This window comes from Podarcis tiliguerta, assembly GCF_965153285.1.
Source record: "Podarcis tiliguerta genome assembly, chromosome: 10".
NCBI classification, from domain to species: Eukaryota; Metazoa; Chordata; class Lepidosauria; order Squamata; family Lacertidae; genus Podarcis; species Podarcis tiliguerta.
Genome location: NC_139543.1, coordinates 62,756,428 through 62,858,026, shown reverse-complemented (window position 1 = coordinate 62,858,026; position 101,599 = coordinate 62,756,428). Strand labels below are relative to the sequence as shown.

At 47.0% G+C, this 101,599-nt stretch overlaps 3 protein-coding genes across 8 annotated transcripts; 1 reads left to right on the top strand and 2 right to left on the bottom strand.

Annotated features, from left to right (window-relative positions):
• Positions 1 to 622: 622 nt before the first annotated feature.
• Positions 623 to 10,173, bottom strand: ETFRF1 (electron transfer flavoprotein regulatory factor 1). 2 transcript variants are annotated; one of them, XM_083402550.1, is made up of 3 exons: positions 10,058 to 10,173; positions 1,040 to 1,124; positions 623 to 932 (listed from the first exon to the last, which is right to left on the bottom strand). In XM_083402550.1, exons 2-3 carry the CDS (start codon positions 1,097 to 1,099, stop codon positions 717 to 719), a joined length of 276 nt encoding a protein of 91 aa, XP_083258676.1. In that variant the 5' UTR covers positions 1,100 to 1,124; positions 10,058 to 10,173; the 3' UTR covers positions 623 to 716. The 2 variants fall into 2 exon arrangements, with proteins under 2 accessions (XP_083258676.1, XP_083258677.1); XM_083402551.1 differs by having other exon boundaries at positions 10,049 to 10,112.
• A 2,232-nt stretch (positions 10,174 to 12,405) lies between these two features.
• DNAI7 (dynein axonemal intermediate chain 7) lies at positions 12,406 to 41,925 on the top strand. 5 transcript variants are annotated; one of them, XM_083402028.1, is made up of 16 exons: positions 12,406 to 12,517; positions 13,159 to 13,176; positions 15,172 to 15,256; positions 15,762 to 15,853; positions 17,799 to 17,900; positions 18,885 to 19,022; positions 20,878 to 21,024; positions 22,338 to 22,441; positions 25,358 to 25,547; positions 28,021 to 28,132; positions 30,603 to 30,766; positions 32,690 to 32,840; positions 35,730 to 35,944; positions 37,293 to 37,463; positions 39,542 to 39,655; positions 41,512 to 41,925. In XM_083402028.1, exons 1-16 carry the CDS (start codon positions 12,515 to 12,517, stop codon positions 41,785 to 41,787), a joined length of 2,082 nt encoding a protein of 693 aa, XP_083258154.1. In that variant the 5' UTR covers positions 12,406 to 12,514; the 3' UTR covers positions 41,788 to 41,925. The 5 variants fall into 5 exon arrangements, with proteins under 5 accessions (XP_083258154.1, XP_083258151.1, XP_083258155.1 ...); XM_083402025.1 differs by having other exon boundaries at positions 25,358 to 25,631; XM_083402027.1 differs by having other exon boundaries at positions 12,475 to 12,517; positions 13,159 to 13,180; positions 25,358 to 25,631.
• Positions 41,797 to 100,644, bottom strand: IRAG2 (inositol 1,4,5-triphosphate receptor associated 2; the record flags this gene model as incomplete). The annotated part of the gene is made up of 37 exons (XM_083401194.1): positions 41,797 to 42,541; positions 44,193 to 44,294; positions 46,354 to 46,455; positions 46,879 to 46,940; positions 47,032 to 47,100; positions 50,531 to 50,568; positions 51,375 to 51,522; positions 54,875 to 55,006; positions 55,389 to 55,529; positions 56,494 to 56,521; positions 57,767 to 57,833; positions 58,388 to 58,507; positions 60,256 to 60,320; positions 60,404 to 60,441; positions 62,787 to 62,865; positions 64,538 to 64,679; positions 67,630 to 67,735; positions 70,280 to 70,351; positions 71,212 to 71,273; positions 72,749 to 72,956; positions 74,727 to 74,841; positions 76,810 to 76,973; positions 79,487 to 79,579; positions 80,709 to 80,822; positions 82,216 to 82,318; positions 82,420 to 82,484; positions 82,594 to 82,653; positions 87,412 to 87,468; positions 89,105 to 89,182; positions 89,665 to 89,715; positions 90,657 to 90,774; positions 92,266 to 92,424; positions 93,731 to 93,809; positions 94,484 to 94,530; positions 96,434 to 96,614; positions 97,819 to 97,929; positions 100,086 to 100,644. 37 exons carry the CDS (start codon positions 100,642 to 100,644, stop codon positions 42,298 to 42,300), a joined length of 4,179 nt encoding a protein of 1,392 aa, XP_083257320.1. The 3' UTR covers positions 41,797 to 42,297.
• Positions 100,645 to 101,599: the final 955 nt, after the last annotated feature.

Sequence of the window (101,599 nt, the reverse complement as noted above, 5' to 3'; positions counted from 1 at the left end):
ACACACAGCAGAAACATCTGTGTGGAGCTGGGGGTTGCATGTGCGAAGACTTCCCTGAAAATAATAATAATTATTATTTATACCCCTCCCATCTGGCTGGGTTTCCCCAGCCACTCTGGGTGGCTTCCAATAAAACACTAAAATACAATAACCTATTAAACATTAAAAGCTTCCCTAAACAGGGCTGTCTTCAGATGTCTTCTAAAAGTCTGGTAGTTATTTTTCTCTTTGACATCTAGTGGGAGGAAGTTCCACAGGGCAGGTGCCACTACCGAGAAGGCCCTCTGCCTGGTTCCCTGGAACTTGGCTTCTCGCAGGGAGGGAACCGGCAGAAGGCCCTCGGATCTGGACCTCACTGTCCAGGCTGAACGATGGGGGTGGAGACGCTCCTTCAGGTCTACTGGGCCGAGGCCATTGAGGGCTTTAAAGGTCAACACCAACACTTTGAATTGTGCTCGGAAACGTACTGGGAGCCAATGTAGGTCTTTCGAGACCGGTGTTATATGGTCTCGGCGGCCGCAAATGTGGATTTGTGTTCCTCCCCCACAGCCGGCTGCGAAAAAAGAACCACAGCAAGCATTGCTGAACTTCAACTTAAAACAAAAAAACACATTACCTTCGGTCAATAGGCAATCTATACTTTTTTTTTAATTGTAGATTGGTTCCCCTCCACTCTAACCTATGGCTTGGGCAAGCGTTTCGAACCGCAATGCACATCATTTGCCATCCTCTTCGTAGTAACGCTGCTTCAGAGCTCGGTATTTCCTGAGGAAGTATAAGGCCTCCAGCTCTTTCATGACAAACTCCCCTCGGGCGAGGAGTTCTTTGATTTTCTCGGGCTCCTTCACGTCCTTGTTCTTCAAGAACGCCGCCTTCAGCCGGGTCCGAAAGTAGTCCGCCCCTTTGGGGTATTCCTTTCCGAGGTACAGCAGCTTCAAAGCACACAATGCAAAAAAACAAAAAAGTTGAGCGTCACACGGGGGGCAGAACACGGGCAAAGCGTTTTGTTTGCATCTGGCTTCCACTCCTCAGGACTTACATTTTTGTAAAGGTTCAGCACTTCGTATCTTAGCGGATTGGTCATGTTCAGTTCACGCATTTAACTCATGTGCACTGGCATCTACCTGAAGAACAATCATTCGGAGATTAGCTGCATAATGAAGCCTGACTAAGGTACAGTTACTGTTGCTTTGGATGCGGGCAAACTGCTTGACAGGATTTGATTGATTTCCTTCAGTTTTAGGGGCCATCTAGCCAACTGCAGAGGGATGCGGGTGGCGCTGTGGGTTAAACCACAGAGCCTAGGACTTTGAATCCCTGTGACGGGGTGAGCTCCCGTTGCTCGGTCCCAGCTCCTGCCCACCTTGCAGTTCGAAAGCACGTCAAAGTGCAAGTAGATAAATAGGTACCACTCCGGCGGGAAGGTAAACGGCGTTTCCGTGCGCTGCTCTGGTTCACCAGAAGCGGCTTAGTCATGCTGGCCACATGACCCAGAAGCTGTACGCCGGCTCCCTCGGCCAATAAAGCGAGATGAGCTCCACAACCCCAGAGTCGGTCACGACTGGACCTAATGGTCAGGGGTCCCTTTACCTAGCCAACTGCAGAAACCCACTCACTCCACAGCCCTTCCACTTCCACAAGCCCCTAGTAACAGTAGAGCCAGAGCAATGGGTGTCTTCCTTGCACTTGCAAAATATATTGTGCAGGCCCTAATGCAACCACCATTATTATACTCTGAAACAGTTTTTCTTTTCTTTATTTTTTACCAACAACCAAAGCCCAAACATTGAAACCCCCCCAGGCAGCTGATACATTGAATATACATAATCAATAATAACATATTCAAATCAACCATATGTACAATTCTATATACATTAACACTCCTCGCTCCACAAGGTTTATTTAACTTTTAACATTTTAATTGCCCAGAATTGTTCAAACCAACCCAAATAATTCAGTATCTTCTCTAACCAATCCTCCTCTTTCTCACTGACCTTAAACCCTTTCATTCTGTGTATCTTCACAGTTAGATATTCTAAAATTATAATATTATTCAATTATTTATTTTTCCCCTCCATTGGTTCACCCCTAACTCTTCCGCATTTTTCCAATTACTCGCTATAACCTGTCTGGCTGCAATTACCATCAATTTTACCCATTTACATTCCTCTTTTGTTTTTAACTCGGTGCTACTCAGGCTAATAAGAACCATTAATTTAGATATATGGAAATATCAAAATACTCTGAAACAGTTAACATATTGATGTAAGATAGATCGGACCAAAAGCCAATCTAGTCCGGGATTCTGTTCTCACATTTTGAAGCAGGGATATGGATCCTGCAGCTGTGGATTACAACTGCCACCATCCCTGACCACTGGTTGTGCTGGGTGGTACTGATGGGATTTACTTTGGCCACCTCATGAGAAGAGAGGACTCCCTGGAAAAGACCCTGATGTTGGGAAAGATGGAGGGCACAAGGAGAAGGGGACGACAGAGGACGAAATGGTTAGACAGTGGTCTCGAAGCTACAAACATGAATCTGACCAAACTGCGGGAGGCAGTGGAAGACAGGCATGCCTGGCGTACTCTGGTCCATGGGGTCACGAAGAGTCGGACACGACTAAATGACTAAACAACAACAACAACATCTGGGCAGCTGCAGAGATTCTCCATCCCTGTTCTGAAGTATGGGCCCTGCTTTGCGGTTGGTTGGCATCCATCTGTCTGGAGAGACAATGGAGTGTTGTAGAGTGGGTTTTCTGGATCCCTGTGTGTATGCCTAAAACGGGATTCTTTCCCCCCCACCCTTTGCTGGTCTGTGTCTCCCTGTTCCCTGGTATATCTCAGAGACACTGCGTAAGTGAAAAGTGCCTCACTCTGTGCCTTCCGTGCCCGTCCCTGGCACGGAAAGATCCCTAAGCTTAGCTGATGTCATGACCCCCTAATCTAACTATAAACTTCCCATGTTTATTACCACAGACTAGAAGAATGTTAAGTGCACTCTATATAATCCCTGCGTAAGACACCGCTATCTATCTTAGGTAGTTATCTCTGGTTGTGATGTTCTGTGCTCTCTCTCTCTGATGCGTATGTTCTATGTATGTAACATGTGCAATGCCTGAACGTTGTACCCACGTTATTCACGCTGTTGGCTGCATCCAATCAGCAGTCACCATGGATGGGGCAATTGAGCCCAATAATACAATAAAAGGGACACTCCTAGCCTCCTGCTACGAGATGCCTCCCGGATATGATATCCCACCACGTCGTCTGTCGTTTATTCAACCCAACATCTGGTGACCCCGACGTGATCCATCTCCTCACTCGAAGCGCGCTAACAAATCGTGAGTACAATGGGGAAGAATTTGACAAAGTTGCAGAGAGAGCATGCCAAAGAACTGCATTACTTAGTCAAGCAGAGAGTGGTGGGTGTTCATATTAGTTTAAAAGATGTTGAAAAATTAATATGTGAAGTGTCCTGCAGATGTTCTTGGTTAGCAGAGACTGGATCTCTGGAACCAGCAACGTGGCAGAAGATCGGGTCCTCCCTTTTTAAAGAACCCAGGGCTCCGATTCATTGTTTGCTCACTTGGAAAAAATGCATGGAGGCTGTCTCCGATTTAGGACTAGACCCAGATTTGGGTCTGGACCTGTATCAGGACTGTCAGGCATCTCCGACAGCCCCTGCCATTTCGACCACAGCAGACAATCCCCCCCCATATCCAAACTGCTTACCTCCCCCCCTTGCACCCCCCCCGGCCGGCCAAACGCCCCAGCAAACTCAATTCCAACCCCCCCTTTCGCCTCAGCATGAAGGCACCCCATCCGCTCTCCCTCCCCCCCCTCCTCCTCCTCCTTCCATGCTTTCCCCCCCTCCTCCTCCTCCTTCCATGCTTTCCCCCCCTCCTCCTCCTCCTTCCATGCTTTCCCTTCCTCCCCCTCCTCCTCCTCCCCCCCCTCCTCTCCCTTTCTCGCCTGGAAATGCTCCTGCCCCCATAGGAGCCGTGCGTGCAGCTGTCTCGCAGGCACGGCAACAAGGTGATCTCTCTTTAGAAGAACAAACAAATTGGCCAGGAGATTTGCCATCTGCTTTTCCAATTACCCACACTACTAACGGAATCCTCCATGAGCACTTGCCTTATTCTGTAATAAGAGATTTAAGGCGGGCAGTTGCTGATTCTGGGCTGAAATCTTCCTATGTGCTAGGAATGTTGGAGGCAATATCAACCTCTTATACTATGCTACCTCAGGATTGGAAGGATCTGATGCGTATGCTTTTAACTCCAGCTCAGTATGTGGTTTTTGAAAGTGAATTTAAGCATAGTGCTATGTCTATGGCTAACCATACAGCCAACCAACTTTTCGGCGCTGGCACTTATGAGACCATAACGGTGCAGGCTGCGCTGACAAATGTACATTTCAGTCGCACTGCCACCTGCGTGCTACGTGCCTTCAAAAAGATCCCTGTCTCAGGCCAGCCCATGTCGTCCTTTGTGAACATAAAACAACAGCATTCAGAGCCTTACCATCAATTCATAGATCGCTTGAAAGAAGCAATCACCAGGCAGATTGATAACACCACGGCTCAAAATGAACTAACTAAAAAATTGGCTTTTGAAAATGCAAACACAGACTGCAAAACTGCCTTGCAGTCCGTTATACGCCGCTTTAAATATGATCTGGCTGATATGATTAAAGCTTGTTCAGAAGTAGGTAGCCAAAGCCATGCTATGTCCCTGCTTGCTACTGCGCTTCAATCTAATAACAGGCCCACAGGCAATTGCTTTAACTGCAAACGCCCAGGCCATTTTGCTAAACAATGCAGGGCCCCTGGCGGGGGGGCCCACAAAAATGCTGATACTAACAACAAGGCTAGACCTTCCAAAAAATGCCCTAAGTGTGGAAAAGGCTACCATTGGGCAAACCAATGCAGGAGTTCGGGAAACTCCCAGGAGGCCCTGCTCTCGGGCCAGGAGAATTAGAGAGCCCACTGTCTTTAGTTTCTGCTGCAGAAAGCTTTTCTAAAGCTACACCATCTGATACTACTATTGCAAAATTTTCTAAAGAAAAATCCTCTGACTTCACCATTGACTTAATCAATCAGGAAGACAAAGAGACTGTTTTACCTGGTGAAGTTGTGCTTATGCCCACCCAATTGGCGGGCCCCCTTCCATCTAAGGTCGCAGGTATTATTTTACCCAAGCTTTCTGCGTCCAAGGAAGGCATCATGGTTATCCCAGCAGTATTAGCCCCAGATTATGTGGGCACTGTCATGGTTCAACTTTGGAGCCACATGCCCATGCAGCTGAAAAAGGGTGACACTTGGGCGCATTTGGTGATGCTCCCAGCCCACCCCTCTGTTTCAATGATGGATAGTAATTTGCACCAGCTCTCTTCTTTTTCTCCACAGCTTTTAGCGGTTGTAGAGAGAATCAATAAGCAGAAACTTCTTCGTAAGTATAAAATCAATGGTAAAATTCTGGAAGGTTTGATTGACACAGGAGCAGACGTTTCTGTCATTTCCACCAGTTGCTGGGACCCTACGTGGCCCCTCGAGTCCTCTTCCGCTGTGTGGGGTGTAGGAGGCACTCAAACCTCCGCAAAGAGTGTACACTGGCTGCCTGTCTCTCTGCCCAATAGCTCTGCTATTATTGCTCATATTCAACCGTGCATTTTGAATATTCATCTGAATCTGTGGGGCAGAGACCTTTTGCAACAATTAGACGCTACCATTCAATTAAATGAGTAAATTTTCACTTCCACTTACCTGGAAGTCTACTGCCCCCGTGTGGGTAGAACAATGGCCACTAACTGGAGAAAAGTTGCTTGCCTTACAGCATTTGGTTAATGAACAGCTACAAGCTGATCACATTGAACCTTCTAATAGCCCCTACAATTCCCCCGTCTTCGTCATAAAAAAGAAGAGTGGGAAATGGAGATTTTTACAGGATTTAAGGAAAATTAATGAAATCATTGAACCTATGGGGCCTTTGCAGTGTGGCCTGCCCAGGCCAAATCAAATCACTCTCCTCTCAAGCTGAACAACTCATGAAGGACAAAAAGCTAGAATCAACCCCCGATAACGTGCTTCTCTGCCTTATCTCCTGCCTTAATATGAATTCCATGTTTGTTCTCATTTTCTGCCTCTCCCTTTTTCCCCTCTCAGCCACCGCCCCCATTGGCGGTGCAACAACAACAACATCGAATGTATGGGAATCCTTTGCAAGAACCCTCAATGTTTCTTCCTTTTGTTTATCACAGCAGGTATCTGTGGGTGAAATTCTTGGCTCTTGCCTTATCCCTGTGTGCCATGACCCATCTGATATACAAAATGACACTTGGTTTTACTCTTCCCTACCAAAAAATGATTCCCTTCGCACTCTTGGCTACTCCGCTTACTCCACTTGGGGTACTCAGGTGCGCAAGCGCCCCACCATGGCCGTGGACCTATTAACCCCGTACGTTGCGACATATAACATGACATGCGCACGTATGGTGAACTGCACTAAGAATAACTGTGTAAGAATGAGCAAGGATAACTTTAACTGCTCTTCTTATGTAAATATTTCCTATGTATATAAATACACTGAGTTGCCTGCAGGATGGTTCTGGTCCTGCCCAGGTTACACATTCAATTACATTCCAGCAAACATTACCCATGGAACTCCCTGCTGCTTGAGTCGGTTGTCCATCATTTTACCAAAGAAACAACATCTATCCCGCCCTAGACATCGCCGCTCTGTTGAATTGACTAATGATTGTGATGATTCTGTTTCTCTTCCCAGCAGATCTGAATATATTTCTCTAGCCGTATCCCTTCTAGGTGTTCCAGGCTTGGCGGTACGGAACAGCCAGAACATTAATGCACTGGCCTGTTCTGCAGCGAAAATTATTAATTTCACCTCAAACGCTCTCCACCTGCTAAATACAGAACAGAGCGAGATACAACACGGACTGCTGCAAAATCGCGCAGCCATCGACTACCTCCTTATGCTTCATCATTATGGCTGTGAACAAGTGGATGCGATGTGCTGTTTCAATATTTCTGACAATTCTAAGGCCGTCAGAAATCAAATCTCTCACCTGCAAAACCTCACTCACCACATTAAACAGGACGTTGGATTCTCCAGCCTCTGGGATTCACTTACCCAGTGGCTCACCAACTGGCTGCCGAACTTAGACTGGCTTCGCAAACTCTTTCAATACGCTATTGTTATTATATGCATTTTAATTCTGTTATGCTGCTTCATTCAATGCATTCCTAGTCTCATACGTCTCTGCACTCAACTCTTCTCCCCCCCTCTACCTCCACAAAAACTCATTGCCGCCCACCTTACTAAGTGGCAACAACAACCGTAACTCTTGGGGGTAAATAGAAGCAAACTTATTTTGGGCAGGCGTCGGCAAACCACGTATCCCGAAATACTTTTGGTTTTTCTATCTTACCTCCACTAGTGAAACAAATACCTTCTATATAATAAAAGAAAGGGGGAGATGTAGAGTGGGTTTTCTGGATCCCTGTGTGTATGCCTAAAACGGGATTCTTTCCCCCCCACCCTTTGCTGGTCTGTGTCTCCCTGTTCCCTGGTATATCTCAGAGACACTGCGTAAGTGAAAAGTGCCTCACTCTGTGCCTTCCGTGCCCGTCCCTGGCACGGAAAGATCCCTAAGCTTAGCTGATGTCATGACCCCCTAATCTAACTATAAACTTCCCATGTTTATTACCACAGACTAGAAGAATGTTAAGTGCACTCTATATAATCCCTGCGTAAGACACCGCTATCTATCTTAGGTAGTTATCTCTGGTTGTGATGTTCTGTGCTCTCTCTCTCTGATGCGTATGTTCTATGTATGTAACATGTGCAATGCCTGAACGTTGTACCCACGTTATTCACGCTGTTGGCTGCATCCAATCAGCAGTCACCATGGATGGGGCAATTGAGCCCAATAATACAATAAAAGGGACACTCCTAGCCTCCTGCTACGAGATGCCTCCCGGATATGATATCCCACCACGTCGTCTGTCGTTTATTCAACCCAACAGAGTGTTGCCTCTGGGGGTCAAATGCGGCATTAACAGCACCTAAGTGACCTCCTCTGGGGGCAAGCCTGGGCAGTGTGTGTGGAGGTCCTGGGATGCCCAGACGACAAGACCCCCTTCTCGGCCTTGCTGATGTGGTCCAGAGGAAAGCAAGGAAAGACATTTGGCACCAGCTTGGCTGCAGGAGTTGCCAGAAGAAGGCATACAAGGCACCATCCAACTGTCTTAGGGACCCTGCTCCGGATTTGCGTAGGGTCTTTTCCTGTCCTAGAATCATAGAGTTGGAAGAGACCACAAGGGCCATCGAGTCCAACCCCCTGCCAAGCAGGAAACACCATCAGAGCACTCCTGACATATGGTTGTCAAGCCTCTGCTTAAAGACCTCCAAAGAAGGAGACTCCACCACACTCCTTGGCAGCAAATTCCACTGTCGAACAGCTCTTACTGTCAGGAAGTTCTTCCTAATGTTTAGGTGGAATCTTCTTTCTTGTAGTTTGGATCCATTGCTCCGTGTCCGCTTCTCTGGAGCAGCAGAAAACAACCTTTCTCCCTCCTCTATGTGACATCCTTTTATATATTTGAATATGGCTATCATATCACCCTTAACCTCCTCTTCTCCAGGCTAAACATGCCCAGCTCCCTTAGCCGTTCCTCATAAGGCATCGTCCTGAAGATATCCCAGAAGGCAGTGGAGATCTAGGATCAGTTTTCCTTCAGTGAGATGGCCTACCTTCCCAGGTACACGAGCCCCATCTGCCCCTAACTCCCCTCTACAGAATGGGCAGAACTGCTTTCTGGACCATTGGACCCACTATTGGTCTCGTTCACTCAATCCTCCTGGGCCTGTCTTCGCATGCAGGGGAAGTCCCTAACTCACTGGGTGTTTTGAGACCCCTCAGCTCCCCTCACCTTTGGCCTCATTGAGGGGCAGTATTTCAATATGAGTAGGAAAATGAGAGTACCTCTAAACATTTTTTTTGAGGAAAAAAAAGCACTGCCTGTAGCTCATCTGAAGCAAAAACACCAACTTGTAATGCAATATGAATACACAGAGTTTCCAACTGGTTGGTTCTGAGTGGGGACAACACAGCATAAATCCTCTCCTCTGCCTTTCTCCAAGAGTTTTGATCTGCAGAAGTCAACGCCTGAAGGTTTTTCCTGGCATGGGAACTAATAACTATTGTTGTGCAATGTTCAGAGTGTTGAACTAAGCCCCGGAAGAACCAGCTTCGCTTCCCTGCTCTGCCGTGAAGCTCTCTGGGTGACCTTGGGCCAGCTGCCAGTTCCACCCACCTACCTCAAAGGGTAGTTATGAGGATCAAATGGGCCTGGATGAAAAATAAAATAAAAATCCTATACTGCCTCGAGATAACTTGGCCTGGGGGGAAAGAAAGCAAACAGCCACCTGCTTGTTGCTTCTGTGAAAGCAGCAGTTTCAAGGAGAGCAGTCCCTCAAGTTTGCAAGTTTGCAGGAACAGTCGAAAGAGGGTTAAAAGGGGAGAATTTTTGCAAGCGCAGCTCTTCTCATTCTTGCGAGGAAAGCTACTCCCCCCACCAAAAATATATATCTTAAAGGTACAAAATAGAGTTAAAGGGGGAGAATTTTTGCAAGCGCAGCTTTTCTCATTTTTGCAAGACAAGCAGTCCACCTCCCACCCCAATAATAATAAATAATAATAATAATAATAATAATAATAATAATAATAAATTTACTTATACCCCGCCCTCCACAGCCAAGACTGGGCTCAGGGCGGCTAACACCAAATATAAAAACAATTGATTAAAATGCAGCTTAAAAAACAAGATTAAAATACAACATTAAAACATTAAAATGCAGCCTCATTTCAGTCTTAAAAACTCTTAAAGGTACAGGAACCTATTTTTTTTGGTCAAGGTGGAAACTTCCCCACTTTCTTCTCTCCCCACAACTTTTACAAAGCAGGCAGCCCAAATCCCGACTCCCTCCCAATACAGAAGCTTTGGGTGGGGAAATCATTATGTACACTGTATTTACCTTCGCAGCCCATGGCTTGCTAGCCTGCCCAGCTGTTGGAGAGGCGGGGCGTAGCAAACGACTACTGCGCCTGCGCGGGAGTTTCAAGAGGCGGCGGGGGTTGGTTGTGGGCTCGGAGCCTCCTAGTGCGGCTGCGCGGGATTGCCCGCAAGGTGCTGGGCAGCGTAGAGGTATGAAAGGTGTAGAGTAGCACACGCTGATTTCTGCAGTGTCACTTCTTTTCTCCCCACAGAAGGAGGTTCCACTCAGTTCAGTGTGTTTAAATGTTCTAACATATGGGAATCTAACTTCTTATAGCCATGCCTCATTTCTCATACACTGGGGGGGGGGGGGACTCCAGCTTTGAGAATTATTAAATTCCTTAACCAGCATTTTCAACTTTGCTGTTTCATAATGGGGGAAAAATGAATCACAAAACAAATGTGTATCAAATATCCAAATGTTTGTCCTCCTAGTGGGTAGTATTTAATATGATTTATGAATATTATCATTAGTCGCCTGATATGTAAAAAAAAAAGTCTACGCAACTTACAAAGATTTAAAAACATAAAATAGAATAATAGAATTATTGGGAGGTGATGCGTATTTAGCAGATTAATTGCACTGGGGAGAAAACACGTTCAGGAAACAATGAAGAAATGCAAAAAAAATTTTTTTTGCTTTAATTACAAAAAAACCCTCCTCTTACGTTAAAATACACTGCATCTATAAGTACGACCCATTCACCAGGGTACTGAGAGAGGTACATGCTGCTCTTTATATACTATACTCAATTGCTGACACAGCTTAAATTAACACAGTTTAACAGCACCTGCTATACCACTTCACAGCTGTAAAACTAGGTCATGATATTTACTCTGGCCTTTAAAGAGATACACATCTTGTGAAACGATAATGAACCTTAATATTTAAAGAAACCATTCAACCATTTGCCTCATATTTAGGGGGGGAAAGTCCTACGCAATTTACAAAGATTTAAAAACATAAAATAGAATAATAGAATTATTGGGAGGAACCTCCAGGGGCCATCTAGTCCATCCCCTCCAATGTGGGAACCCAGTCAGATGAGTGGAGTAATAATAATAATAATAATAATAATAATGGCTGTTCTTGGTGGCACCAGCCGGATCCCGCTGGGAACAGCTTGCCATACTCACCTGACTCTCAGCCTAACCTATTTTACATGGTTGCTATATGAGAATAAAATAGCCTTGGCCTAGTAAACCTGAAGGAGCACCTCCACCCCCATCGTTCTGCCCAGACACTGAGGTCCAGCTCCTAGGGCCTTCTGGCAGTTCCCTCACTGTGAGAAGCCAAGTTACAAGGAACCAGGCAGAGGGCCTTCTCGGTAGTGGCGCCTGCCCTGTGGAATGCCCTGCCATCAGATGTCAAAGAGAAAAAGAACTACCAGACTTTTAGAAGACATCTGAAGGCTGCCCTGTTTAGGGAAGCTTTTAATGTTTGATGCATTACTGTATTTTAATATTCTGTTGGAAGCTGCCCAGAGTGGCTGGGGAAACCCAGCCAGATGGGCGGGGTATAAATAAAAAAATATATTATTATATTATACTAAAATGGGTTGGAGAAGTCTGCTCACCACCTTGAGCTCCTTGGGCTAAAACTGCAATAAATAAATATGTAAGGGGCTTTCTTTTTTAAAAAAAAGCCTTGCAGACAGCATCTACTCAGCCTTCTAAGCGGTTTGTGGCAGAGTGGCTCCACACAGTGCAGCCAGTGCATGTTTACTCAGAAGTAAGCCCCGCTGAGTTCAGTGGGACTTACTTCCCAATATGCACGCTTTGGGTGTTGCTAAACTATTGCAACGGGGCTGCGGGGGGAGTTCTGATCTTCTGCATTGTGTCTTTATTGACAGGAGGGAATTAGTAAAGGCTTCAAAAATAACCCGAAATCTGAACTGTAGACAAAAGGGCTTTTGCTGCTTAGACTCAGAGCAAGCGGTTTAAATCATAGCGATAGGTAGAAAAGTTCAAGAGGTAGAGTGGGAGCCACACTTCCGGATTCCATTTAGAAGCCTCCCTTGCGGGGCAAGCAGAAAAACATGGCACTTGGAGGAATCCCAGATCTTTTTAGACCAGTGCTTCTCAACCTGTGGGGTCCCCAGATGTTGTTGGACTACAACTCCCATCATCCCTGAGCTCTGGCCTTGCTAGCTAGGGGTGATGGGAATTGTAGTCCAACCATTCTATGGTATTTATGAGGATTGGTTGCCCTTTTTTGGGAGGGGGTTTCTTTATGCACTTTCGAACCGGAAGTATGTGACAGTTTTGCGCCTTAGCCCCTTGGGAGAATTTCCTCTCTGGAGAGATTTCAATAGGCTGCAAGCGGAGGGCGGAGCCAAGGGCTCGTGGGCGGGGCTCGTTGCCTGGGAAACAGAGGGGAGGGGCTGTAAACAACTTTCCAGCCACCCGTTCTGGGCCAGCAGAGGGAGGAGGCGAGATGGTGAGAGGGGGAAGGGGGCAGAGGCAGCCCCATTGGTTTGCAAAGACCCATTTCCACCCCGCTTGCACCCACATCAAAATTGGGGGGGGGGAGGAGTGGGTTGTGTCATTAGCATAAATCTGCATACCCAAATTAGGTGCGAGTCAAATAAACATGTGGAAACCTTAGTGCAATTTCCATCTCCTCCTCATCTGCCCTTTGCAAAATGCTTTAAAGAATCCTTTTGACAAATTGGCTTCAGTATGTTTTATTTTCTGCAAAACACATAATTATGCATGCTTTAAATTCTTCAGAAGTAGCAAAAATGTAATTCGTTTAAACCTGGGGCAGCCCTGCTGCTACTGATAGGGTTGTGAAAATCTGGACACAAAAGTTGTTGAGCTTTTTGAGCAATGTTTAAGGAAATTCGCCTTCCGACATGGGCTGACAAATGTCCATTTCCCCAGACATTTCAGCGATTTCCAACCAGACATTGTTTCCAGCAGCCAAATCTCTGCTATGTCCAGGAAATTCCAGACATAGGGCAACCCTAGCTGCCACCCCCCACAGTATATATGTATATATATTTCCAGTTTTGACTATTTGTTTATGATACCTGCTTTCTTCTGACTTTCTCTCTTCTTTTGCCTTGCAACGTTTAGGGTCCAAAAAAGAAAAAGGTAGGTAGGTTGCTAGTTAGGTAGGTAGTCTAGTAGATCAGCTGCGTATTATTGACACAACTGCATATAGTTACAACAGCCCAGATGCCAAGTATTGATATTGTATGCTTAATATTATTTCAAGTTTGTATCCTGCTTTTCTGCAAGAAATTATATTAAACGCTGCTTGTACGGTCACTTGGCAGAATCAATAAGATATATATTGTTAGTGAATAATATATTTCAGTTCAAGAACTGTTTGGTTAAAGGTTGTGGTTATTATTTATAAGGTGGCAATTATTTATATCAGCTTTCCCCAAGCTGGTGCCCTCCAAGTGTTGATGAACTACAATTCCCATCATCCCTGAAGAGTGGCTGCACTGGCTGGGGCTGATGGGAATTAGAGTCCAAAACATCTGGAAGGCATCAGGTTGAGAGAGGCTGGCTTTACATGATAGTTGGCCATGCTGGCTGGGACTTATGGGATGTTCTCCCTCCCTTGGTTATAATTAGCATTTTTTTAAAAGGTTCATTGCCAACTACCTTAACTGGTCACCCTGTCCCTAAATACTTGGCCTAGAATCACAGAAGCACAGACTTGTACAGTTGGATGGGACCACAAGGGTCATATTGTCCAAACCCCTGCAATCTTTTGCCCAATGTGGGGCTCGGACCCATGACCCTGAGATTAAGAGTCTCATGCTCTACTGACTGAGCTATAGCTCCCAATGCAATACAGTCTTTGCTTTTCATCCAAACTGCTAATGTTAGGTCCTCCATCCAAACCACCCGCCGCTCCTAGCTAGGAGAGATATGCAGAAGCTCTGGGTCTTAGACACTCCACATTGTTTCACTGGAATTCATCCTGACATTCTATATCTATATGTGTCAACTGCTATGCTCGTAATGGAGATTGTTCTGCTGCAGTCCTGCTTCCAGTCTTCTTCATCCTGCACTGCTGTGAGCTAAGCCCTGGTTTGGCTTCACTCCTCCAGGCAAACCTGTAAACCATGGGTAGGCAAACCTGTAAACCATGGTTAGGCAAACTAAGGACCGGGGGCTGGATCCAGCCCAAATGCCTTCTAAATCCAGCCCGCGGACGGTCCAGGAATCAGCGTGTTTTTACATGAGTAGAATGTGTCCTTTTATTTAAAATGCATCTCTGGGTTATTTGTGGGGTATAGGAATTCATTCATTCCCCCCCCCCCATAAAAAAAAAATAGTCCGGCTGAGGGACAGTGGACTGGCCCCCTGCTGAAAAAGTTTGCTGACCCCTGCTGTAAACCATAGAACAAACCTTGGTTACAGCTCATGGCTTGTCTGGAATGCGACAAACCACAAGCCTTGGTTTGGATGGTATACTAAGGCAAATCGTAGCTTCCTAAACAGCAGAAGAGCAGCACCAGGAACTAGAGCAGCAGCAAAGCAGCAGTGATCTCCCTTTGTCCGCAGCCTCGTTTGTCCGCACGAAAGCCTTATTTTGGCTCTGTGCCATGTACAAACCAACTCTGTAACTAGACATGTGTGTTTCGGTAATGGACAGGGAAACCGCTGCCTCCTTTTCCTAATAAATTCCTCCTATTTTGTTCAGTAAAGCTTGTTAAATAGATGGTTTTCAAACAGTGCTCCTGGTAACCGTAGAAGTACCTTTCAAGTTAAATTTTTAGGCAAAACTGTTTGCAATATTGCAATATAGATAAACTGTATTCCACAAATAAATATCCTTACCCCAACATTGGGAATAAAGTAGTTGAGCCCCAATTGTGCTGCCGACACACTCTCTCTCTGCCTCTCTCTCTGTCCTTTCCCCCCTAAAAAAATATTTAGGGGTGCTCTCCGTTTGACTCAAGAAAATCACCATTTTGTATTTCAAATTGGGGAAAATAAATACAGTAAATGGACAAAAGTACAAAGATTCACAAAATGTTTAGGGTTTGCATCTCCCTGCTTTCCCCTCAGAAAAAAAATCACTGAGAAGTAGTAATATATGGGTTTCCCTCTCTTTTTAAAATTCAGTCAGCTGGTGGTAAAAAGAAGCTTACCAAAGCTGAAAAGATGAGGCTGCTGAGAGAAGAAGAGGAGAGAAGACTTCTGGAGGAAGGTAGGGCGCATTTCGCACCGTGTTCCCTTGTTAAATTGGTGGAGTAAGAAGGCAGGAAGCTATCCTTCTGAGAGTCAGTGTGGTGTAGTGGTTAAGAGCAGTGGATTCGTAATCTGGGGAACCGGGTTCGCGTCTCCACTCCTCCACATGCAGCTGCTGGGTGACCTTGGGCCAGTCACACTTCTCTGAAGTCTCTCAGCCCCACTCACCTCACAGAGTGTTTGTTGTGGGGGAGAAAGGGAAAGGAGATTGTTAGCCGCTTTGAGACTCCTTAAGGGGAGTGAAAGGCGGGATATCAAGTCCAAACTCCTCTTCTTCTTCTTCTTCTTCTTCTTCTTCTTCTTCTTCTGGATATTTGGCTTCATTGCCTTTCTCATCCCGCAGCCGGTGCCTTGTGCTAAGTCTTCATGTGCTGACACAGTCGGTGTTTGCAACAGTTTGCTCGCATTATTAAACTCCTTTCCGTCTCACTGTTGACAATCTCTGTTTCCCCCCTTTTCTTCAGAACAGGCTCGAGTCCGTGCCGAGCTAGAGGAAGCTGCGCGACTCGAAAAGGAAAGGATTGAACGAGAGAAGACGGAACGACTGGAGGCCAAGGTTAGTTCACACGCAGAGAAAGTTAGAAATCGCCTTCGGTTGAGTCTGACCATTTGTCCATCTGTTGTCTGCACTGTCTGGTGGTGACAACGGAGGGACATTCCTAGCTCTGCCTGAGATATTGAACCTTGGATATTGTTCATGAGAGACTGGTGAGCTGCAGTTTCCCCAGGCTTTGCTTCCGAGTGGCTGTGGTTGGTACCAGGATAACAGGATGATGGTTTTCATGGGATGCGAATAAGGCTGCACAGGCACCAGGCTTGCAGACTCCCCCTTTCCTGTTGTCTGGCTCTAAGGGGTAGGTACATGTCATGGCACTGTCAGGCAAGGAATGTCCAGAGGAAGGAATTACCATAACTCTTCATTGTCCTGAACACCCTTCAGAAACTGGGTTTTGCCCCTCAAGCCCTTCTAAGTCTGGGGTTAGGCCAGGCAAAAGCTACAGTCAGGCAAAGAATCATAGACACCGAGAGACAACAGGACTGCTCAAAGTGCCCCAACTATAAAATTGGAGAAATTGAGAGATATATAGCCACACCAGCAGCATATCTCTTCTTTCTCGTATCCAAAAATGCAAGAAGGGCTTTTATACTCGCCAGAAGCTCAGCTCTGCCCTCACCAGTCCTGGAAGGAGCCTTTTAAAAAGTCCCATATGCTCAGAGACTTTGCTCCTGTTCATTGGGGGATATAGGAAACCCAGAGCACTTGTTCTTTAGACGTCCCTTTTATGAAGAGGCACGTAGTGAGACCATTGATCCCCTGCTGGTGAGGCTTGCTGACCTCCCAGAAAAGCAAAAATTCGACCTTTTCCTGTTAGGCAAAGATCATAAGACGACCCGGATGGTCGCCAGATTCTGTGTACAGATCTGTAGGTGCAGACCATCTCCTGACTCAAACTAGTTCGTCAAGAAAATCCCCAAATGCAGTTCCATGGGTGACTCTGGGTCATCTGGCTGCGGAAGCTTATCTTAAAGTCTTAAGTGTCTATACACTTATTGCATTTATAAATTTTAAATTTATTGTTGTACATTGCTTTAAATGTTTGTTTTCCTTCTGGATTGTACCCTCAAGTGTGTTTTATAAGCTGGTCTCCGACCGTAATAAATTATCTATCTATCTATCATCTATCTCCTCATTGCCAGAAGTACAAGTTAGGGACAGTCATGTCCATCCTTCTTATGTCTCTCAGCTACTCCTAGGTGTGTCCCCGATGAGGCAGGTGCAGCAATAGAGAGACCCCACCCCAGACCTTGGCTTATGTATCTTCCCCACCAGAGCTGCACACAAGCAGGTGAAGACTATGCCTGCGTGTAACCTGCCTCTGCTCCTCCCTCTTCAGCCCTCTCCTGGTCCTGGGAGATAGCGGAGCAGCAGGAGGAGATGTGGAAGCACCTGGCTCCACACCAGCCTGACTTCTCTCTCCCTCCTCCTGCACCTGTTCCTCATTCTCCAATCCTGAAGCTTCTCCTGCCTCTAGCTCTCGTCTCCTGGCTGTTGCAGGCTCCCCCAGTTTACGGATCCTTCCTTCCAAGTCAGTCTCCAACCTTTTCAGTACCTCACCTCCAGCCAGTCCCTGGCAATACACTTCCAATGATGGCTTTAGAACAGCTCTGTATCACACCAGGGATTGCCAACCTTTTTGGACCTGGGACCACATGTGCAAACTGAAGAAGCTGTCATGGGCCCCACGCCCAGCCCTTCCTGGCGACCAAGCACATGAAGCAGCCTAGCGCTTGTTTTGGGCCTAATGTAATGGGTTGAGGGAGCATTGCAGGTACCGCCAAGGCCAAGAGCCAGGAGTGATGGGAGTTGTAGTCCAGTAACAGTCACAGGACCATCTGTTCCCCATCCTTAAGGCAGTGGATTGCTGAATAAATAGCTCTTCGGACAGGTGCTCCTTATCATGCAGGTCAAAATAAAACCAACCTGGTTATGTTCCATGCAGGATCAAGAACGCAGAGGGATTGAACTTTCTGAAATTCATGTTCTGGAGGAAAACTTTCTGACCGCGGCCCAGTGGAAGTCGAAATACAGAGCTCTCGCTCAGGTATAATAATAATAATAATAATAAAATTTATTTATACCCCACCCTCCCTGGGCAGAGCGGGGCTCAGGGCGGCTAACACCAGTAAAATTACAGTAAAAACATAATAGGAAAAAAACAACAATTTAAAATACAGGTTAAAATGCAATTTAAAATGCAGCCTCATTTTAAAAGTAGCCCATAGATCAAAACCATAAGGGGAGGGAAACATTAGGGTCAGACTGAGTCCAAACCAAAGGCCAGGTGGAACAGCCCTAGTCTCTTGTGACAGAGCGTCCCACCAGATCGGGGCCACGGCCGAAAAAGCCCTGGCTCTGGCTGAGACCAATCTAACCACCTTGCGACCTGGGACCTCCACGGTGTTGTCATTTGTGGACCTTAAGGTCCTCTGTGGGGCATGCCAGGAGAGGCATGTGGGTCCTAGGCAGCATAGGGCTTTAAAGCTCAAAACCAGCACCTTAAACCTGACCCTGTACTCCACCGGGAGCCAGTGCAGTTGGTAAAGCACTGGATGAATGTGATCTGGCAGCAAGGACCCCATAAGGAGCCTTGGTGTGGCATTCTGCACCCGCTGGAGTTTCTGGGTCAGTTTCAAGGGCAGTCCTGCATAGAGCGAGTTAGAATAATCAAACCTGGAGGTGACCGTCGCGTGGGTCATAGTGGCTAGGTCAGGGTGAGAAAGGTAAGGGGCCAACTGCTTAATACGGCGGATACATGGGTCTTGAATCACATAGTGTTAATAGCCATAGAATACTTCAGCTCTGGTTTCCTTAAGAAAAGATAATGGAACCAAAAGTGAAATTTTAAATGCTGGAGATGCCATGCAGCCTCCTATTAATAATATATGTTTATAACAGCAGTGGAAATGGTCAGTCGCCTCAAATCTGGGAGACCATAAAACGCATTTCTCCAGTTGCCTTGAAACTCCCTATTAATTGATTTCTTCTTTACGCCACAGTGAGTGTTTTGTGTCTTATTTCCTCCCAGTGGAACCACTACACAGGCTGCGATGGGAGCCCAGACCCAACCATCCCCCAGGATATCAATACTTTCATGAGCTTGTGGAAAGAAGACCCACATAACGACATCCAGCTTGTTATTGCGAAGGGCAACCAGGTGCTGGAAGTAAGTCTCTGTCATTTGGGAGAAAAGGCTTCCAAATAACACCTTAAGAAGTTCCTCCTGCATCAGGCCCATGGTTCATCTAGCCTAGCACCCTGTTCTCACAGGGGCTGAACTGTGGGAAACCAGCAAGCAGGATTCGAACGCAAGACTGTCCTCCTTTCCCCTGTGCTTTCTAGCAGCTGGCATTCAGAAGCATTGCCACGCCAGATGTGGAGGCAGAATATAGCCACCATGGTTGTGGTAGTAGTAGTAGTAGTAATAATAATAATAATAGTAGTAGTAGTAATAATAAATTGTACCCTGTCCATCTCACTGGGTTTCCCTAGCCCTCTTCTCTTTCCTTGGTTGGCATGGTGTGCCGTGATGCATGAAGGTTTGGAACCAGACTTTGTCAAGTTTAGAGTAGACTCACTGGTTTCAATGTATACCTGAAGTATACCTGAAGGAGCGTCTCCACCCCCATAGTTCTGCCCAGACACTGAGGTCCAGCTCCGAGGGCCTTCTGGCGGTTCCCTCCCTGCTGGAAGCCAAGTTACAGGGAACCAGGCAGAGGGCCTTCTGGGTAGTGGCACCTGCCCTGTGGCCCTCCCACCAGATGTCAAAGAGAAAAAACAACTACCAGACTTTTAGAAGGCATCTGAAGGCAGCCCTGTTTAGGGAAGTTTTTGATGTTTAATAAGTGGTTGTATTTTAATATTCTGCTCAGAGTGGCTGGGGAAACCCAGCCAGATGGGTGGGGTATAAATAAATTATTAAATAAATATTATAATTTATAAATAATAATAATAATAATAATAATTTTATTGAGTCTATTCTACACGTAACTGAAGCCAACCTATGGATTTTGCCCTGTGTGCCCCTGATTCTATGGGATTTACTTCAACATGTGAGTGGCAGGGGCGTAGCCAGAATCTTTTAGTTGGGGGGCGGGGGCAGGCCTTTTGTTGCGGGCGACAAAACTTCAGTTTGCTATGTATTTTTATTGATTGGCTGCACCCATGGTCAGGGGTGACCCTGGTGGTGGGGGACTGGATATGGGGGCAGGGTTAAAGTGAATCCAGCCAAGACTGAAGTTGAAACTTCAAAGAAGAAGTGTTAGCACACCTTGCGATTGAGGGTGGAAAGGGGATTCTGATTTTCCCGGGATAGCAAAACCACCCCCTCTCTCTTCTGCCTCGATCTCTAGCATGCAGAATATTGAATTCCTAGAATCATAGAATCATAGAGTTGGAAGAGACCACAATGGCCATCGAGTCCAACCCCCTGCCAAGCAGGAAACACCATCAGAGCACTCCTGACATATGGTTGTCAAGCCTCTGCTTAAAGACCTCCAAAGAAGGAGACTCCACCACACTCCTTGGCAGCAAATTCCACTGTCAAAGAGCTCTTACTGTCAGGAAGTTCTTCCTAATGTTTAGGTGGAATCTTCTTTCTTGTAGTTTGGATCCATTGCTCTGTGTCCGCTTCTCTGGAGCAGCAGAAAACAACCTTTCTCCCTCCTCTATGTGACATCCTTTTATATATTTGAACATGGCTATCATATCACCCCTTAACCTCCTCTTCTCCAGGCTAAACATGCCCAGCTCCCTTAGCCGTTCCTCATAAGGCATCGTTTCCAGGCCTTTGACCATTTTGGTTGCCCTCCTCTGGACACGTTCCAGTTTGTCAGTGTCCTTCTTGAACTGTGGTGCCCAGAACCGGACACAGTACTCCAGGTGAGGTCTGACCAGAGCAGAATATAGTGGCACTATTACTTCCTTTGATCTAGATGCTCTACTCCTATTGATGCAGCCCAGAATTGCATTGGCTGTTTATCTTATTATCAACTGACAGAGGAAGTTTAAATGTCTCCTAGCTAATCGAGAAGTTGGAATTTTTCATCATGGACACTCCTTTCCACGAGCTCTCTGCGAAGCACGTCGCGCAGTACACGGAAACCATCCAGCAACTGCAGTCTCTCCTTCACGACAAATACAACGCAGCCACAGAACAAATGCTGAGGGTAAACAGATGCTGGTATTATTTCAGATCCTTGAGGCGTTGCCTAGAGGTTGCCTGTTTACTACTGGTGGGACAGCCAGGGGGTTGTGAAAGCAGTGGAGCTGCATTCTTGGGCTTGCTGATCGGAAGGTTGGCGGTTCGAATCCCCGCGACGGGGTGAGCTCCTGTTGCTCGGTCCCAGCTCCTGCCAACCTAGCAGTTCGAAAGCACGCCAGTGCAAGTAGATAAATGGGTACCATTGCGGCGGGAAGGTAAAGGGCATTTCCGTGTGCTCTGGCTTCCGTCACGGTGTTCCGTTGTGCCAGAAGCGGTTTAGTCATGCTGGCCACATGACCCAGAAAGCTGTCTGTGGGCAAACGCTGGCTCCCTCTGCCTGAAAGTGAGATGAGCGCCACAACCCAATAGTCGCCTTTGACTGGACTTAACCGTCCAGGGGTCCTTTACCTTTTTAGGAGGCCAGATTGCCTCCACCGGTACATTTGCACTGTGTAGACCTCCCTGCCACCTCCCTGCTCCTGGAAGCTGCATGTTTTCACTTCCTGGGAGGTCAGGTAAGCTGCCTCCAGCCCACCTTCCGCTAGAGCAGCCTTTCTCAACCTGTGGGTCCCCAGATGTTGTTGAACTACAACTCCCATCACCCCTAGCTAGCAAGGCCAGAGCTCAGGGATAATGGGAGTTGCAGTCCAACAACATCTGGGGACCCACAGGTTGAGAACTGCTGCGCTAGAGTCTTGAGGGCTGATGCACACATTATGGCTTGTTTGGTTTGAACTAGACCTAAAATGTAATGTATGTATGGGCACAAGAGTTTAGAAACCTGTATTATCATATGGGCAATACATATCGTAGACCGGATTGGCTGCAGATACTTGCCAGTTATACCTTGGTTTGCAAACTTGGTTTTGCTCCACCTAATGTGTTGAAAGTACCCCAAAGTAATTGGTGTTAGCACATAGAATCGTAGAACTGTAGAGTTTCTGCAATGCAGGAATAGTGCACCCACAGCCGTTCCTGGGAGGGCTCGAACCACCGACTTTCTGGCTAACAGCCGGACGCACTGACCCTTTGCACCACAATGACAGGAAGAAAAATGGGTGGGATCGTTTGCAAGGATCCTGAGAATATGTCAGTTAGGATTCTGGGAGAGTTTATGGCTTTTCTTCCTGCAAGAATGCACTGAGATATTTTCACTCCCGATTCTCTTTCCATGGAGACAGCTCCCATTGGTCATTCCAATGCTCTCAAGAAGGGTCTGTGTGCATCACTGATTTGTGCGGCCAGCCTCAATTCTCTCCGTTTCAATGTTCTGTGCAGGAAGCCAGCAGCTATGCAGAATCCGAAAGCGGGAACATGGAGGTTGTCATTAAGGAGCAGAATGTTACATTGTGCATTTGGGCAAATCTCAAGAAAGTTCCAAAGTAAGCGTTTGAAGAGGAGAGGGGGCTTGTTGAAGAGCTTTCCTTTTCGCCTGGGAGCCATGATAACACAGTCTGGTCCCATGTCCTGGTCAGGTAACATTTGACATATTGATCAAGTGGAGTCGCTAGATGATGGTTCCAGGACACAGGTGGCGCTGTGGGTTAACCACAGAGCCTAGGACTTGCCGGTCAGAAGGTCGGCGGTTCGAATCCCCGCGACGGGGTGAGCTCCCATTGCTCGGTCCCTGCTCCTGCCAACCTAGCAGTTCGAAAGCACGTCAAAGTGCAAGTAGATAAACAGGTACCACTCTGGCGGGAAGGTAAACGGCGTTTCCATGCGCTGCTCTGGTTCGCCAGAAGCGGCTTAGTCAGGCTGGCCACATGACCCGGAAGCTGTACGCTGGCTCCCTCAGCCAATAAAGTGAGATGAGCGCCGCAACCCCAGAGTTGGCCACGACTGGACCTAATGGTCAGGGGTCCCTTTACCTTTACCGTAGTCCAACCTCTTTTGTTAAGGCTGGATGCTCTCTGTTTCAAGCATCTCTCCATGGCCCAGCCTTTCTTTGAAAGCTCTCCAAGGAAAAGATTCCGCAAGATTTCTAAGCACAAAACCCTGTTGCAGAACTCTCCTTAGGGCAGTCCCTTAGCTGCAATGACAGGGCTGCATGCCAGCCTGTTGGAATTCTGGACCAGCTGCTTTGTCAGTCTTGAGAGCCAGTGTGGTGTAGTGGTTAAGAGCAGTAGTCTTGTAATCTGGGGAACCGGGTTTGAGTCTCCGCTCCTCCACATGCAGCTGCTGGGTGACCTTGGGCTAGTCACACTTCTTTGAAGTCTCTCAGCCCCACTTACCTCACAGAGTGTTTGTTGTGGGGGAGGAAGGGAAAGGAGAATGTTAGCTGCTTTGAGACTCCTTAAGGGGAGTGAAAGGCGGGATATCAAATCCAAACTCTTCTTCTTCTCTTCTTCTTGCCGATCTCCCCCGCCTCAGGTGGGCTGTTAAAATTTGAAGAACATTTTTAAAAACTACACCAACCTTTTTGCATTTATCTATTCGTTCATCCATCCCTTGTTAACTAGTCATTCATTCATCCATTCCTTTAATAATAAATTTTTATTTATACCCTGCCCTTCCTGGTTCAGATAACAGGGCTCAGGGCAGCTAACAACAAATTTAAAACACTTCATTGATGCAACGAAAAACAGCATAAAATACAGTATAAAACGTGAATAACAATAAATTCAGAATTCAAAAATCAATTTAGGGGGAAGGGCTAGCTGGCTAAATTAGTCCTATTTGGGCCAGCAAGGAGACCAGGGGAGAATTAGCTGTGGGATTCCAGAGCGGGTAATCTTCATAAAAAGGGCAGGGGGAGGGAAGGAAGGGGAATAAAAGATCAGGCTAAGTTCAAATTGAAAGCCAGGCGGAATAGCTCTGTCTTACAGGCCCTGCGGAAGGAGGTTAAATCCTGCAGGGCCCTGGTCTCATGGGACAGAGCATTCCACCAGGTCGGAGCCATCACTGAGAAGGCCCTGGCCCTGGTGGAGGATAATCTGACTTCCTTAGGGCCCGGGACCTCTAAACTATGAGGAGAGGTAGTCCCGTAAATACGAGGGCCCTAAGCCACAAAGGGCTACACTAAGAATTAGTGCTACACTGAGAACTGGAAGTGCAGAGGTTTCTTTTTTTTCTGTTTAAAATTTTATTAATTTTCAAGAAACAGGATATAAGCATGAATATAACACTATCAAAAGAATTGGTTCCTCCCCTCCCCCAGTACAGAAGACTAATACATCAAATTTCCCCATAAATCTGGTGGGTGCCAGTCATTGGGGTGTTCATTTGAATACTTCATAAAGGGAAGCCATATTTCAGCATATTTCTGTGTCCAGGGCAGCTGTCTATGAGCTCCATCTGGTATGCAGGCTGAGACCCTATCTGCCTGCAGACTGTCTTGCCAGAGTGGTGCATGCTCTAGTTATCTCCCGCTTAGACTACTGCAATGCGCTCTACGTGGGGCTACCTTTGAAGGTGACCTGGAAACTACAACTAATCCAGAATGTGGCAGCTAGACTGGTGACTGGGAGTGGCCACCGAGACCACATAACACCGGTCTTGAAAGACCTACACTGGCTCCCAGTACGTTTCCAAGCACGATTCAAAGTGTTGGTGCTGTCCATTAAAGCCCTAAACGGCCTCGGCCCAGTATACCTGAAGGAGCGTCTCCACCCCCATTGTTCAGCCTGAACACTGAGGTCCAGTGGTGAGGGCCTTCTGGCGGTTCCCTCACTGCAAGAAGCAAAGTGGAGGAACCAGGTGGAGGGCCTTCTTGGTAGTGGTGCCCGCCCTGTGGAACGCCCTCCCATCAGATGTCAAGGAAATTAACAACTACCTGACTTTTAGAAGACATCTGAAGGCAGCCCTGTTTAGGGAAGCTTTTAATATTTGATGAATTACTGTATTTAAATATTTCGTTGGAAGCCGCCCAGAGTGGCTGGGGAAGCCCAGCAACATGGGCGGGGTATAAATAATAAATTATTATTATTATTATTATTATTATTTGAACGAAAGAAAGAGAGCATGCTACTGTTTAGATGTGAAAGTTTTTATTCTTCTTTTCCCCCTCCCTCTAATGAGATCCATGGCGTTCAGATTCCCCCCTCTCTTTTCTGTGCTGTTTGTCTTTTTTAAATAAACACAATTCAGTTTTCCTTTACATATTCATGAAAAGTATAAAAAACGGAAAATAAACTGGCATGTAAGTAAATGTATCATATATAAAATAACAAATTGTAACTATGCGATGTTTGTATTCATAGGAGATTTACAAAATAGATGGGGGAAAGATATTGAGATGGGTCAGAGTTTGTAAGAACGTTCTTGTGGTGCACAATTGTGTCTGCATTCTTCGCAACCAGGTTCCGCAGCCAGATCTTTTACGACGACCAGAGGGAGCCGTGGAACGGCTTTGAGCTCCCGAAGGCGCTGGCCATTTGCGATGTGGCGGTGCGCATCTTGCACACCCATTACGACCATTTGTCCCCTTTCCGGACTTTCCCTAGCGAGCCCCCAAAGCTGGAGATGCCACCGATCAAAACGGTGAAATCCGTGAGTAGCGCGGCCAAGAAAGGGAAAAAGGGCCGTAAGGTGGTAGGAGAAGTTAGTCAGGAAAGCAAGACAGAACATCTAAAGGTAAGGGTTGGCTGAGGGGGAAGAAGGCATCATAGTGTAGTAGATTGATAAGACATAGTGTAATACAGTGGTGCCCCGCAAGACGAATGCCTCGCAAGACGGAAAACCCGCAAGACGAAAGGGTTTTCCATTTTGGAGGCGCTTCGCAAGACAAATTTCCCTATGGGCTTGCTTCGCAAGACGAAAATGACGAAATTTTTTGAGTTTTTTTCCCCGCTCTCCAACCCCTTTTTCTGAAGCGCTAAGCTGCTAATAGCCTTTTAGCAGCTAAACCGCTAATCCCTTAAGCCTTAAAAAGCCGTTAATAGCCCTTAAACTGCCAATAGCGCTAATAGCGCTAATCCGCTAATGGGCTTGCTTCGCAAGACGAAAAAACCGCAAGACGAAAAGACTCGCGGAACGGATTCTTTTCGTCTTGCGAGGCACCACTGTAGATTGATAAGAGACAAGAGTTACAAAGCAAATTGCCTCTGTAGTAGAAATGTACGGTTGTTTCCATTGTGGCATTTCACTCACACAGCAGGGACTTCCCCTTCCTCTCTGCTTCTGTGCATCCCAAAAATCTATCCCTGAGGTCGTCCCAAGCCTCTGTGGCCGATTTTACCTCAAGTTTCGCCTCTCTCCACATGAACCTACCCATACCCTGAGATCATCTTCTGAGGCCCTCCTTCGTGTGCCTCCTCTGTGAGAGGTCCGGAGGGTGGCAACATGAGAACAGGGCCTTTTCTGCAGTGGCTCCCCATTTGTGGGAAGCTCTCCCACAAAGCTGCTCCTGCAGGCCAATCAGGTTGCTGATTCACTTCATCCAGAAGCCTGATTGGCTGCTCCTGCAGGCCAATCAGGTTGCTGATTCACTTTTACCTGGAGCAGGATTGGGTGGCTCCTGCGGACCAATCAGACTGCTGCATTCTGGATCCTACTGTTCTAGGATTCAGCTCAGTACATAACAATTTTGCTATGGCTAATAGCCATGGATAGACCTGTCCTATGTGAATTAGCCTTGCCCCCCACTTTTAAAGCCATTTAAGCTAAGAGTTATCATCACGTCTTCGCTTTTGCATTGCGTAAAGAAATCCTTTATTTTGTATGCCCTGAACTTCCTGCCATTAAATTTCATTGGATAACCCTGCGTGGTAATATTACACAGTGGAGTAGGTACTGGCACTGGGAGATTCTGCCCCCCCCCCACTTTTGGGGATGTGTAATAAAGGGGGAACATTTTGCCAACTGGTTTCCACAGTTGTCCAAGAGATATTCTGTACCCTTAGATCTTCTGTTGTAACTATGTAAAAGAGCACACAAGAGTAAACCAACGAGATCAGGCTCTATATTTCATGAGTCTAGATGGAATACCTGGCTTACGCCAAGGTGTGTGTGTGTGTGAGAGAGAGAAATCAGATGAATAAATTCGATTTAATGAGGAAGTTAAATACTGTTAAACTAGAGGCTCTCTTTAAGGAGGGAGAGAGGTTTAGCAGAAGTATTTGTGAGTGGAACCTGGTATCTTGCATCAAAGGAGAGCTGGGAATTTCAGGGCAGGGAACTGATCGTGTGCACCTACGTGGACATGAAATTAAGGTATTCAAGGAAAATTCAAAAGCTTTAAACAAAATGAAGAACACGTCAGATACCAGCTGAAGTACCTGCAGCCTTTTCGTTTCATTGACATCTATCTATAATATTTATTTTTTTGCCCTGTAGTGGTAAAATGGTTTATTTTTTATATAAAAGATTTTTAAAAATAGTTCATAGAATCATAGAATCATAGAGTTGGAAGAGACCACAAGGGTCATCGAGTCCAACCTCCTGCCAAGCAGGAAACACCATCAGAGCACTCCTGACATATGGTTGTCAAGCCTCTGCTTAAAGACCTCCAAAGAAGGAGACTCCACCACACTCCTTGGCAGCAAATTCCACTGTCGGACAGCTCTTACTGTCAGGAAGTTCTTCCTAATGTTTAGGTGGAATCTTCTTTCTTGTAGTTTGGATCCATTGCTCCGTGTCCGCTTCTCTGGAGCAGCAGAAAACAACCTTTCTCCCTCCTCTATGTGACATCCTTTTATATATTTGAACATGGCTATCCTATCACCCCTTAACCTCCTCTTCTCCAGGCTAAACATGCCCAGCTCCCTTAGCCGTTCCTCATAAGGCATCGTTTCCAGGCCTTTGAAATATGGATGTTCTTTAAATATGGATGTTCTTAATATTTTGGGCATGTAGATTGTGTATTGGTAATCTGCACTAGTAAAGTTTATCTGAAAACGACTGCAGAGATGAAGTCAAGACCCTAGCCCTCATTTTGCCCTGAGAAGTTTCCCATCCACAGTTTCCCTAACAAAGGGTTTAGCAGGTCAGCATCTGCAGCAGGGTGTTTGTTTATTGTTTTCAGAGTGCCTTGCATAATTCCTCCATCTCAGAAACAAAGAGCACCAGCGAAGAGGAGGGGAGTGCGAACAAAGTTTTTGACAAGAGGTCCAGCATCTTGAAATCTGTTTCCAGAGGTACTCAGTCAAATTTCTGTGCGCTGACTGTTGAATAATGGCGTCGGTTTAAAGCAGGGATGAGGATGTAGTCAAAGAATCATAGAACCATAGAGCTGGAGGGTCAACTAGTCAAAATCCCCTGCAATGCAGGAGTCTTTTGTCCCATGTGGGGCTCAAACCCACGACCCTGAGATTAAAAGTCTCATGCTCTACCAACTGAGCTGTCCCAGGACTGGCCCATGTGTTGCTGCACTCCAGCTCCCCATCGTCCCTGGCATCTGTAGACATGATAATATAATAATTTATTATTTATACCCTGCCCATCTGGCTGGGTTTCCCCAGCCACTCTGGGCGGCTTCCAACAAAGTATTAAAAGACAGTAGTCTGTTAAACATTAAAAGCTTCCCTAAAGAGGGCTGCCTTCAGATGTCTTCTAAAAGTCTGGTAGTTGCTCTTCTCTTTGACATCTCGTGGGAGGGTGTTCCACAGGGCGGGTGCCACAACCGAGAAGGCCCTCTGCCTGGTTCCCTGTTATAACAAGTAAATATAGAGTGGTGGTTTGTCTTCCACAGCCACTCTGGGCAGCTTCCAACAAAGTATTAAAATCTGTTAAATATTAAAAACTTAAAGTCTGTTAAAAATTTAAAGTCTGTTAAATATTAAAAACTTCCCTAAACAGGGCTGCCTTCAGATGTCTTTTAAAGATAAGATAGCTGCTTATTTCCTTCAAATCTGAAGGAAGGGCGTTCCACAGGGCGGGGGCGCCACTACTGAGAAGGCCGTCTGCCTGGTTCCCTGTAACTTGGCTTCTCGTAGTGAGGGAACCGCCAGAAGGCCCTCAGAGCTGGACCCCAGTGTTCAGGCTGAACGATGGGGGTGGAGACGCTCCTTCAGGTATACTGAGCCGAGGCTGTTCAGCACCAACACTTTGAATTGTGCTTGGAAATGTACTGAGAGCCAACGTAGCTCTTTCAGGACCAGTGTTATGTGGTCTCGGTGGCCACTCCCAGTCACCAGTCTAGCTGCCGCATTCTGGGTTAATTGCAGTTTCCGGGCGCATTGCAGTAGTCCAAGCGGGAGATAACTAGAGCATGCACCACTCTGGCAAGACAGTCTGTGTGCAGGTACGGTCTCAGCCTGCGTACCAGATGATATTTAACGTATCAATTAAATATACTTTGACCCCAGGAGATGGTGTCCCTGTGGAACACCCCCCCCCACTTCACATGTCAAGCAGATAATGAACTACACAACTTTTAGAAGACATCTAAAGGCATCCGTGTATTGGGAAGTTTTTAATGCTTGATGTTTTACTATGTTTTTATATATGCTGCCCAAAGTAGCTGGAAAAATCCTACCAGATGGACAGGGTATTAATAATAATAATAATGATGATGATGATGATGATGATGATGATGTTTGCCTTTTTAACTCAGTCATTGCAGCTGATAATTTTTGATACAATCGTACCTCGGTTCTCAAACGATCGAAAACCAGAAGTGGGTGTTCCTGTTTTCAAACATTCTTTCGGAAGCCCAACGTCTGACGGGGCTTCCGTGGCTTCTGATTGGCTACAGGAGCTTCCGGCAGCCAATCAGAAGCCACATTTTGGAAGTCGAACGTTTCGGAAGTCAAACGGACTTCCAGAACAGATTCCGTTCGACTTCCGAGGTACGACTGTATCTGGAATATATTTACTGATACTTTGCAGTCAGTGTTTTTGTCAATGTATCGTGCCAAACTTGGCCAGTGTTTGTTCTCCGCTCTGTGATTTCTGCATTGCAGGGGGTTCGACTCGATGACCCTTTGGGATCCCTTCTGATTCTACAATTCTAGGATTCTATTTGTATATAAAGCCTGAATCAATTTGGGACTCAAAAAATAAATAAATTAGGGGTCAGCAAACTTTTTCAGCAGGGGGCCGGTCCACTGTCCCTCAGACCTTGTGGGGGGCTGGACTATATATATATTTTTTTTGGGGGGGGGGGGAATGAATGAATTCCTATGCCCCACAAATAACCCAGAGATGCATTTTAAATAAAAGGACACATTCTACTCATGTAAAAACACCAGGCAGGCCCCACAAATAACCCAGAGATGATTTTAAATAAATGGACACATTCTACTCATGTAAAAACACGCTGATTCCCAGACCGTCCGTGGGCCGGATTTAGAAGGTGATTGGGCCAGATCCAGCCCCCGGGCCTTAGTTTGCCTAGACAGTTTGAGTAAGGTCAGTAATAAAAGGTCTTTCCATTAACACGTCCTCCCTGTAGCTATTACAGATTATAGCCAAAGGCTAACTTGCCACAAATAGAAGGGTATTTACAGTGTACTTTATTTTGTGCTGACTCACTCCCACAAGTTTGCTGACTCACGCTTGACCAGCTGCAGGGGCAAGCACACCCAAATTAACCCTTCCTTGTCCTTTTTCTCTGCCTGCATAAACTTGCATACATTAACAGTGGGTGGGGTTTTCCTCCCGCAGTTCACATCTCATCCCTGCGGATCATCGGCACCAGCGAATCCGAACCTTTGGAAGAGCACGTTGTGGATTTGAACCAGTTCATGCCGGTGGGCGGCGTTTACCATTTCGATGCCCTGAAGCTCCCGCCTCAAGCCAAACTCGTCAAAGGCTGGACCATGGTGGAAGTGAGTTTCCATCTTAAGAGGAAATGAGTAGAATTGTGCTTTGCTTGCTGAAAGTGCCCTTCTCACCTGGACACTGGGTTGTTGGGGGTGGAAGGCAAGGGAGAAGATCCATGAGGACTAGGTAAAGGGACCCCTGACCATTAGGTCCAGTCGTGGCTGACTCTGGGGTTGCGGTGCTCATCTCGCTTTATTAGCCGAGGGAGCTGGCGTACAGCTTCCGGTCATGTGGCCAGCATGACTAAGCCACTTCTGGCAAACCAGCGCAGCGCATGGAAACACCGTTTACCTTCCCGCCGGAGCGGTACCTATTTATCTACTTGCACTTTGATGTGCTTTCGAACTGCTAGGTTGGCAGGAGCAGGGACCAAGCAACGGGAACTCACCCCGTCGCAGGGATTTGAACCGCCAACCTTCTGATCGGCTCTGTGGTTTAACCCACAGCACCACCCGCGTCCCTCCATGAGGACCAGTAACTTCCAATGTGCTAATGGATCAAACATTGCTCCGCAGGTCTCTAGACACCCTTCTCATGTTTTATTGGCACACTTGGAATCTAGAAAAAGGGATTTCCCCTTAATATTTCTCCTCAGTCCTCTTCTCTGACATCTGCCATGCTCCTGTTAGCCAGTACACTGCTCTCTGAGCAGCAAGCCAGGTGGGCAGGTGGAGTAATGAGTTCAAGGTACTGGTGTTCAACTTCCTATACAGCTTGGGACCAGGATGCCGAAAAGATGGTCTCCTGTACTCTGCAGGAGCAGAAATCTTCCAGATGCCACCTTATCAGAAGGTCTGTTGTGCCCAATGTAGGAACTTGGCCTTTAACTTGGTGGCCCCTTACCCTTTGAAACTCCCTCCCACGATGTATCAGACAGGCTCCATCTTTGTTGTTGCCATTTCAAGGCCCGTTGGAAACCTTCCTTTTTAATCAGCCTTTTAAGTGGAGATTTTTAAAATCTCCTTTGGTATCTGCATTGGATTTGAAATTCATTGTTTTAAATGAGATTTTTCTTTTAAAAAACGTGTTTATATATGAAGGATTTGTTTATATATATATATGCCTTTTATTGTGGATTTCACAGTTCTGTTATCGTGAAGCGGCTTCACGGGAAGCGATTCATAAATGAAATTTGGCAGAGGAGGAAAATTCAGGTTCTTCTCCAGCTTAAGTTTTGATCTTGATGCTTGATGTGTAACTTCAAAAAGAAGAAATCTGAATGATCACATTTTGTACTTTGGCATGTGCACTAACGTACAAATTGTAATATAAGATGCAGCCCAAAGACTGAGAATTCTTAGTGGCTCACATCAACAGACAGCTGAGGGCTGGGGGTCAAGTGGCAGAGAATCAGAAAATTATAAAGGTGCAGTTTTGGGATTAAGGTTTTAAGATTGCGCTGTTACAGTTTTTGTGTAGACAGCAGCCAACTTTTTTGTGTAGACAGCAGCCAACTGTTGAAGTTACACATCAAGTTTTGATCTGGAGGAAAAAAAAAACTTGTTTTGAGCTATAGATCCTCACATCAAGCATTGGACCCTACTTAAACTCAAATGGATTTAAAAGTTAACTCACAATCTTTACTGGAGATTCAATTCTCAAGGGGCAGGTTTTATGTCTTTTTGGGAACAGTCCAGTTATAGCACATTTCCCAAAATCATTATTAAGTATCGAATCAATAGATTGTTATGATGTACTTCAGGAACTGTTGGTGACTCTTCAGGCTACTGAAATTCATACTTCCAAGCCAGTAAATTTATTCAGTTGCTTGGGAATGCGAATCAGAAGTGAGCCCGACTCACTGGGTGAAATAGGTCCATTTTCCAGACCGCAATGATGTTTCATGCTGCAAAATCAAAGACAACTGTAGACGACTGAGTGATTCTTAACAAACACGGCTGTTGCGTCTTCTCTGCTACTTGCCAAAGGTGCTGGACACAGGCTTGGAGATCTATCCCTACGAGGCAACATGTGACGAAAACGAGGATCCTTCTTCCGTGACTGTAGGGCTCACAGTCCGACTGCTTGACAGCGTGATCTATTTCGAAGAGCCTCTGATTGCAAGATGGGATGCCAAAGGTCTGATACGTCCATAAGCGAATGATGCAACCAGTTGCTCAATTCCAGCCTTTTATCTACCTGGTGACGCCAATGGAGGGGTAGAGCGTTTGCAGGGGGAGAACTGGCGGATCGGGATTGCTTAACCCTTTCTCGCTCCGTCAGTTCTCCTCTGCCACTCTTTCTCCATACAATTATTTTTTACCTCCAGCTGCTGCCTTGCAGGTTACAAATAGGCCTCTGTGTGTGTGTGTGTGTGTGTGTGTAGAAATCAGCATGAGTTGCACACCTCCAAGAAAAGGGTTAAGCACCTCCTGCCCACCTCCCCACCAGAACCCCAAATGATACCCAGAGTGAAGATGATAGACAGCTAGAACCTCTGTCTACACTTTGCAGTGTGTTTGAATGCCTTGCTAAAAGGCTAGAAACAAATACAGTGGTACCTCGGTGTCAGGGAACTGCCATCGGAGCTGGAGGTGGAGAGGAGGCTCCAGAGGGATGGCGGAGAGGGTCCCAGTAGGGAGAGAGGTAGCCCATCCGCTGGGGAAGGAAATCAGCGTAACACCAGTGGAGAAGGGGGCAGATGGGGGAATCGGAGAGGTGGCTCCAGGACTCCTCAACGGAGACCAGCGGAGAGGGCACGGGTACTCCGCTGCCCACACCCTCCCTGCGCAGAAGACTTCCGCGCAGGCAAAGTAGGAGGAGACTGGGCGTCAAACAGCTTCTATGCTGGAAGAGGTTCAAGAAACGCCCACTGACGGATTCTGCCAGCGACTGAGGCAGCCACGGAACTTGAGGCTGTCCAGACAGAAAGGGTTCAACCAGGCAACCTAGCCAGGAGTAACAGCAACTTACGCACGAGCAACCCCTAGAACCATTACACTCGGGTTACAGACGCTTCAGGTTACAGACTCCGCTAACCTGGAAGTAGTACCTCGGGTTAAGAACTTTGCTTCAGGATGAGAACAGAAATCGTGCAGCAGCGGTGGCAGCAGGAGGCCCCATTAGCTAAAGTGGTGCTTCGGGTTAAGAACAGTTTCAGGTTAAGAACGGACCTCCAGAACGAATTAAGTTCTTAACCCGAGGTACCACTGCATGCTGTTTCAGAATGAGCAAACAGCGGAGGGGAAACAGCTTCGCACGTGTCACAGGCAGGCGTCAGACGTGCAACACCGGGGAACATTTGTCCTGAACATCTTGGGGGAAGGGAAGGATGGCAGAGAACGTGCTTTGCTAGTTTCTGCCCTGGGGATCTCCAACTAAAACGGGGGTGAGGAACAAATTCTGGCCAGTGGGCTGGATTCTGACCACCCCACCCCCTGCAGGTCATTTTAAAGGTTGCCCGTGTCAGCATCGCCCTTGAGCCAGTGCCACTAACTGGACTCATCCACTTCAGCCCCGACTGGGCTAGGCGAGCTGGGTAGCACTTCCAGAGACCACCTTCTGCCCAGGAACAGGTCAAAGTGCTGTGGACTCACAGCTTAGAGTTGTGAGCACCGGATTCACTTCCACAAGTAGACAGTCGTCGCACAGCAGAGTATAGCAGAGTATATAAACAACTCGGAGAGCAGCTCTGTAGAATATTCTCTTTATTCTATAACTACAACTATTATACAACTATATACAGAGCTAAATAGGTCTAAGCATAAAGAATGCTGAACCGCACTGAGTGCCTGCAGCTGCTCTTAGCAGCAACCTTATCTAAACACACAATCTCTCTCTAACACTCTCTCTCTCCGACACACTGACTGACTGACTGACCGACTCACTGACTGACTGATGTGGTGCTGGAGCAGAATAAGTAGAGAGCAGAGCACGCCTCCTCCTCTCTGCAGAATCAGCAGACTCCTCAGGAGATTCTTGGATATGGGAGGGGTGAAATCCCCTCAGCCCACCCATCAGTTGCCGAGATTAGAACGATGTCAGATGACCCGGAGTAATGTTTTGCCTTCTGTATAATATCCTCTGCATCACCAGTTTGAATTCAGACCAGCAGTGCAAAGTCGTATTTGTGCTTTCGGCCTTCCCATAAGCCTTGATCCAAGCAGGGCTCGCTAATCAGCATCGACAGCAAGCCCCACTTGCAAAAGGAGCAATTGAGAATGCACAGTTCTTGGTCGATCCTTTGCAGCCATAACTCTATCTGCCCCACACCTGTTGTCACATGTGGGGCAGATGGGCTGGGGGGGTGGGGGATTGGCCTCGTGGGTCAAGCTGGGACCTGTGCCCGGTCCAGTTTTGCTTCCAGGCTGGCATTTGCCCACTGCTAAGCTGAAAGGACCTGGTTCATAATAATAATAATAATAATAATTTATTATTTATACCCTGCCCATTTGACTGGGTTTCCCCAGCCACTCTGGGCAGCTTCCACAGAGACCAAAAACACACTAAAATGTCACACATTAAAAACTTCCCTTAAGATGTCTTCTGTATGTCAGGTAGTTGTTTATCGCTTTGACATCTGATGGGAGGGCGTTCCACAGGGCGGGCACCACAACCAAGAAGGCCTTCTGCCTGGTTCCCTGTAGCTTTGCTTCTCGGAATGAGGGAACCGCCAGAAGGCCCTCAGCATTGGACCTCAGCGTCCGGGCAGAACGATGGGGGTGGAGACGCTCCTTCAGGTATACTGGACCAAGCCGTTTAGGGCTTTAAAGGTCAACACCAACACTTTGAATTGTGCTCGGAAACATAATGGGAGCCAATGTAGGTCTTTCAAGACCGGTGTTATGTGGTCTTGGCAGCCGCTCCTATTCACCAGTCTGGCTGCCGCATTCTGGATTAGTTGTAGTTTCCGGGTCACCTTCAAAGGTAGCCCCACATAGAGCGCATTGCAGTAGTCCACGTGGGAGATAACTAGAGCATGCACCACTCTTCCTCAAACAAAACCCTCTTCCTTTGTTCCTTTGAAAGCGAAATATTGGAGAACGGACGACATTGGGGATGTGGTGTACAACATGCAAGAGAAAGAGATCGCTTTCAAAATGAATGGCTTCTTCACCGTAACGCTGATGCAGGATGCTCACCTCAACATGCCCTACCAGTCGTGGGAACTCCGGCCCAATGGGACCGACGAAGCCTTCCTCACCATCCTCACCACCTTTGCTGAGCTGCAGATTCAAATCAAGGTACGCAGCGACATCCTGTAGCCCAGTTCCGTCTGAATGTTAACTAGGAAGGAAGTCCTGCACAATGCAATGGGACTTAGGGCTGTAGAGTTTGCAGGATATTTCGGGGGTCTTTTTAGAAACTTCTTTTTTTTTTTTTAACGGAAAAAGTATTCCTCTAGCCCTTTTACTTGTGGCCATACAAGGAAAAATAGGTGTAGGGGCAATTCTACCCAACTTCTTACCCAGTTCATTGAATGGTTAATGTGCATAACAGCTGGCCATTGTGCACATTCACCAGGCCTCATGTAGAACATGCCCATAATCTGTCCATTAGGTTGTGAACCGCCCTGAGATCTATGGATGAAGGGTGTCAAACAAATTTAATAAATGAATAAAATGAAGGGAGCATTCTGCACATTTCCCAGCCAATATGCACAATCTCCAATAGGTGTGTGATCAGGGGAGGGATTGCAAGAGTTTAGCTTCCCAGTGGCTTGTGGTTCCCTGGCAGATAGATACCAACAGGTACATATTATCTGCCCTGCATACTGATTGGTAAAAGGTAAAGGGACCCCTGACCATTAGGTCCAGTCGCGGACAAATCTGGGGCACGGAAACGCCGTTTACCTTCCTGCCAGAGCAGTACCGATTTATCTACTTGAACGCTGATGTGCTTTTGAACTGCTAGGTTGGCAGGAGCAGGGACCGAGCAACGGGAGCTCACCCCGTCATGAGGATTGGAACAGCCGACCTTCTGATCGGCAAGTCCTAGGCTCTGTGGTTTAACCCAGAGTGCCACCTGTGTAGTGGTTCTTAAATTTATTATTTACATCTGCAATGTAAAGTTAGGTACAGGGTGGCCACCTATATCTTTTTAAGGTCAGGGGTCCTGAATTGGCTGGCATTGCATTTTTCAGCTGCTTTTGCCACTGTGCCACAACAGAACCATCTGCTCCATATGACTTGCTGTCGTGGGCTTGTTTACATCCATGCCCCCATCAGAGACTCTGGGAGAGAAGGATGTGGCACAGCGACTCCTCTCTGAGAATAGCCAGGAATGTGGAATCGGTGGCTTTCAAGATGTTGCCTGTCTGCAACTCCCATCATCTGTGACCTGTGGCCTTGCTAAGCTGGGGCTGATGGGAGCTGGAGTCTTAACAGCACTGGGCGTGCCACAGATTCGCCGGCTGGCAGTGCGATATTCCCCTGTACTCCAGAAGTAACCCTTCTCTGCTGTAAGGTGGAAAGTGCCCTTCCATCTTCTGTTTGGGAGGGTAGAGGAAGAAGTGAGCATTGGCTGCCAGATGTTTACGGCATGATGGCAGCAAACTGATGATAACCTTCTTTGCTTTGCTCCCGGAGGCAGCTCAATCAGTGTATGTTAGCTGGAATCACCACCATGGAAGACACCACTCTTCTCTCTGACCTGAGAGGGGTGTGGATGAGCCCCCTAGCTCTCACCATTGCTCTGAAGAGGGCTGGAATGAACATCTTCCCAGCGGAATACTCTCCTAAGTACGTCTCCATCAACAAAAAGGTAAGAGACCAGGGCTAACTGTCTACATCCATTCATATTTTACTTTTGGTTGCAATGCCTCATTTTTCAGAAGAGTCCAGGGCAGCGTACAAAAAGCGTGAATGGAAACGAAAAGCTGAGCTGCCAAATAGATGATCAGGAAGGTCAAAATGAAACTTGAGTGGAGAAGGCACGTTAGCCTAAAGTATCGCTGTGGGTTAAACCACAGAGCCTAGGGATTGCCGATCAGAAGGTCGGCGGTTAGAATCCCCACGACAGGGTGAGCTCCCATTACTTGGTCCCTGCTCCTGCCAACCTAGCAGTTCGAAAGCACGTCAATGTGCAAGTAAATAAATAGGTACCGCTCCGGCGGGAAGGTAAACGGCATTTCCGTGCACTGCTCTGGTTCGCCAGAAGTGGCTTAGTCATGCTGGCCACATGACCCAGAAGCTGTATGCCAGCTCCCTTGGCTAATAAAGCGAGATGAGCGCCGCAATCCCAGAGTCGGTCACGACTGGACCTAATGGTCAGGGGTCCCTTTACCTTTACCTTTAATCATTGGAAATTATGCAGACTCTAAACTACAGATGGAGAATTGCACCCATTCAGCATTCTTAAGCAATCTGAGCTGATTCGTGTTTAGAATGGATTTTGCAATGGATTTTATAAAGAATGAACCAAATGCATTTAGAAGGGTGTATTTTAGGATAAAATACATTGAGAAATGTTTGCATTGAAACCCCCCCCCCCAATATTTAAATATATTCTGTGCTAGAATACAGAACTTGCTGTATTTTTTGCTCTATAAGACGCACCAGACCATAAGATGTACCTAGTTTTTGGAGGAGAAAAACAAGAAAAAAAATATTCTGAATCCCAGAAGCCAGAACAGCAAGAGGGATCACTGTGCAGTGAAAGCAGCGATCCCTCTTGCTGTTCTGGCTTCTGGGATAGCTGCGCAGCCTGCATTCGTTCCATAAGACGCGCACACATTTCCCCTTACTTTTTAGGAGGGAAAAAGTGAGTCTTATAGAGCAAAAAATACGGTAGATGTGAATTTCTGTAGCCCCATCAGCAGGAGCCAGCATGGCTCCATTATCCAAGGGTGGTGAGAATTGTTGCCCAGCCAAACCTGGAAGGCCAGAGCTTCCTGCAGCTCTGCCCCACCCTCCTTGCCTTTATATGTTGTTGGCATCTGTCTATCTCGAGAGACAGTGGAGTGTACCTCCATGGGAGAAGTCAAACTGAAGTGACCTCCCCGGGGGTGCAAGGCTAGGCAGTGTATACGGAGGTCTTTGGGTGCCCAGATGAGAAGACCCCCATCTCAGCCTCCCTGATGTGAAAAGCAGAGCAAGACATTTAGTAGCAGCCTGGCCGCAGGAATTGTTGGAAGCTAGTGTACAAGGTGCCACCCAACTGTCTTAGGGTCTCCACTCAGGATTTGTATAGGGTTTTCTCCTGAGCCTTTCCTTCTCCCAAAGATATCCCAAAAGGCAGTGGAGGTTTAGGGTCAGAGTTTTCCTTCTCCTAGACGGGCTACCTTCCCAGGTTGAAGAGCCCCATCTGCCCTTGACTTCCTTCTACAGCGTGTGCAGAAACCGCCTTCTTGACCGCTGGACCCACTATTGGTCTTGTCTGCTCAATCCATTGGAGCCTGCCTTTGCATGTTATAATAATAATTTATTATTTATAACCCGCCTATCTGGCTGGGCTTCTTCAGCCACTCTGGGCAGCTTCCAACAAAATATTAAATACAGTAATGCATCAAACATTAAAAGCTTCCCTAAACTGGTTTGCCTTCAGATGTCTTCTAAAAGACTGGTAGTTGTTGTTCTCTTTGACATCTGGTGGGAGTGTGTTCCACAGGGCGGGTGCCACTGCCAAGAAGGCCCTCTGCCTGGTTCCCTGTTATAACAAGTAAACATAGGGTGGTGGTTTGTGTTTGCGTGCCTCATGTTGTGAGAGTTGGGCAACATTTATTTTATTGATCTGGGGGCATCGAGAACACAAGATCCCACCTTCCATTAAAGAGAGACGATGTTGAATGGTTTCAGGTGGAGAGGTGTTTCAGTCTTCTGTTTCTATCTTCTTGTTTTTAGACACTTTTAGCAGAAATCACCAGTTACCAGCAAATGGCACTCATCGCATCTTCCTTTGCCTTCAGCTGGAGCAAGTGGAACTTGGTGAGCGGAGAGGAAAATGTGGTCTTCAAGGTACGTATGGGCTGTGCTACTGTGGTTTCGTTTTCAAGCTCCTTCCCTGCATTCTACAAACAGGAGCAGGCAGCTTTCATGTGCTTTGCCCTCATCTCCTGTGAAATTAGGTAGCCATTGATGGTGGTCGGGGGGTTGGGGGCAAGGCAGGCAGGGAAGACCACCTGGTAGAGGCATTTTGCCCTCTCAGAATCTGGACATAGACACCCAGTGCTGATGGTGAGTGTGCGAACCCTGCATCAGGGATCAGAATGGTGCCTGGCTTCCCCTTTGCACTCTGGGAAACACAGGGTTAAGCAAACCAAACTTGGGTCTCCAGCTGCTTTTGGACTACAATTCCCATCATCCCTGACTACTGGTCTTGCTTGCTAGGGGTGATGGGAGTCCAAGAACATCTGGAAACCCAAGTCTGGGAAACACTGGTTTAAACCATGGTTATATAGCATTATGTGAGGGATGCGGGTGGCACTATGGTCTAAACCACAGAGCCTAGGACTTGCCGATCAGAAGGTCGGCAGTTCAAATCCCCGTGGCGGGGTGAGCTCCCGTTGCTCGGTCCCTGCTCCTGCCAACCTAGCAGTTCGAAAGCACGTCAAAGTGCAAGTAGATAAATAGGTACCGCTCCGGTGGGAAGGTAAACAGCATTTCCGTGCACTGCTCTGGTTTGCCAGAAGTGGCTTAGTTATGCTGGCCACATGACCTGGAAGCTGTCTGCAGACAAATGCCGGCTCCCTCGGCCTATAGAGCGAGATGAGCGCACAACCCCAGAGTCGTCCATGACTGGACCTAATGGTCAGGGGTACCTTTACCTTTATATAGCATTACATATCTGCATCAGTGCTGTAATTCACATTAACCAGGCACTTTCAGGTTGGTTACAAGAGCAAACCTGGTTAGCACTAATGAGGAAGATGCCAGGCTATATGAAATGCTTTGCAGGGAAATGCTGGTTAAGGGGTTCACACGAGGAGGAAGCTTATCAGTCCATAGAAAGTGTTCAAAAGAGACATTGCCTTAGAACAGGCATAGGCAAACTCGGCCCTCCAGATGTTTTGGGAACTACAGTTCCTATCATCCCTGACCACTGGTCCTGTTAGCTGGGGATGATGGGAGTTGTAGTCCCAAAACATCTGGAGGGCTGAGTTTGCCTATGCCTGGCCTAGAATGTGGGGATTAGGGGACGGCAGTGCAGAAACCTAGCAGAGAGAGTGAGTGTGCAAAGCTTGATTCAGCCTTCAGCAACTGAAACCAGACTTGTACACACCACCAGCTCAAGGGCTAACCCCTCCAGATGACTGCAGTCCCCCTCATCCCCAGCCATCGGCCATGCTGGCTGGGGCCAATGGGAGCTGGAGTCCCACAGGTTAAAGGTAAAGGGACCCCTGACCATTAGGTCCAGTTGGGGCTGGCTCGGGGTTGCAGCACGCATTTCCCTTTTTTGGCCGAGGGAGCCGGCATACAGCTTCCAGGTCATGTGGCAAGCATGACTAAGCCGCTTCTGGCGAACCAGATCAGCGCATGGAAACACCATTTACCTTCCCGCCAGAGCGGTACCTATTTATCTACTTGCACTTTGACGTGCTTTCGAGCTGCTAGGTGGGCAGGAGCAGGGACCGAGCAACGGCAGCTCACCCCGTCGCGGGGATTCGAACCGCCGACCTTCTGATCGGCAAGTCCTAGGCTCTGTGGTTTAACCCACAGCGCCACCCGCGTCCTGTCCCACAGGTTAGCCCTTCTGAAAAAGGAAGATTTTGGTGCTATCCTCCAGCCCCCCATTTTTATAAACAAATAAACATTACTACTTCCAAGCCCATCAGGTTATTGGCTATAACAACTCCTGGCTGTCCTGTTGGCAGATCTGTGAACACCTTTCAAAAGAGCCAGTATGGGATAAAGACTGGGCCCTCCTGATGTTTAACGGGCAGAGAGCTCAGAGGCTCCAGCTCACTGAGGACAGCGACAACTTCTCAAAGAACATAGCAGAGGACACGGAATTCCACTCCACCCTTTACCACCTGATCAAAGACTTTGGCAGCGAAGAAGCAATGGAGAGAATTCGGCAGGCCCACCATCTATTCATTGACGTCGTGTACCAGCTGCTGCTTTCTACCAAGCTACTAACATACTCTTGAGAAGCCATGCACCGCTTAAGAACTTTATTGAGTCGAAGACACTCCTGTCCAATAAAATAAGAGGTTGACTTTTGCGATAGGTTCAAGATTGCAGATGCATTTTTTCCTCCAGAAAAAAATAAATACCATACTTTGTAAGCTGTTTGTGGACAAACTATATTCACTCCCAAGTGTTTCCTAAAACATGTTTCATAAGATCTTGCAGCTTCGGTACGATTTGGGGGAGGGAGGGAAGAGGGATTTTTAAAAATTCAGAAGGTGCCAGAAAGCATCAAACTGTGTTTCGTTTTGAACTGAATTACCAGGAAATAACTTGCAAGGGCAGGGCCTCCAGAAACATTGAGATGCTGTAACCTGGAAGCTTCATGGGGACCTTGGATGATGTTGAAAGTTCAGAGAGCTTGAAATATTATCTACCCCTTTGCACCTGCCCGCTGAAAACCACATGGCAGGACGGCTCCCCATCTTGGATGTCCGAAAGGTACCTCATCTTGAACTCCCACCAGTGAATTATACGGGAGGTGGAGCTTGGTGCTGGAGGCGAGTATATGGCCACAGCAGTTGCTGCACGGATGTCCAAGCATCTCCTGTCCCGACGGGGGCGCCTTCTGCTGGCCTCTGGAAGGAGAAGCCCAGGAGGAAGGTGGAAAGAACAGCAAGGAGCACCACCGCAAAGATGGAGACGAAGAGAGTCTTGCTGGTCCTGCAGATGGAAGTCTGGAGAGAGGAGGCCCAAGAGACGAATCTGCTATACCTGTAGGGAAGAAAAAGATGTTGGCTATTTGCAGACTAGTTGCACTGCAGAAGGCATGCTGGGGAGACCACACATTACAAGGAACACAAAATAACTGTAAGGTAAAAGGTGACCCCTGACCATTAGGTCCAGTCGTGGCCGACTCTGGGGTTGCGGCGCTCATCTTGCTTTATTGGGAGCCGGTGTACAGCTTCCGGGTCATGTGGCCAGCATGACTAAGCCGCTTCTGGCGAACCAGAGCAGCGCACGGAAATGCCGTTTACCTTCCCGCCGGAGTGGTACCTATTTATCTACTTGCACTTTGACGTGCTTTCGAACAGCTAGGTTGGCAGGAGCAGGGATCGAGCAACAGGAGCTCACCCCGTTGCGGGGATTCGAACCACCGACCTTCTGATCGGCAAGTCCTAGGCTCTGTGGTTTAACCCACAGCGCCAATCGCGTCTCTAAAATAACTGTAGCTAGGTTTTAATAATAAAAACTCCTTTTACATTAATTGTAATATATCAATAAGCATGACCCATCCACCAACCCAACCACCAGGGAAGAGAGAGAGCTCGGTGCTGCTCTTTATATACTATACCCAACAGCTTAATTAACATAACTTAACAGCACCTGCTATACTGCTTCACAGCTGTAAAACTAGGTCACGTTATTTGCTCTGGCCCTTAAAGAAATACACATCTTGTGGAACAATAATGAACCTTCAGATTTAAAGAGACCATTCAACAAAAGCACGTGGGGAGGAGACTTTTGGTGCTTTATGCCAGGACTCAATTGGCAACAGCACAGGCAATCAAGACTTGCCGCAACTTGTTGTGTTCCAACACGTGCTAAAGTAAATCTGAAGATCTTCATTGGATTCATGGAGCGAGGACCTGCTGAAATGTGTGTCCAATTTCCCTTTTTGGAATTTTGGTTTTAGGACGGTTGAGCCACCATCAGAAATGGGTTGGGCCACAAGGAGGACCAAAATGGGTAGGTAGGCAAGGAACAGGAGACAAAAGAAGGGGGGGTCAGGATCTGTCTCTTAACATTAAAGGTAAAGGTACCCCTGCCCGTACGGGCCAGTCTTGCCAGACTCTAGGGTTGTGTGCTCATCTCACTCCATAGGCCGGGAGCCAGCACTGTCCGCAGACAATTCCGGGTCACGTGGCCAGCGTGACAAAGCCGCATCTGGCGAGCCAGCGCAGCACACGCCGTTTACCTTCCCGCTGGTAAGCGGTCCCTATTTATCTACTTGCACCCGGGGGTGCTTTCGAACTGCTAGATTGGCAGGCGCTGGGACCGAACGACGGGAGCGCACCCCACCGCGGGGATTCGAACCGCCGACCATACGATCGGCAAGTCCTAGGCGCTGAGGTTTTACCCACAGCGCCACCCGCGTCCCTCTCTTAACATTACAGCCCCACAATTTAACAACGTAACGTTGTTAACCTCTCCAAGGATCTGCGTGGGCAATGGGAAATCTCTTCCATGTCGATGGACATCAGAAACAAACGCTGGCCACACCATGTGTATGTTCACCTTTCAATGTGAGCTGAGTTCCTCCCTCTCCCTGTTCAGGAGCTGCTTTTATTTGCTGCCACTGACTCCGATTCAGTCGCTTGAAAGCCCCCAAATTCCAAGCATGCCCCTTCCCTCTGCCACTTACAGTGAGTGCAGCCCCCATTTCGATGAGCTGCTTTCCTTTTCACTCAGCTTCCAAGCTTTGCTTCCTCGCGTCTCTGGAGCCAGCGGTTCCAAGGGAGCGTTTCTGTAAGGGAGAATTTCATGCAAGGGTGCCATCGGCTGGCGAGATTATGCATTGCTTTGACAAAAGGATTAGCCCCTCAAATGCTTCTCCCCTTTTCATTACAACCGTATGAGGGGGAACTATACGGCCTAGGACCATCATATCTACGGGACCGTCTCTCCTGGTATGTCCCTTGGAGGACCTTATGGTCCTCAAACAAAAACACCTTGGAGGTCCCGGGCCACAGGGAGGTTAGGCTGGCCTCAACCAGAGCCAGGGCTTTTTGGGCTGTGGCTCCGATCTGGTGGAACGCTCTGTCACAAGAGATTAGGGCCCTGCGGGACTTGACATCTTTCCGCAGGGCCTGCAAGACAGAGCTGTTCCACCAGGCCTTTGGCCAAGGCACAGCCTGACTCCCTTCTTTGGCAATCCTCACAGAACTCTAGCCCAATGGTTGCCATCAATTTGATTTGAACTGATTTTATAATGAATTGATTTTAGAATGCCGTATTATTTTACTGTTGTTAGCTGCTCTGAGCCCGGCTTCGGCTGGGGAGGGCGGGATATAAATAATTTATTATTATTATTATTATTAACTACCTTATGTGCTTCGGGTTGCTACACAAGACTCCCGGAGGGCATAAGTGGGATTTGCCAAATGCAAAGTTTCTAGTCCTCTGCAACATTTCCTTCTCAACGCTTTCCCTCCAGAATATTATCATCCTTACAGCTTTAATCCATCTCCCCAGCCAAACCGGCCCCCAAGGCAGCTCACGATATTAAACACAACCCAGTTCAACATTAAGTTAAGCTTTAATTGAAATTGTACAGCCAACTACAAATACTAACAAGAGAAAACGTAAAGACAGCTTTGATATCCTGGTCCAGATCAGGGGTTGCCACCTTGGTGACCTCCAAATACTGTCGGACTAGAGGTTCCACCGTTTGTGACCACTGACTTAAGAGTTAAGAACCACTCCACTCAATAGGGTCAATTGCCGCATCCTGTTCTCACAGAGGCCTCTGGGAAGCCTGTAAGCAAGACTCAAGCCCAACAGCATTTTCCAACTTCAGAACTGGAGCCCAAAGAGTACTATGTTGGCTACCCCTGGTCTAGACAGTATCCTAGACCACAAAGGCTTTCAATAATAATAAAAACAATATTTTTTATTATTTATACCCTGCCCATCTGGCTGGGTTTCCCCATCCACTCTGGGCGGCTCCCAACAGAGGACTAAAAACAGAATAAAACTTCAAACATTAAAAACTTGTTTTTTGTTTTTAAAGCGAATATAAAGCAGGCTTTCTCAATGGACTAAAATATGCTGGCTTGGAAGGGAGCAAGACAAAAAAGGGGCCACCTTCTCTGGACATGTGTAACTTTTGGAAAGAAGCTCATGGGGAGACGGTACTCCTACAAAATATTTCCATTGGATGTTCTCTTGATATAAGAAACTCGCAGAAACTTTCATCTCTCGCACACAAATGTGCTGTATAACTATAACTTAAACCAAGGTTATCCAACTCTGAATGGACCAATCTGTCCATTTTCCTTTCTCTTTTTTAAGTTTCAGAACTCCACATCAGTTTGCAACAATTTTTTTCCAAAGTCCTCACAAAAACTCATCAGTGAATTTCTTCTAATAGACACAACTTTGCATTTAATTTCGCTTATTAGACGCTGCAAACCAATTTCCCCCTAACGCAGTGCATTTTGTATGTTACCTTTACTAACATAGCATTTCTACGCACGCTTTTCCCATATAGATTTTCGTGCCCATTACACGGCCGGGAAACTGCATTGCACAATTTGGAGAAGTGCAACTTTCAAATTAGGCAGGTTTGCCTTTAAATGTGAACTGAATCAATTTTCTCCTCCCCTAGACCTAACAGTGACTTCCAGATGTTCTGGACTATGACTCCCAGATTCACAGGTGCTTTCCAGGTAGGGAGTTAGGAGGAAAACAATTTATCACCATTCATCAGAAAGCAATACCCTGGGGGGCGGCGAAACATACGAGGTGCAACTTTGACCTTGGCTTCTGGGGCCAGACAATGTGCAAGAAGCATAGAGACTTACTTGGGCTCAGTGTGCTCTTCCTCCGACTCAGCCCAGGAAGGCGAACTTACGTACCTCTGCAACAAAGGGCGCTTCTCGCTTTGCTTTGTTCCCATTAAGCCCCTGTTGGAAGAAGAGATTGGATCTGCTTACTTTGCCCTTGCAGAGCAGATGCTGCCAGATTTACGTATAAGCTAAACAAGCTATAGGTTAGGGCCCCACTCTCTTGGGGGCCCCAAAAAATTTAAAGGAAAAACAAACCTGGTTGTGCATTTCAAAAATATAAGATAATAACCAAATAAAATAAAACCCACATACAGCAACTGTGTTTTGTTTTGTTTTGTGTAGGCTCCTATGATGTAAGTAATGGGCCCCACCTGCTAGCCTGCTCCCTAAAATATCACTGGTTTGCTCATTTCTATATACAGTGGTACCTTGGTTCTCAAACTTAATCCATTCCGGAAGTCTGTTCCAAAACCAAAGGTATTAGTGAACACACACACAGTGCATATCCATCTCTTTCAACCACACGAACTCCTTTCTTACCAACTAGGGCGCCTGTTGAATTTGTCACTTTTGTCACTTCCATCTGTTTCATTTAACTGGGCCTTTGGAGAAAAAAGGAGAAGAGAGTTCAGCATGTATTTATCCGATACATCAATGGTAATAAACTATCGGTACTGGAAAATGCCTACATACCAGCGGCAAAACAGCATTTCCAGTATTCCTAGGCAAGGTTGCAATGCTAACTCGGCGTAGGGATGAAGGCTACATAAAATAAGAGACACTGCTTGTTGGGTTATGCCTTCGAGAGCTGACACGCCCTGTGGTTTTCTATGCAAAAGTAACGCTCACATGAAGCAAGTACAACTTAGCAATATATAAGAATAGATGCCGTTGTTATTCTTATTTCAAGATGTCCTTCTGCAACTCTTCAGCGGCGTAAGAGTACCTGGTCTCACAAATGTGTACAAGTTAGTACAGACTGGTCCAATGCACGGACCTCCGAGTCCTTTTTGTGCGGCCCTTGGCAACATTTGACAGGCCCCCCCTCGCCATAGCCCTCCCACTGGCTTCCCAAAGCTGGTTAAGCAAGGTGCTGGGCTTTGGAAAGGAGGTAATTGACAGGGTCCTAGAGCAGGCATAGGCAAACTCGGCCCTCCAGATGTTTTGGGACTACAACTCCCATGATCCCTAGCTAACAGGACCAGTGGTCAGGGATGGTGGGAATTGTAGTCCCAAAACATCCAGAGGGCTGAGTTTGCCTATGTTTGTCCTAGAGTAATCCCGCCTCCTTCCCCAAACCTAGTTAATGCTTTCCTAGCTTTGAGGAGGAGGTGGGAGGGTGTTAGGATCTCCTTCCCAAAGCCCAGCACCTCACTTAGTTGGCTTTGGGAAGGGTGTGTGTGTGAAATTTTAACCCTGCTCCCCCTTCCCCGCACAACATGGCAGTGTGCGGTCCACAGCTTCCATGCTGAAGCATTATTGCAGCCCACTTACTATGAAAAATTGGGGCGCCCTAAGTTAGTAGATGCTTTTAATCTTTTGTTGGAAGCCGCCCAGAGTGACTGGGGAGGCCAGATGGGCGGGGTATAAATAATAAATTATTATTATTACTAATACTATTACTTTTCATTGAGCAAATATCTCTCCGTGGAAGTCCACTTGGGCCCCAAGCTGATATGGTGCTACAAGGAACGGATGATTCCATTGATGTTAGTTTCTCATATATATTTTTTCAAATCTTCATTGCAGCTCTTCACGTTTTCCATGTCAGCTTGCAATTTTGTTTTACAGCCTTTGCAAAAACCCACCAACCTTTTAGTGCACAATCCGCCCTCCTCATAGATTTTTCTCCTAAACATACACATTTCTGAGAGCAAGCGCCCCTAGCAAAACACATTTTTTGGTACGCGTGTGGTTGGAGAACGGCATTGCAAAATTTGGAGGCGTGAGCGTGTCAAAGCTTTGCTGCATTTCAGTTCTCATATTTTTTCAGAAAAATGCAAATCGGGCATTTTCATGCAAACCAAACCGAGCGCCAGCCGCATCTGTAGATGCAAACCAAACCAAATTTCTTCCCTGTCCCTAGATGTTAATCACATGTCATCTCCCTTTTCTGAAATGAGTAGCGCTTGAGCACAGACACATAATTTCACATTCCCTGCCTCTCCCCTACAGAAGCCATTGATGTGGGTTGGAGATAGGGACATGCAGAGTGCCATGGTGTTATGACACAGATAAAATATTACACTAAGGTTGCGTTTTGCAGCAACACCAGATGTGCTGCTACTTGGGGGCTTACCTTTGAGAGTGCAAGAAGAATAAAAACCAAGTGGCAAGGAGTAACAGGTCATGTGAACAAAACTTCAAAAGGGAGAGCAAGGCTTTGCAAACTATTGCCAGTTGAAGAAGCATCTCCTCCATCCAATTCCTTAAAAAGGCTACTCAGCAAGGACACCAAAACGTTGCCCGATTGTAAATTCCACTTCAATTGTCTTTCTGAATCTTTTCTGTATTACATTTCAGGTCATTTAGAGGCATAAGCATACCATGAGAAAAACCAAGCTTGAAATTCTGCAGTTCAGGCAGCCAACTGTTTTTTTTTGAGATTTTTACTCACAGGGATTTTCCAAGTTCCCAAAATTTCATTCAGAGTTTTTTTTTATTTAAGGGCATCTTCCTCCTTGTGAGTTACTTCAACTAGGGAATTGGGTGGCAGAATATGAAGAAGCAGAACAGAGGGAAAGGCAAAGAGCGAGCAAAGCACAGCAGCAGGTCATGTTCAGAATCAGCTCCAATTTGAGCATTTATGTCCAATGTCCCTGCTAGGTTTACTTGAAAGTGTTAATGTTGGTTTCTCATTTTCCCAGGCTAAGTTCAGTTCACACTGTTTTTGCATACATTTGTGGAGTAAATAAAATTTTAAAAAATCATGTGAATATCCATGTGCATTTTCATGCCTGTCTCTGACACACCTCTTTTTGTATCCAACTTTGTTTAACACATGCATTTTTGCAAGCAGTTTTCCCCTTAACAGAAGGCTTTCTTTGTGCAGTTTTCACTAACGTTACACATTCTGCTATCTGCACTCTTTGGTTGGAGAACGACACAAAATTTTAAAAGGAGGAAGTGCTTTTCGAAGGAGGAAGTGCAAATCTGGCGAGTCCGCATCAAAATGTGAGCTAGACGAATTTCTTCCTCATCCCCCCCCCCCTTGAAAGTACTTAAAGGTACTCATTAAACTTTCAACACAGGATGCACCGCCAATGAACTTGAAAAACTGTATTTTCAGGGTTGAGGCCACTGTTTGCACAACTCTTGAGTTCCACTTGAACCATCAGCACTAGAAAAACAAACTCCTATCAGTCACTTGCATTTTGCTCCAGACCAGCATGTTGTATTATTCTACAGAAGCTAATCTCATCAGAACGTATAGCCTACAGTTTGTTTCTTCAACGACTGATGCTGAACACATTCTACTCTGTATATATCACCTGCATCTGCTTCACATACAAACCAACTCCAATTATTTTGCTTCGGCCGGTGGTGGTAATGGAGCAAAGTTACCATGCAGAGTATAGATTCTCCCTCTCGCTTGAGGCTTAACCAGACATTGCTCACACTTTCAAAATATCACAGCCCTATGAGCTAGGACATCAAATTTTCTTTATAAAAAGCAAGCAGATTGTCAAAATGCCAAATTCTGCAAAGGATGGCAATTTGGTTGTTTGCGTAGAATAATTAAAAAATGAAACCTAGTTCAAGAGACGTCACACACCCATAAATTCGACTTCAGAGCCTTCTTTAAGGAAAACATGTCAGGGTTTGTTTGTTTTTTTAAAAATCACATCATTGGAGTGGAGATCAATAGAGTCCAAGATTGCAGCAGGGCACAGCATAGGAAAGAGCAGGTTACAGTGGTACCTCGGGTTAAGTACTTAATTCGTTCTGGAGGTCCGCTCTTAACCTGAAGACCACTTTAGCTAATGGAGCCTCTTGCTGCCGCTGCACCGCCAGAGCCCGATTTCTGTTCTCACCCTGAAGCAAAGTTCTTAACCTAAAGCACTATTTCTGGGTTAGCGGAGTGCGTAACCTGAAGCGTATGTAACTTGAAGCGTATGTAACCCGAGGCACCACTGTATCGGGGCAAAGTGTGCAGAGAACTAGAAGCTTAGAACTGCAGCAACATTTGTACCTTTAAGGAACCAGAGAGCTTTTTAATTGAAGATTCATCTGCAACAGCAATAAGAGTAGGGGGAGAAAATGAATCTATAGCACAGCTAAAGGTCTGCAGGGCTATCAAGGGATACTAGCCATAATAACTATGCTCTGCCTTCACATTTTGTTGGCCTCTGAGAGAACAGGATGCTGGCCTAGATAGGCCATTGACCTGACCTGGCAACCTCTTATGGTCTTTTTAAGCCCACACACAGCAGAGAAGGAGAAGAGGAGTTTGGATTAGATATCCCACTTCATCACTACCTGACGGAGTCTCAAAGCGGCTAACAATCTTCCTTCCCTTCCTCCCCCACCACAAATGCTCTGTGAGGTGAGTGGGGCTGAGAGACGTCAGAGAAGTGTGACTGGGCCAAAGTCACCCAGCAGCTGCATGTGGAGGAGCAGGGAAGCCAACCCGGTTCACCAGATTACGAGTCCACCGCTCTTAACCACTACACCATACAGGCCAGGGGTGGTTGGTACCCACTGCAACCAGTAGGCCAGAAGGCTGGGCAGGTGGTGCCAGAGCAAATGCCAGGCATGGCAATTGTGTCTCTTGTCTTCCTCCCTGCTGAGTCCTACAAGAGACAACACTGAGACAGATGAGGTGAAAGGCAGGGGACTGCTTGTCAGTAAGGAGACAGGCAGGCAGATTGAAGGTCCATTCATCCTAATGGGCCAGCCTCCACTAGCTCCACTAGCCTCCCCAGTAAGAGAGTCCAAGACGCTCAGCGTGCATCAGATGCTCAGCAGTCAGGGAAGCAAGGGAGCAAATGGTGGCAGCTAATGCAAGGCCAAGTCAGCACCTTGCCCACTGTTACCTCGGTCCCCAAGAGAGCCGAAGGACTTTTCATTCTGGAGCAGCACCTGCTTCAGCTCCTCCAGCTCCACGTGCTCCCTGGCGTACGTACGCTTCAAGTTCTCCACGTGCTGAATCATCACTTCTACAGCTTTACTGGCCCGGCTTTCCTGAGAAACAGAAAGTTAGGGGGGCACGCAGAGACCAGCCGTAGAATTTCCAGAGTGGTCCTTGCGTGCAAACGCAGAACGAGCCACTGAGGCTAATGGGAAGTGTAGCCCCAAAAACACATCTGGAAGGACGCCGGGCTAATTTGTTCCAGAGCTGAGTTCGCCTAACGTGTTGAGGGGAAAAGGAAGAGGACAACCTGGCGAGCCGCAGAATGGCTCCGGTAAACACTGGACTGTACAATCTCATCTGCACACACAGTGGAAGGCAGGGATTTGCTTCTATTAAGATAGGGAGTTGAGGACTTCCGGCTGATGCAGAGGATAATGGCGGCGTGCTGAGTGTCGTCTGTGACACGGAGCCGGCAGAGAGGCTTGGAGGGCAGCGCTAGAGCTCAGCGCACCCCCAAACCCGCCCCCCACAGGAGTGTGGGAACCCAAGAGTTCCAGCAGAGCGAGAATTCTCGCCCCCCCAAGCACCCCCGCCTTCTATTAAGATAGAGAGTTGATTCTTCAGCCTAAGATGCCATGGGGGGAGTCAAGCCTAAGATGCCATGGGGGGAGACAGTAAGAGCTGTTCGACAGTGGAATTTGCTGCCAAGGAGTGTGGTGGAGTCTCCTTCTTTGGAGGTCTTTAAGCAGAGGCTTGACAACCATATGTCAGGAGTGCTCTGATGGTGTTTCCTGCTTGGCAGGGGGTTGGACTCGATGGCCCTTGTGGTCTCTTCCAACTCTATGATTCTAAAACTAGTATCCTCTGTCTGTAGCGAAGATTTCCTAAAAAGAATATACTTGCAGATTAGAGCTTCTAGTTCAGCCTGCTTTCTGCTGTGCTAGCTTTCTACTTGAGCAGGTGGGTGTGCTTTACGTAGGAGAGTATTAAAAATGCAATTCCCCCTTCCAACTGCAGTCTACAGAGCTTCAGTCCATTCTCTTACTTGATCCTGCTGCAACTGTCGACTAGGCTCAAACAGCTCTGTTCCAATTACGATTAATCACAATTACGATAATCTTTATTGTCATTGTCCCATACAGAACAACAAAATTGAAAAATCTACATAAAACATTCAAAACCCAACAAGCCTGCTATCCCAGCTATCCCAACCTGGTTAGCCCCCTAAAAACTCCGATACCCCATTTTAAAATACAATATACTCCGTACACTGCGTTTAAAACCAAAATTGCATTTGGGTAGAAACTCTTTCTCAGGCGGCTGGTCCTAGTCTTTATAACCCTGTACCTTCTTCCAGAAGGCAGAAGCTGAAAGACATCATTTCCGGGGTGCGCACTATCCTGCGCTATCTCTGCAGCTTTCTTATGGCACCTGGAAGCATAGATTTGATCCGAGGTGGGAAGAGTGCACCCAATTATTCTCTCCAATTATTCCAAGCTGCATATGCATGGTGTTTTTCACATCAGAGGATGTCTACACCCGAACGAAGCACACAATCTTTTTTACTTTTCCCTCCCCGCACCAAGAACTCCTCTTCGTGAAGTTGTCATCTGCACAGGCGTGAGATCTGTCTCTAAAGCAGACTCTCTTCTGAAGTACAAAGCGAATGCAGCTTAACTTTCCTCGTCAGATTGAAGCTGGTTTGAGAAAAAATAAATGCATCCAAGCCGCAGTATTTGTCAAGAAACCACAGGGTTGGTATGGATTGTGGCTAATATGTGAATGCTGCTTCAAAAATTAGCAGTGGGAGCTCGCTGGGCGCGGAGCGTGCAGTAATGTAAACATAACCATATAGTAAACATGATCAGATGGGCAATTCCTGAGCAATATTGGTCTTGCCCACGGGATGGGACTGAAGCCTCACTGGGCCAGAGTGGATGGGTGGGTGAGGGGTTAAGGAGAACCCCCTTGCACAAACAGGAGTCCTTATGTTAGCTTCAGGTTACCGTATTTTTCGCTCTATAGGACACACTTTTCCCCCTTCAAAAATGAAGGGGAAATGTGTGTGCGTCCTATGGAGCGAAGACACCATAGCCCCGCGACCCTCTCCCAGCTGGAGAGGTGACACGCGGCTATGGCAGGAGCCTCTTTAGCCGAGCACCGCCTCTCCAGCCGGGAGAGCGCGGGCGGGGCAAAAGAAGCCATAGCCCCGCTTACTCTCTCCCGGCTGGAGAGGTGACGTGCGACTATGGCAGGAGCCTCTCCGCTGCGCCTTTCCGCTGCTCCCTGACCTGCTCTTTGGGGCTGGTGGTGGGCTTCCCCCCGCCAGCCCCAAAGAGCAGGTCGAAAGGAACCTGAAGCCTGGAGAGCGAGAGGGGTCAGTGCACACCAACCCCTCTCGCTCTCCAGGCTTCCAAGGTAGCCGCCTGAACGCACCTTAAACGGCACCTTGTTTTAGACCGGGTAAACAAGAGGGGGAAAGTTCTCCCCCTCTCTGCACAGCGCCTCCTGCCGCTTCGCTGAAGGGGCGCTGGGCAGAGAGGGGGAGAATTTTTTTTTCTTGTTCTCCCCCCTCTAAAACAAGGTGCGTCCTATTGTCCGGTGCGTCCTATGGTGCGAAAAATACGGTAGTTTAATCTGGCCCTTAGTGCCTTTAATCATTATCAGAGACCAGACCCTACAAGTGTCCCTATTTTTTAGGGACAGCCCTGGATTTACTGAAGCTGTCCCAGCTTCTGATTTGATTCCAGAATGTCCCGCTTTTCCTTAGAACATTCCAGAACCCATTTTTCTTGAAAAAAAAAGCACTGGCGACAGCAAATGAGTAAACCGACAGAGGATGGGACCTTTGCTCTCTGCTCAAGTCCACACAAGTTGTATGAAATAGCACAATGCAAAATAAATCTCCAGGGTAAGTTTCAGCCAAGTCGAGGTTCTAATTCAAATCCGTTTGTGGATTTTACTTAGAAATCAGGCATTCAACAAAGCTGTTCAGGATCAATGCATAGCTTTTCCTTCCCATGAGAACCACAGCAGTCTTCCTGGCACGAGAGCCTCTGCTGCGGTGCCCCTCAAGTTTCTCTCCTGCTTCCTTGCCCCAAACGCCGCAACTCCAAAACTGATCTCCCAAATGGACCTTCCGCTTCTTCTGTAACAACCGCCCTGCCCTGTCTAACCGTTCCTCCTCAGGTCTTCAAACGTCTGCAGATATAGCAAGATCACACCATCTACCCAATAAAGGAATGGCCCAATTTTAAGCTTGCGCCTTCTAACAGGGTTGAAGGACCTGTGCCCCTCCCCAGACATTGCTGGACTCCAGATCCCATCAGCCTCAGCTAGCTTGGCCAATGGAGAGGGATGACAGGAGTGGGAGTCCAGCAATCTCCGGAGGGATCCAAGTTCCCCAACCCAGCTTTTAAAAGAAAGAGGCAACGTTTACATTTTCTGGAATGGACCACTTACTTGATGAATGGCCCCCAGCATTTCTGCCTTGCTGGCAAGCCTGGTGGCGTACTGGTTCAGCAGCTCCAAGCTCTTCTGAAGCTTTCTGACGATCTCCTGTGCCTGGTTATCTTCACTTAGAGAGGACAGGGACTGAACAGGAACAGTGTTCAAAAGGAAAAAGAGGGCATGTAAAAATTGCAGCCATTGTATAAATGAAGATTAAGCAGCAGGGTAGAATGGTCATAGCTCAGGGCATGCAGAAGGTCCCCGATTCAGGCAGGCTCCTCACACACTGTTGCAAATGGCCTTGGAGCAGAGAAACAATGGAGGGAAGTGTGTTGGTGACTTCATAGGTACTAGCCAATCAGTACCTGTCACTGGTTTTTAAAGCTTGCTCTAGGAGGTGATAAAGCCGCAGTGTGGACACTCTCAATTTACCCACCCCACTCTAAAGATGTTATGTCCATCCTCGCCCTTTTAAAGCAAAGCCAAGGGAAACAATGAGCAACAGATGCACATAGCTCATCCTTACATCAAGTAGTTTCAAGGCGCTGGCAATCTCCTTCCTCAGGTTTCCCTCTGCTAAATCCCGGGACCTTTCTTCCAGCCTGACTCTCTTCTCCAAAGTGAAGAGGTCACATTTGAATCCCAGAGACAGTCGAAGAAATTCTCCCTGGCGAAGCGAAAAAAAGATACACGCAACCCCAATGCAGGCAATGACATAAATCAAGTTTCCTGATCAAAAGGGATTGCCCATTAATAGCCACCAGCAAGGGGAAATGGAAAGCGTAATGCTGGTGGTCAACAAAAGAGATTCAAAGACTCTCTCAAGGCAAATCTAAAAAAATGTAGTATAAACACTGACAACTGGGAAACACTGGCCTGTGAGTGCTCCAGTTGGAGAACAGCCTTGACCAAAGTTGTCATGGCTTTTGAAGACACTCAAACTCAGAACGCAAGGGAGAAATGTGGTAAGAGGAAGGCACGCTTGGCAAATCCACACCGTGATCAACTCCTGCCCGGAAAGCACTGCCCCCACTGTGGAAGGATGTGTGGATCTAGAACTGGCCTCCACAGTCACTTACGGACTCACTTTTAAAACCATGTTTATGGAAGACAATCTTACTTGGCTATGAGTGATCGCCAAAGAAGATGAGGACCAGTCCTTGCAGATGCAAAGCAAGCAGATAACGGCTTCTCTTTAAAAAGAGGTAAAACTGACCAGTAATGAAGGATAAACCTAAAAGTAGAGGCGTGCTATTCACAAGATCAGAAACAACTGTGTGGAATTGGAAGAGCCTATGCAGTGGACACACATTTTATGCTGACATTGAGATAATATAATAAACCAGCAACAAAAAGATCCAATGGACACAACATAGCAGGATGACAAAAACTATTCACTTGCAATTCTCAACAAATGCTAGATATCCAAACAGCTTTTAACCAGGGATGGAGAGAACTGGTGGCCCTCTTGATGTTGGATTGCAATTCCCAGCAGGACCAACCAGCAAGCGCAATGATTAAGGATGATGGGAACTGTAGTCCAAAATATATAGAATGCACCAGGTTAGGGGAGGCTGATTCTGGGCATGGGAGAGAAGGCAGAAGAACAGCAAACATTGTGAAAGGCTTACCTCCACTTCCTTCTCACTGGGAGACACACTGAAACCAGAAGAGACAAATGATTACACCACCAGACCATGTGGTTATAGGCAGTGCTATTTTTCTAGAATAAAAGGTGCCAGAACTCACCACAAACACCTCCATCGTTCTCTTAAGAATGGCAATGGCGCCCAGCTTATAGGTGCCAGAGCTGAGTTCTGGCAAGTTCCCTGGTTATAGGAGAGGTGATGGGGTTTGAAGGAGCGCACTTTGAATATTTTTTCTCAGATCTGTTCAGGGGGGGAGGGGGAATCCTCCTCCAGTCCAGTGCTGCCCTCCCCGAACTCCCCAGAGATGGTGAAACCAGCTCTAAATAAGGTGCCTTTGGCACCAGAAACAAGAAGTGCTTCAAGAAAACGGAAGCGTCTCCCCAAAAATGCCAGTTTTGCTGCCACTGATTTTGCCACCACTAAATGGGGTTAGGACAGACCATCAGAACATTAAAATAAAATATAGTATTAGTGGGACGCGGGTGGCCCTGTGGGTTAAACCACAGAGCCTAGGGCTTGCCGATCAGAAGGTCGGCAGTTCGAATCCCCACGATGGGGTGAGCTCCCATTTCTTGGTCCCAGCTCCTGCCAACCTAGCAGTTTGAAAGCACATCAAAGTGCAAGTAGATAAATAGGTACCGCTCCGGCGGGAAGGTAAACGGTATTTCCGTGCGCTGCTCTGGTTCGCCAGAAGCGGCTTAGTCCTGCTGGCCACATGATCCGGAAGCTGTACGCCGGCTCCCTCAGCCAATAAAGTGAGATGAGCGCCGCAACCCCAGAGTCATTCGCGACTGGACCTAATGGTCAGGGGTCCTTTTACCTTTACTATAGTAGTAGTACTACTACTAATAATAATCATAATCTGCCCACCTGACTGCATTGCCCCAGCCACTCTGGGCAACTCCCAACAAAATATTTAAAACAATAAAACATCAAACATTACAAAACTTCCCTATACAGGGTTGCCTTCAGAGATCTTCTGAAAGTCAAATAGTTGCTTTTCCCCTTGACATCTAATGGGAGCCCGGTGGATCAGGCCCATGGCCCATTCAGTCCAGCATCCTGTTCTCACAGTGGCCAACCAGATGCCTTTGGGAAAACTGCACATGCTTGTCGACTGGAACTGCAAAGGCCTCCTGTGCTTCTTTACTCCCCTTCGCCAGCTAAGATTCCTGACAAAATGGAGGCTTGAGAGAGAAGATGACCATGTAGGGACCAAAGGGGTGGGATGACGTCCATAGGACCTGAAACTCACTTGTTATTCTGCCTGGTTTTACACACAGCAACACTAGCCACGTCCTCAGATGAAGAAGGATCTCCTGCTGAATTGTGTGGATGGAAGAAATAATAATTAAAAGCAAAAATGAAACATGCAATCAGAGCAAATCATCTCATTCAACTGGGAAGCTCAAAGCAGGAGTGGGCGTTTATTGGTCCACTGGTATATTTTTCGGGTGGGACAACAGTGCTGCATAGATACCACCTTTGCACTGGCATGGGTCAAGATGAGTTCCTCAAAATTTTACCTGAAGTGTGAAATGTAGCAAATCCTTTGTCTATACACAACTGACTTCTGCAAAAAGGGAAGCTTTGAGGCAAAGGCAGGCATGTACAGGTGTGAACGGGTGCATTTAAAGGCTCTTTAGGATGCTGAGTTTACTCTGCAAATTTGACTAGCGTCACAAACACAAATCATTTTAGGATTAAGACAGCCTTGTATTCAAGTGCTGGCCTGGTAGCCACAGGAAAAGTGGAATGTCGTGCAGGCAAGTGAGCAGGCTGGTGGAGAAGTGTCCGGACAATCTTCTATGCCTACCACAGAAACCAGAAGGCTGGAGCAGAAGGGATGGAGTCCAATAATCCAAAGGTACCATACCAGTGCTCTTGGTGGAAGTCTCCCCGTTAGCTCCTTCCTTTGCAGCAGTTTCTTCACCTGGCAGCAAAGTAACTTCACAGACCGTCTCCTCTACGGCGTGCAGTAGTGTAGGGTCCAAGTCTGCAATGGGTACGGAGAAGCGCAACGAACAATCATGTCCAATATCTCACATCTCTCAGAATTCTAAAGGTCTGCATCAGTTTCACAGCAGAGGAAAACACAAGTGGGATCATCATTAGAATGGTCCTGGTTGTGGGCAGGCCCCTAGCCCGGTTCCTCCCCGCCCCCTGGCATGGGCGGAGTAACACTTTCATGCCAGGGTGGCATCACAATCACCCCAGACCTATTGGCCAATCATTTTTGAGCAGGGGGGATTGTGAGGAGTTCAAAAGCAGCAGCGCAATGTGGCTATGCACCTGCTTTGCGCTGCCGAACCCTTGCCCACCCGCTCTGTAATTTATGTGTTCTCTGGCCTTGCTTTGGACGTTGGTTGGTTGCCTGTCTTGGGAAAGGGGTCAGGTAGGAATTTTCCCATTTGGCAAGTTGGCATGGGCCACTTGGTTTTCGCCTACCTCTTAGCAATCGTCACAACTTTGTAAGGTTTAGTGGTTAGGCATTGGCTCATTGAATTGTGGGGGAGGGGAGGTCAGCCATCGCCTGCTCCTCCATTGACCAAGGGTATTCCGTTAAATGAATCCAGGGCCTGGTTCCTGTCTTGAGGGGCTAGGGCCATGCCAGGCCTCTGGGAACACCGAGGCAAGCTACAGGCGGGTTCCCCCGATGTGGCTTCCTATTGGGATGGTTTACCCTTATTGACTTCCTGCAAACCAGGCAGGTGTCCGATATAGTCTATGCCAATCCCTAAGCCAATACCACTCACATTTCTGTAATTCAATAAAGTTGTGGCCTAAAATTTTGCCAATAACCTTAAACTAAGTATTCTGTGTCCGTGTGAATTTATTTTAACAAGGGGCTGGTCTGGGGGCCTTGCCACGCAACCTGCTGTTAAGGGAATGCAATTCTGGAGAATCATTTCCTTCTAATTATGGTGTCCAGTCTGCATCTGGATGTGGTTCTCCAAGATGTCAGGCAAAGGTCATTTCCAGCCCTGCTACCCAGGACCTTACAAAAACTCAACACACCTTGCCTCCAAGCTGTGTTACAGCAGATCTCCTAACAGTGGTGCCGTTGGGCACAAGATTTCCAACTAAGGCAGGCTGTCTGGATTTGCCCACAGATTAGAAGGCTCGAGAGGCTGCCAACTGAGCTCTCCAGGCTATAAAGGACCCCCTGGATGGTTAAGCCCAGTCAAAGGCTATTATGGGGTTGCAGTGCTTATTTTGCTTTCAGGCCGAGGGAGCCAGCGTTTGTCCACAGGCAGCTTTCCTGGTCATGTGGCCAGCATAACTAAACTGCTACTGGTGCAATGGAACATCATGTTGTAAGCCAGAACGCAAGGAAACGCCGCTTACCTTCCCGCCACAGTGGTACCTATTTATCTACTCGCACTGGCATGCTTTTGAACTGGTAGATTGGCAGGAGCTGGGATAGAGCAATGGGAGCTCACTCCTTTGCAGGGATTCGAACCGCCAACCTTCCAATCGGCAAGCCCATGAGGCTCAGTGGTTTAGACCACAGCTATAGGAACAGGGAGCCTGCGGTCATTCAGAGGTTGTTGGACTTTTGACTCCCACCGGCTCCAGTCAGAATAGCCAGGGATGTTGGGCATTGGAGCCCAGCAATGTTTGGGTGGCCACAGGTTCCTCATCTCCTCCATAGTATTTCCTTCCTGGCAGATGTGAAAACCTCAACCACCCACAAAAGTAATTCATGCATTTGGCAATAGCAAGATCCTGGTTGTTGCTTACCATGTGTTCCATTAGTGCATTCTGAAGTGGAGGAAGAAATTGCCTGGGGTGGACTTTGTTCGCTGCTAAAAGAACAAGGGCCTAATTTGAGTGCATGGTTCAACATCAGAATGGAAGTGGACTATGAAATGCATGCACACATTCTCACCTAGATGGGACATCTGTCAATGGTCCAGTATTGCTCTCCTGGGATGGGTGGGGAGAGATAAAGAGATGAAAACTGTTAGGAGCTCGTCCTACACTCTAGTTGGACCCTGGCAGAGACTCATGCCCGACCGACATGTTCTCTCCCTCCTGGTCTTTCATTCAGGAGCTTCAAAAGCTTTCTTCAGCCCAAACATCACAGCAACCGACGCCAACAGACATCAGCACACTCAGGGATCTGCAGAGTTTGCGCAGCTTGCATAATAGACCTCAGCAACTCAGCATTTTGGCTAATCTACTTTATTTACATATAAACACAAACAGAGCACTGCAACATGGCTCCCTTTCTCTCTAGCATCAGACAGCAAAGAGAAAAAACAAAGGACAATAGTCCCACTTCACGGAACACAGTAACACAAACATCCTGTCTCCATCACTTCCCACTCTGTGGAGTCAAAACATATACCATCATGTGATAGACAAAAATCCCATGACTACAATCATGGAGCAGGAATTCTAACATATATGTTTAGCATATACTGTATTTTTTGCTCTATAAGACATACTTTTTCCCCTCCAAAAATTAAGGGGAAATGTGTGTGCGTCTTATGGAGCGAATGCAGGCTCCATGGATTCAGCAATAGCAATGCGAAGCCTCTGAAGCACAGTGGGAGCACTCCCGCCGCGCTCCGGAGGCTTCGCGTTGCTTTTGCTGAAGCCTGAAGCCTCTGGAGCGCAGCGGGAGTGCCTGCTGAGTTCCGGAGGCTTCTGGTTCCTTTCGCTGAAGCCAGGAGAGCAAGACTCTCCTGGCTTCAGGGATAGCCGCCTGAAGCCTCCGGAGTGCAGCGGGAACTCCCTCTGTGCTCCGGAGGGTTTGCGCTGGTTTCGCTGAAGCCAGGAGAGCAAGAGGGATCGGTGTGCAGGGGCTCCATTTCTCCTGACGCTTTGCTGAAGGGGCGCTGCGCAGAGAGGGAGCGATTTCCCCCCCTTGTTCTCCCCCTCTAAAACAAGGTGCGTCTTATGGTCGGGTGCGTCCTATAGAGCGAAAAATACGGTATACTCAAAGCAGGAAGAGGACACTCCCCACGCTGCCTGGATCAAATCCCAGAAGCATTTCAAACAAGAAGGCAGGCTGGTTGAGTATTAGAGAGAGATGTCTAGCTGGATAAGCATATGGACATGCAAATCTTTAGCTATTACACGATCTGGATTTGCATTCTCTTTGCTTTGGCGGAAAGCATGCTGGTTTGTTCCCAGCCATTGCAGCAGCAGCTGTTTCCTTCAGCTGCAAGAAAAGGCTACAAAAATAAACCGCAGACCTCTTCAGCTCACCATCCAGTTACCTCGAGTAACCATGAGAGCCCCAGGAAAGCCATTAAAGGCAAACAAACATGAAGACCCTCAGCTTTTTCCTTCTGAACTTGATGGGTTGTGTTTGGCATTTTAAAAATCCAATCCCAGACCTTCACTATTCATTTTGGATGTGTTTATGGGCTCTTCCCCTTCCCTATAGGGGGCAGTTCCCCCACTGGCCCCAGCTAGATTGAGTCGTAAATTGATACGAGGTTCAGGCCAAGAGAATTCAAGAGGCAACTTATTAGTTAGTTTGATAGCGTTTGTATAACTTTGGGCTCATCCAGACTCCTGCTTGCCCACTGTTTTCCCCGGGAAAACCCACTCTTTCTTCCCATTATGTTTTATTAAGTTTAACATTTTTAACACATGCAATCAAAACCCAATTTCGTCTTTTCTCTCATTTTTATCATTTCATTGCAATTGTTTCTCCTCTCCTGCCGCACCTTACCTTCTCTCTATTACACCATAACCACAACATTATAATCGAATTACTTCTGCTGCTCATAGCCCTTCATCGGAGGATCACAGGTCTGGTTTGCAAGTTTAACCCCTGCGGAGCTACGATTCCTAGCACCCTGACCAAACTACAGTTCCCAGGACTCTTTGGAGGGTGGATGCACTTTAAACGCATTGTGCATACACAACCTTAAAGGGGTTAGGATTTTTAATCCTCACCCCTTTGAAAAAAAGCCCATCGCATTACACTTAATGTGGATCTGGTATTTCCTTAGCTCATGACCTGAATGAAAGTTAAGCACATCTTTCAACAGTGCATTGTCTTGCAGAACTGTTCCCAGAAGAACCAGGATACAGGTATTTCAGAGAGTTTAATACGAACCCACAAAGCTTCTCCACCATGGGGGGTGGGGAATAAACCTGTTGTGGAGCCATTCAGCCACAGCACCCCCCCCCAAGCTCTCTTCCCACATGACAAACTGTAGCCCCCACCCACTGGATTTAAACTATCCAGTTATCTCCCAGAGAAACTGTGCTGTCATCAAAACTGATGGAAAACTTGATGGAAGACTAACCTTGGTAGAGTCTGAATCCATCCTTCTGGCTAAGGCAAGCTCTGCATCAGTCTGGTTACCAACAGACTGGGCATCGCACCTGACGGCAGAAAACTTCATTTGCATGAGGCAGCCAAAGCATTGCGCTTCACCATCGTTACCCCTCAAGCAAGCTGCACAGGGGATATTTTTATCTACAGTATTTACATAGGTGAACAGGCCCACTGGCTGTGAAGCAGAAAGAGTGTTGAGGAAGTGGCTGTAGGCCAGAGCGGAAAACAAGCCAGACTTAGGCAGACATCTACTTGTTCTGGGTGTCATAGTCAGTGGTATAGTTCAGGTAGAATCAACAGAATTGTAGAGTTGGAAGGGACCACAAGGGTGATCTAGTCCAACCCCCTGCAATGCAGGAATCTTTTGCCCAACGTGGGGCTTGAACCCACAACCCTGAGATTAAGAATCGAATGCTCTACCAACTGAGCTCTCGGAAATTTAAGACTCTGGATTTAATGGCCTTAAGGGCCTCCCACCCCCACATCTTTATATGGCAATGTGAATTATTTCACTAGCTTACAAATGTGGTATGCCAACTCTCAGGGGTGGCTGGTGCCCATTGGGATTGGGGGGGGAGGCAGGGAGAACAACAACTGGATGGATCCAGAGCAAATGAGAGGTAGGTAAATGTAAATGGACCCCTGACCATTAGGTCCAGTCGTAGCCGACTCTGGGGTTGCGGCACTCATCTCGCTTTATTGTCCGAGGGAGCCAGCGTACAGCTTCCGGGTCATGTGGCCAGCATGACTAAGCCGCTTCTGGCGAACCAGAGCAGCGCACGGAAATGCCGTTTACCTTCCCACCGGAGCGGTACCTATTTATCTACTTGCACATTGACGTGCTTTCAAACTGCTAGGTGGGCAGGAGCTGGGACCGAGCAACAGGAGCTCACCCCATCAAGGGATTCAAACCGCCAACCTTTTGATCAGCAAATCCTAGGCTCTGTGGTTTAACCCACAGCGCCACCCGCATCCCATGAGAGGTAAAGGTAAAGGTAAAGGTACCCCTGCCCGTACGGGCCAGTCTTGACAGACTCTAGGGTTGTGCACTCATCTCACTCTATAGGCCTGGAGCCAGCACTGTCCGCAGACACTTCCGGGTCACGTGGCCAGCGTGACGAAGCTGCTCTGGCGAGCCAGAGCCGCACATGGAACGCCGTTTACCTTCCCGCTAGTAAGCGGTCCCTATTTATCTACTTGCACCCAAGGGTGCTTTCGAACTGCTAGGTTGGCAGGCGCTGGGACTGAGCGACGGGAGCGTACCCCGCCACAGGGATTCGAACTGCCGACCTTTCGATCGGCAAGTCCTAGGCGCTGAGGCTTTTACCCACAGCGCCACCCGCGTCCCTCCCATGAGAGGTAGTGTCAACTAAATCTAGGTTTGTCTCCATCCTTCTCCTCTTGCTGAGTTCTGCAACTGCAACACTGAGACTTAGGGAGGAGGAAGATGAGAGGCCATGCCAACCCCTGGACTGGTCCCCCAAAAAGCGGGCAGGTTGGGATAGGCTGATGGCAGACTGAAGTTTTTGCCCCCCCCCCCATGCCTGCTCTGCTCATTATACTTGGTGAACCTTTGGGCTTTTCAATCCTTGCCCTGGTTATTCCCTGGCCAATGGCAAGAGTGAGACATTGGAGGCACTTCCATCCAAGATGGCAGCTTCATTCAGAGAAGACGTGCCCATGGAGCCTATATTTTCAAAACTTGACCACTGGTCTTACTTGTGCCCCTCCAGATTCACATCGAAGATGGAGCCATTTCTTAGATGTTTCTGTCCAGAAGTAGACAGGGTTCTCGTATTTTCAAAGGCCCTGGACACAGAGCTCCTCTGGATCAGCTGGAGAGGGTCAAGGGCCAAGGCATCTGTCAAAAGCATACATAGAAACATAAAAGGGTTTCGAGGTTGTATAATCCAATTTGTTGCTTCGTGGAGGAAACTTGCAACAGCTTCTCTAACAAGATGACCATCCCAGCCTCTGATTAACAACCTCCACCAACGAAGAGGTCACCACCTTCTGAGTAGATTTAAAGGACATGGCTTTTCGCAAAGGAATCCTGGGAACTATAGTGTATCCCCCCCCCCCCGAGAAGAAGAAGAGTTTGGATTTGATACCCCACCTTTCACTCCCCTTCAGGAGTCTCAAAGCGGCTAACATTCTCCTTTCCCTTCCTCCCCCACAACAAACACTCTGTGAGGTGAGTGGGGCTGAGAGACTTCAGAGAAGTGTGACTGGCCCAAGGTCACCCAGCAGCTGCATGTGGAGGAGTGGAGACGCGAACCCGGTTCCCCAGATTACGTGACTACCGCTCTTAACCACTACACCACACAAATCACAGCACCCTTAACAACCTACAGTTTCTAAGGTTCCATGGGTGAGGTCATATCTGTCAACATGGGTGTCAATTGTGCCTGAAATGTATGGGATGAGCCACAAGTCATAACCTTGCTTTCCCGGAACCCCACAGAACAAGGCTAACTAACTGGCAATTTTCAGAGGCCTCTCAAAACATGTGGGGCTGAACTAGCTAGCTGGCCATGAGAATTTCACTGAAGGCTAGACTACATATTGGGGTGTGGGTGGGTAGGGATTTTCAGACAGAAAACTGTGTGGGCCCCCCAATCTGGACTGGGGACACATTCCAAAACAGGGTCCAAAATGTATCCTATTTTCATCAACATAGGTCTGGGTGGTGCATGCTTTGTTTCATTTTGTTTTGAAGGGGGACATGTTTATCCTAAAGCCACATCCGAGCTAGGGAGGAGGTGGGGTTGTGGGCTCACGCCCCTCCCCACGCTCGCAGGGGCTGGCTGCAGTCCCCGCGATACCAGGGAATCCTCGGGCGCGTCATTCTCGGGCCAGCCAATCAGCTGGGCCGGGGAGCATGGCCTCACTGCATTTAGGTCTGGCGCAGCCGAGGGCCTCCCTCTTTCCTTTTTTTAAAAATAATAATAATAATATTTTATTAAGATTTTCCAAAACTTTACAAAAAGAAAAAGAGAAAAAAGAAAAATACAAAAATAAAAAGCAATTAAAAACAGTTCAATCTTTCATAACATATCTTGCATTTGCTTGTTTCCCGGACCTCCCCACACCTCCCCTCTTTGTATTCCAGTTCAATTTATTTATTCAGCAAATCCTTTCCCTCTTTACCTTTATCCTTATCTTGATCTTAATATATTATAACTTTAAATTTTCACCTGTTAACATTCCATTTTTGCATATTCCTTCATAGCATTATTACTAAAAACCCCTTAACCTCAATCCAACATCATTCTGACATTCATAAATTTTGCAATATTTCTGTAGATAGTCTTTAAATTTCTTCCAATCTTCTTCCACCAACTCTTCTCCCTGGTCTCGGATTCTGCCGGTCATTTCTGCCAATTCCATATAGTCCATTCGGGTCTCCCTCTTTCCCATGCCGCAGCCAGCCAGGTTTTTTCCCTTTCCTCCCACCCGTTAGGTTAGGCTCTCTGACGTTGCTATGGACTTCGGTTGGTCGCCGTCAAGGGGCCTGGTAGGAATTTTTCCATTTGGCAGACTGGCTCCAGCCACTTGGTTTTCGCCTACCTCTTAGCAAACCATCACAACTCCTTGGTATTGGCGGTTAGGCATTGATAGGGGTATTGTTCTATTGTTATGCAGATGAAGGGGAGGTAGGAAGCGCCATTACCTTCCCCCAATCATAAGGGTAGTCCGGTAAACGATTCCGGGGGGCGTGGCCTTGTCCTAAGCCTATGGAGGTGTGGGCCCACGGCACGCCCCCAAGGGTTACTTCGGAGGGAGCTCCTAGTTGACGTGCCTCAGCAGGACTCCCCCTACTGGTGGTTAACCCTTACCGGTCTTCAAGCAAGCGGGCTGAAGCTGGTTAGTTGTTAGGACCAATGCCTAAGCCAATACCGCTCAATTCCTGTAATCAATAAAGTTGTGGCCTAATTTAACCCATTAACTCGATTTCTTGTGTCTTGTGCCTTTATTTCATAGAATCATAGAATCATAGAGTTGGAAGAGACCACAAGGGCCATCGAGTCCAACCCCCTGCCAAGCAGGAACCACCATCAGAGCACTCCTGACATATGGTTGTCAAGCCTCTGCTTAAAGACCTCCAAAGAAGGAGACTCCACCACACTCCTTGGCAGCAAATTCCACTGTCAAACAGCTCTTACTGTCAGGAAGTTCTTCCTAATGTTTAGGTGGAATCTTCTTTCTTGTAGTTTGGATCCATTGCTCCGTGTCCGCTTCTCTGGAGCAGCAGAAAATAACCTTTCTCCCTCCTCTATGTGACATCCTTTTATATATTTGAACATGGCTATCATATCACCCCTTAACCTCCTCTTCTCCAGGCTAAACATGCCCAGCTCCCTTAGCCGTTCCTCATAAGGCATCGTTTCCAGCCCTTTGACCATTTTGGTTGCCCTTCTCTGGACACGTTCCAGTTTGTCAGTGTCCTTCTTGAACTGTGGTGCCCAGAACTGGACACAGTACTCCAGGTGAGGTCTGACCAGAGCAGAATACAGTGGCACCATTACTTCCCTTGATCTAGATGCTATACTCCTATTGATGCAGCCCAGAATTTCTGAGGGAGGAGGTGGGAACTCGCCATGCAAAAATTTGTACAGTCCTCACTGCTGAGCACAGTGCAACCAGTTTCCAGTCTTCCTTGTCACCTGAAAGGATGCTCTCAAAAGAAAGGACTTTAGGTACTCATGGCTAAGAAAGGGCTTTAGGTTGTGTTTGGTATGAAAAGCCTGCACTTTCCCCTCCTGAACTGCATCATTCAAAGAAAAAAAGGGAGATACTTTCAATCTTACCTAGTAGTGAAGAATATTGCAAGCACCGGCGCCTTGAAGCGTGTGACCAGGACAAGTCAAACAGCAGATTCTCTTGGTACCCGAATCCTTTGTAGCAGCAGTTTTTCTAAGTGAAGAAGAAAAAGTTAAGGCATAAGCCTTCTTTCTCCCACTGCCCCGCCTCAAAACCCGGAACTCGTCATGCGATTAGCTGATGGAGCTTTTGTCAATAGAGAGCAATCTAGCACTTGGCACATGGGTTAGAAGAACAATTTTGTAGTCATCTCCACCCACCTTTTAAAAAACGGAGCATTAGCTCAAAGACATCCCCATTGTTAGAGAAGGATAAGATAACTTTGCTGTTTCCTTCACGGGAATGGGGATGGTTTTGTTAAGGAAGCCCTAGAAATCTTGAAGCATTGAGTTCTAAGATTTTTGGCTCACCCACATTCATTATCCTTCATTCTTTCTAGACTCAGGTTCACGTTTTTCCGATCTGTAGCCAAGCAGGTTTATTATTATTATTATTATTATTATTATTATTATTATTATTTGCTTTTTTGCCCTGCTGCTTCCCCCATGAAAGCCCACTCTCTAATGCAAGAAAACCCAAATTTCCATTTGTTCTGGTTAGCACGAAAGAGCTGGTTTTCCTGGTGAAAGTGATAAGGCAAAAGGGGGGGGGGGGACACCACTCAGACACAGACCAGGAAAGTGTGGACCCAGAAAGTGTAAATGTGTAAATGAGTCCTTAGTTTAGGTTCAGTTGTTGTTGTTGTTGTTGTTGTTGTTGTTGTTGTTGTTGTTAATTGATATACCACCCCTTTATCTGTTGATCTTAGGGCAGTTCATAACATAAATATACAACATAAAAAACACAAAATACATAATAAGGATTAGGACAAACACAAACCAATACACCCCACAACACATTTCAAAAGGCACCAGATGTCAATAAGCCAAAGACCTGGTTGAAGAGGAGTTTTCGCCTGGTGCTGAAAAGCGTATAATGAAGTTGCCAGCCAAAACTCTCTGTTTTAAGAGCTCAGTTTAAAACTAGAGCACCAGTTTGGATCTTCTCAATGGGGGGGAAGGCATTTTGCAGAGTACCATATTTTTCGCTCTATAAGATGCACCAGACCATAAGACGCACCTAATTTTTGGAGGAGGAAAACAAGAAAAAAAAATATTCTGAATCCCAGAAGCCAGAACAACAAGAGGGATTGCTGTGCAGTGAAAGCAGCGATGCCTCTTGCTGTTCTGGCTTCTTGGATAGCTGCACAGCCTGCATTTGCTCCATAAGACGCACACACATTTCCCCTTACTTTTTAGGAGGGAAAAAGTGAGTCTTATAGAGCAAAAAATACGGTATATCACTACATTAAGTGCTGTACAGAACTTTATTCTAAATTCCTTCTCAGCTAATTGTGGGAAAAATAACTCACTAAAAGGAACTAGTGTGGAACTAGCTCTGGATTCACCAATAGTGAATGTTTAGCAGGTGATATTGTGAAGCTTAGCAGCTGATCACATTGCAGTGTTTAGCTGGTGAGTTATTGTGATGCTTATCTGGTGAGTTATCATGATGTTTAGCTGGTGACTTATTGCAATGTTGAAAACCAGGTATCGCCTAGCCCTTACACACATTGTGATTCGCGATATATTGCCAGCTCAACTATTATGAAACAATTATCACAATGTGAACTTGAAACCGGTTTTGGACGATATAGAGTGGTACCTCGGTTGTCGAACATAATCTGTTCCGGAAAACCGTTCGACATCCGAAACATTCAACAACCGAGGTGCAAAGGGCGGTCGGGAAAGCCAATGGAAAAGAAAGAAAAACAGGCAGCGGAAGCCGTTTGACTTCCGAGGCGCGTTCAAAAATGGAGGCAATTACTTTTGAGTTTTTGCCGTTCAGGTTCCAAAACGTTCGGCTTCTGAGATGCTCGAAAACTGAGGTACCACTGTATTGGTCAGACCTCACCTGGAGTACTGTGTCCAGTTCTGGGCACCACAGTTCAAGAAGGACACTGACAAACTGGAACGTGTCCAGAGGAGGGCAACCAAAATGGTCAAAGGCCTGGAAACGATGCCTTATGAGGAACGGCTAAGGGAGCTGGGCATGTTTAGCCTGGAGAAGAGGAGGTTAAGGGGGGATATGATAGCCATGTTCAAATATATAAAAGGATGTCACATAGAGGAGGGAGAAAGGTTGTTTTCTGCTGCTCCAGAGAAGCGGACACGGAGCAATGGATCCAAACTACAAGAAAGAAGATTCCATCTAAACATTAGGAAGAACTTCCTGACAGTAAGAGCTGTTCGACAGTGGAATTTGCTGCCAAGGAGTGTGGTGGAGTCTCCTTCTTTGGAGGTCTTTAAGCAGAGGCTTGACAACCATATGTCAGGAGTGCTCTGATGGTGTTTCCTGCTTGGCAGGGGGTTGGACTCGATGGCCCTTGTGGTCTCTTCCAACTCTATGATTCTATGATTCTATGATATATTGCCCAGCTCATGTACCTAAACGTTCATGAATTGCATCATCTCTGCTGTGGGGTTTTCTAAGGGTGAAAAGTTGCACTTCAAATAAGAGGAAGCTACTTTTTCCTGTTCCACTTCTTGTACACCATGCACGCTCTCCGTTAAAGAGCTAGGAGCAGCCAGGTCTTACCTTCTGCCCTGTTCTTACCTCTTTGTTTACATTTGGGCTGGACGAAGGACTCTCATCATCACAAGCACAGCTCTGTTTTAATTCAAAGAATTTTCAGCTGGGTGTTAGTATCCTGGGTCACGTGATCCTGACATCACACGCGAGATCATTTTGGAGGTGTGGCTTATGTTCTATCCGACAATACACTACTAGAGGTGACACGTCAATGCTTGGAGCAAGAGAGGAAGGGGGAATGCCAAATCCTACTGGGGAGCTGCCCTAGCTCAATGGCAGAGAGTCTGTTTTGTATGCAGAAGGTCCTGGGTTCAAACCCTGGCATCTCCAGGTAAGGCTGGAGGAGACTTCTGGGAACGACTAGAGGGACAAACCATCTGATTAAGTGCAGGGCAACTTCCTACACTACAGCAAGCAAACAGAATCTCTTGGAAGGAAGCTTGCAGTGCAGAACACTGTAAAACTGGGATGGGTAAGTTAGCCAGCGAGGGATGCAGGTGGCACTGTGGGTTAAACCACAGAGCCTAGGACTTGCTGATCAGAAGGTCAGCGGTTTGAATCCCCACGGCGGGGTGAGCTCCCCTTCCTCGGTCCCTCCTCCTGCCAACCTAGGAGTTCAAAAGCACTTCAAAGTGCAAGTAGATAAATAGGTACCGCTCTGGCGGGAAGGTAAACGGTGTTTCCGTGCGCTGCTCTGGTTCACCAGAAGCGACTTTAGTCATGCTGGCCACATGACCCGGAAGCTGTATGCCAGCTCCCTCAGCCAATAAAGCGAGATGAGTGGTGCAACCCCAGAGTTGGCCATGACTGGACCTAATGGTCAAGGGTCCCTTTATCTTTACCTTTAAGGTAGCCAGCAAACCCCAGATGTTGTCACAATTCTGCTTGGGTTCACTAATTTTGCAATAATAATAATAATAATAATAATAATAAAATACCTGACAAAGAACTCCACACAACAGTCCTTCAAAATGCTTCTGCCTGAGTGAGTCAAGGGCAGCTAAGAAGCAAGACGTTGTAAGGATTGATCAGAAGCTATCCAAATTATACAAGAGTTTGTCTTCTTTAGCCAAAATAAAAGCAGTCCACCAATATGCGTACAAAAATGGTGGGATAACCAACCACATATATATAACCAACATTCTTAAGTCTAATTAATGCATGAAGGGGTTAATACCATAGAGTAAGCTGTGCTGTCAGGCTTAGTCATGTCACTTCCCTTACCTTGGGAGGAAATAGGTCAGGCATCCCCAACCTGCGGCCCTCCAGATATTTTGGCCTACAACTTCCATGATCCCTAGCAAACATGACCAGTGGTCAGGGATGATGGGAATTGTAGTCCAAAACATCTGGAGGGCTGAAGGTTGGGGATGCCTGAAATAGGTAATCAAGCCTATTGTTCCCTGTGCAGACTACCTTAGAAGCTCAGCATGTGAAGAGGTCTGAGCTGGTTGCTCCAGCTTAGCTCTCACCAGTCAATCTTGACTTCCTAAACCAATAAACTAGGAACTTTGTAAGTAAGTTATGTTTTACTGCCTGTGCAACTTATCTGACTGATGTATGCAAAAGCATATGAATCCGACCTTTGAAGAGTTTGTAAGTAAACCAATTTTTAACTCACCAAACATGTAGTCTTTTCCTATGTTGTGCGGAGAGGGGAATTTTGGAACTCCCTTGGAGAGGCATATTTTAAAGGTCTAACAATCTATATTTCCACACTTTACTTTGCTACATATTTTGTGACTTTAAATCTCTGCCGGGATTCTCTCATCAAAGAGTACTTGCCCCAAAGTTGGACGTTAGTATTCAGAAATTCATATACATATATAGCACCAACAATAACAGCAAGTCCTAAAGAAACTGAGGCAAAGCCACAACAGACCTTGGGACCACTTTTACGTAAAAAAATAAGGACAGGCAAATGTTGATTTCTGAGCGAGATTCAGAATAGACACCAATGATATGCCTCTATTAACATTATTAATAGAGGAACTCTGCATCAGGTTCTCCTAAGAGGCAGGAGGAAAAGTTGTTTGAAGCACAAAAATACACTTGGACAGTATCTAAAGCGATAGATAAAAAAAAAATTGCATCCTCCAAGCAGCAGCATTTGAGGCACAAATTCTCAGATGTGTTCCAGGTCACAGCTGGGTAAGGAGTGTCAGGTTGTTCGGCCTTGTTACTACATTGGGCTCCAATTGGATCCTTCAAATCGCTCCCAATGCATGGACACTGAATAATTTCTACCCATTAATAAGCACATCTCTTTGCACAAGTCGATGCTCTGAGATTTTGTACTTCTCCGAATTTTGCAATATGGTTCTCGGCTCAAAATGAAAAACAAAACACCAAAATTTGACGGTTATTTTAGGAGAAAACCCAGAGTGAAGCGAACACTCCCATTTTCATGCAGGCAAAAGAACACATGCCAGCTGCCCTTAAGTCACGGAAAGAGTAACTTCAAGCGATACTTACTGCTCTGCTCTTTAGCTTTCAGTTCCAGCACCTGGCAAGTGCGTTTTAAGTTTATATTTACACTCCGGAGGTTTGTTTGCTCAGCGATGCTCTCTTCCAGCTCCCTTTGCAAAGACCTTGCTTCCAGGCTGGCAGCGTGAAGGTCGTTCTCCTGATCCTTAGCCTGCGGGAGCAACAGCAAGTCAGCAAAGTTTGGAGGGAATCCCTTCTAGACGGCTCAGCAGACCTCACACAAACAAAAGCCAAAATGCCTTTGCTCGCTCGCTCCGGAAGCAATGAACTCCTGATCTGCCGCTTCATATATATATAGTTTTAACACTCGCAGGTTCTGTTGGTTTTCTCTGAGCAGACGTATGTGTCAAGTCGCTTCTTTCCTGCGTAAGGCGCTTAAAAGCCACCAACCCTTCCTCTCAGCTTAGACTTCCTCTGCATTCAGAATTTTGCAAGTTCCAGCGAATGCACAGGTTCTGCTTTTCCCCAAACACACAGGATGCACTCTACAAGGGCTACCTTGCCAGCAACCGCAAAGGTCAGGCCCTCTAGCACTTCATAGATGAAGATAAAACCCTTGTTCTTATTCCATCACCAAGAGACCTCTTCCCCAACACGGCATGTTGAAGCGTTACCGTTATCAACAGATCAAAACTATCTCAGCAGCTGCATTCTGTGTGAAGCAGGGAAAAGACAGCAGGTTGTGTCCTACCTATGCTCTCCAAGTTCACATGTATGTGCACTGAAGTTGTGATGTGCCATGCATGGTGCTGACCTTTAAAACCCTAAACGGTCTCGGTCCTGTATACCTGAAGGAGCGTCTCTACCCCCATCGTTCAGCCCGGATGCTGAGGTCCAGCACCGAGGGCCTTCTAGCGGTTCCCTCATTGTGAGAAGTGAGGTTACTGGGAACCAGACCGAGGGCCTTCTCGGTAGTGGCACCTGCCCTGTGGAATGCCCTCCCTTCAGATGTCAAGGAAATAAGCAGCTATCCTATTTTTAAAAGACATCTGAAGGCAGCCCTGTTTGGGGAAGTTTTTAATATTGAATGCTGTATTGTTTTTAAAGCTTGATTGGGAGCCGCCCAGAGTGGCTGGGGAAACTCAGCCAGATGGGTGGGGTATAAATAATAAATAAATAAATTATTATTATTATTATTATTATTATTATTATTATTATTATTATTAACTCCCCCGCCTCACCCCTGGGCCCAAACGTTGGCAAACGTTGGCGATCTTCAATGGGATTCAGATTCATTGGAAGGACTGTAGTTCAGTGATAGGAAAACACCACCTTGTCTGTTCATACGTTCCTGTGATCGGAAGGTCAGAGAAGGTGCTCCTGACACCCAGCCCATGCAGGCGCTGAAGACGTGGGCTGTACATGGGTGTACGGAAATCCTTTACCTTCACCTTTTTACCTTTTAAAGTTCAAACTCAGCATAGGCAGCAGAACTCTGGCTTCTGCTGCCTTTAAGAATAGGGCCATAGCTCAGTTGTAGACCACCTGCTTTGCATGCAGAAGGTCCCAGGTCTATTCCTGGTAGGGATGGGGAATAAGACTCCTACCTGGAACCTCACATAAGACCATGCCAGACAGTGGAGACAATAGTGAGCTAGGTAGACCATTGGCCTGACTCCGTATAAGGCAGCTTCCTATGCTTCCAGAGGCACTCAGGGGGCACTAGAGTCAGCTGCCTTTAAAGAAAAAGGAGAAGGAGGGAGTAGCTCTAGTCCCACCAACACCACAATAAGGACCTCAAAACAGGGGATGCTGAATCATTGCACACACATGCAAAGTAGGATATGGAAATCCAATTGCTACTCTGTAATAGGCTTGGTCTCTCTTGTCTCTGCCTTAGTTTTAGGCCTTCCTTCTCTGAGGCTCCAAACAAGACAATGTCCTCCACATCCTGCTCTTGTCCTCCAAAGTTGTCCTTCTTCCATCTTCCTGTATGCAAAGTCTTAAAAGCAAGAGCAGCACTTACCCGCTTGCTGGCATCCTCAAGTTGTTGGGTTAGCTCTTGCAGTGCTGATCTCAAAATGCCTCCTTCTGACACAGTGTCCTCTTTCAGCCGTCTGGCCAGCTCCAGTTCATGCTGCCTAAGGGATATAAGGCAAGAAGAGCTTGAGGGCACGCAGGGGATTTTAGAGCAGCACTGCTCAGAAATGGAATTGCTTCCTCTTCAAATTCTGCTTGATGGTATATGGCCAGGCCAAACCTAGAAGCATTGTTGGGTACACCTGCCCATCTCCTACACCTGTGCAGGTCCACGTTCTTCTAGCTCCCTTACTCCTACCAGGCATCTTTTCTCTGTCACCACTTAGAAGTAATTGGGCCCATGACACACAGGGACTCATTTGTCCCATTCAACAGAGTCGAATCCCTTAGGCACAAACGCCAGATTAGCAAAGGGTTTCAGAATTCAAGCAATTTCCAAAGTAGGGGGGGGGGGGATCAAGCATTAACGTCCCAACAGATCTTGCTTCTCCATTAGGTTTCTGGGGAGCCCTAAATCTAGCACAAGGCAAGACATGTCTTTGTTCCTCCAGCTTCAGCTGAAATTCTCTCTCACACAACTCTCACATACCCAGCCCTGCTTGGCCTATTGTTCTCCATTCTAGGATAATAAAATCATAGAGTAGGAAGGGGCCCTGAGAGTCATCTATTCCAATCCCCAGCAATGCAGGAATCCTGCCTACAGCCATTCTTGGGTGGGCTCCAACCACCAACCTTCTGGTTAACAGGCAGACATGCTGACCCATTGCTCCATGATGTGGCATCTAGCCAGGTGAAGTGAGAAAAAAATTGTCTCTGTTGCAACCAGATGCATCAAGCTAGGGGACTGAGATGTCTTTGGCTCCCTCCATGTTTGTTTGAAGGGAGCCCAGCTCCCTCCATGTTGAGGGGGCCCAGCGCATCACAGCTTTAGCTCCCGGCTCTGCCAGAGCACTCATCCTCCTCCAGAGGATGTGATGGCACACACATGTGATGCATGATGTCACACATGAGCAACGTACAGTGGGCCACTTCAATCATGGAGGCAACCTGGTGCCTTGAAGGTGCAGGTGTTGGATACTTAACTGAGCTGCCATGGTCATTAGGTAAAGGTAAAGATACCCATGACTCTTAGGTCCAGTCGCGGACGACTCTGGGGTTGCGCGCTCATCTCGCTTTATAGGCCGAGGGAGTCAGCGTTTGTCTGCAGACAGCTTCCTTGTCATGTGGCCAGCATGACCAAGCCACTTCTGGTGAACCAGAGCAGCACACGGAAACACCGTTTACCTTCCCGCCAGAGTGGTACCTATTTATCTACTTGCACTTGACGTGCTTTTGAACTGCTAGGTGGGCAGGAGCTAGGACAGAACAACGGGAGCTCACCCCGTCGCGGGGATTCGAACTGCTGACCTTCCAATCAGCAAATTCTAGGCTCTGTGGTTTAGACCACAGTGCCACCTGCGTCTCTGCCATGGTCCTTACCTTGACCTATTTAGCAAGCCTCCTCCTACAGATCCTAACCTGACAAATACAGGATCACTGCTTGCGTAGGGATCCAGGGGTATCATTCAGACTGAACCCCCCCCCCCGGGACTCACAGCAACACACACACACACACACACACACACACACACTACTGTGAACAAATCTGTTTTCTCTCAATTTCTCATTTTTCCAGTAGTAAGTTTAGTTTGCCACATTTTTGCAGGCTTGCAATTAAAAACCAGGAACACTCATGTGCAAGTTTCTCAGCATTCTGTTTCTTCTAACACACACACACTTTCCTATGCAATTTTGCCTTATTTACACCTCTTCTTGCAAACCATTTCCCCCAGTATAATGCACTTTTCTATGTTCTTTTTGCCGGTACACACGGCTTTCCCCCTGATGTACATATATTTTGGTTTAAGAACTGCATTGCAAATCTCAAAGGACGTCTCTGTGTTTCGGTTTGCCTGTTGCTTCAGGAAGTGAAAGTTGCAATCTGAATCAAATTTCTGCCCCATCCCCAACACGCACATACTTTAAAAAAAAAAAACTAAAAGAAGGAGAAGGGAGGGGGGGGAAATAACCTGGATGAAAGTGCTTTCTTCAAGTGCAGCTGCTCAGTTCTCATCCTCCTCAGGTTTCCCGCCATCTTTATCAGCTCCTTGTCCAATGAGTCCTTCTGAGCTGCCAAGAGATCAAGTCTCTGAAGCCAGAGAGTTCTTTGCTTCACCAGATCTTGCTTGAGCTCCTGCATTGACATTTTAACAAGAAAAAGAACCCAATACGGAGTGTTCAGAAGAAATACTTAGCAAAATGAATGTTTGACGACACCAGATTGAACTTAAAAGGTTATTAGTAAAAAAAAGTGTAAAGATTAAAAAAGATTAATATTTTAAAATATAAGGAAATGTAATTATATCAAGATATTAAGATTATGATAAAATCAAAGTATGACAGAGGGAAGGAATTTGCTGATAGAATATATGATCTGGAATACAGGGAAGGGAGGTCTGGGGAGGTCGGAGAAACAAGTTAATGCAAAGAATATAAGGAGACAAAAATTGTTTTTATTCTTTTTTATTTTTATTTTTTTGTATCTTTTTTGCTGTCTTGTGTTTGTATGTCGTTGTATTTTTCTATTTTTTGATGTGTTACGTTTTGTTTTTTGCTGCTTTATATTTATTGTAAAACCCAATAAAATATTATATATATATAAAAAAAAACAGAAGAAATGCTTAGCAAGCTATTAGCTATGAATGTGTGCTGGTTTAACCTGAAAAAGGCCCATTCCCATTTAAATTTGGATCAAATAGAGACGAAAATTAACCTGAATGTAGTAATAACTGCAAAGTAATGCCTTTGTTCTGCTTTCACTTTTGTACTTGCTCACTGGGAATTATTTTGCTGGAATGGTGGGTGGGGAGAGACAGACTGCGGTCCCTATGTTGGGGGATGGGGAAATGAAGTCACCTCTCACACACACACCCCTAAAATGTACAGTATTGCTGCAAAGGTCCTTAAGAAGAGGCTGGCGTGCATCCTGTTAGCGAAGCCACTTAAATAATTGTTATGTACTGAGTTGAATAGGATCCAAAATGCAACAGTCTGATTGGTCCTAGAACAATAGGATTCAGAATGCAGCAGTCTGATTGGTCCTAGAACAATAGGATCTAGAATGCAGCAGTCTGATTGGTCCACAGGAGCCACCCAATCCAGCTCGAGGTGGAAGTGAATCCACAACCTGATTGGCCTACAGGAGAATCTCGGAATTAGCCAATCACGTGGGGCCCATTGTGTAAATAAGGTACAGTCATACCTCAGGTTGAATGTGCTTCGGGTTGAGCGTGTTCGAGTTGCGCTCCGCGGCAACCCAGAAGTAACAGAGGGCGTTACTTCCAGGTTTCGCTGCTCGCACATGCGCAGACGCTCAAAATGACGTCCAGAACGGATCCTGTTCACATCCCGAGGTACCACTGTACATAAAGCAGTCATTTTGGGGGAAATTCCATTCCTTCTCACCACTATGAGCTGAATAAAGAGCATGAAATCCACTCTCGGCTCTGAGTATATTTCAATAATGCAGGGTCCAGAGAGAGGACAAAATCTTGTTAGGACTTTCCAATGCTCAAGTGGATGAAAAATGGCACATAGTTTGAGGAGAAAGCAATAGAAGTCTTGTCTTTCTTACTTGAGGCCTCATACATGGCAGGGAAGCATTCAACCAAATGTACAGAGGAAAAACTCTCTCAGAACTACACAGCCAATCAGGGCACATCCCGCTTCAGCTCTGGCAGGGTCCTAGAGTCCTCCCACCTCCTTCCCAAAGCCATGTTAGAGCTTTCCCTGCTTTGGGGTGAAGGTGGGAGGGCTCTAGACCCTGTCAGAGACTCATGCCTCCTTCCCAAAACCCAGCGCCTCACTTACGCAGCTTCGGGATAGCAGCTGAAGCGGGGGCAGGGGGGGAGGTAATTTTTGGCCTTGCACGAGTGCCACAGTACAGTGGTACCTCTGGTTGCAAATGGGATCCGTTCCGGAGGCCCGTTCGCAACCTGAAAAGAACACAACCTGCGTCTGCGCACGCACGGGTTGCTATTTGCCACTTCTGCACATGTGTGTGACGTCATTCTGCGCATGCACAAGCAGTGAAACCCGGAAGTAACCCTTTCCGGTACTTCTGGGTCGCCACGGGACACAACCTGAAAATGCGCAACTTGAAGCAAGCGTAACATGAGGTATGACTGTACCCAAGTCTGCCACTGTCGGAAGTGCCAAGGCTCTCCATTCACTTAAATGGAGGGGTAACCCCCCCCAAAAACCCCAGCCATCTGGGGTTGCGGCGCTCATCTCACTTTACTGGCCGAGGGAGCCGGCGTACAGCTTCCGGGTCATGTGGCCAGCAGGACTAAGCCGCTTCTGGCGAACCAGAGCAGCGCACGGAAATGCCGTTTACCTTCCCGCCGGAGCTGTACCTATTTATCTACTTCCACTTTGACGTGCTTTCAAGCTGCTAGGTGGGCAGGAGCAGGGACCGAGCAACAGGAGCTCGCCCAGTCACGGGGATTCGAACCGCCGACCTTCTGATCGGCAAGTCCTAGGCTCTGTGGTTTAACCCACAGCACCACCTGCATCCCTGTGAAAGCATCCCAAAGAGGGATATTTTTGTGCCAGTACACATCCCTGCAAGCTTTGCCCAAGCCCTTGTAATTCAGACAGTAGGGAGGTGTCCTAAAGCACCCTTTCTAGCCATTCAGTAACATTTACCATTAGCTTCTTCTTATGGGCTTCTTGCATATTTGCCTCAAAGCCCTCTGCCTGCAGGACGGCTATTTCCTCCACTCGAGAAAGTTCTTGCTTCTGTAAAGAAAAAGGTCACGTCCCATGAACTTTTACATCTAAACGGTAACACGCTGTTATGTACTGAGTTGAATAGGATCCGGAATGCAGCAGTCCGATTGGTCCACAGGAGCCACCCAATCCAACTCCAGGTGGAAGTGACTGATTGGCCTACAGGTGAATCCCGGAATTAGCCAATCACGTGGGGCCCATTGTGTAAATAATGCATATAAAGCAGACATTCTGGGGGAACTTCCATTCCTCCTCACCACTATGAGCTGAATATTTTCGATGTGGAACCTTAGCAACGAGAGGCTATTTGCTTCTTTAAAAGAGTTCTGTGCAGTGCCCGTGAAGGAATAGGACTGTTTCAAAAGGACTAAGCCGCTAAACCAGTGTTTCTCAACCTGTGGATCCCCAGATGTTGTTGGACTACAACTCCCATCTTCCCTGACCGCTGGTCATGCTGGCTAGGAATGATGGGAGTTGTAGTCCAACAACACCTGGGGACCCACCAGTGGCATAGCATGGGTTGTCAGCACCCAGGGCAAGGCAAGTAATTTGCGCCCCCTAACCCGGGGCAAGGCAAGTAATTTGCGCCCCCTCCCCGCTGCACTGTCCCTCCCCCAGATAGTCCCTCGCTCTCTCTCCACACCGCACCGCACGCCTGGCACCCTCCCCTCCACAGTGGGTGGCGACCCGGCGGCTCGGATCGGATTCGCACAGCCAGCACTGCAGTGAGAGAGAGTGAGTGAGCCAGGTAGGGGTAGAGAGCTGCGAGTGCGAGCGCCCCCCCCAGATGTTGCGCCCAGTGCGGCCGGCCCCCCCTGCCCCCCCACGCTACGCCACTGGGACCCACAGGCTGAGAAACATTGCGCTAACAGATAAGCATACATATCGGCAGCTATTATTTCCCTACCTATCAAAAGCCTATAAGCAAACATATGTGGTGAAGAATCTAGATTTCTTGCACCACTCTAAATGCTTCTTTCAGCACTAACATACTGTGGATAGCTATGAATCGGCATAAGAAGAAAAGGATTTGCAGAAGGGAGGATGAGAAGAAGCATCAGGTTCTGAGATGAGCAAAAGCTTTGGAATGGTTTTGCAGTCTTCCATTTGCTATTTCACCCACAGTCTTTTTCCATACCAGTTTCTGAATGGTGGCCTTGAATTTTTCTCCCACTCTCTCCGGCCCTTGCAGGAGCAGCAAAACCTCCGCGTCCAGCGATTCATCCAGTGCAGTCCATTCGATTCCAGAGACCTGCATAGCAAAGCAATCAGAAAGGGGCCATATGATACAAGCTCAACCATCTGCCAAGTCTCTACACGGGCAGCTAAGATCAGGAAGAAGGAACTAGACAAAATAGCGGTCAACTGCAAAGGGGATTCAGATATTTAATTTGGCACATCTTACCTGAGTCTCAACACTGGCCAGAGGCTACCCTGGGCATAAAACTTTGATCCAAGTTGTTCTGGGAAAGTGCATCTGTTTGGCTGGATGTCATTTATTTATACCGCACCACCAGTGTCCCTGGCACTTCGCAGAGTATGTGAAGGCAGGTCCCTGCCCCGAGAAGCTTCCAATCTAAAACCCAGCACCAGGGGCGGGGGCAGTGAAGGGAGAGGGAGCAGGGGAGCTAGATGCAGTTGTATTAGCTGCATGCGCAACTAAATGCTTATTTAGAAAGGTGCACTCATTATCCAAAGGCACAGAAATGTGCCAGAGATATGTGCAAAAGTGTGACAGTCTGGAAAACAGCAAGGTAGTGGTCTTTGTCTCGCTTCCCAGTCACATCAGGGACATCCAACTCCCAAGAGACTGCAATCTACTCCCAGATTAAAAAATTAGCAGCAATCTACACATTTTTGGGGGAGGGGGGAACCTAAATTGTCGAGCTTTTTTGGGGGGCAAGCCAAAGTTGTTAAGCTTTTTTCGGGGGGGGGGGGCAAGCCACAGTTGTTTACCTTTTTTGGGGGGAGACTGCAAATTCTTCTGCCATTTTGGGGGGGTGGGGGTGGGTTGCACGACATTGATTGAAAAACAAGAAGTAATCCCACCAACGGTAACTCCGTCTTCCGTTCTTGAAATCGTGCATGAATACAGGAAGGAGCTGCTAGGATATTTCCGTTCCACCTTAAAAGGGAGCAGGATGTTTGTGTCACAGCCTGCGTATTTCCTGTTTCACAGGATGTTTCTGTTGTGTCTTTGTTTTCGTTTCTCTCTCTGTGCTGGAACACTGAAGCAGGCAGTCATGTTTTCTTTGTTCTGATCAACGCTGAATAAACTTGTAAATAATGCTCTCCTGAGTGTATCTTTCGCTGTGCATTAACTGCTGATAGAGCGTGCATCAGCTCTGGAATGTGGCAAGCTATTTCTGGAGCCCGTGTCGCTAATTGCTGATACAGCGTATCTACGGGAGATCGATGGACGTCCGGAGATGATGTGGAGTCATGATGGACTTTGTCTCCCTGGCAGTATCCCAACAGGAGCAAGGGGCAGGCCCAGCGGAGGAAAATGAGCCCGCGATCGACTTATATCAACTGGGGGTTGACCTGTCGATCGCAGTCCACCAGTTGGACACCCCTGCATTAGAGGAACTGGCTCTGGGGAACTAAGGGGGAGAAGCAGATAAAATACAATTAAAAACGCCCACCTCTGCTTGCTCTTGGGCAAGCTCCAGTTCGCAGTGCAAAGAGTTGGTCCCTTCAAGGATGCTGCTGTTGAATTTGTAGATCAAGGGGAAGTTGAAGCCATTCCTAGCAGAAGGATGGTCAAAGAATTAAATCTGCGAAGCTCCAAGAGCGTCTCTCATTATAAGGGCGCTGAATCTCGCCCCTTGGAGTGCAAAAATACTCACGAAATCAACTCCTGCTGCATTTGCTGGATGTTGTTCACCAGTTTGTTCTTCTCCACCCGCAGGGTCTGCAGAAAAACACAAAGCTCTCTCAAGACACAACCTTCAAGCAACACCCCCCCCGATAAAGGACTCCTCTTCAGTCTCCAGCTCCCAGACAAATTATGGCAACTGTACCTCTATTACGGAGGTGTATTCCTTGAGGGTAGACTTCAGCTCCTGAATATCCAGGTCCTTCTGCACAGGTGGAAGTGTTTGAATTAGAAATACAGTGGTGCCTCGCAAGATGAAAAGAATCCGTTCCGCGAGTCTCTTCGTCTTGCAGTTTTTTTCGTCTTGCGAAGCAAGCCCATTAGCGGATTAGCGCTATTAGCGGTTTAGTGGCTATTAGCGGCTATTAAGGGATTAGCGGCTATTAAGGGATTAGAGGCTATTAAGGGATTAGCGGCTATTAAGGGATTAGAGGCTATTAAGGGATTAGCGGATTAGCTGCTAAAAGGCTTTTAGCGGCTTAGTGGATCAGCTGATAAGCGGCTTAGATCAGCTGTCAAGCGGCTTAGCATCAGCTGTTAAGCGGCTTAGGGGCTGGGGAAAAAGGGGGGGAGGGGAAAACCCCCGCAGAACTCGCAAGACATTTTCGTCTTGCGAAGCAAGCCCATAGCAAATTCGTTTTGCGAAGCACCTCCAAAACGGAAAACCCTTTCGTCTAGCGGGTTTTCCGTCTTGCAAGGCATTCGTCTTGCGGAGCACCACTGTATAGGACCAGAGAGAGAGAAAGAGAAAGAGAAAGAGAGAACGAGAGAGGGAGGCTAAAGGCATTGAGACAATTTCTGAAGCCGACTCCATACAAAAAAAGCATTCCAAACAGATTGACCTAGTTAAAAGAAAATTGTCATGGCCATGAAAAATGAGGGACTGATCTTTTTAATAAGGCAGTGAAAATGCTTGCTTAAAGGAGCATCAACAGCTTTTGATGGCTGATGGGTACTAGCTTTTGCACACACATTGTCTCTGTAAGGATATCTAGCCATTTGGATGCATCTGGGACCTGGATTAGAAGTCTGGCTTTTCCATCTGGCTAGGAAAGAAGCGCTTTGGAAAACTGCTGCTTTACAAGCCAGCAATGCATCCAACGATCTCCCACGGTCAGTTTGTACATTGGAAACAGATACGGGATTGCAGGAGGAAAGAGATTTGGCTCACATTTTAATGCAAGCCGGCCTAATCTACACTTCCTCAAACAATACGTGGACCAAAACATCTACCTGCCAACAAATTCACACGTCTTCAATTTTTGCGATCCAGTTTTGCAACCAAAAAATGTGCAGTGAATTCTACATGTTAGGTGAAGGGATGCCGGCGTTAGTGAAAGTAACATAAAAATGCATTGAACTGAGGGAAATGGCTTGCAAAAATGTGCACCTTGGGCAAAACGGTGTAGAAAAATGTGTGTATTAAGAGAAATGTGTATGAAAAAGTTGCAGATTAATTTTCATGAAGGCTTAAAAATTAAAAAAAAAACCCCAGAAACTAATGCAGAAATTGGCAAATCGAATTCAAGTCTGGAAAAATGAGAAACTAAAATTGAGAGATCTGACTATCCCAAAAAAAGACTCTGTAAGTCTCCAGGTCTTTTTTTGCAGAAACTTTTTTTGCTCAAACTTTCTGCTGCTCAGAGGAGTCCAGAAAATGGCTATTCAGTCCTCTGCATTGAAGATGAGCTTCCACATAAAGTACTTCCAGGAGATTAGCCCAGATGACACAGCATTGCCCATTCTGGTTGGCCAAAAACATGGGGCAAAGATGTGCCTTTGCCTTGAATGCACTCATTTGGGATCCCGCTTGTTCTATGACATTGCCAATGAACATAGAGAGAGATCCAAATGAGGCCTACAAGGACAAGTTCTGCCTTCTGTCCAGACAGCAATTGGATGCTTGCACCCAGTTTAAAGTTTTAGGTGGTGCAGGAAGGAAGAGAAAAATGCAGAATATGTTGACAGGAGACGGGAGATTCCTATCTGCAGGTTTGTGAGCACGCTCTGAACTTAGTTCTACATTTGGAGTTCAATCCCTAGTTTGAACTACACGCCTATTTTTCAAAGGGCCAGGTAAAGAGGCTGTACCTCAATACATCCAATGTGCTTGCAGAATGAGACTTTTCAGGCAAGTTTAGGGCTTCATTTGCAGAATACCAACCTGACCCTCAAACCCTTGTGTCTCTCTTTGTTTTTCAGAGAAAAGCAAAGGAAAAGTCCAGGACAGATTGTACTGCAAAATCTGAAACAAAGCCTCTGGCAGTTTACTAATATTTAGGTTAAAAATGACACTGTGTTATGTACTAAGCTTGGATCCTAGAACAATAGACAAGTAGGATCCTAGAATGCAACAACTGATTGGCTTGCAGGAAAAGACCAATCAGGTTCCAGGAGGAAGTTAATCAGCCTGTTAGGCTGGTAGGATCCTAGAATGCAACAACTGATTGGCCTGCAGGAAAAGACCAATCAGGAGGGAAGCAGAATCAGCCAATCAGACGGGACTCATTGTGTAAATAATGTATATAAAAGCCTGGGGTTTGGGGGGGGGGGCAATTCAATCACTGTTTTACAAGCTGCAATAAAGAGCATGAAATCACAACAGGACTCCGAGTATATTTCGCTTTGCATGACGGACATGTGGCCCACCTGTGGTGGCTCCTTAATGTAAGGTTAGGGGAGGGTGGCATTTCCAGAGAGGGATGAGCTTAACCCTTTCCTTATCCTTGTCACCCGCAATCCCTCCATCCCTGCTCTCCATCTCAAGGAAGCCAAGCTCAGACGCAGCAAACAAGTTGTTTCCAACTGCAGAAAGGCTTGCCAACACCCACCCTGCGCTTCCATAATCCTGGAAGATACTCCATGTGGGCCAATTCATGCCCACCATTATTTAAAACACCCCTGGCATGCAGGGACATGTGCCCAAATGGTGTGTTTTTACATAATTCAAATCAGCTACAGGTGCTTGGAGAAGGAACAAGTCAAAGCTATGCAAAACAAACGTTCTGGAGGGGAAGCAGAAGTTTGCATGGTATGCTCCTGGCATTTTCAGGCTCGTCGCTTTATGCAGAAGATTGTACACAGAGCCTGCATTCTCCTGCAGCAACCAGATCCCCTTCTGCCACTCTGAAAGCTCAGCACTGGGCACAGTCAATCTAATTCGCAGCTTGCCCAAGTAAAGATGCCAACTGGGTCATAGGGCAAGGACAAGGGAGACCTGCAACAAGAATGCTGCAGCGTGCTCCAACCAGTCACACCCACTTTCAGGATACGCCATGCACCACCCTCTTTTTCCTCCCCCAGCTCCCACTATCAGCATTCTGTACCCACTAAGCATACTCTGACCTCATTGTGTGATTTGGGTTTTTTTGTACTACTGTAGCTTGCAAAGCCAAAGGATACACCTTCCTTGCACATGGATGATGACGTTTTGGCCAAATAGAAAAAGGTGGCATTCAAAAAATGAGTTTGCAATAATAATAATAATAATAATAATAATAATAATTTTTTATTTATACCCCACCATCCCTGGGCTCAGGGCGGCTATCACCAGTAAAATTACAAGAAAAACATAATAGGGGAAAAAACAATTTAAAATATAGGTTAAAATGCAGCCTCATTTTAAAAGTAGCCCATGTATCAAAACCGTAAGGGGAGGGAAAACATAAGGGTCAGACTGAGTCCAAACCAAAGGCCAGGTGGAACAGCTCTGTCTTGCAGGCCCTGTGGAAAGATGTCAAGTCCCGCAGGGCCCTAGTCTCTTGTGACAGAGCATTCCACCAAGTACTGAACAGGCCCTGGCCCTAGTTGAGACCAATCTAACCACCTTGTGACCTGGGACCTCCAAAATGTTGTCATTTGTGGACCTTAAAGTCCTCTGCTGGGCATACCAAGAGAGGTGGTCCCATAGGTACATGGGTCCTAGGCCACATAGGGCTTTAAAGGACAAAATCAGCACCTTAAACCTGATCCTGTACTCCACCGGGAGCCGGTGCAGTTGGTAAAGCACTGGATGAATGTGATCCCGCAGCGAGGACCCCGTAAGGAGCCTCACCGCGGCATTCTGCACCCGCTGGAGTTTCAGGGTCAGCTTCAAGGGCAGCCCCGCATAGAGCGAGTTACAATAATCAAGCCTGGAGGTGACCGTCGCATGGATCACTGTGGCCAGATCAGGGCAAGAAAGGTAAGGGACCAACTGATTAATATGCACGGGTGGCGCTGTGGGTTAAACCACAGAGCCTGGGTCTTGCCAATCAGAAGGTTGTGGTTCGAATCCCCGCGACGGGGTGAGCTCCCGTTGCTCGGTCCCAGCTCCTGCCAACCTAGCAGTTCGAAAGCACATCAAAGTGCAAGTAGATAAATAGGTACCACTCCAACGGGTAGGTAAACGGCGCTTCTGTGCGCTGCTCTGATTTGCCAGAAGTGGCTTAGTCCTGCTGGCCACATGACCCGGAAGCTGTACACCGGCTCCCTTGGCCAATAAAGCGAGATGAGCGCCACAACCCCAGAGTCGTCCGCAACTTGACCTAATGGTCAGGGGTCCCTTTACTTTTACCTTTATGTGTACATAGGAGCCAGCTCTTCAGGCCCTGAATATAATATTTGAAGGACCTGGGCGCCCCCAAAGTTAATGGCCATTGCCATTCAAATGATGTGTGTTTATCACATCATGTGATCGATTAGGCAGGGCGGGGCTTACCTGCCCCCCTAATCTTTTATTCAAGTTGGTATTGGTTGACATCCGTCTGTCTCAAGAGACCATGGCAGAGTGTGCCTTTGGGGGTAAAGTCAAACCGTTGGAGAAATGGCTGTCAGTGTTACAGTGCAATGTGGAAATTCAGTCCTACAATCCCACTATCCTTAAACCTGCATTGCCAAAGCAATCTTCCCATGGCTTTCGCATCCGGCCCAGCAAAACACTGCCTAGAAAGCCTGTCTCTGCAGCACCGCAAGAGCTACTCACCTTGAGAATGGAGGCGTCTTTATTCTCCACCGTCTTTTCGTACAGGTGTACTTGTATCTGGAGGAGAGAAATTGAAATTACTGTTTTGCCTTATGCCTTTTTTTATACAGTGGTGCCCCACAAGACGAATGCCTCGCAAGACGGAAAACCCACTAGACGAAAGGGTTTTCCGTCTGCAGAGGCGCTTCGCAAGACGAATTTCCCTATGGGCTTGCTTCGCAAGACGGAAATTGACGAAAAATGTTGAGGTTTTTTTTTTGCTCCAAAACCCCCTTTTCTGAATCGCTAAGCTGCTAAAAGCATTTTAGCAGCAAAACCGCTAATCCCCCAAGCCTTAAAAAGCCGTTTTTAGCCCTTTTTTAGCCAATAGGGCTAATAGCGCTAATCCGCTAATGGGCTTGCTTCGCAAGACAAAAAAACCGCAAGACGAAAAGACTCGCGGAACGGATTCTTTTCGTCTTGCGAGGCACCACTGTATATAAAAAAAAGGATTCCCGAAGTTGCTTCAGAGTGCAGAAGATGCTTTAAAATCCACTCTGCAGGTTGTGGGCTGCAAAGGGTCTTGAGTGCTCATAAACTCCTGGTCTTCCCAGAGATGTCTTTCTTGGCCAGTTTGGAGCTCCCCAACCCTGCTCAGGGCCCTTGCTTCAGATTCAGATGCTGTGATTCCTACATTGCAGTGGGGATCCCTTTGACCTATGGGATCCCTTCCAACACTACGATTCCATTATTTCCTTCCTCGAATCTGAAGGAGAGCCACCAACGAATGGCTGAAAATGGCGAAGCCAGGTTGCGTGGCGAGTTCCCACCCCCCCAGGCAGAAATAATGACACAACAACAACAACAACAACAACAATAATAATTTACTATTTATACCCCGCCCATCTGGCTGAGTTTCCCCAGCCACTCTGGGCGGCTCCCAATCGAGTGTTAAAAACAACACAGCATTAAATATTAAAAACTTCCCTAAACAGGGCTGCCTTCACATGCCTTTTAAAGATAGGATAGCTGCTTATTTCCTTCACATCTGAAGGGAGGGTGTTCCACAGGGTGGGCGCCACTACCAGAAAGGCCCTCTGTCTGGTTCCCTGTATCCTCACTTCTCGCAGCGAGGGAACCGCCAGAAGGCCCTCGGCGCTAGATCTCAGTGTCCGGGCTGAACGATGGGGGTGGAGACGCTCCTTCAGGTATACACTTTGAATTGTGCTCGGAAACGTACTGGGAGCCAATACAGATCTCTCAGGACCAGTGTTATGTGGTCCTGGCGGCCACTCCCAGTCACCAGTTATTAAGGTTAATGGGCTAAAAAAGGCCACAACTTTATTGGTTACAGGTGATGAGCAGTATTGGCTTAGGCATTGGACCTAATTGACTATATCTGACTCCAGCCCATCTGCTTGAAGTCCAGGAAGGGTTAACCACCAGTAGGGGGAGTCCTGCTGAGGCACATCAACTAGGAGCTCCCCCGGGGTCACCGCTAGGGGGCGTGCCTTAGGCCCTAACCTCCCTAGGCTTCGGACAGGGCCACGCCCCCCAGAATCCTTTAATGGACTACCCTTCAATATGCGGGGCAGGTGATGGCACTACCTCCCCTCTTCCATCTACAGAATTTTCCAGAACAGTATTTGGCATTTGAAGCTCTGCATCTAACCGTTGCTTTCCCACACTGAAAATAAGTGTTGCAAGCACCTACTTGGAGTTCAGCCATATTTCTTGACAGCTCTGAAATCTTCTTCCGGAGACCATCCGAATCCAGAGCGTGCCTAATATTCTGGATTAAAGCAGATGCTATTTATTATGTGGGGCGCGGGTGGCGCTGTGGGTTAAAGCCTCAGCGCCTAGGACTTGCCGATCGAAAGGTCGGCGGTTCGAATCCCCGCGGCGGGGTGCGCTCCCGTTGTTCGGTCCCAGCGCCTGCCAACCTAGCAGTTCGAAAGCACTCCCGGGTACAAGTAGATAAATAGGGACCGCTTACTAGCGGGAAGGTAAACGGTGTTTCCGTGTGCGGCTCTGGCTCGCCAGAGCAGCGATGTCACGCTGGCCACGTGACCCGGAAGTGTCTTCGGACAGCGCTGGCCCCCCGGCCTCTTAAGTGAGATGGGCGCACAACCCTAGAGTCTGTCAAGACTGGCCCGTACGGGCAGGGGTACCTTTACCTTTACCTATTTATTATGCACAGCAAGACTAGCCAGCAAGACTTTGCCCAGCTGTATGAAACTGTCTGCAGACAATTCACACGCAATTCACACTTGCCTCTTCTTGTAGAGATGAGATCTTGAGAATGAGGGATTGATTCTCCTTTTCCTGGTGTAAAAAGGAAAGGGGGGGATGGTTTGAGAAACTGCCAACACACATACACCCACCCACACAGTTACTCAGGGCCACTATACACAACTACCATGCAAATATTGAATGTTTTCCCTGTCCCACCTGTGGAAAACTCTGCCCTCAATATAGGGAATGTCTTGGGTTATAATCAACATACATCACCACAAAGCTTTAAGTCACACAGTGACCTATAAATAAGGTTGACTGACAACTGTCAATTTCAGTTTCCACATTTGCATATCAGTTTGCTCTTTTTTTATAAAGTCCTTATGAAACCTCATCAGCATTTTAGTGCAATTTATAATACTGCATACGCATTTTGTCAGACATACACATTTCCCTTAACATAATGCATTTTTGTACGTCGTTTTCACTAACATGTGCATTTGTATGTCGTTTAAATTACTATATAGCTATTATATTTTAGTATGCATTACTTGATTGGGGAACTGCACAGCGAAATTTGGAGAAGTGCAAATTTCAAAGGACTTAATGCACTGTTAGGGATGCGGGTGGCGCTGTGGGTTAAACCACAGAGCCTAGGACTTGCCGATCAGAAGGTCGGTGGTTTGAATCCCCTTGATGGGGTGAGCTCCCATTGCTCAGTCCCTGCTCCTGCCAACCTAGCAGTTCGAAAGCACGTCAAAGTGCAAGTAGATAAATAGGTACCGCTCCGGCGGGAAGGTAAACGGCATTTCCGTGTGCTGCTCTGGTTCACCAGAAGCGGCTTAGTCATGCTGGCCACATGACCCGGAAGCTGTACACCGGCTCCCTCGGCCAATAAATTGAGATGAGCGCCGCAACCCCAGAGTCGGCCATGACTGGACCTAATGGTCAGGGGTCCCTTTACCTTTACCTTAATGCACTGTTAAGCCTCAGTCAATAAACACTGTCTGAAATGGTTCAAGTCCACCTACTAGCTGCTTATTCTGGGCTGCTGTTCTCAGCCTTTTTTCCTCTGCAGTATTAAGGTTATTCTTTGCTTCTTCCAGCTCCTCTTTTAAGGTTTTTACTCGGGCCACAGACTGCTGGAAACTGAAAGAACCAAAATCACCAAACCTGTTATGATGAGCAACATGCGGTTATTATAGGGCATTTTAGAAAAGAAAAAATAAAATAAAAATAGACTAGCAGGATTTTCCTACACTGAGTGACCGTCTCCAATCTGGCAAGAGGAAATGAAGACATTTGGATTGCTCTGTCCCTGCTGCTTCAACAACATGGCATCAAAATAAAAATATGTACAGCAGCCATTAGCAGAAAGGGTTGTAGCTCAGTGCATGGGCACCCATTTTCCATGCAGAAGGTCCCTGGTTCAGTCCCTGGCATCTCCAGGTACAACTGGGAGAGACTCCTGCTCCGAACCCTGGAGAACTTCTGCCAATCAGCACAGCCCATATGGAACTAGGTGGACCAGTGGTCTGACGCTGTATAACGCAGCTTCCCATGTTGCTAAATCATCGCTGGCTCCAGGCTTTGGAATAAGGTTACCATAGAATCATAGAGTTGGAATAGACCACAAGGGCCATCGGGTCCAACCCCCTGCCAAGCAGGAAACACCATCGGAGCACTCCTGACATATGGTTGTCAAGCCTCTGCTTAAAGACCTCCAAAGAAGGAGACTCCACCACACTCCTTGGCAGCAAATTCCACTGTCAAACAGCTCTTACTGTCAGGAAGTTCTTCCTAATGTTTAGGTGGAATCTTCTTTCTTGTAGTTTGGATCCATTGCTCCGTGTCCGCTTCTCTGGAGCAGCAGAAAACAACCTTTCTCCCTCCTCTATATGACATCCTTTTATATATTTGAACATGGCTATCATATCACCCCTTAACCTCCTCTTCTCCAGGCTAAACATGCCCAGCTCCCTTAGCCGTTCCTCATAAGGCATCGTTTCCAGACTTTTTTCAATGAATCTGGGGACACTATCAATCAATCAATCAATCAATCAATCAATCAATTTTTTTTAAAAAAAAAGAGGGGAAAAGTTATTTAAAAAAATAAAGAAGTAATATCTTCTCTTATGTGGTCTCCTCTGTTGTGCGGCCTTCCTCTGGGTCCCAGCCTTTTTTGGAGTGCTAGCCATGCTTCCTCCCTCCCTCCCTCTCCCTCCTTGCACTGCGATCCCCTACAGGCTTACTCAGGAGTAAGCATTAGCAGAAACCCCCTCCTCCTCTTGCTGCCCTGCCCGCTTGTCTGCCCATCTCCTGTGCAGGCATTGTCCGGCGGCTGCCCATCCAAGCCATGGCGTGCCCAGTCAGCAGGTCCAGGGCAGAGCCGGTGGCAAGCGAGGAGGAGGAGATGCGCTTGGGCCGATTCAGTTCGTCTCCTGCTCGCCTCTCATCTGCGATGGCCAACGAGATGGCCATTGGGGAAGGTGACCAGTACCACTCCTCTCCACCCAATTTGCTCCAAGTTTTCCCCAACCATTGGAGAAGATTTAGGGGTGGGAGAAGTTCTGCTACAGTTCTGCAGAAGCAGTTCCGCTCGTGCATTGGTTTAGTTGGACTCAACCCAAAGTGTCCCACCTTTTTATCTGATTATTCAGCTCCACATTGTCCTCCACTAATCTGTTGTTGGTCTCCTCCATGGCGTCCAGAGCTGCCTTCAATTGGTTGTTTTCCTCTTGAAGTTTCTGATTGCTGAACTGAAGATCTGCTACGCAAGTGATCAAGTCAGAGGTTTCCCTGGATGCACAAGGAACAGAAAGCTCTGATCAGTGCCATGTCTGCATTCTCCATGTTTTGATGGGAAGGGCCAGCTTCAAAAATTAAAACCTAACGTGTCCCATTTCTTTGGCATCTTTCCAGCTGAACTGCCATCCCCAGCACCAGCTGTGGGTAGCCAGCTGCCCTCTGGGCCTGAGCACCCAATCAAAAGTGGCTTTGCACCATGCTGACATCCCCATTTCCTCATCCTTCCCAGCCAGTAGCAGGGACAGCGCTGTTAGGAGGCTGCTTTCCACTCTGTTAACTTATGTTCCTCCAAAATCCTCTCATATCTTTGAAATCCTCCATCATTAAAGCTTCCCTTTCCACCAACCCATGCTTGTCCCTCAGCTGCAAATGCCAGCAAACTGCAGATTGGGTACCTGCCCTACTAATGCAAATAACGTTTTAAAAAGGGGGAGGCAATGCAGTGGTAGCCGTGAGTAGTTCATCACCAATGCCCTATGATGGCATCACTTCCTAGCCCAGAAGACAACTAAACTATTCATGTGGTGTATGACAAAGGTCTCATGGGCTACACCAGAGACCGCTCCAAAAGGCTGATAAAACTTAGAGGATTTTGTCTGATAGTCGTATTTGAAAAGAGAGGGGGACTCTGTGACCCCAAAGGGATTTAGCATCGCACTCTCAGATTAGAAAGTGGCCTAGCATAGAACTCTTTTGGGAAATGTGTGTTTTTAAGTGACAATTTAGCAAGTATAATTGTTTAATCTCTGTATGCATGTTGCTGAAGGGTTTAACATTGGAAAATTCCATTGCAGCATACTGAAGCTCTCTGATTAACTGTTGATGTTCTCTGCTCCTACACGTGAGTGTTTAACCTTAGATCACATGATCAAGGTATTCAATTGCAAATCTCCATCTTGAAGGGAATTGGCTGTTTAGTCTTCTCTCTGGGAGCCACAGAGAACAAAAGAATGTGATAATGATGCCTTGAGGAGTGCATAAACTTAGCCTGGATGCAGGCTAATATAGGCTATGGGAGAGACATAGCTTTGATTTTTGCTCTGATGGTAAGTATGTTACGTACTTAAGAAGAACCACCTATGCTTGAATATGCATATGCTTTATACAACTTTCTGGATGTATCATTGTTTTATACCTGTTTTGAAGAAGTTCTGGTTAGCAAAGCATTGATTCATATTTATGGGTCTGGACTTTTCTTTATTCCAAAACGATTCAGTTTTTCATGCAGCCAATTGCTTCAAATAGCGCAATATTAATATCTGAAATAGCTTGTAAAAATATTGTAAAAGCGACTCACAAGTCTCCTCTGGAAACATCGCCACCAAGTGCCTCTAGGCTTCCGGAAGTTACATTCAGCCTCACAAGAGGACTTTTGGCTGAAAAAAGAGGTTTCCTGTTACAGCTCAAGAGACAGACATTGGTACAGAGCATTTTGGGTTTTTCTCACTTTCTGTTGACATCTCCACATGACACATCCCCCTCCCCCCACCCTTTCTGACCTTCCCCACATCTCTTGCAGTTCCTTTAATAATATCCCAAGCAATACTTTCCAAGCGCTTTAAACCCACAGTGAGCATTTTCTCCCCCTCACTTCCCTTCCCATGGTTGTAGAAGATTCCTTCATCCATCCCCCTCAAGCGCATTTGTCTTTGCATCCCCTTCACTAATCCTCTGCATACACTGGCTATTTGCAAACCCCTTTCAGCTACAGGACAGCACCCACAAGTCTTAAGCTGTATGCTGCATCTACAGTGGTGCCTCGCAAGACGAAATTAATTCGTTCTGCGAGTTTTTTCGTCTTGTGAATTTTTTCGTCTTGCGAAGCACCACTGTGCATTGACGGTTTCCCATAGGAATGCATTGACGGTTTTAAGAAAAAGGCGCAAGACGTTTTCGTCTTGCGAAGCAAGCCCATAGGGAAATTCGTCTTGCGAAGCAACTCAAAAAACGAAAAACTCTTTCATCTTGCGAGGCATTCGTCTTGCGAGGTACCACTGTAGTACACTTTTCAGTATATTAAGTCTTCCATAATACAGAGAGCATCTGATACCTGCTAGCATGCTTTCTCTGGTTGTATCTCTAGCAGATGGTTCTTTCCTAGAATGGAAAAAAAAACCCCACATATTTATTTCCTGTTTTAACATGAATTTAGAGATTTAACAAAAATCAGTTTTCATCAGGAGCAAGAGAAAACTATGAACTTTTTTGGGCAGTTTTATTTCAGTGTCAGAAAACATTTCCCCTTCTGCCCCCCCCCCAACTGCTTGCAAAAAAAAGTCTTAGCAATGCAGCATCATATGTGATAATACATGAGCCCTGACTGGGTGGGAACCTTAATGACAAACAGGTTTCAAAAAAGGAACAAAATAATCACAAAGGGGTGGGGGTGGAAGGCTTCGTTCCTACTTAAACCGTTAGTTTAATTATAAAAGCTAGAAGCAGAGGATACTTGGATCAGCTCTGCATTTCACTACACAGAAGAGGTCTCTAGCTTACTGCGGCGGCAGCTCTGGATAAATTCTCACATAAGCAGACGCGGGGAATAAATCCCAACTCAGTGTTACATTTTGCCTGTCACATCCTTGATAAAATAGGAGCCACATGGGATAATTGTGATGATGCAACAGCTTCCCACTCCAGTAATCCAAAATTGGGGCCCGAATCACAAGATTGCAGACAGCAACTTAGTACTGAACACTTCAGCTAGCAAACAGCTTCCTTCCCCTACTTATACGTTTTCTGTTCTCGTAATTGTGCTCTCTCTCACACACATATCACATTAAAGGGGAGAATCTTTGGGCTCTAGAACATGAAGGAAACCTAGCAAAATTTAGCACAAAGCTTCTCAAGCTTCTCCCTCTGAGCCACACTTTCAGAGTGAAAATTTGCTCGTGCCCCACCAATTTTGTTTATTGATAAGAAATACATTGGGGGGGGAACGGGGGGGACGACACCAACTTCTAGCAGTGTTTGATTTATAACACAGAACAAAACTACTTTATAATATGATCATGGGACATCCAGAAAGTATAAAAAGATAAAGGTAAAGGACCCCTGGACGGTTAAGTCCAGTCAAAGGTGACTATGGGGTTGTGGCGCTCATCTCGCTTTCAGGCCGAGGGAGCCGGTGTTTGCCCACAGACAGCTTTCCAGGTCATGTGGCCAGAATGACTAAACTGCTACTGGCGCATGGAGGACCGTGACGAGTGCCAGAGTGCACGGAAACACCATTTACCTTCCCGTCACAGCGGTACCTATTTATCTTCTTGCACTGGCGTGCTTTCAAACTGCTAAGTTGGCAGGAGCTGGGACAGAACAACAGGAGCTCACCCTGTTGCGGGGATTTGAACCGCCAACCTTCCAATCAGCAAGCCCAAGAGGCTCAGTGGTTTAGACCACAGTGCCACCCGCGTCTGTGCCAGAAAGTATAATGCTATGCAGCCACATAATAACAGGAATCATTCGCCAAATATAAATATGAAAGTGCCTTCTCCAGCACCCTGTTTGAATGGCGATTCTGGGTCACAGTTAGGATTGCACTCAGTATTGCTTGATGCTTTTGCTATCATTTTGAAAAATGAGAGCATACCAATATCGAACCGTATATTGAACCAAATATTGAAAAAGTGCATTTACTTTCCCCAAAGAGTCCTGTACAGTGGTACCTCAGGTTACATACGCTTCAGGTTACAGACTCTGCTAACCCAGGAATAGTGCTTCAGGTTAAGAACTTTGCTTCAGGATAAGAACAGAAATCGTGCTTTGGCGGCGTGGCGGCATCAGGAGGCCCCATTAGCTAAAGTGGTGCTTCGGGTTAAGAACAGTTTCAGGTTAAGAATGGACCTCCGGAACGAATTAAGTACTTAACCCGAGGTACCCCTGTATATTATTAATGGTTCTGGGAATTGTAGCTCTGAGTCATAGACCATGGGTACTTTGGGCAAAGTCACGCGCATTAAATGCTTGCAACCCAAGAAGCCTTGCAAGACCCGTCAGTTACCAGCTTCTCCTGCAGTCGTCAATCCATTCCTTCATAATGGCATGATACGTTTCCAGGTCCATGGAGATGTCCCTTTGATCAGGATCAAGCATGTTGCACAGCTCCTCGAGACTGCTGTCCTCAGAACTCCGGCTAGTCGTGTATCTCAAAAAGTCAACTAATTTGGAAACAGCCACTTTGCCTAAAGACAACAGCAACAATGAACGCTAAGAGTTTGCCCACACCTCCCTTTTCTCAGCTGCTCCTCCCTGGAAAAACTCGCTCTTTACTGCTGACTCAGAACAAACGGCAACCGGCTTTCCCACGGATTGCTGTTCGTTCCGATTAGGGTTAAAGAGCAAGTGGGAAAGTTCTGAGACTCATGCTTTCTAGGTACAGGACAAGCAGAAGTGTGGACTGTAAAGTATAATTGATTTAATTCACACAGAAATGAACAAAGTATGTGCATTAATGAAGATTTTAAATAGAAAATGGCTAAATGCGTATTGCTAACATTGGAATTTTTCCACAGTAGTTTTTCTAAGGGACTCTAACCTCCTAAATGGGTTAATGATTACCTTTCTGCTCCCCTACTGTTGTAACCTTAGATCATGCGATGAAGGCACTGAGTTGCAAATCTCCATTTTGAAGGGAGTTGCCTTTGTGTCTTTTGTCTCAAGGCACTGTGAAGTAAGGACATGTAAAAGGTTCCCTGACAGAGAGAGAAAACAGTTCCAAGCTAAAATGGATGCTGTGGGAAGAGACAGACCCCTGGTTCTAGATCTGTTAGAATTATTTCATATTTTACCCAGCTTGTGCCAGACAGCACAAGACATTGCATGGATTTTTTGGGTTTGGTGTTTTAATTTTGTTTCGAAAGTTCCGCCAGCAAATGTTCGAATAATGTTTTTAAGAGCCTAGACAATGCTTCATTTCCAAAAGGAGTCAGTTCTTTTACTTCCAGTCTCTTCAAACTGTGCAATATTAATACCTGCAACACGGATGAGCCCATAGTCAAAGCACCAGGGGTCCGCAGGTCTTGTTTCATAAGCAGAAATATTTCCAGGTCAACATACCTTGATCTAGGTCGACATCTACCAGGGGATAAGTGGGCCTCCCCAGGAGACATGGTCAGTTACCAGTGGGGGCTGAAATTCTTGGCTGGCCCCATGAAAAAATGGCACTGCCCTAATATGGATGTGTATATAACAGTATTATCCAAAAAATGCCATACAGGTCCCCAGTGACCACATTCCAAGAACACTGGACCCCTGGAGCACTTGAGGCTCAGAGAATTTGGGCATGCTCAACACTATTTAATGGAGCAAATTAACAAATAAACAAATACACCTGTAACCTTCCAACAGTTGCAAGAGAAGGTTTTCGGTGCTGGTGTTTTTTTTTACCTCTCCTTTCTATGTCGCAAGCAGAGAACATAGTAGTCAAAAGGTCTTCCTCACAGATCAGGCTTACTTCAGCGCTTTCGTCATCTTTGTTCTCTGCTGACTGTCTCCATCCTACAAAGGGAAAGGGCACTGACAGGAGATTTGTTTTCCATGCAGTATTACGAGTCTCGATTACCAGGGAGCCTGCAGCAGGGCTACAAGTTCTGTACATGGTTTGTTCTAGACCCGAAATAAAAGTTGCGTCAAAAATCCAACAAGAGTTTTAGATTCCTTGAATTGCATTTGAAGGCAATGTTGTTGTTTTTTTTAAGTTCAGCTCTGAGGGATACTTTAAAAAAGCACTAGATGTTTAAATACTAGCTACTCTCTTACGTAAGACCATAAGATGAACTCTTCTGGATCAACAAACAATATTTTTATTATTCATATGTGTCACCCATCTGACTGGCTGCCCCAGCCACCCTAGGTGGCTCCCAACAAAATATTAAAAACACAATAAAACATCAAACATTACAAAACTTCCCTATACAGGGCTGCCTTCAGATGTTTTCTAAAATTTAGATAGTTGTTTATTTCCTTGACATCTGATGGGAGGGCGTTCCACAGGGCGGGTGCCACTACCAAGAAGGCCCTCTGCCTGGTTCCCTGTAAGCTCACTTCTCTCAATGAGGGAACTGCCAGAAGGCCCTCGGCGCTGGACCTCAGTGTCCAGGCTGAAAGATTGGGGGTGGAGACACTCAGTGCTATTTTCTAGAAAAGGAGGTGCCAGAACTCACCATGAACACCTCCCTTGTTCTCTTATAATGGCAATGGCACACACCTGAGAGGTGCCAGAACTGATTATACAGGGCTGAGGACATTTAGGCCTTTAAAGGCCAGCACCAACACTTTGAATTACGCCTGGAAACGTACTAGAACCAATGTAGTTCTTTTAGGACCAGTGTTTTATGGTCCCAGTGGCCACTCTCAGTCACTAGTTTAGCTGCTACATTCTGGATTAGTTGTGGTTTCTGAGTCACCTTCAAAGGTAGCCCCATGTAGAGCGCATTGCAGTAACCAGAACATGTACCACTCTGCTGAAACAGGTAAAGGACCCTTGGACGGTTAAGCCCAGTTAAAGGCGACTATGAGATGCGGCGCTCATCTCACTTTAAGGTCGAGGGAGCCAGCGTTTGTCCACAGATAGTTTTCCAGATCATGTGGCCAGCATGACTAAACTGCTTCTGGCACAACGGAACACCGTGACACATGGAAACACAGTTTACCTTCCTGCCACAGTGGTACCTATTCATCTACTTGCACTGGTGTGCTTTCTAACTGCTAGGTTGGCAGGAGCTGGGACAGAATGACAGGAGCTCACCCCGTCGTGAGGATTTGAACCACCAACCTTCTGATCAGCAAGTCCAATAGGCTCAGAAGTTTAGACGACAGTGCCACCCGCATCCCTTCTGGCGAGACAATGCACAGGCAGAAAGGGGCTTAGCCGGCTTACCAGTTAGAGCTGGTAAACAGCTGCCCTGGACACAGAATTAACCTGCGCCCCCATGGACAGATGCGAGTCCAAAATGGCTCCCAGGCTGTGCAACCTAACTCACGACCTCTAGCAACTAAGATTCTGAAGCGTTTACATTTTTGCCATTCTTTCTGCAAGTTTGCACTTTGTGCCAAAGTCTTTGACAGAAGCAAGCATCCCCCAATTTACCGTATTTTTCGCCCTATAGGATGCACTTTTCCCCCTCCAAAAATGAAGGGGAAATGTGTGTGCGTCCTATGGGGCGAATGCAGGCTTTTGCTGAAGCCTGGAGAGTGAGGGGGGTCGGTGCGCACCGACCCCTCTCGCTCTCCAGGCTTCAGGAAGCTATCCGCTAGCCGTGGGAGACGCAGCTTTCCCACGGCAAGCGGAGAGCTTGCCTGCATCCAGAAGTTTGGGGCGCGCTGAGCTCAGCATGCCCCAAGCTTCAGGTTTCGCGCAGTCCTCCACTAGGGGTCGTGAGTTAGGTTGCACAGCCTGGGAGCCATTTTGGACTCGCATCTGCGACTTCGCGCAGCTCTCCCACAGCTTGCGGATAGCAGCCTGTTCTGGGGGCTGGGGTCGGGAGAAGCTCGGGCTTCCCCTGCCCCAGCCCCGCACCTGGGGGGGGGGGAAATAATTTTTTTTCTTCTTTATTTCCCCCCAAAAAAACTAGGTGCGTCCTATGGGCCGGTGCGTCCTATGGGGCGAAAAATACGGTATTTAGAAAGAACCAGGCCTTTTGCCCTTTCCTTACCCAAAGAGAGTCTCTTGCTGACAGGAGAGTTAAGTTCCCGGGCAGACAAATTCGGGCTTGAGGTGATGTAGCCACATTCCTGAGAAGGTGCAGCCTTCTGCTCTGCACTGGAGGAACCGGACATCTGACTGGCGGAAGATTCCCTGCGTTTGGAAAAGCACGGAGAGCCTACTCCTTGGCCGAGAAAAAGCCACGACTTGTTGGCTCTCTCTTTGTTTCTGCCACCCGAAACGGATTCTGAGCGGATGTCCGAGAGGCGCCGGTGACTCGGGGACGCCGCTTGCCGACTCGGGGAGAAGGCATTCTCGCTGAAGGGGCTCATCAGGTTGTCGTAGCCTTGTGCATTGCTGTCACTCGCTTTCAGGGTCCTTTTCTTCAATATCTCCTCCAAGTTCTTCTTCACATTGCCCTGTGGGCTGTCAAAGTTCTTGGACTGGAATTTTGGGATCTGCAGAGCAGGATTGCAGGACTGGTCCTTCATGTTGATGTTCTGGAGCTTCCGGCAAAGGCTGTCGACCGGGTGATGCTGGCGTTTGTCGCGACTGCTTCCGGAGGACATTTCTCCCCTTCTTTTCAGCCGTTTCTTTAACAAAAGGGAACTGCAAAACAATGGATTTCATCTTCCAATGCAATTTATTGCTCTGATATTAGAGTGAAGTACAGTGGTACCTCGGATTACAGACACTTCAGCTTACAGACACTTCAGGTTACAGACTCCGCTAACCCAGAAATAGTACCTCAGGTTTACAACTTTGCTTCAGGATGAGAACAGAAATCGTGCTCCGGCAGTGCGGTGGTAGCTGGAGGCCCCATTAGCTAAAGTGGTACCTCAGGTTAAGAACAGTTGCAGGTTAAGAATGGACCTCCGGAAAAAATTAAGTTCTTAACCCGAGGTACCACTGTAGACCCACATAAATTCTTTCAAAAAAAGAGGGCCCCTTCAAACAATTTTTTTTTGGGGGGGGGGAGTGTGTATACATTCTGCAACATGTCATTCACACAATATGAGTTCATTGGCTGTGGGTTTATAACAAGCTGTCCACACGCCATTTTGTTAATTGTTCTGTGATTCTTCTCCAATGTTACCACATTATTGCTGTCTGGAGCAGCATTCTTGCACTTCAGTGGTACCTCTGGATGCGAACGGGATCCGTTCTGGAGCCCCGTTCACATCCTGAAGCGAACGCAACTCGTGTGCGCGGGTCGTGATTCGCCGCTTCCACGCATTTGTGACGCCATTTTGAGCGTCTGCGCATACACGAGCGGTGAAAGCCAAAAGTAACACGCTCCGTTACTTCTGGGTTGCCACAGAGCACAACCCAAAAAGGCTTAACCTGAAGCAACCAAGGTATGACTGTATAGCACAACCAAAAACAGGATAATTCCCTCCCACCCCAGAACGTTTGTGGTATAAAAAGTTACAGGATTTCTGCAGGAAACTACAGGACTTACACCTGGAAGCTGTTTCTAGGTACAAACAGCATCGAAAGAGGAATCAATATCATTGATTATAT

Coding starts and splice junctions, on each gene's coding strand:
- ETFRF1 (XM_083402550.1), bottom strand. CDS start 1,099: ATGCGTGAACTGAACATGACCAATCCGCTAAGATACGAAGTGCTGAAC. Junction 933..1,039: donor TGCTGAACCTTTACAAAAAT/GTAAGTCCTGAG, acceptor TGTGCTTTGAAG/CTGCTGTACCTCGGAAAGGA.
- DNAI7 (XM_083402025.1), top strand. Junction 15,257..15,761: donor GAGAAGACTTCTGGAGGAAG/GTAGGGCGCATT, acceptor CCTTTTCTTCAG/AACAGGCTCGAGTCCGTGCC. Junction 19,023..20,877: donor AGGGCAACCAGGTGCTGGAA/GTAAGTCTCTGT, acceptor AATGTCTCCTAG/CTAATCGAGAAGTTGGAATT.